Source organism: Podarcis filfolensis (genome assembly GCF_964270895.1).
Source record: "Podarcis filfolensis genome assembly, chromosome: 2".
Taxonomy (NCBI): domain Eukaryota; kingdom Metazoa; phylum Chordata; class Lepidosauria; order Squamata; family Lacertidae; genus Podarcis; species Podarcis filfolensis.
The window spans coordinates 56283768-56427946 of record NC_139605.1 but is presented as its reverse complement, the minus strand read 5'-3'; the positions used below and the strand labels follow the sequence as shown (position 1 = coordinate 56427946).

Here is a 144179-nt window from a genome sequence, read left to right as displayed (position 1 = left end):
TCTCACAGAGTTCTCTCTATCAACTTTTAAAGGAAAGGTCTGTGAGCCTCAGCCCCTTCATGTGCCTATCTAGCAAAGCATGAATTGTTGATTTGTAATAATGTCCCACAATTTAGGCTAGTGACTGAGTGAACCCTGAGTTGGGAAGCTAATGGTTTGTTTAGTCCTCAGATGAGCTACATCATCACTAGGCAAACAACTGCATTATGGGGGGAAATAACATTTGGTCTCCTTTATATGCTGTTGCAATGATTACCAAGATACTGTATGTGAAATACTATCAACATTGAAATATATTGTTGTAGTCATGTTACACTTTAAAGGTTATTTTATATTCTCTCCATGAAGAAAAGGAAAGAACCAGCCAGCAATGGATGACCAAAAATGAAGGCCTCTGAAATCTATAAGAAAGGAAGGTGATCCTAAGAGAGACATTAGCAAAAGGCATCCGGATGGAGGAAATGTGAGACTGAGACGGGGACAAGATACAGGGTGGGCACCTCCAGCTGGAGATAGGATACTTTTTCCAGAGGATGGGAGGTAATTTATAAGAGAGATTGTGTATACTCATCCTATCTTTGCCTCTGATAAACAAATTGTGCAGCTTTATGTTTTTCCAAAAACTGAGAATAGGCTATAATGAACGATATTTGATTTAGTCATGTTTTTTAAACTGGGTATTGGCATCATTAAGCATTTGTTTTATATGTTCCAAAGTACTGGAACCAGTGCTATTTGTGCGGTTTTTTAAAAAGACGTGTCAGTACTCAAATCTTGATAAAAGTGCAGTGGGAGCCAGCACAAAATAGTTGCCATGGGAAGCAAAAAGAGAGGTGACAGCACTCTGCACCAGTGAGTACTATCACAAAAAAGCTCTGATTGCAAGGTTCAGAAATCTTAGTTTACAACTGAAATTATATCTTTGTGGTAAAGGACAAAGTGACGATCAGAGGAGGGGCTGCACCTCAGTAACAGAGCCTATGCTTTGCCCCAGGTTCAATTCCTGGAAGAGACTCCTGGAAGGGTCCCTTCCCCTCCTATGATTCAGTCAGGAGCAGAGGGTCCTGATGGGTGCCAAGGTGGTGTTTGAGGAGAGGGTGGTGCCCATGTTTGCCACAGTGAGGCCTCCTGTTGTAGTCTGTTGTCAGGTCATTGAAAGTGCTTGACCAGAAAATAGCAAGCAACATAACAATTAGATGAGGACTTTATGAATGCTACCTTTATATCTGACTATTCTTTTAACTGCATCTGGATTACAACTGAACCCTGTTTAGACAGCATTAGACTATCCTGCGTCAAGAGAGCTGTTCCCAGCTTTGGCAGGGTAATTTTCTTCCTTCATCCAGTCGGCAATGGTTTGACTTGTTGTCACCTCTGTAGAGGATCACTTTTACGTGTGTGTTTTTTTTAAATCTAATGGAGAAGCGCGCACTTACAAAAAACCAAAGCAAAATAAAAACATGGATAAATCTGACATGCAATTGCAGAAATCACCTTCTGCTGAAAAACCCAAGCGAACAACAAAAACACCCACCAGATGGAAACAAGTCTTGTCCGGTATGCTTGGTGGAGTAAACAAAGACAGCAGAAGAGAAAAAGAAGGGAAGACTGACAACACATGAAAAGCTTGATTGATGGTCAAGTACCATGGAGTCCACTTCCACACACTTTTGTACCTTGGAAAGAACAATAACTTTTATCAAAGCATTTGCCCTTTTGCCAAAGTGTAGTTTGAACTGTTACATGCCACCCCAATCTCTGAGTGGTGAGAAAATCCAGGAGTTCCAGGCACGTTCCCAGGGGTCTGTTTCCTTGGAATGATGGAGAAACTATGGTGTCTTTAGGACAGGGGTCAGCAAACTTTTTCAGCAGGGGGCCGGTCCACTGTCCCTCAGACGTTGTGGGGTGGCAGACTATATTTTGAAGGGAAAAATGAACAAATTCATATGCCCCACAAATAATCCAGAGATGCATTTTAAATAAAAGGACACATTCTACTCATGTAAAAACACGCTAATTCCTGGACCATCCACGGGCCAGATTTAGAAGGCGATTGGGCTACATCTGGCCCATGGACCTTAGTTTGCCTTCCCATGCTTTAGGACATATGTTTTTATTTACCCATATTTACAACCTGAGCATAAGGCGGAGGGGGTCACATCATTAATACCCCAACAGATATTGCTTCTCCATTAGTCACAGCTTTGAATCCAGCACAGAGCAAACATGTCTCTGTGCCTCCAGCTTCCAGCCTGCTTCCAGCTTAGCTCTCACACTGACTATTGTTGTCCTACATAGCAACTAGCTGAAGGAGGTGGAGGAAAGGCCCACCCAGCACCCTGCAGGGCACAATCACTTAGTTGTAGCTCTTGCAACCTAACTCAAATCTTTTGGGATGTTGATGAGGGCACTTAAGCGGCCAGCTGAAGCCATTGTCTTACAAAAAAGCTTGTCTGACCTCTATTAGATTCTAATAAGGCTATTGATAGTCACAATGTTCTACCTCAACTGTCAGAGGAAATAAGCCTCTGTACGCCAGTTACTGAGAATCCCAAGTCGGGGAGGTGCTGCATAGTTTGGGTCCTGCTTGAAGGTTTTCCTTAGGCATCTGGTTGGCCACTGTGAGAAGAGGATGCTGCACTAGATGGACCTTTGGACAGATACAGCAGGACTTTTCTTATGTTCTTAAGGGTAAACTTCACCAAAGCCTGATGATCCAGCCCAGGCTACAACCCTATTACCAGGAGCAAAACAACTGAGGCTAAACTACAAGATTAAGCTCATACTTGAGGATATTTATGGAAACTTTATTTTCCTGTGTACCTATCGTCCATATCTTATGAGATTTGCTGGAGCCGAACTGAAGCAGGGCTGGAACAGAAGAAGCAACGTTCTTCACAATGACTTGATGGCGCAGGTCCCTCTCTGTAACAGAATGTTCCCTGAGTGACACACACTCTCAGGAATGAAGTGTGTTTTGCCTTGAAAGGTACTTGTTTTCTGAAATAAGATTGGGGAGGGGGATTAAATAGAAAAAAAGAGCTGCAAGTGATAGAATTCTTTGTGCATTGGCAGGAACAAGGGACATCTGGTGGGAGAGAGCGACCAGTAGTGGTGCATGAGGGAGTGTGCTGCTGCTGCACCACTGTCCCAGTGGCAGCAGTACTGATGCTGACTAGGAATGGGATGTGCTGGGGCAGGGTGGTGGCGACAGCAGAAAAGTACTGCCCACTGCTGCTGCTCACCCAGTGCTTGTGCAGCTAGCTGCCACAGCAGCCAACCATCCTGGTCCAAAGAAGTAGCTGTGCCCAGGAGGGCAGGGCAACGATGGCACTCTACTTCGCACACCATGACTGCAGCGACAGAGGGAGCCATTGCTGTGGGCAGGGTTAAAAGCTGCATTAAGGCTCATAAAAAGCTGCAGGTGGGGGGGGGGGCAAGGACGCTTAAGCTGCTAGGTATCTTATCAAATGATGAGCTTGCAAGAGAAATGGAATTTGGGGAGATAATTGCTGCTTGTGCAATGGAAAAGGCCAGGAAAAAACATATTGTTTTAAAGAGAATTAGTCTGTTTATAAAATGTTTGCAGCCATATTGGTCTATTAAACATATAAAATAAAAATATTGATGGGATATATATCTTAGGAACAATCAAAATGTTAAACAAAAATAGTCTCACCCAAAGTGGGTAGAGGCTTGGTAGACAAGACCCAGTATTGGCTTGGATGTCATTTCAGAAATGTAAAGAAAGTAATTTCAGAATTAAAATAGAAATTTTTCTTTCATTATTTATGAGACTATATTTATGGTATCATGACATGCGTGTAGTGTAGGAAGGGGTGCATGTTAAAAGTTTGTACTATGCTGTTATGTACTGAGTTGAATAGGATCCAAACTGCAGCAGTCTGATTGGTCCTAGAACAATAGGATTCAGAATGCAGCAGTCAGATTGGTCCTAGAACAATGCAGCAATATGATTGGTTGGCAGGAACCACCCAATCATGCTCCAGATAGAAGTGAATCCACAACCTGATTGGCTTACAGTAGAATTCCGGAATTAGCCAATCATGTGCAGCCCATTGTGTAAATAATGTATATAAAGCAGATACCTTGAGGGGACTTTCATTCATTCCTCCTCACCACTATGAGCTGAATAAAGAGCATGAAATCACTTTGCGACTCTGAGTATATTTCACTGGCGACGAAGGTGGGATCCCGCTGAGCTGACTGCCACACACAGCACCGCAGCACCGCCACCTGCCGCACCGCTGCCTCGCACCGTGTATCCAGGCTTCAGCTCCGGGACACAAGGAACTCAGAATGGCAACCGACAGCAGCTTCTCGCCGTTCAACCCAGCATCTGGAGACTGGGAAGCATATGCCTCCCGTTTCACCTTCCTCCTAGAAGCCAAAGGGGTCACCGATGAAGAAGACGCCAAGAAGAGGGCGATATTCTTCAGCGTCTGCGGAGAGGAGACGTTTGAAATCGCCCGGGCTCTCCTTGCACCCGAAGACGTCGCTACTGTTCCATACAAAACAATAATGGAACAGCTGAAGGGGCACTTTTCGCCACAGCCCTCTGTGGTCGCTCGTCGAAATGCCTTCTATGCAAAGCGGCAAGCCCCTGGGGAAACCATAACTGGGTTTGTGACCTCTCTCCGCCAAGCTGCCCGGTTCTGCAACTTCTCAGAGCTGGAGAACATGCTTCGTGACCGCCTCGTCGGTGGCCTGAAGGATGAGAAGCTGCAACGACGCCTCTACGCTAAGAAGGACCTAACGTTCCAGGTCGCTCTGGAGGAGGCCCTGGCAACGGAAGCTGCCGAGAGGTCGACGCAAGAGGCACGGCCGAGCCAGCCGTCCCAACTGAGGGTCCACCACGAAGACCTCACCGACGACTCAGGATCCAACAGGGAGGAGGTGCACCGAGTACAGCAGCGCACTCAAGCAGCCCACATACCACAGCTGCCTCGACGAGAAGCAGGGAACTGCGCAAGCTGTGGAGACAGTCACGAGAGGAGGACCTGCCGTTTCCGCAACGCAGAGTGCAGGCAGTGCAGAAAATTGGGACACATCGCCCGGGTGTGTCGAGCTCGGCCCACCCGACGCCAGGCATCAGATGACCAATCCAAGAGCCCCAGGTCCCGGGGCCCAACACACCAAGGCAACTCGACGGAGCTCACGGACTTCCAGGTATACCAGTTGCCCCACCCCAACGTAGAGAAAATTTATGTAGAGGTACAGATAGAGGGGGCCCCATGCCGCATGGAGCTTGACACGGGTTCAACTCTATCCATAATCTCGGCAAGGACCTTAAGGAAACTGTGTCCTACTGGGGGTCCCAAACTCAGGCCGGCCCCATTCACCCTCCGGGACTTCCAGAAACGTAAGGTCCCCACAATGGGGGTGGGGACCTTCAGGGTGCAATACCGAGGGCGGACGCGGCAACTGGACTTGCTTGTGGTCAAGGGCCCCTACATTAGCTTACTGGGATTGGCATGGTTGGGACCACTGGGGCTAGCCGTCACCGGGGTGAACCACACGAGCTTACAAGTGGACGTGGACGCCATATGCAAGGAATTTCCGGGGGTTTTTGATGGGAAATTGGGACAGTATACGGGCCCCCCCATTGCTCTACAGCTTGACCCCGCAGTACGACCAGTCAGGCTCAAGGCCCGCCGGGTCCCGTTCGCCCTGAAACCCCGTATAGACGAGGAATTGGACCGACTCGTGGAGCAAGGCGTGCTGGAGCCGGTGCCTAATGCCCCCTGGGAAACCCCAATCGTCACACCCGTCAAGCCGAATGGTTCGGTCCGCATCTGCGCAGACTACAAATGTACCATAAACAAGGCCCTCACGGCCCATGCATACCCAGTGCCAGTGGTCAGCCATGTCCTTGCCACCCTGGCTGGGTCGAAAATTTTTGGCAAGCTGGACTTGGCCCAAGCATATCAACAACTGCCAGTAGATGAGGCCACAGCAGAGGCACAGACGATTGTGACGCACAGAGGAGCGTTCAGGGTAAAGCGGCTGCAATTCGGTGTCAGCGTGGCACCAGGCATATTCCAGAATCTAATGGACTCTCTCCTTAAAGGGATTCCTGGCGTCACCCCCTTCTTCGATGATGTGTTGATTGCCGGGCCCACACCAGAGGAGTTTGAAGACCGCCTCCGCACCGTTCTGCACCGTTTCCAGACGGCGGGTCTCAAGGTGAAGCGGGAAAAATGTCTACTAGGAGTGCCTCAGGTGGACTTTCTGGGATTTATGGTGGACGCAGAAGGGGTCCACCCGACTGGGGACAAGGTACGGGCCATTTGTGATGCCCCAGCGCCCAAGAACAAGACTGAACTTCAGGCCTTCTTGGGACTATTGAACTTTTACCATTCCTTCCTTCCCCACAAGGCGGCGGTAGCGGAGCCCCTACACAGACTCCTGGACAAGCGGGCCCCTTGGGTGTGGGGCCAGCGCCAGGAGGCCGCATTCCAGGCAGTCAAGGACTTGCTTGTCTCAAACTCGGTCTTGGCACACTTCGACGAGAGGCTGCCGGTGGTGCTAGCATGCGACGCCTCACCCTATGGCATTGGCGCTGTCCTGGGACACCAACTCCCGGATGGAAGAGAGGTACCGGTGGCATACTTTTCCCAGACACTCAACGCAACCGAGCGGAACTACTCGCAAATCGACAAGGAGGGTCTGGCAATCGTGAAGGGAGTAAAAAAATTCCATGATTTCTTGTACGGGCGGCCCTTCACCGTGGTGACTGACCACAAGCCCTTGCTTGGCTTGTTTGCCTCCGAAAAGCAGACCCCCCAAGTGCTGTCTCCTCGTGTCCTCAGGTGGTCAATTTTCCTTGCCAGCTACCAGTATGCACTGATTCACCGCCCTGGGAAGGCGATGGGCCATGCGGACGCCCTCAGCAGGCTACCACTACCGGAAACAGGCCCCGACCCAGCACCTGCACAAGAGGTTATGAGCCTGGAGCTGCTTCCCGACCGCCCCATTCAGGCACAAGAAGTTGCACACCATTCCAAGAAAGATAGGGTCATCTCCCGCGTCCTGGACTGGGTGTGGAGGGGATGGCCCAGCAGCAGCCCCGGGCCAGAATTCACCGGCTACACAACCCGCAAACATGAACTGTCAGCCCACAAGGGGTGCCTGTTATGGGGAAGCAGGGTCGTTGTTCCCCAGCCCCTCCGCAAAAGGGTCCTCACAGCCCTACACGAGACACACCCAGGGGTAGTAAGAATGAAGGCCCTTGCCAGGAGTTATGTGTGGTGGCCGGGGATCGACGGAGAGATAGAGGCCTGGGTCAAACACTGCCAGGCCTGCCAAGAATCCCGCCCAGATCCCCCAAGGGCCCCAGTCCAGTCCTGGGAGTCCGCCCGAGCACCATGGTCACGCCTGCATGTGGACTTCGCTGGCCCCTTTCAGGGGAAAACATTCTTCATAGTGGTGGACTCCTACACCAAATGGCTGGAAGTCGCACTGGTACCGTCCACTTCTACGTCCGCAGCCATCCGGGTACTACGCAGGCTGTTTGCAACCCACGGGCTCCCTGACACTCTCGTCTCAGACAACGGGACTGCATTTACGTCAGGAGAATTCCAAACCTTCACAGCGCAGAACACCATCCGCCACATCCGTTCGGCGCCATTCCACCCTGCCACCAATGGCCAAGCAGAACGCATGGTGCGGACCACCAAGGACACCCTTCGCCGCATGACGCAAGGGGATTGGGAGTACCGCCTTGCCACATTCCTCCTAGCACAACACAGCACCCCCAGCTCAACGACTGGCCGGAGCCCCGCTGAACTACTAATGGGTCGGCGCCTTGCAATCAGATTGGACCGCCTTCACCCCGATAGAGCTCAGGATGAGGTAGTGGTGGGGGAAGGCAGGAACCCCCGGACCTTCGAGGCCCAGGACCCAGTGTACGCAAAGAATTTTGGGGCAGGCCCAGCATGGGTACCCGCCACAGTCACCAGGGTCACTGGTCCCGTGTCGTACGAGGTGCTAACGGATGGGGGGCAATGCTGGCGCCGCCACTGCGACCAGATACGGCGACGATTCCCGGGAGAAAACCAGGAGGAGGAAAGGTCAGAGGAGTCCCAAGGGAACAGAGGGGCAGTGAGGCCCATAGAGCAGGAGGGGCCAGCAGGAGAGGCAGAATCAGTAAATACAGAGAGGACCCGCGAAGCCAAAAGGACACCGGAACCAGAACCACGACTGAGCGAGCCGGTTGCACCAGACCAGACAGGCCCATCACAGCCAGCATCCTTGGAACATGAGCCAGAACCTGAACCCCGGACCAGGGAACACCCCAGGCCGCAACGCACACGTAGGCCACCGGCGTACCTCGAGGACTATGAATGCGACCTCCCGGGCAGGACTGGAACTTAGAGGGGAGGGGTGTTATGTCCTGAGTTGAATAGGATCCAAACTGCAGCAGTCTGATTGGTCCTAGAACAATAGGATTCAGAATGCAGCAGTCAGATTGGTCCTAGAACAATGCAGCAATATGATTGGTTGGCAGGAACCACCCAATCATGCTCCAGATAGAAGTGAATCCACAACCTGATTGGCTTACAGTAGAATTCCGGAATTAGCCAATCATGTGCAGCCCATTGTGTAAATAATGTATATAAAGCAGATACCTTGAGGGGACTTTCATTCATTCCTCCTCACCACTATGAGCTGAATAAAGAGCATGAAATCACTTTGCGACTCTGAGTATATTTCATATGCTGAGGTCCTGCTTAAATCACAAAACCCCTGCTCCAGAACTTGAGAGGCTCAGTGGTCCAGTGGTCTGAATCACTTTATAAGGTGGCTTCAGAGTGACTTTAAATCAGCAAAGATCCACAGTAGGGTTGTAATCATATTGCAAATGTCCCAAGGTAAGGTAAAGGGATCCCTGACCATTAGGTCCAGTCGTGACCGACTCTGGGGTTGCGGTGCTCATCTCGCTTTATTGGCCGAGGGAGCCGGCGTACAGCTTCCGGGTCATGTGGCCAGCATGATTAAGCTGCTTCTGGTGAACCAGAGCAGTGCACAGAAACACCATTTACCTATTTATCTACTTGCACTTTGATGTGCTTTCGAATTGCTAGGTGGGCAGGAGCAGGGACCGAGCAACGGGAGCTCACCCCGTTGCGGGGATTTGAACCGCCAACCTTCTGATCGGCAAGTCCTAGGCTCTGTGGTTTAACCCACAGCGCCACCTGCGCCCCTTAAGTCCCAAGGTAGTAAAAGCTAAAACACAATTTCCCCCCAACACAACCATAATGATGAGTTCAGTTGTCCTCATATGGATTAGGCAGGTGATGCTAGAGAGAGAAAACTTCTCGAACTCGCGGAAAAAAAAGATTCCCAGAAGTCCTAGTTCTGGGACACATGCAAGGAACATTAGTTCTTGATTTAGTCTTATGTGAAGCACAGAGATTGGATCAATAAATAAATATAGCTGAGCTGCTAGGAAACAGCAATCATAACATTGTCAAATTCAACAACTTGGTGGGGGGGAGGAGAAATGCCTCTGCAAAATGAAAGAACGGGGAACTAAGCAGGAATTAGAGCCTTTAATAACGCAAAGAACGCTCTGGTGCTATTTAAAAACACTGGATCAGAGGCACCAATATAAATATGAATAAATGTGCCAAATCAAAAGGGATTAAGGTATATGGCTGAAATAAGGTGTTGATGATTTCTCTCTGGGGAGACAGGTAAACAGCTGGGTGTTCTAGTCATCTGTATTGGGCTCTACTCCTTCCAACATATTCATTCCTGACCTGGCAAAGGGAGTGAAGATGTGGTAAAATAGGTAGGTGCATATGATGCCACAATGTCAAATCAAAATTGGAGATTTCATAACACTATGAGAATGGTCCTGCCTTTGCCATGCTACTTAGATTAAGGCAATAATAGGTTGGCTTAGCATTACGGCCAAACCCAGGCTCATGGTTTGTCCCTCCCGAGGCAGATCACGGGTGGTAAACCAGCAATTACTAGTTTATCTGGAACAGGACAATTGTAGAAAGGCAAAGACCTCAGATTGGTGCAGAGTTATTTGGACTTAAGGTCCACTGATTTATATGACACATAAGCAGGTCAGGCATGGCTCTTTGCTGCACCATTGCTAAAGACTTCATATGAGAGGTTGCTAAAAAAAACCCCAACTGTTCCTTGAAGCTTGTGAGAACTGGTTTAGGTTTCAGCCACACACCCCACACAAGACAAAAGCATGTAGGAGAAAAATGTGCCTCTCTATAATACTATTTTTCAGCTGTCTTTTAAACACACACATACCCCTACCTGTGCACATTCATCCTCAAACACTCTCCTGTTTTTAGCGCGCACAATGATATCCACCTCTATCCAGTGGAAGGTGGTCTATTAGGGTGAATGAAGCACTGCCCCACTGACCTCAGTCTGCTCTCAGCCAGCCCCCACTTGCTTGCCTCCTTACTTACAAACAGTCCAGGTGGCAGCACAGCCTGTCATTTCCCTTCTCTTAGCCTCAGTGCTGCACTTCTAGAACTCAGCAGGGAGAAGGAGGGAGACAAAACTATAATTAGTTGGCTTTCACTTACTCTGGCTCCACCTACTGTTGGCCTCCTGCCTTCCACCCTACCCACAGCGTGGGGGCACCAGCCACCGCTGCCTCTGTTGTACTGTTTCCAGCTCTCTTAAAAACAATTGTGGGAGCCCAACCACAGACAGTCTCCTGTTCTTTTCAAAGAAGTTGCAAAATGAGACACTGCTTCTGACTTCCACCTTCAGCATTGCCTGCCCAGTTGACTTACGGTAGGTTGTTTAACTTTCTAGGAAACGTGATCCAGACTTTAGGAACACAGGAGCCTTCTCTTGTTTATTTGGCCTTTCTGCTTCAGGAGACCAAACTGCTTCTTAATGCCGCTATTCCTCATGTCACAGGCACTTAATCCAACCTCATGCAAAACTCAGAACAGCAGTTAACTGGAATGGGCCAGCTCTGTCCTTGCTGCCCCTTGCTGTTGGCACACCTGCCTCTGGACACGTACATAACTTTCCCAGTCTCTGCTACACACTGCGGTTTTTAACAATTTGCTTAGCACCCACAGTGCACTAGGCTAACTTACCAGCAACCCACTGGTAATACGGAGGGATGAGAAAATGTCACAGTACTTCTGGGGTCAGGTAAGTTACCTCTCATGCTGCTTCACACCATTGGAGATTGCAGATAGCGCAGGTTGTTCTTTCAGGAAGAACTTTGCATTCTAGACAACCTAATTTCCTTTCTGACACACAGAAGGCAAGGTGGGAGACAGCTGCTGCATCTCCATTTGCATAGATTTGGCTCTGGAGGGCAGAATACAAAAAACCTCCCTGTTACTACCCAGTGTGTGGGAACCATGAGAATTTAGGGCCAGATCCCATTTATAAGATACTACACATGATCTTAGCCAAAAGGCCGAGAAGTGATCCAGTTCCCAGTTATAAGAAATAATTATGATGTAGGTATCATGCCTGCTTTTGAATAGATGTAAGATTAAAGACCTGGGTGGCGCTGTGGGTTAAACCACAGAGCCTAGGGCTTGCCAATCAGAAGGTCGGCAGTTCAAATCCCCGTGATGGGGTGAGCCACCGTTGCTCGGTCCCTGCTTCTGCCAACTAGCAGTTCGAAAGCACGTCAAAGTGCAAGTAGATAAATAGATACCGCTCCGGCAGGAAGGTAAACGGCATTTCTGTGCGCTGCTCTGGTTTTGCCAGAAGCAGCTTAGTCATGCTGACCACATGACCCGGAAGCTGTCTGCAGACAAACACCGGCTCCCTCAGCCTATAGAGTGAGATGAGCACTGCAACCCCAAAGTCGTTCATGACTGGACCTAATGGTGAGGGGTCCCTTTACATTTACCTTTAAGATTAAAGTGCAAGAAAAGCAATGTATTTAGAGAACATTTGTTTGGCTACTTTTTATACCTCATAATAACTACTGATATAGTTGCTCTAGATATCACTAGTCAGAAGCACAGGTGAAGCAATGGTCCCCCTTCCTCCGGAAAGGAGACAAATGCCATAATACCTTGGTGCAATGAGGGCAGGATGTTGGGGCAGAGGTCCAAGGCATCACTCTGCAGAATGAGCCACAGGGCTCCCAAACACAGAAGAGCTGGCTTGTCACATTTTAGCTGTGCACATATTATACATTTAAAGGACATGAGTGTCTCCAACCCCCCCCCCCACCCGAAAATTATAATTTGTTAAGTATGCTGGAAAGCGTAACTCTGTGAGTGGTAAATTATAGTCCCCAGGATTCTTTGGCTCAATTGGTTAGAGTATGGTGCTGATCAATCCCCATATGGGACAGCTGCACATTCCTGCATTGCAGGGGGTTGGACTAGATGATCCTCAGGGTCCCTTCCAACTCTACGATTCTATGATTCTACATTATGTGCTTTAAGTGTGCTTTAAATATATGGTGTGTATACAGCCTCCAAGACGAGTAAGTGATGCACATTACCATCAAAAGGGCATCCCCAATAAAATGAAAGAGGGGATAACCCATAAGACTAATACACATTTCCATCTTTAAAGCCCCACCCAGTAAATCCAGTGTGTAAAATTCAAGGCAGAGTCTAAAATTTAGGGCTGGCCCTACGGTTGCATAGGTTGTGGAAACAAATTATGACTCCACTTCATAAAGTCCAGTTTGCAGAGATGGACAGCGCAACCTACTGACTTGATGTTACAGAAAATGAAGATGAAATGAACACAGAAAAACATCTTACATGTTTCTTCCTTAGACTTTTGATATCTTCCTACAGCAATCATATGCTACCGTAATTTGATTTAGACTCTTATCTTAATTAGCTTCATCTCAGAGCCAGTTCTTCTTTTCCTCACATGGATATCGGAAGTCATAAACATGCCTTTCCCATTGGCAAAATCAGCCTAGAAACCCTTAACATCTCTCCAGTGGAAGAGTGCATTTGAGAACCCTTGTACCTCTCACTTGAGCACTTACTATGCAAGCCTATGCAAGAACATAAGAAAAGCCTGCTGGATCAGGCCAATGGCCCATCTAGTCCGGCATCCTGGAGGACTTGAGTGCAACAGCACTTTCCCCTCCTGTGGCTTCCAGCAACTGGCATTCGAAAGCATTGCTGCCTCCAACTGTGGAGGTAGAACATAGCCATCAATAGCCTTCTCCTCCATGAATTTGTCCAATCCTCTTTTAAAGCCATCCAAGACGGTGACCATCACTGCCTCCAGGGGGAGCAAGTTCCAGGTTTATTTATTTTATTTTTTTTATTTATTAGCCAGAGGTCAGTTCCAGCACCTCTTGGGTGGGCGCCATTGCCATTCTAAGAGAACAAGGGAGAAGTTCGTGGTCAGTTCTGGTACCTCTTTTTCTAGAAAAATAGCACTGATTTCAGTGCCTCTGCGGAAGACTTTTCTTTCACTTCCAAAGAGGTCAGGCCTTAGTAAACCGCTTTCTTTTATTGTACAGAAATTATTCTAACCATTGCTGTGCGAGCTTTCATAGGTAAGGGCCTACTACATCAGATTCATCATGATTGTCCTTCACAATCCACTTCAACACTTCTCATCAAGTGAGTGTTTGCCAAGAAAATATCTCCTTATATGAAGGATTCATCTGACAATCACAATGTGCACTCTGCTAAAAATCACCAAGCACAATAATGATATCATTGTTGGTCCATTAAGAACGCAAGTGCTATATTATCCTTTTAGGGATGTTCCCATCATCATCATCATCATCATCATCATCATCATCATCATCAAATCCACAACAACAGCAATTCCAGTTCTTCATGCCTGGCTATAGTATACTGAGAAGTTGGAAACATAATTATATTAGCCAGGCATGTAGAACTGGAATTGCTGTTATTGTGGACATTTAAATACAGAGGGCCCAGACCATAGACAGCCATTTTAGAAGGGCTGTAGCTGATTCTATTTCGCAGACATCGCTAGGCAGCAGGTGGCTCTCCTATAAGATTAACCCTCAAACAGCAAGACACTTCTGCATATACTTTCCTACCTCAGGAAAGATAGGAGCTTGATGCCCCCTGGATCTTCTTGGACTACAATTCTTATCAGCCCTAGCCAGCAGGTCAGGGATGATGGGAGTTGTAGTCCAGCTACATAGCCCATAAACCAGTTTCCAGCTGTGACCAGCCACATACCTCCAGGAAGCTCAGAAGGACATGAAGGCAATGGCTCTTCCCCACTGTTTGTCCTGGGCATCATTGCTGAATGAACCACTAATTAATGACCTATGCCTTAGGACTACCTCCTCCACCCACCCATCCCACTCGCTTCCCATCCTTTCTGTGGGGTCTTTTCTAACAGGCAAACAGCTTTGGGAAACAACTTGGGCATCCTCGACTCATCATGAGGCTTTAGATTTTCACCTGGCTCTCAGAAGAAAATTTTCCTGGGTATGAGACAGAGCCAGATAAAAATGGTTGCAGTGAAGCTTTCAGAAATGGTTTCCACTTCCTTTGTAGCCAAGCAGTGTTGTTTCTGTAGCTGATGCTCAGTTGCCGCAGCTTCTTGACTCGGGTTTCTTATATTCAACAGGCTGCTGGGAAATAAGGAAATATTCTGCATGTCCCTCAGTTATGTCAAGATTGGATTTGAGCGCTGGAAATGGAAGAAGGTGATAAGCTACATTACAAGAATTGGATTTAGTTAAGTGTGTGATTGTGTCTTTAAGGGGACATTGTGTTAGTTAGTTAGTTAGTTAGTTAGCTAGCTAGCTACTTAGCTAGCTAGCTAGTTAGTTGGTTCGCATAATTTATATACCGTACTTCTCCGTATTTCAAAGAAATCTCTGAGCCATTTGCTATTATCATCATCAAATAAAACAAAGTCTGTATGATTACAAACAGCTTTTCGAAAGATTTTCCAGGATCAGTTTTCATAATACATACATTAATCATAATGGCATAGTGAATCTGCTCTGTATTTAGGAAAGTGCTTTGTCCATTCATTCTCTATATCGCCACCAAATGGCACAAGGCTTCCCAAGGCGGGGATAGTGGTCTTCATACATATTGGGATGCCATGCGCTATTTTGAATCAAGTTGGTGGCAGCAATATAGGGAAACCAAAGGAAGCTGGTAGGGCTGCTCTGCCGGATCCAAACCTTTGAAATCAGCTGTCAAGAAAGGAGTGTTCCACACTAACTTATTCAGCCCACTCCAATGAGATATGGTGCTGGGCCGGATGGCTTTTTAAGGGGTTAGAGTCCACTGGTGGCAGGGCACTTGAGAAGCACTGTGCAGGGGGCTTGGCTGATCAGTGGTGCCTGCAAAAGCCCTTTTCACTCAAGCTCTGCCTTCACCTGCTCCTCACCTAATGTCAGGCAAAGAGGTGGGTGTGGCTTGGCCAAATCCACTTTGTGGGCAAAATGCGGAGGCCTGGTGGGTCGCCAACCCTGAGGAGCAGCTTGGGGAAAGCACAGAGGGCTGAAGTTGGGCCAAGGGAAGCAGGAGCCAGAAAATCCCCCATTGCATGACCAGACTTCTGATGGATCTTCTCTGGATCTGGTCCAGACTGGACTGCCCAAATTCAATTTCCCCCTCTCTTGGCACAACTTCCCAGGCAGAAGACTGCTTTCAGCCCTGCTCTAGCTAGTAGGTGGGACCTGTACTCCTAACCAGTCTTGATGACCACATTCTGTAGTTAGTTTTCATGTTTTGTGGCCTGGCCAAGCCGAAGCTGAAATGTAGGCTTCTGCTGTGTTATTAAGCTCCTTTTTAGCTGAAATCATTTGTTCAAAAAGAGAGAAATTTATTAGGGTGTATGTGCGAGTGTGTGTGAAATCCAAATAATTTCTCCCATTAGAGTTCATTCTGTGCCTAAAAATAACTAAGCAACAGCTCTTGGAAGCGACTTCACAGAGCATCTCTCTCAAAGAGGGGAAGCTCCTAGCAGGGGTACTATACAATTAAACATTCACACACACACACAACTAGCATTTATACAGACACAAAGAAGGTGGGCATAGGCCCTGCCTACACATCCCTTTCATTACAACAGAAATTATAACAGAAATGTCATAGCATCCTTCTTTTTAATTAAAGTTCTTTAGAAACAAAAGCATACGTGTGTTTCAAACATGCTTTTATTTTCTTTACAGCTTTCATCTTGTTTGCCCCCACAACCATCCCGCAAGGTAGGCCAAGACAGCGCTGTTCTACTATACTGACAAGAGATTGAGACAACAGTGAGTTCAAGCCTGGGCTGGGATTTGAACCTGAGATCAAAGTCAACATTCAAGGACTGCAGATGTAAACAACCTTTTCTCCACATCTGCAAATATACTCTAGTACCCTCTTTTAACTTTAGATTGGAACAGCTCATCTGAGACCCTACATACTCAGAACAAAGTCATTTTCTAGGGGCTACTGAACCTACCTGCCTACTTTGATGTCCAGTCCTTGCCACTGGAGTACCAAAGTTGCAAGAAGCCTTGCCAATATGATCCTCTAAAATACCTAAGCAAGCAGAGCCTGTGCAGGAAAAACCAAGGTAGACCAGTCAAAGTTGGCAGGGTTGTGGCGGGCTAAATTCCCCCATGACCAACAGTGAAGAAAGCCAAAGAAAGTTCACCCAGCCCAGAATACCCTGGACAGGAAGATCAAAGTCAAAAGCAAGAAGAATTGCTACAGGCAATCCTACTATAGCAAGCTGATCACCTGAAAAGAATGAAATGTGCAAAATTCAAACGGACTCCGTCATGACATTCTTGGTGCTGAAAGTGGAATGTCCCAAGCTCAAGGGTGTATCAGAAGATAAGCTACATGTTGAGTTTAAAAAGCATCGTCTGTTCCAGTGTTCCCAATATCAAGGACTGCAACGTATTTGTGACCACACGTGATTCCCCATCAGTGATGCTGAAAAAGAACACAGCAAGAGTCATTCTCCTACAGAGCCACCACCTGCCCCTGGGTTATAAATGAACCGTGATGAATCATGTAAAGAAAAGTCTCATACCAAACATGTGATCCAAGCCACTCAGGACTGCCACTCCCTGCTCCATGGCCTCGCAGCACTTTAATTACCCATCCTTCCTGTATTCTTTGTTGTTGTTGTTGTTTAGTCGTTTAGTCGTGTCCGACTCTTCGTGACCCCATGGACCAGAGCTCACCAGGCACTCTGTCTTCCACTGCCTCCTGCAGTTTGATCAAACTCATGTTGGTAGCTTCAAAGCTACCTGTATTCTTTAGCAAGAGCTATATACTTATCATGCCAATTAAATGTAATTCAAGTGTAGTGGATTTCCTCTTTTCTTGCCTTCCCAAGAGATTGAAATGTCATGCTGGTTCTGCTTACTAATACCTTCGCAGACCCTTCTGTGGCTGTCCTATTTCCCCCCTCCCCATGCAGTAATGTGGCATAGCCTGGCCTTGGGAAACAGGGAGCCTTGCAAACGTATTTCCCCTCTAGTCAAGTTCAGGGGAGGACCACTGGCATTTTGATGGAAGTTCCGGGATAGGGACCCTGTAGCCCTCCAGAAGTTATTGGCTTCCAACTCCCATCAAGAGTGACCCACGTGGAGCGGCACCACCACAGAACCAGCCTCCTGGCAGCGCATAGGGACACTACCAGGATCACCAGATTGACTCCACCGTCCTGCTCTGCCCCCCCCCACCATCCCGGAAGCAATGCCACAACTGGGTGGCCCAGTCCATGCTGCCAACCCACTGCACCAGTTGCTCCTGACCCCCCATTATTCCTGACCTTGGTTATAGAGACCAACCACATGCGAAGGCCCACAGATTCTTTACTCCTTAGTGGCCATGTTGGTCAGAAAACTGGACAAGGACTTTATTGTCTCTCTTTTAAAGGTACAGAATAGCAATGGAGAGTTCCTGGTTCCACCCAGGTACAATTACGGTAAGTCCAATGCCCAATGAAAACTAATAAATGAATAGAAAAAAAATCTACCCACGTGATGCTGACATGAAAACCCCACACATACACTATGTAAAATAATGTAAAACTGTCCAGTAGCACCTTAGAGACCAACTAAGTTTGTTCTGAGTATAAGCTTTCGTGTGCATGCGCACTTCTTCAGATACACTGAAACAGAAGTCACCAGACCCTTATATATAGTGGGAGGGTGGGGTGGGGTATTTCTCAGAAGGGTAGTAGTAGATGGGTGATTGACTCAATGGGTATGGTAAACCTGTTGACGACTGTTAACGACTGCAATTATTCCTACAGGAAAAAGCAATGGATGGTATGCAGATGACCAAAAATAGCTTTAGCATGTGTAATGAGATAAGAATCCAATATCTCTATTCAGACTAGATATCTCCATATTTTTCAGTTTAGTAATAAGTTGTAATTCAGCAACTTCTCTTTCAAGTCTATTTCTTGAAATATTTCTTGAAATATGTAAAGGGATGAAAGTATACTACTCTCCCCTGCTTTCTCTCCCCTCTCTTCTTCCCCAACCTTATACTGCCTATAACATTAGTGTCTCACATCAAATATAACTGATCCGTAGAAAGGACTCTATGAACCGAAAGTAGAGATGCTGTATGTACTTTTGCAACCCAAGAAAATCTTTAATAAAAACATTTAAAAAAACAATTAAGTCCAGTCCCGCCTAATGACTAAACTGCAATGACGTTATCCACACAGGTATTTTTGAAAAATGGCTCAGCTGCACTGGGCAAGTACATCACAAATGCCACTTTGCTAGATCAACACAACTATTTGGTGAGTCTCTTTGAAGAGAACAGAGGCAAGGCCACAGAATGCCAGTCAACTATCAGTTGAATGCAACATTAGAAGTAAGACCTTTTCTTCGTATTTCTGAGGCAGTCAGTGACATGAGTAAGGTGGTTGGTTCAGAAAAGGAACAATTACACAGTGTGTGGTACATAACATGCCCATCCAACTAGCGCAAGGGATGTGGCACTATCAGAATGGAGCTTTCCCCTTGTCTCCTCTGCAGCCCCCTGTGCCCCCTCAAAATCAAATCCTGGAGGGTTGGGGGAGCCTCTGGAGAAGATTCTTGGTCATGTGCACAAAGAGGAGAGAAAACAGAAGTGCTGCTGTGCCAGAAAAACGGTGTTGGTGCTACTCTGGATACAACCCAGAGTGAATAAAATAGTTCTTGTGGGCGATATCCAGTTAGTCATGCTCAGAATTTAACTTAGTTGGATATAATCCTATGACTTGTAAAACACATCTATGTTTATGAACTGTGAGGATAAGTACATGGCTTATGGTAGATTTCAAATTAATTATTAACTATATTAGTTATATAATTATACACTATTATTAACTATATACAGTAGCATAATTTGTGAAGCCTTTTAAGTCATTCACAATTTATGGAACTACTGAAATTAACTTGAGTGTTGAGTTTCATGGGATTTATTCTTCAAGTCAATTTGGATTAATTTATGTGCACAGACTTCACTTTATGAAAAAAATAATCATTGAGTAATCAGCAATTTTAGATGACATCCTGAATGAAATTCAACATATGATCTGTGGTAGAATTTCTAAAAATTGCACTTCATACGCAGTTCAAGTTATAATTTATATAATAGATAATTTCAGTGAATTTAGGAGCACAACAAGTATACTAATTAATACTTTTTGTCAGTGGCGTAGCGTGGGGGGTGCAGGGGGGCCCGGCCGCACCGGGCGCAACATCTAGGGGTTAGGGTTAGGGGGCGCAAATCCACGGGTTAGGGGGCGCAAATCCACGGGTTAGGGGGCACAAATTACTTGCCTTGCCCCGGGTGCTGACAACCCACGCTACACCACTGCTTTTTGTATCAACTGGAATGACTGTATGATTGGATTTAGGCACGTGTTTGATGAGAAAGTCTAGTTATTTGGGACTAACCTAATATATTGCACACGATGAGTAGTGAGCAAGAAGGTCTAGTGTTTTAGAATGAAAGCAAGAACTTCCAGGAAACAAAGCAACGAAAACATAGCAAAAAGATTACTCCTGAATAAATCTATTTGTAAAAACAGTAAGTGATTTTCAAGAATGAAATGTCCATGCATTTAGGCAAGGATGGGGGGAGGGGGGAGAAAATTACAGAAGATTATACAATGCGAACATGATTTACATTTAATTAAACTGTTAATCAAACATGTTGACGTTCACAACTTGTGTGCAAGAAAAAACAGAGATTGTGATCAATATGAAGGAATGGACAACATTATCTGAATCTGATTTTCAGAGGACTACCTGAAAAAAATAGTAAAAGAAAAATTAAAGAAGGATTCTATCATTAATTTTGTGAAAGAATGCAATCCAGTTTCATTAGTAATGCGTTTAGGTATTGAAAAAAGACCTTTGAGAATGTCTCAATGGCTTTTTTTGAGACTTTCAGTAGCTTTTGATTTTGGCCAAAGGTTTTAATTTTCAACTAGTATTTATTAGGCCAGATGTATAGACCGCTTTAAAACAAATCTGTAAGTGGTTTATATAAAATAATATTAAAATATTAATAAGAAAATATAGCTTTTAATATATGGCTTCAATGGTTAGAATTCTGCTGCTGCCACCACAAGCAGAATAATCCTACTGAGGGACAGCGAAACTCATTTCCTAAGCCCTTCCAGGGTAAGATAAGGGGGAAGTTGTTTCCTAACTTCTTTGAACATTTTTGACCCCTTCTCCAGGGCTGTCACAGTTGAAGGCTTCTTTAGTGTTGGGAGGTGAGGACAAAGGAGTACAGTGGTACCTCGGGTTAAGTACTTAATTCGTTCCAGAGGTCCGTTCTTAATCTGAAACTGTTCTTAACCTGAAGCACCACTTTAGCTAATGGGGCCTCCTGCTGCTGCCGTGCCGTCGGAGCCCGATTTCTGTTCTTATCCTGAAGCAAAGTTCTTAAACTGAAGCACTATTTCTGGGTTCGCGGAGTGTGTAACCTGAAGTGTATGTTACCTGAAGCATATGTAACCCAAGGTACCACTGTATAGGATCCTGTGAATCCTCAGCCCCCACTCCCTGCCACGCAATATTGGCTCCCAGTACATTTCCAAGCACAATTCGAAGTGTTGGTGCTGACCTTTAAAACCCTAAACGGCCTTGGTCCTGTATACCTGAAGGAGCGTCTCCACCCCCATCGTCCAGCCCAGACACTGAGGTCCAGCATTCTGGCGCTTCCTTCCCTGCAAGATGTGAATCAGGAAGAAGCCTTCTCGGTAGTGGCGCCTGCCCTGTGGAACACCCTCCCATCAGATGTCAAGGAAATAAACAATTATCTGACTGTTAGAAGACATCTGAAGGCAACCCTGTTTAGGGAAGTTTTTAATGTTAGATGTTTTACCATGTTTTTAATATTCTGTTGGGAGCCGCTCAGAGTGACTGGGGAAACCTAGCCAGATGGGCGGGGTATAAATTTTTGATCATCATCATCATCATCCTGTTTCCCTCCTCACCTCTGGTGGAACACTGTTGGTGGGACGTTCACAACCAGAAGGTTTTCCATGGGTGTTCTAAGGGACTTCCAGCATCCTAAGCGGTGCCTAAACCAAGCAGGCTTCCCTCCATCTGGCAGAGTGGTACACATGCCTCAGCCACCCTTTGGGTGATTTTAGGTTTGCGCCCTAAACCTCCTGCTGCAAATGTTTAACAAATTAGGTTAGAAAAGTCAATTTAAGAGCTTCACAGCAGTTACTATAATATTTTCTATGAACAAAAAAAGAGAGATTGCATTTTGCTAAAATAAAATAAAAGGTTGATAAAAGGAAAGGAAGCTTGGGGGTACGTGGACCTGAATTACACCATCATGCACATGGTTTACCGTGATATTCAGAAAGGTTGTGTGAACCACGGAAAGCTGAAGGTGGAGTGGAGCAAACACATTGCTCTGTCAATTTGCAAGTTGTGTAACAGACTAATAATAGATAATGATAAAATGCTGTTAACAGACTCATACAATTCCTAATTTGTTAAGAAACTAGGACATATTCAATTAGATAATTAGTTCAGCTAGGCTTCCCGTAGCCACCATTCTATATTGTTGCACGCCACCCCGATCTCCGAGAGCTGCGAGATTCCAGGGGTTCCAGGCACTTACCCAGGGTTCGTGTTTCCTTTGGGGAATGAGGCACAGTGGAAACTGTGGTGTCTTTATGCTATACAGTTTATTTACAACCTGAGCCTACAAAGGAGGGGTTCACAGCATTAATACCCCTGTGGCTACAGGAGAAACAAGGGTCTTGTTTCTCCCGGAGCCACAGCCTTGGAGTCCAACAAACATCCAACTTTGCTCTGTCTCTCTGTCTTCCCCCAGCTTGCTGCTTTACTCTCTAGCTCACATCACTGCAACTCAGGTCTAAACTCTGACGTCATCCTTCTAACAACAAGCTGCTGGGGGCACCCATTTGCCATATCACACAGAGCCCCTTTCCTTTGTTTCCCTTAATGGCCCATCACCCAGGCAATCACCTCAGCACAGGAAGCTATTTCGGCTTCTGTTTTAACACTTGCTGGATCCAAGGGTTAGAAGGATCTCACATACAGCCTACCACACTATATTTATTTTATCAGAAATGGAAATTTGGGCCTCTTTTAATCTGCAGAGGAAATATAATTCATTCAGCCAAATTCAGTTACAGAGATAGGATGATATCAAGCATCACATAAATAATCAATCACTTCCATGGTTTCAATATTTACAACATAGGGAATGTATTAAGAAATTAAATGAGGAGGCTAACATGTAAGACATCTAACTACATTTGAAAGTGCTGCAGCATCTGAAGATAATGATAAAAAGAATTGTATTTCCCAAACGTAAGAAGTCCTTTTAGACTACTGCTGCGAAGTGGGTAAACTACCGTATATAAGCAATTAGGGACAGGGTTTTGGAAAGTCTATACAGATTGGTATATGGGATTATATTTGTAAATATGGAAATAACTTCTTGTTATGTGCCAACATGAGAGGAGATGGTTTTAAATCTGGCACAACATACAATATATTATCTAAACAACAACCCCACAACCCTCTATATGATAATAGGCATTAATTTGTTGAAAATCTAAAAAAGAAAGAGGAAAACTGTTTCCATTAATGGTGGACATGTTTGGTGGCTAGGAAATTTTTGAATTAGACAAATAAAGACATAAGGCTACCATCAGATCACCAATTTTTACCAGAGAAACCCGTTCATTTCTGTAAACATATTTTTATACTATAAAGTAAGTTGCAGGTAGGATATGCAATGCAAAGCACTGGAGAATCTGACCTCTCTGGTACAATTAGAAAAATAAGTTACATTGATATGCCCTCACGTCAAAATGTACAAATTATATTTGGGTGAAGGAAGGGAGGCAGCTCAGGAATTACTTTGCTCAAAACTGGAATAATTTAATTGCTTACTGGCAACAGAACAAGTAGGGCTCTAAAACAGCAGCCACACATTTCTTTTGTTGCAATAAGTTAGACAGACAATAAGTGTATTGTAAAGTACTCTTCAGCTCATATTCTGTCATTTATAGTTGTATGTTTCCCTGTCTTGATGAGATTAACTTCTATAAACGCTTAAAAATAAAAACAAACATGAAGCTGAGTGTGAAAAAATACTATGCCCATATGGCGTTCCATGCTCCCAGTGTCACATTTAACGAGACTGCCTCACCTGCATATACCATTCCTGCGTGCCAGAAATCTGTGGCAGTAGTGGGCACCCTGCGGACATGCTAACATAAACAAACTGACTGAGGGCCCGGGTTAAATATGAAGCCAGGCTTGTGGAAACACAGCATAGGTTAAGTTTTTTGTGCAGACCCCAAATCTCTTCTCCCTGCCCCCCCCCCCGCCTTTTAAAAAATTGAGCCTGATGCGCTTGTGTGAAATGCCAGCAAATCCTTCAGCTCTTGCATGAGAGGATCTGGCTAAGCCAGATGGGCGCATCCCAGATCCAGCACTCTCTCCGACCAATTTGCATTTATCTTTCTCTCTCCCAATTAGCACATGTAGGTTTTAATTAGTTCAGAGACAGCATGTGCCATTAATTAGGCACCCGCATTAATAAGCCCTTCTACCTCCTTAGGAGGAGTTTTGGCACCACAGAGATAGTGGGGCTGATGCTCCCCTGAATGTTGCTATGGCGAGGAGGGAAGGTACGGATTCTCTGAGCTGACCTCAGTCACATGATACAGCTCAGAGTCACTGAGGTCACATGGGCAGGTTTGGTGCTAAGGAAGACCCAGAACTATAGTCAGAGAGGCAGAGAGGGCTTAGCACAGGGATGAGAATAGAGCCCTTGTGTGTGAGAGAGAAGCTGTTACTCTTCCTAAGTTAGCTGTCTGTCTCACACATTGTGAGTGAAACTTGCCCAAGGATGCCTTTTCCTCCAGCCACTCTATGGCTCTCTTACCAGCCTGAGGATAAAAATTCCTCATGATTTAAGAACACAGACTCAAAAGTGCAAATTCGAAGCTTTTCTTACTTACACAGAGCAAAGTACAACAAAACATAGCATACATGAAAAGTAAGTCCTAATTTGTTTGTAACTTCTGTCTAGCACTAAACAAGAAAACAAATAATTCTGTGTTGTTGTTGGGAGACAATGGAAGAGTGCACCTTTGGGGGTGGAGTCAAATCATTGGAGAGTTACAGCACCTGCTGTGGCTGTAGAGACCGATATGGGAGAGACATGTTTTGTTACAGCTGGGACAGATGATAGCATCGGTTGCGCTGCTGCAGATTCACCATGCCATTTCTTCTCTCTGCATTCCTCCCAGTGGTCATTCTTCCTCTGGTCATTGCTGTGGATATGTTAAGTTGTGGGCAAACATATCAGATGACACAGCAATTCTTCAAACAGCTCTTGTTTATTCAGAGGCCAGAACAGAACTGAACTGAAGAGCTCAGTCAGCCTGCTTATACAGAGCTCCAGAACAACGTAACTGTAGCAACTTTCTAAAACTATCCAATCACTGAACGTCACTTTCGATCCTTCATTTGCATACAAACTATCCAATCACTGAACGTCACTTTCGATCCTTCATTTGCATACAAACTATCCAATCACTGAACGCCACTTCCGATCCTTCATTTGCATAACTATCTACAGTATCCCCCTGCTGGCCCAGGGTGAGAACTTCAGTACATAACAGGATACATGACCTGTCTGTCTGTCTCCAGGCACTGTGGCTATTTGCAAGGGATTCCCACACAGCGGGGTTGATGCTGCCAGCCTTCAAGTCTCATTTGCAGACATCTTTGTAACACAGAGTTAGTCTGCCAGCAGGCCTGATGCCTGAAGTCAGCTCCCCTTAGAGCACATCCTTGGGGATCCTGCCATCTTCCATTCAGTGGAAATGACCAAGCCGGCACAGGTGTCACTGAGACAGGAGAGCAGACATGCTGGGAATGTGGGCTTGGGGCAGCACAACGTTTGCATGAGACTCTGCCCTGCAATGTGATGCCCCCAATCTTCTTTTTTTTAAAAAAAATAATAATATTTTTTATTAACCGACCAATCAAATCAAATCACATCACATAAATTCTGAATTACAAAGCCGAATTTTAAATTTTTTGTTGGGGGTACCCATATTTCAAGTTCCGAAGGGGATTCCAATCATCTTCTTACTGCTGCGTTAATATCCACAAATCTGTCCAAATAATGTTCATATTTCTATCCAGTCCTATCTTGTTGTTCCCATGTCTCATCTTATTCATATATTTTTCTTTTTTCTTTGTGATCTCTTCTGATAATCTCCTTGCTTAACACCAGTTATAATCCTGTGTGAATTTTTCCGTTCATCCAATCACCATATCGAGATGGTTTCCATATATCATCACTTCCATAAATAAAAGCAGTCTTTCCATCATTAATCTTCGCAAATCTGTCGCCTTTTTTTAGTCCTCTGAAGAGGGTCGCCCGCAATATGAAAGCAGATCCATTCCTCCTCCCAGACATAAGTCTTTTGACAGAACTTGCCAAAATGGCGACGCTGTTTTTTACTGCGTCATCCCAAAGCTCTTATACTTTCCATGATCTCCTTAAAACATGCTTTTGGTTAGAAAATTATCTCCACACAGTCTTAAATCATCAGCTTAGGTCATTTAAGCGGCATTTCTGACTTGTGGGGGGGTGGGATTCTTGGTTAATCACATAGAGAAAAGAAAGGAAAGTCCCCCCCCCCGCATCCAGTCCCGTTGCCGACATACCGAGCCTTGGTGTGTCTTCTCATGATATATTCCTGTTTATCCGACCCGTCTTCTTTATCAGAGATCTCTTCAATTAGCAGTCTTTACTCCCCATTCTTCCTTGAAATATGTGCATTAGCTTCCTCCTAATTGTTTCTTTTGAAGTTGCTGCAGCTTAGAGGCGCGAATCAGAGACAGCGTCCAGGAGAGCCGAGGTCCACACAAGGGCTTTCTGCCTAGTGGCCCCACCCCCTCAAGTTCGGGGGTGGTATAGGGCACAGCAGGCAAGGGCAGTCCCCCCCACTCGCTTGGGGGGGCCGGGAGGCTGCTTACTCCCATCACAGCCTCTTAATTACCTCGTGTGGGTCGGAGAGATGTTATTGTCGGCCATCTTCCAATGGGCCCCTAGTGGCACCCCCCGTGATGCCCCCAATCTTCATGCAGCACATGTGGAAGGCATTGAGGCATTGCTCCTTGCGGGTGTAATCTGCCCACGTCTCACTACCACAAAGCAGCATGCTCATCACACAAGCCTGGCAGACTTTCATCTTGGTATCGGTTGTTGGCATCGCATTTATCTCTGCAGAGCTTCCTTGGTGTGCTTTGTTAAGGCTGCATCTTCTGCAAACAACACACTTTTGCCTTGGCATGGAGATGTGCTAGGTTGAACAGACCCCTGTTGCTCCTTGAATGAAAGTACACATTGTCTTCAGTCAAGCTGAAGGCATATGAGAGAACCAGGAAGAAGAATGTGCCTAGGAGAGTTGGGGCGAGAACACAGCACTGTTTTGCAGCACTCTTTATGGGCAAGACATCTGAAGCTAAGGCGTCATACTGGGAGGTGCTGTGCACGTTCTCTTGGAAGGACATAATCATCTTGGGAAGCTTAGGTGGGCATCCTATCTAGCTGAGCAGGGTAAAGAGGCCTTTTCAGCTGACGAGCAAAAAGGCCTTCATCTGGTCTATGAAGGCAATACAGTATCTCTGCGCTCAGCGTTTCCCCTGCAGCTGAGGCCGTGAGAAAAATCATGTAAATTGTTGACCTCTGAGTTCTAAAGCTGCACTGTTACACAGGATAGATGCTGTCAGCGAGTCACTGTAATCTGTTGATTACAAAGGCTTGCCCCACAGTATTCAGTAGGGAGATTGCATGGAAATTCTTACAGTCATTGCAGTCACCTTTGTTCTTGTAGAGGGTTGCAATGCTGGAGCTACGCATGTCTTGTGGCACAGATCCTTGTTCCCAACACTGCAAGAGAAGGCCGTAGAGTTGCATCGTGAGGGATTCTGTCCTGTCCTGGGGCTTTACCACATGCCTGAGAGTTGATGTTCATCAGCTCGTCAAGAGAGGGAGGGACATCCAGCTCTTCCAAGACAGGCAGAGTCTGAACACTGTCAAACAATCTCAACTGAACTGCCCCAGGGATAGCAACAAAGCAAGCAGGAAACTACATCAAAGAGGCAACCTGCAACACAGCTATGTCCTCCTTTGGCAAAAGAGAGTAACAGATCCCTGTCTGGTTTGAGACTGGCATAAAGGACATAGAGCCTTTTATGGCTGCAAAGCACAAGGCTCTTGCGAACTACAAGCATGCGCCTTGCAAAAGGACTCTTGCTACACTGAGAAAGGCAAGGAGCGATGTTCAGCAGATGGCCAATGACTACTAACGAAAGCTGTGTCAGAACATTCAGCTCACTGTTGACACCCGCAACACTCACAAAATGTATGAAGGCATGAAGAAAGCCTTTAGATCAACAGTCAGGAAAAGTGTACCACTGAAAACTGTCTACAAAGCTGCTGTGTTAGGAGCTCTTTTTCTCTAGACTGGCTTCTGTATTGAGTACCATTCTATTAGAGCCTGACTGATATACTCCTCTGTTATATGCATGGTTTTCCAAACAGTTTAATTTTCCTTTTTTATGAATAGTGGTATGCAAATATTTTTCTATATAAAGAGTAAATGAACGTTGTTATCTTCCAATAACCCATGTAATAAAATCTTCTTTTGAAACAGTAAAAAAGAAGAAGTCTGCTCTCTTCAGAATATGGCAACATCCTGGCTCAGTTCACATGTCACATAGAATTATAGTGTTGGAAGGAACCCCAAGGGCCATCTAGTTCAACCCTCTGCAATGAAACAGAAGGTTAGCTGATAACCTGTGCCACTAGGGAGGATTAAACCCTATGGTTTAACAGGCTGGCACTTGCTGCTTAAAAGTTTCAAAGGTGCTGCCGCTGCCACCACTGTACCATGGGTGACATAAACCAGAGTTTGGTTTGTGTTGTCTGCCCTCCCCACCCCAGGTTCATGGCTAGTTTCTCTCCCAACCAGCCATGTTCTTTGCTTGCTGCTTGGGGTCTGTTTTGGGGTCAACATCGTGAGACACTTGCCAGCAACAAAAAACCCATGGGGGCCCCAGGACTACCTCCCAGAAATCGCTGACCCTGCTTCTCTTCTTTGGCATTGCTGCAAGCAAATGGACGCTGGTGACAGTGGCAAGGAGGTGAATGCTCAAGGCATTTGTCCCAAAGTCCCACAAAAGCTGGAGCTGATGTGTGCTGCCTCGTCTCATATCCAGATCTCTGTTCCATTGTATTTTACATGTTAGGTATACACCGAAGATGTGATAAGGGAATACCAAAGAATTAAATGTGCAACTATGAAAAAATAGGTTACTGTATGCGTAAATTGACTGGAGATGGTGGTTTAGAAGGCAATTAATAAATCAGCTGCAATAATAATAATAATGCTTTCAGATACAGCTATACTCAACAACCATCATCTAATGTGTGAATTGGCTCATAGCGGTTCTTTGCAGCTGGTGGTTTGCTGGAGAACATTTGAAATGTGGCCCATAGCTCCAGTGCAAGGAAGGAATATTCCAATGGAAATGAAGTTATTTCTATAAAAGAACTTCAGGAACATGAGGCCAACTACTCAAGATTAATTCTCTTGTGAGCCCCATGACTGCACCCCTCTCTTATCCAGCACAGAGTTGGCATATTCAAGGAGGTAGAGTAGGGTGGAACTTGGAACTCACCCTCCCCTCTCCAGCATATTTACTGCTTCCCAGAGTCTCACCAAGCCCTGGCTCTTGCTTTTGCTCTGCTTTTTTATAGCTGACAGCAAGCCCTCTGTGGTGATTGATACTCGCTTGTTGTATAATGGACATCAAAAGACTGCAGGGAGTCCCTAGGAAAAATGAATCCGTCAAACACAATAGGCCACATGGGACATCCCCTGGAATGTGCCCTGATGTCTCTGGGTTTGTACTGGTTTCCGTGAGGTCAAATAAACTGAAGTCCAGCGCTTGAATGTGTTGCTCTGTGTCTGTGTTTGGGACTGGAGAGAAAAAGGTTGCAAGTGCTGTGCAACCACTGCGCAGGAATGCATTCCGGCAGCTGATCCAATGCTTCTCTAAGGTGCAGAACAGCAAGCTAAATTATGAAAAGAGGGCCCATAGAAGCCCCATACTGACCCCCTCCCCCAGCTTCAGGGTTGGGAAAGGAGGAGAGTTTTAGCTTCCCCCATCTACCACCACTTCTCCCTGGCCTTATTAGTTTCATTTAAAAAAAAGAAAGAAAGAAACCTAAAGGCAACTAGGGACATGGGTGGTGCTGTGGGTTAAACCACAGAGCCTAGGACTTGCCGATCGTCAGGTCGGCGGTTCGATTCCCCGCGGTGGGGTGCGCTCCCGTTGCTCAGTCCCAGCGCCTGCCACCCTAGCAGTTCGAAAGCACCCCCGGGTGCAAGTAGATAAATAGGGACCGCTTACTAGCGGGAAGGTAAACGGCGTTTCCGTGTGCTGCGCTGGTGCTGGCTCGCCAGAGCAGCTTTGTCACGCTGGCCACATGACCCGGAAGTGTCTTCGGACAGCGCTGGCCCCCAGCCTCTTAAGCGAGATGGGCGCGCAACCCCAGAGTCGGACACGACTGGCCCGTACGGGCAGGGGTACCTTTACCTTTACCTAAAGGCATCTAGGGACACAGGTGGCACTGTGGGTTAAACCACAGAGCCTAGGACTTACCGATCAGAAGGTTGGCGGTTCTAATCTCAGTGACGGGGTGAGCTCCCGTTGTTCAGTCCCTGCTGCTGCCAACCTAGCAGTTCGAAAGCATGTCAAAGCGCAAGTAGATAAATAGGTACCGCTCCAGTGGGAAGGTAAACGGCGTTTCCGTGCGCTGCTCTGGTTCGCCAGAAGCGGCTTAGTCATGCTGGCCACATGACCCGGAAGCTGTCTGCGGACAAACGCCGGTTCTCTCGGCCAGTAAAGCAAGATGAGTGCCGCAACCCCAGAGTCGGTCATGACTGGACCTAATGGTCAGGGGTCCCTTTACCTTTACCTTAAAGGCATCTAGCATCTCTGGGTATTGTCCAGCCAAACCCCTAATCCACAATGAGCAGAAGGGCTGTGGCTCTGTGGTAGAGGATCTGCTTCGAGTGCAGAAGGTCCCAGGTTCCATCCTTGGCATCTCCAGGTAGGAGATTCCTGTCTGAAATCCCAGAGAGCTGCTGCCAGTCAGTGTAGACAACACTGAGTTAGATTGACCAATGGTCTGACTTGGTATAAGGCAGCTTCCTATGTTCCTAATGGTGGTGGTTCCATTATTCAACTGGACAAGGCACTTGGATTATCTCGACATTTGGAGCAGGGGCTTTACAAATCTAGGATTTGGGCACAAGAGTTTTCCCATTTATCACATCCCTGTTCTGCTTCTAACAATTTTTGCCAGCAAGACTAAACGCACTTCAGATGGCTGAAAGTCTGGAGGACTTATGCCCAGAGTTACACAGGGTCAGTTTTCAGCTCTCTGAAAACACTCTGACCCAACTCCTTGTCTGTACTCTTCCATGAAATAGCACATTTTCTTGTTTTATGGAAGAGGGAATGCCTTTTTTGAACTATTTTAAAATATATTATAGTATGGATTTGAGCTATGAGCAACAGAAGTAATTAGTGGTTGTGATTTGATAGAAGATGGAGCAGAAGGGGTTAAAAAACTCCATCGAAAAGGGGATGGGAAGTAAAAAATAAAAGACAAAACTATGTTATGACTGTATATGTTAAAAATGTTGAAACTTAATATAATTTTTTAAAAAGAAAGAAATCACACATGTGCTTATTGCTTTCAGTCCAAGGAATCTTCCCTTCCTCCTCACTCTCCTCTGCCCCCTGCATCCCTGGAAAAAGTCAGAAATGTCCCATGATAGGAGACGAGATTCATAGACCAACTCTGCCTTGCCTCCCTCCTCTGCTTCAGCTTATCGTTCAATGACAGAAGGGCTCTGTTGCCCCCACTGAAACATAGGAAGCTGCCCCATACCGAGTCTGGTCCACGTAGCTCAGATTCAGGCAGGCTTATCTCCTGGCCCTACCTTGAGATGCTGGGAACTGAACCCAGGATCTTCTGCATACGAAGCAGCAGCTCTACCACTGGACTACAGCTGTTCCATGCCTCATCCACCCACCAGACCCTGGGAGATGCGGAGAAGGACCCTGGGAGGCTTTCTCTCTTGCCATCAGCTGCCTGAGCTGCACTAGACGCTGTTGCCACCACCAGGCGCACACATTGCCCTGAACAGGTGCTGTGGGTTGGGCTGAGTGTTAGCGATATAAGCAGTGTCTTGGCCACAGTTCCATACTCCCTGGCATGGTTGCAATCTGCCAGAGAGGCTTATCTGACAGTACAGAGGCTGATACAACCAGGGAAATGCCACTTACCAGGGATCAGGTGGGCACTAAGGTGCGGCTGCTCCTGGCTGAGCTGGGCAGGTATGTCCTGTTCTCCTGACTTCACTGGTTGCTGGAGAGAAGGCTGTTGGGGAGCCCACACAGATGGGACACTAAAAAGGAAAGTAGCTCACAGTCAATTTATAATGTAAGGCTTCCCTGCGCTCCACCCTCTTTCGGGCCACCTGCCAACAAGCAGCTGTCCAAGGGAGAGGAAAACCGCTTTCCTTGGCTTCCCTTCCTAGAGAGCAAGAGATCCACGCTTGTCGCAAGGGTTAGGACAAGAGGCATCTCTACCCACAAACGAGATGGGAAACCCCACACTTAATCAAATAACTGGGATCATGCAATCTTTATGCAGTAAGAAACAGCAGGGCCCTTCCAGACTGATGTTTTATTGTGGGCATATCCTGCAACATGTTTTTTGCCACAACAGTAGCCCATCAGCGGTAGGTTCGTTTTGCTTTATTAGTTGCTCTGTGATGCTTCCCCAACGCTACCACATTATTGCTGTCCAGAGGGGCTATGGCGCAACAAAAGCTGGACAACATCCCCCTCCTAATATTGCGGTATGAAAAATGACTGGATTTCAGCAGGTATAGGATATGCACTGATTAGAAATGAAGCAGTATGACCACCCCAAAACTTTTGCAGCCACAAATATTATTGAAGATGGCATCGCATAGGACTGCCCCGATAAGATCACGATTAAGCAAGGGAAAGGGTGTCGGCGTCTTAAGGTTCCACAAGACTGTTGCTTTTCCTTACACAGATTTGCAAAGCTATCCAAACATTTTCTGCATCTGATGAAGTAGCCTCCAGTCCACAAAAGCTTGTGCCATTAAACAAAAATGTAAGTCTTTAGGCTCACTTGGTAGAGCATGAGCTTCTTAATCTCAGGGTTGTGAATTCGATTTCCATATTGGACAAGAGACCTGCACTGCAGGGAGTTGGACTAGATGATCCTTGTGGTCCCTTCCAACTCTACAATTCTATGAATCTATATGGTACCTTAAGATTCTTTGTTGCTTTTGGAATCATTGGACATCCCAGGTTTTGTTTTTCCTGGTGCTCCTCACTTGCCCCCTGTCCTGTGAATTTCCCCCTCAAGGCTACTTGTAAAGAATTTAGCAGAGTTTTACTGAACAGCACCTGAGACAACACTACCTTCTTCTCACTCTGCAGATAATTAAATGCACTTGCACTCAGCCCCAGACGACATCTCTCTCCGCTGCACGTACTGTGGTAGATGGGAGGCATGTGTGCCTTTGCAAAACAGAGCACAGCTCAGCCACTCCACATTCATCCCCCTGGAAATCACACTCTAGTAAAACAACTACTATTTATCTTTTATACAGCGCCATCAATGTGCTTTACGGAACAAAGTAAGAGGGGCTCCCCTGTTGAAAAGCGCTTACAAGCGAAAACGGGGCAAAGAGGCAGGAGGGAGAAGGGGAAGTGGATCTATATAGCAGTGCACTCACAGGTGCACACACATGGAGCAGTATAAGTTGGAGTAGGAAAAACGAAGATGTTCAGAGAAGGGCTTTGCTAAAGAAGTGGGCTTTGAGAGTACAACACAGAGATGACAAAGTATCTTATAATGACTGTCCTTACAAGATGCTCAGGTTTGTACATCAGTGAATCTCCAAAAGGTTCGCTGCTTTCTGGACGCAGTGGAACATAGGAAATCGTCTAATACTGAGTTGGACCAATGTCCCCTGTAGCTCACCATTGTCCACATTGCCTGTCAGCTGCCGCCTAGGGTTTCAGGCAACAGAGAAACTCGATTCACTTTGCATTTTAAAGGCACATCTATCCAAGCCACCCTTTCCAAAAACGACTTGCAAACTGAAAGACTAGGGGGGGAAAGAGAACCGGAGAACCGAAATGGATGCCAGGGACTGAACTTGGGGCCTTCTGCATGCAAACATTTGCTCTGCCACTGAGCCATGGCCCTTTTTCCTTGTGCCATAATGCTAAGATAGTAATATTAAGAGGGTTTCCCTCAACAGACTTAATGGATTCTAATGGGCAACAGGAGAGGAATTTTGTGGCGACAGTGGGGACTGGGAATCAGAGTTGGAAGGGACCGCAAGAGTTATCTAGTTCAACCCCCTGCAATGCAGAATTATTTTGCTCAACACGAGACTCGAACACAGGACCCTGAGATTAAGAGGCATGCTCTACCAACTGAGCTATCTCAGTAACTCTATGAAGAGTACACAGTTTAATGCAAACCCCCCCTTAAAAAAGAGGAATTCTGAGAAGTGTAACTTGTTAACCATGCTGGGAATTGTAGCTCTGCAAGGGATAAACTACAATTCCCAGATTTTTGTGTGTGGAGAGTGCAGTTGAAATGGATGGTGCGTGTGCAGCCTCCATGGGAACAGATATTTTTCTCTCCCTCTTGGAAGGAGAGGCTGTGGGAGGATGCAGCTTGGTCCCTGGTTGACCTGTAGCAAGTAAGGTAAAGACAGGGAGATAACTGATAACTGCCTGATGCTCATCTGTTGCTGCCCAAGAAATCTGCAGCCATTTCCTACTGGGCGCTGTTCCTGTCAGCAGAAACATTTGATAAGAGCCTCTCGACTGAGACTGAAGTCAATGCATTTCAGATTAGCATGCTCTTCTCCGCTCTCGTCTTCTGGGGATCAGCAGCTACCAGTTCTCGAGATCGGTTTCTCTCATTACCAGCCTGCTACTGCAGAGAGCATCCAGGCAAGGGAAGATGGCTATGCTAAGCAGTTATTCCTGCCGATGGGGAGAGAGCGCCTAGTAGGAAATGCCTATGGCTTCCTGTGCAGCAACAGATGGGAATCAGGCAGCTCCCAGGTTCCTATTTTGACCAGGTTCCCCTCCCAATTCAGATCATGGGACGACCTAGGTACATCCTTTGCTGAGAAAAGGGATTTTTCACACATGAGCAGGCTGAGAAGAGGTCAGCCTCATCGCTGCTCCCTCATACGGATGCCTTAGCTTATTGCGAGCTCCCTTTCTGCGAAGGACAATCCTGCCAGCGGGCTGAGGGGTGGGGGAGGACAGCCTGTCTGTGCAAATGTGCTGTGTGCTGGAGAATGGGGAAAGGGAGATAGTTTAATGAATAATAAAACATATTTGAGGCCTCCGTGACAGCTGGGCAGTGGTTCAACAGCAGAGACCGCCACAAGCTGTCTTGGGGCAGCAGCCTCTCCGTGACCAACAAGGGCGAGCACAGGACCTGACAGCAGCTTTTCTGGAAAACGCACTTGCTTTCAGCCTCTGTTTCGAACAGAGCTGGTGAGTGAAAGGTTGAGGCTCTGCCATCTCCCTCCCTGTCCCGTCAGCCCCAGGAAACACACTTTCTCCTACCCTGTCAGCTCTTTGCAGCTTCAGCAGCCAAGGGTGGGCAGACCTGAGGCCTGCATAGTCTTTGGTCTGATGTCATGCAGGTGGGTAAGGAGTTGGGGTTGGGAGCTGGGGGGAAAGGGGGTGGCAGAAAAAGAGGGAGTCCTGCTTACTTTTGGCTCTGGTTCCAGATACTTTGGGCCCTTCCCCTGTAAGAAATGGAAAATGTCACTTTTTTATAAAAGGCCGAAGGCCTCAGACAAGTTGCTCCATCTGAGCAGATTGCAACAGCTAAGGAACCCAAATGCCAAAACCCGGAAGTAAATGCTCCGGTTTTCTAACGTTTTTTGGAACCTGAACATCTGGTGCGGTTTCCACTTGAGTGCAAGAAGCTCTTGCAACCAATCAGAAGCCTTGGTTGTCGGACAGTTTGGAAGTCAAACAGTCTTCCAGAACGGATTACCTTCAACAACCAAGGTTTGACTGTACAGTGGTACCTTGGGTTAAGAACTTAATTCATTCCGGAGGTCCGTTCTTAACCTGAAACTGTTCTTAACCTGAGGTACCACTTTAGCTGATGGGGCATCCCGCTGCTGCCACGCCGCCGCCATGCGATTTCTGTTCTCATCCTGAAGCAAAGTTCTTAACCCGAGGTACTATTTCTGGGTTGGCAGAGTCTGTAACCTGGAGCATCTGTAACCCGAGGTACCACTGTATATGCTTGTGTTTTACTGAACTTGGATGTGCCTGCTTTTGGGACACCCCACTTCTTGCAAGAAATGTGTAATCAATAAAACTCTTTGCTGCTTCACCAATTTTGCTCAGACTTTATTTCAAGGGTCTTGGGACTGGCGTTTTTATATCTCACACCCCACAGCCCTGCCCACCATTGGATCTAGCCCTGCCCTCCTCCCACCTGCAGGAGAGTGGCCCTCCGCTACTTCCAGTTGTCTTGAACCCCTGGCCTACCTGGCAGCAAGTCAGTGTGCCAAGTCCAAAGATCAAAGTCCGAGGGTTGATCCATACAAGTGAAGTCCAAAATCCAAAGTCCAAAGGTCAGGAAACGATTCAGGGTCAATCCAAGCAGCCAAGTCCAAAGTCCAGCAGTCAGGATACAGTCCAGAGTCAAACCTGAACCATGGAGGTCCAGGAGCCTCTAAGTCAAGGTCCCTCAACATGGACAGTTGAGCAGACACAGCCCCTCAGCTCTGCTTCCCCTTTGTCCTTTGCATGCTTATTGCAGGATCTGGCTTGATGAGGCATGTGACCCTCACCTGTCCTGAGCCTACTCCAGCTGAGGAATCACCTCTCCTCCCAGAGCTAGCGAGCTGCACCTGGCCAGCTAGGGAGTGGGCTGTGGGCCCTTGCCTGCCTCAGCCACCCCTCCCCTGCTCCCTGTGCTTCAGAGCCCTTCATATTCAGGGAGACAGTTTGCTCTTTTGTAGCTAGACACCCTTTGTCAGCATCCTCTTCTTCCTCTTCCTCCTGCCCGTTGTCCTGCCAGTTCATGACACCAGGCTGGACAGGGTTGGCAGTCCAACACGAGATTGACAGCAAGTGTTGAGAAAACTGACCAAACAATTGAGAATGTAAATTTGAACTTTGGGGATTTCAAAACACCAATTTCATTCTGGAAGTTAACATTTAAAGTTTAACAAACGTAACCATTGTTACTATTACCGTTATTTTATTACTACTACTATAACTATTTATATACTGCCCTGCATCCAAAGATCTCAGGGTGGTTCACAAGAACCTTAAGGCAATGTTAAATTGCTCACTCCAGTGTTTTACACCTTCACAAAAGCAAAGCAGTATCTGGAACGCGGAATGTCTGGGCTTTCCACAGCCATATTGCTACCACCAAAACTGCACTTCCCCAATTGCACTGGGGGGACGGACCTGGGAGTGATTTGGGGAATGGCCTCTGGGAATAATCTTGAGGTCTAAGTATACATGGAAGGTGATCCTTTAGGTGGTCTGCATTTTCTTCATTTGTTTGCTTAAATGACATATTACGTGTCGGTGATCTGCTCTCAGATCCCAGTTTCTCTACCGCTATTGCCACATATTCCCTGATTTCGCCTAACACTATCATACTCTAAAATATTCCTTAAGGAATTTGTGTCTGATGAGTCCAGAAAAGTACCCAGCTAAGAAATAAAAGTGATGCGTAAACCACCACATAAGCCCTATACTACTACTACTTGGTGATTTCTCTATTGGCTTGGAAAATAAAATAGAACTGATGGCTGGGTGCACCTTAGTAGCTCCTGTGTGGAGATCCCAGTGTTGGCACCGGAGAACTTTGCCCAATGCTGGTTTTGTATAATGTGCCCAGTACCATGCCAGTGTGGTCACCCTAGTTCTGCGACACCTGGGATCAGGATGCTCAGAACATCCTCTCCCTCTTAGCTTCTTTGAAGCCAGTCTGCCACACAAAAGGAGACAGACACGGCTGCAGAAAAAGGTGCAGCCAGGCTTGCAAAGCAGAGATTATTGCTGCCCAGGCTACCGAGCCAAGCTTTCCTTTGTTTGCTCACTGCTATCAAGTACCCTGAGTGAAAGTGCTCCAATCGAGCGGCGGTACAGGCTGACAATTTCCGTGAGACGTCCGCTAGACACTGTGCAGAGAGACGAGTGGCTCTGTCCCAAGGTGACACTGTCCGCCGCACGCCCTGGGACTGTGTCAGCTTTGCCTGGAAGGAGGCTTGTGGGAGCGGCTGCTGGTGGGATCCCCAGCCTGCCGTGGCTGCTTTCGTTGGTGTCTCCTTGAGCCGACCCTGAGCATTGGTGACAGCTGAGCTTGGGAAAGTCATTCTGCTTTTTCCTTATCACCAATTGAAAAGATAAACAAGGGGTTTTGCTTCCAGCGGCAGGCCTGCAGTGGATTGACAGTTAACGAGGAAGAAACCAGGAGGGTTTCTTTTATGCAGACATCTTTTATGCAGTGAAATTGGAGAAAGATCTCAGATGCACTGAAATTTGGCGAGTTAACAAGGGAAGGAGTGCGTGCCAAGGCAGTGGAGGACATGGCAGCTGAAGATGTGGCAGCACCAAATACAGCCTATTGCTTTTTTATTCGTTTTTTACCTTGCCTTGCCATCAGCTTCAAGCAGCAAGCAGAGTGATTCTAAGCAGTTAAGTTCCACACAATTTAATGGGCATCACTCCCTAGCTCAAGCTGCTTGGATTACAGCCGCTGGCTCAGGGCCCATTTATGCACTGCACAGAATCAAGAGGTGAAGCTTTTCCTATACCGCCCCACCTCAGACAACAGGTGGTGAGTCATATCTGAATCCTACACATCTAATCGATTGTAGGAAACAATAATGTCAAGAAGGGTTTATTGAGCCTTTCTGCCCCACAATGCATTTTGTCCTCCGTAAAGAGAGGTGGTTCCTCACAAAAACAAAACATCTCTTTTTTACAGAGGAAAGAACTGCTTTGGACATGCAACCTCCTCACTTTTCCATAGAGAGCCAGAAGTGCCCAGTTCAAGCAAAGCTTTCTCACTGAATATATGAAATGGGTTCAAACAAAACTTTGAGGAGTCCACGGGACTCGGGGAGCAACAAGGCTCCCTATGGTACTGGGTGAAGGTGAAGGGCAACACTACCACTGTTTTGGCCATGGAATGGACAAAGCCAGCAAGCTCTAAATAAAGCCCCCTCCCCCCCCCATTCTTCCAGCCAGGTAGGGTTGGAACTCAAGATGCCTGAAGCCCAGATAAAGGAAAATCTATCCTGTATCTTTTTTTTTCTGAAAAGGAAACCCCTTCTACCCCTTCCTTTCTCTTCTGCACACGCAGAATGCACATACGCCTTTGCAGGACACCTCTAGGCCACTAAAATCCTTCTGTCTTTAGCAGGAGTCGACACCAGCCTTTTCACAGTAGATAAAACAATGTCCCATTAAGATAGCATGTCATCCTTCCTTTAGTTCTCCCTGGCCTCTGTAAGCAATTTAGAGACAGGGATTTCTTTGTTTTATGTGTAATTGCTGTTACCTGTAACCTGCCCTTGAGCTCTTGCAATAGCGCAGGCTCTGCATCAAAATAAAATAAAGTCCCAAGAATGTACAGTATTTTGTAGAAACATGGAACAATTAGGTAATAACAGAACATCAAGGTGTGGGCTGCTCGCTTTTGCTGTGCCACAGGCCATGTTAGATACCCCTTGGGCCTAATTTTTAGATTCGAAGCTCTTTCAGGCAGGGACTGAATGAATTATATTACGGTACAGTACCCAGCACAACAGAGCTCAGGCTAAATGTGGCCTTCAATTAAAATTAAAACAGCAGCCGAGAGGGGATTGATCATAGGACAAGCAGGGGAGCCACACCATTGATACCACAGCCTCACAGACCTGCTATGTGTGTGTGTAACTCAGGGTAGCAATTGGCAGACTAGAGACCCCATTTGATACCTGCCTTGATTTTTCCTTTCCTATGCCAGATTGGAAATATACCCCAAAGCACCTTGGCCAGGGATAATTCAGCCTGCCAGATTTAAGAAGTTGGCCATTTCTGATTTAATTTAATCTAATATATTAGGACGAAAACCCAATTTTTGTCCTCTTTTTCTCTCATCTTTTGTATTTATTGATCTGTGCTCAAGTCATGGTGCCTGCCCGTGTAGAACGTAAGCCGAAGACTGGCTAATCTTGTCCATCACACTCATATTCCGTCAGCAGTGTGAAGTTAGTGCAAAACAGGGCAGGCTATAACCAAAGCTATACACACCTCTAAAGAACCATTGTTTTTAATGGCAGAAGCACACCTTTATGTCTCTCTCACTCATATAACAGGTCTTAAAAATGCTCAGCTTTGGCTAGACCACTCACCAAGTTTTTGACATATGCAATAAGATGCCTCATACTGACCAGTGGGCTTTTTTATGGACACATAGGTTTGAAGTAATAAAATAAAACAATAATAAAAAGGATTCCCAAACAGCAGAAGATTGCAGATTATAAAAACATAATAAATATATTTCATTTTCTTTTATAATTGAAAAGCAAGGTTGAAGAGGCATCTATAAAGTACACAACCAATTCAATACATGACAAATCCTGTATGGTTCATACAATATGTACAGAAGAGGGATGTCTGAAGCTGGTAGAGAAGTTGCGCTCTTCCTGCCAGACAAAGTCAGTGGAATGGAAGAGCTTGCTTCCTATTCCGTTTCCAGGCCCTTTTTCCATTGTGCAATGCTCAGTATTTCTTCCTGCTCCTGAGGCTGGCTTTGGCTTGTTTCTGACTGCCAGAGCCAATGGCGAGCTGTTTTTTGAAGTCCACTAGGCAGTCTTTGGCTTCAGAAATGGAGGTGAAAGATTTAATTGGAGAGTCACTACAACCTGCTTGGGGAAAGGTGCTCTGGACATTGCGACTGCACTCTGCTTTCTTGTCTGCCTCTGCCAAGCTGCACCTGATGGGAGGGAAATACAAAAGAAAACAAAATGTAAAACCAGACAGCTAGTCTTACAACATGAGTCTGTAAGCCATAGTCTTACAAAATGCAACTCTTCCAACTTCTTCCTCTTTATTTATTTAATGCATTTTACCCTGCCTTTTGGTTCCCTTCAAGGTGGCTCACAACCTAGGTTAAAACGTCCTACAAAACACATGCAGTAATAAAGATAAAAAGAGGAGAAAGAATATTGCACAAAATAGAGCAAACATATAAAACAATGGGGAGGAGGAGGAATTCTACTAAAGGAACAGTTGAACAAAAAGGTCTCAGCAACCTGTCTAATCACCAATAATGAAAGCCCAGTGGGACCCCTTGGAGGAGGAAGCCTCAGACTCTGGGGACCAATGCAGAGAAGGCCCTGTCTCCGTCAATTTGACCTGCAATGACAACAGGGTGCAGAGCAAGCCTTCCCATTATTAATGCAGCAAGCAGGGCCAGGTCATGTAAGAGAAGGTGATTCTTCAAATATTCTAGTACCGTTTAGGGCTTTTTAGGCAATCAGCAGCACCATAACCTGTGCCCCTATACATACTGGCAACCAATGAAGAAGATATAAAATGAGAACTCTACTGTCTAATGTAGTCAACACCTCCTAGTGTTGCACTCAGAGTTATTTCCTTCCTATTCAGAAATGGCTGAGTTCCTTGTCCATCAACGGCAGAAACTAATGTTACATACAGTAAACTTTCCACCTTACTAAAGCCTTTCCTTTAGCTTTGCTGATAGCACGGTGCTCAAAACCTGCACTAGGGTGGTCATACTTTTGCTATGGCAGGTGAAAGACCCTGTGGCACTAGCTCACCTTGAGTCATCTTCTCCAGATAGTGCGGCAGCCTCCTCTGCATCTGAAATGAGAGTGCATCACAGGATCTTAATCCCACCAGCAGTGGTCCAAAATTCCAAGTCATAGGAAGTGCAAGTTCCATTTTGTTTTGCACTAGTGACTGCTTAGAAGCCATTATGCCAAGTATGCAGTTTATATATAGAAATACATAAAACCTCAAATGGAATATTAGTTGTCCAGTCTGAGGATTACACTTTGAGAAGGATTTTGTAGACAAATTAGAACAGGTTTGGAGGAGATCAACAAAGATGGTCAGTGGTGTGGAAACAAGGACCGTGAGGAAATGTTGAAGAAACGAATGCTGCCCTGACCCCTGTACTCCTGTTTAGAACCCCATTGTGAAAGAAGTAGTCATTTTTCTGTGAACACGTTGCTTGGTGGGGGAGGGAGGGGAGGAGAACTTCAGTTTTGGGGGGGTTGTCTTTTATCATGAAGTAGCCTCCCTCAATCTGGTATCCTCCACATGTTTTGGACTAGTATTCCCATCGTCCTTGACCCTTGGCCCCAGCCAGCACAGACAATGGTCAGGGATGATGGGAATGGTAGTGGGCACAATATTGAGGAAGGGTGCCTTAAGGGTTCATAATGTTACAAGGTGACAGGTGTGTGTGTGTGTGTTCTTGCTTTAACAATCATTGTGTCTTCCCTGGAGGCCTTTCTACCCCTCCTCAAAGACAACTAGTCAAATTAAAAAGGGGCAAATATACAGACATGACCTTAAAAGGAACCGGGTATATTTAGCCTGGAGAAGGTTGAGGAGAGACGCAATAGCACCCTTCAAATACCCAAAGGGTTGTCACACAGAAGAGGGCAAAGCTTTGTTCACTGTTTCCCCATTGGGCAAGAGAAGATCTAATAGGTTTAAGATTAAGGAGTGTAGAACTCAGCTGAATGTTTGGGGAAGCCTCCTGGCAGCAAGAGCAGCTCGACAGTGGGACAGATCACCTAGAGGGATGGTGGACTCTTCCCCTTGCTAGAGGTCTTCAAACAGAGGTCTAAAATGTCCATCTATTGATGATGCTCCAGTTCTGTATCATGTGCACTGAGCAGGGGGGTGGACTGGAAGGCGTAGAAAACCCCTCAAAACCTACAGCTCTGTGATCATGGCTGGCCACTCTTTCAAGACAACATTCATCCCTGCATCCCTTGGAAAACACTGCTCAGCCAAACTGGATTTGGCAGAGGAGGGGGAACTATACCTTTTCTGGTGTTGCAATCTTGGAAGGAGCCCCATGGCAACAGATGGAGCTTTAAAAATGATTTTGTTTTAGACTTCTATCACCTGAACCTACGCCTTTTACAGAGACAAACTAAAACCAAATGTTAGCAGAAAAACTGGTAATGAAAAGATTTTTTAAAATATAGCTGAATAATTACTATGCAGGGAAAAGGAGGCAGATGCGTTTCTGCTGTCTTGTTTCAAAAGAGACCTCTCACAAAGCTTCTGGGGATGTTCCTTCAAGAATCAAGACACCCAGTAATGACCTTTGCCCTCATTATGGCCAAACAGCTCTGCTAAGAGCAACAAAATTGTGGTGCGCAAAGGCCTGGGTCTTTCTTCAGAAAAAACCATGCATGCGGGGGAGAACAGCAGCAACCAAGGCTGAACTACGCTCTGTAGATAGAAGGCAACCCTGTTCTTATGCTATGTTAGAGAGCAACAGTAGAATTAATATATTAGCAATAAGGCAAAGGTCTAGTGAATCTCAGGCCCGAGGGCCAAATGCAGACCTCAAGACATATCTATCTGGCCCATATCTCTCACCAGCCCTGCTCCATGCCCTCCTTAAGTGCTTTTGCCTGGCTGGAATGTGCCCAGGAATGAACTGCAATGGCTGCTCTTCTTTGCTTGAATGGTAGATGGAGAGAAGTGCATGGGTGGCAGGTTAGAAACCTCTGGTGTGGCTGGAATGTAGCCTACTGTACAAAGAATCTAATGCTCTACCCATTTTTGCCTCTAGTCCTGCCCACCACTAGCCTGTGACCCATGAAGGCATGTAGCCCTCCAGCTGAACAAGGTCTCCCACCCATGCAATGAAGTGTGCTGGCTCTCCTACCTGAAGCCTTGTGTTCGGATTGCTCCAGCATGCTCAAGAGGTGGCCTTCCATTCTTCCCTTCTCCTGTGGCAAAGTAAGAAAACATCCTCATTAGGTCCTGCACGAACAGAGCTCCTAAGGCAGAACATTTCCTGCTATGTATTCTGGACAGAGGCAAAAAGGCATTGGGAGAATGTCATAAAGAAGACTACCTGAGTAGAAGGCACTTGGCAATGTAACACTGGTTTCAAAATTATGTCAATCTGGAACACAAAACATTTTGGAAACTGTACCTTATTTCAAAACTTGCACATCTCCTGTGGCTCAGGATCCGTGGTCAAAAGCTTTGCAAGAGCATGGGAGAAAAGGGTTGGGTCTCATAGAAATCTGGTGTGTAAAAGTAGGGTGGGGGGAGGAGCAATGAACAATTTGCAAGTGAGCTGAGCAAAGAAGGCCATCCCTTTGATCACTACCTTTCCCATTTTATCTTCTATTTTTTTTAGTAGATATTGGCACAGTGTTTTCAGGCACTTCTTTGCAACCCTAATGTTCAGGAACATGTGTAGTTGTTTTTAAGACATCTTGTTTGTAGGTGCACTAATTCGGATAAGCAGAGAATGCTCTACTGGAGGTGTGCCATAAGGATCGACAGGCAAAGGCTCCAAGTCTAGCCTTTGCAAATAATCTTGTCCCTTGTTTTATCAACTTTTGTATTTCATTCTGTAGACTGAGGATAACCTCAACCTCTTGTCTAAATGAAGCACCATTTTGACATATTCTCACTGAAGATGTCTAAAATATGCAGAAATCAAGCCAGGTAAAGAAGTTCCATGAGCCGAGATGAAAGGAAAAACAGAGAAATGATTATTTGCCCAGATCTTCCAAGTTTTTAACAGCTTGTGGGGAGAGAGATGACATCTTCTGGGCTTTAACACTCTAGCTGCAAACTACTTATTAAGTTTAGCAGGGCTAGGTAGAGAGGCAGGACTCCACAATCAAGGTGAGACCTCTATGCAAAATCCCTGCAACAACCTTAGACACTACTAATTCTAAAGGGATGGAAGAGAACATGATCAGGTTGCTGAAAGGAGCTGCAATCTGTTTTGGACCCACTGGCCTCCTGTGACACCCTTTGCTATGCAGATGAAACTTCCCTAAATGTCTCTGTCACTTCAAAATGTTAATTGCCATGGAAGTCATCCCAGTTTATCTGTCCGTTTTCCTCTCTACCCACGAAATCCCCTGTCTGCCCATCCCAGCAGCAGCATACAAATCATTTTTTTTTATAATATTTTTTATTAAACAGCTTTTATATTAACACAAACAAAACATACAAAAAACAACACACGTTAACAGAACAAAAAACAAGTACCATTTCATGTCCTAATTTCTTAGACCTTACTTCCTCGACTTCCTCTTGCTTCCCGTTTCTGTATTCCAAGTTCTTACAATTATTCAGCGAATCTTCCCTTATTTTATTATAGATTTATATTAATCGTCCTTATTCTCTCTGTCTTAACCATTACTAATAGTAACCATTTATTTTAAGCCCAACATCATTCTAACTGTCATTAATTTTATAGTATTTCTTTAAGTAATCCTTAAACTTCTTCCACTCCTCTTCCGCCGCTTCTCTTCCCTGGTCTCGGATTCTGCTCGTCATTTCTGCCAAACCCATGTAGTCCATCACCTTCATCTGCCATTCTTCCAGTGTGGGTAGATCCTGTGTCTTCCAGTACTTTGCAATAAGTATTCTAGCTGCTGTTGTAGCATACATAAAGAAAGTTATATCCGTCTTTAACACCCCCTGGCCGACGATACCCAAGAGAAAGGCCTCTGGTTTCTTTGGGAACGTATATTTAAATACCTTTTTAAGTTCATTATAGATCATTTCCCAGAATGCCTTAATCTTCGGGCACGTCCACCAGAGGTGAAAGAATGTACCTTCCTTTTCTTTACATTTCCAACATTTATTATCTGGCAAATGGTAGATCTTTGCAAGCTTGACTGGGGTTATGTACCACCTGTAAATCATTTTCATTATGTTTTCTCTTAGGGCGTTACACGCCGTAAACTTCAACCCGGTGGTCCACAACTTTTCCCAATCAGCGAACATAATGTTATGACCGATGTCCTGAGCCCATTTAATCATACTTGATTTTACCGTTTCATCTTGTGTATTCCATTTCAACAGCAGATCATACATTTTTGACAAATTCTTAGTACTAGATTCTAACAGTTCAGTCTCTAATTTTGATTTTTCCACCTGGAAGCCTATTTTACTGTCTAATTTAAACACTTCATTTATTTGATGATAATGTAACCAGTCTCTCACCTTCCCTTTTATTTTTTCAAAACTCTGCAATCTCAATTTGTCCCCTTCTTTTTCCAAAATTTCCCAATATCTTGGCCATTTCGACTCCATATTTAGCTTTTTGACTGCCTTGGCTTCCATTGGTGATAGCCATCTTGGAGTCTTATTTTCCAGCAGGTCCTTATATCTGACCCAGACATTTAATAGTGCTTTTCTGACAATATGAGCAGCAGCATACAAATCAAAAGCCAAAGATGGATGGGAGCATCTAGCACTGGCCCAAAATGTATATTTGGCTGTAACAAAAGAAGGGCTTAGTAAAACAGATTTGGTGAGAGGTTCACAAAAAAGTCACTAAAGATTAGAAAGAATTTGGGGATTTATCATCTGGATTACATGCTATGGCAAACATAATTAACATGAAACAGACATACACACACATCCCATGATGGTATGCCAGGAGGTAACAAACAAGAACCGTGTTGTTATGTTAGAACTGGGAAGAGATGTTATGAGAGGTCCCTGGCTGTCACAAAAATATAAAATCACCAGGCCCAGCAAAGGGAATGATGGTAAAGAAATGCTAAGTGTAGTGATGTTGAATCCTACATTTTAGGTTATTAGCTGTGCTGGGGGAGTAAGAAGGCAGAGGGGTTGTAGGATTGCTGCTTTTGGTGGTAGCTGTAGGACATCTAGTTTCAGTCTAGGAATCAAATGGAGATCAGAAACTGCATTCTGATTCTGTTATGCTGTGCATCTGTTGGCTAACTAAATACAATCCACCATTAATCAAACTCTTTCAGTTTATTTTAATTGCTCATCAAGTTCTATGTGGTAATCAGGTAGAATACTAAAGTAAATTTGTCAACTTTGAAGGTTCCAGATTCTTTAGAGATTATGATTCTTTCTTTAAAAAAAAAACTCAGAAAAATCTTATGTACATCAAAAAATTCTGGGCAGGCATTCCTCCAGCTCCCCAAGGAATACAGACAGGGCGGGGGGGGGGGGGGGAGAGAGAGAGAGAGAGAGAGAGAGAGAGAGAGAGAGAGAGAGAGAGGGAGAGCGAGCCTCAGGAGAAGCACACTTTCAGTTCAGAACATGCAATGCCCAGGTCACGTGAGAGCATGTGGAAGCTCCTTTGTGCAGGTACTGAGGAACAAGGGAGAGGACCTAGACCCGGAATGCCAAAGGGGTGTGTAATGCCTCCTGTTTTAGTATAAAACAGGCTCTGTCCACATCAGAAAAAAGAGATTTGAAGTCAGTGGCATTAACAGAGGCCTCCCACAGTGCTGGAAACTGCATAACGCTTGGCTGTGTCCCAGCCAAACTCATCAACAGGCAATCTCGTCATTTGCATGCGAATCCCCGAGGGCCTGGGGTATGTGATGGATTTAAGGGATTAGACAAAACTGAGACATCATGTTGCATCTTCCTGCTGAGAAATCACATTGCCTTAGCGCTCGCGCTGCTGCCATGGATTACAACCTCCCTGTCAGAAATAAATCAGCAAGGAGGCTGCACGCAGACCTCTACCGCAAACAAGATGGGCAGTGCGCACAAGGTAGCAGGCAAGTGCATCAGAGGGCGCAAGGGCACCAGGATGCTGATCCGCATTTCATATGCCGGAGGTTAAATGCCCACAAGGCATTAGCTGGAGGAACATCAGTGACCAATGCGAAGGGAGAGGGCCAGCTAAATTATCATATGGTAAATAGACCAGGTTTAATAGTGTTTTGACAAAATAATTATATACCCAGTTTGTCATTACTTAAAGATGATAGTATAATTGAAAACTAAGGGCTGCAGCAAACTGGGGCCCAGTGAATGATTCAGGAAAAGTGGCCTGTCAAAAATATCTGAATGTCTGCATTCCAGTTAATACTGGGAACACCCATAAATTTTAGTTAACTATGGTTTGCACCTATGTAGCGTAGGCTTCGTGGCAAAGGGGTTCTCTGTAACACATACTCTGCGCTCAGGGGGCGGCACAGTTACCTTTTGAAAGAACAGGACACTCCTGAGAAACAAGTTCTAAGAGGTACAGGTCTCTTTTTGCCAAGGGAGAAGTATAAAGAGTTTGGAACCATGTATTTGCATCTCTCTCTCTCTCTCTCTCTCTCAAAGAATATGGCACTCTAATGCACACTCTTCTAAAGAGTGTCAACTCAGACTCTTTCATGATGCCGGCAGACTTAATGTGAATGGGGCATAATGTGAATGAACAGGAATAATGTGAACGAGAGCTTGCCAATGTCAATACCTTTATTCTATGTTTTCGCCTGTGAATTTGGTTTTAAATGTGTCATGTCTGAATACTGCAATGTAGTACTTTAAAATGTACAAATGTTCCTGAAAGCAAATTTGTAAGTCACTTGGTTTGCCCTGGGCAAGACAAAGTGAGACAAGCAAGTGTAACAAATTTAATAAAAGATGGTGGTAATGATGATGATAAACTATTTTTGCAACTGCCCCCTTCATGGCCTTTGGTGTGCATGGCATGGCATGATATGGAAGCATTATGAGTTCCTGGATCATATGTGAAAGATGCTCCCCCAATTCTCATTGATAGGTTCTGCAATCTGGGGAAAAGCCTGTCCTTTCCCCTCAACTTTGGGCTAGATCAAAACATATTTGCATTTGCTGTCTGTGGCACTGCAGGAAACAATGTATTCTTCTATTGTGCTGTCTACAAAAGGACAGGCCATAAATGTTCATAACAGACAAATAATATTATGAGATGAGCACAGAAATGATAACAGTATGCATTTTCACAATGTAGCTATGGTGCAGCTGAAACAACAAAATTGCAGAGGAACATGCAGGTAGAGAAACATATAACAAGAACTCAAAAAGAGAGAGCTGTCTATTTGGGGACTGAAGGACATCAAGGCATGCCTCTTATCGATATTCAGGGATTTGGAATCAATTTTGACTTAGCAAAACACATCCCTGTGAAAGTAACACTTCTTTTGGGATGAGACAAATATGCTGCTCCAGCATTCAACTTGCTGGTGTGGCACACAACTTCAGAAGCGGAAGCAAGTACATGGGTTGTGGGAGATGCAAAGGCGGAGATGGAAACTTATTCCTGAAACAGACATTGTTTTGTTCTAGCTTAGCAGTGCAAATCCCAGCACGCACCACTGAGAAATGGAAGAATTTTGGGGCTAGGAAAGGAGATAAAGACTTCCTGCTCCTGAGAGACAAGCAGGTGTCCTTGAGGCCCTCCCTTATCAACTTCTGCAAAACTACTAGAGAGGGGTTGTGGGCTGGGGACCAATATTGGGCCTCAGCCCTTCAGCTTGCCCCTTGGTCATGCAGTGACCTTTTGGTTGGCAGGACAGCAGCAGCAGCTCCACACATGTGTGGTGCATAGGAACTGGTCAGAGAATGAGGCTGGAACATGGAGAACTGGAAGGGAAGAATGGAAAGAGGAGAAATGGACCACATGGCTGGCTGAGCATGAGGGAAGGAAGAGAAAGAATGGAAAGGAGGAAGAGGACATGGAGATATGGGCCGAGGGAGTGGGAAAGGGGACGCCTCTAGGGTGGCCCTTCATCTACTTCACAGACAAGCTCCAATCTCCCTTCCCAACTAGTCACCAGCTGAGCCAGGAAGCCTCTCCTCCCTCCTCAGAAGGGAAAGGGCAAGAGCAGGAAGGAAACTAGAAAGATATAAAATGTTTTTCAAGTAATAATATGTGACTAAAGAGAGGGAAGCTGTTACAGGTGGTGGAGAAGGAGGATTGCTGAAAGCTGGCAGTATGGGGGTGGGAACAGGGTACAAGCTAACTGTGGAAGGAGAAGGGTAGAAGACATGACAGAGATTAATAAAAAATATTTGGAGAGACTGGGGGAGGTGGAAGAAAAGGGAACTATGAAATAAAAATACACTTATGGAACTGTAGGAAGAAATTCTTTCTAAAACTGGATGGCAGGGCTGAGTCCAGACGCCTCCAGAGCCAACCCTGTATTTAGCTTGAGGAAACCTGACCTATGGAACTCCTTGCACAAGGAAATTGCTGTGATAATGAATCCAACGATTTACAGAAGAGGGGACGTCAATAGAAAATTGTGCCAGTTTACTGTTGGCTGATTATGCCAATCACCACTGTCATTTCCTCACTGGCTTTGCCCACACACTGCCACTTTGTGACTGGCAGGCGTCAGTAAATGTTAACCTTCTCAAGTGGGCTCAGGAGGGAGAAAGTTTCAGAGCCCCTGTACTACACAGAACAATGTATATACTTTGTAAGCAAATCATCATCATCTCAGGGGAAAGTAGTGATCTGAGAGTCACAGATTTTACCTATTTTCCACATCCACAAGGACTAGAAAGATACTTAGCATGCAGTGCCAAGTCAAAAACAGGAGGGGGCCAGGAGAATCGAGACTTCTCATCCCATTCCAAGAATTCAGGGTGAATTATAACACAGTCTAATCTCAAGTGCACAATCCTGCAAGAAAGATTAGGCTGAAGAGATAACTTGCTAAAGGGCATTCACAGAGGCTGGTGGCTGAGCAGGGATTTGAACCTCTCTACATGGGATCATGTCGTGGAAGAGCAGCTCTCAAGCAGCAGGTAGTAAGTCTGAATAGCATCATAGCCAAGCTTACTTTTGTTGTTAGAGATATCACATTCAGCTGCCCCACAGAAAGTTACTTCCTCTCCCTGCTGACCATTTAATCCTCACCCGCTGCTCCTCACAGTTACACTATGATGCTGAGCGGGGTGTTTCATTTTTTTGATGCACTGTAGTAAGTCATGCTAGGTACAGTAGATATGTGCTGCATCTGATTGAGGCAAGGTTTGGGTCAAACCTCTAGAATATCCACCCTCCTGGGATGCCAGGTTCCATGCAAAAGGCCCATGAGAGCATGACATCTGCACAGTTACATCAATTGTGTTTTAAGGTTGGGACTTTAGGACGAAGGGTGGGTAATTAACAAATAATAAAACCCAATTCAAAGTGCTGGATTTGACCTATAAAGCCTTAAATGGCTCAGAATGGCAATATCTCAAGGACCAACTCTCCCCATATAAACTGTCCCAGACACTGCCATCATCATCCGAGGCCCTTTTTGATGTGCCTCCTCCATTGGAAGTCCAGAGGGTGGCAATACAAGAATGGGCCTTTTCTACATTGGCTCCCCATTTGTGGAATGCTCTCCCCAGGAAGGCTCACCTAGCACTTTCACTATAAATCTTCATGTGCCAGGTGAAATGTTCCTCTTACACCATGTCTTTGGCCAATTAATATTCTACAGAGTCTAAAATGTGTTTGTGGGAGTGGGGCGGTTACTGTTTTTGTTTTAACTATTTATTTTGTGCTTCTATCCTGTATTTTTCTCCTGTGAAATGCCCTGAGATGAAGGGCAGTATATAAATTTAATCCCTTCTTCTTCTTCCTCCTCCTCTTCTTCTTCTTCTTCTTCTTCTTCTTCTTCTTCTTCTTCTTCTTCTTCTTCTTCTTCTTCTTCTTCTTCTTTGCTGTGTGGGGTAAACTTAAGGAAGACAGTCCTAGCTGAGTGGCAGAAAAACTACTCTGCATGCAGAAGAGCCCAGATTCAATTTCTGGTATCTTCAGATAGGGCTAGGAGAGACCCCTCTCTGGAATCCATGAGAGACACTGTCAGTCGCTGTGGACAATGCTGAGCTAGATAGACTAACAGTCTGACTTGGTATAAGGCAGTCTCTTAGGTTCCTAAGAGCAGCTTTTAAGCAGCCGGGGTAAGTCTTACTTTAATGCACAGCCTCCCTTTAGAAAATCATATGCACTAACGCATATGACCTGCTGGAACAGATATGCAATAATGTATGCAATAATGGGACAGATATGCAATAATGCATAGACCTGCTGGAACAGATATGCAAGCATGAGAAAATAAAACTGCTTCACAAAAGAGTCTATTCTCACCTTTGTGCGCCTTGGCCTACTGTCACCCTGGGTTCCATTAGCAGTCCGACTCCAAAGACAGTCGTCCACATGCCTGTGATACTCTTTCCATGGCACCACAGTCTTACAGAGGTAACACTTCTCATACCTACCAGGCCAGAAGAGAAAGAATCACATTAGGATTCACTCTGCCTTGAGTGCTTTTTGCTTCTCCAAGCCATTCTGTGGCGAAGGCTTGTCAATGTGCACAGCAGGATGACCAATAAAACTGGCCTGATGCCAATCAAAAGGATGGAGTGATTAGTGGTTTTCCCCCAACTGCTTTTCTGTGTCCTGCTGCTGCAGCAGTGGGATGGTAATGAAATCAGCTCCTCTAACTATCTCAAACAATGCCCGTTTCCCTTCAGACATAAAACATCCTGTCAACACAGCTGAAATGAAGTGTTATGCTTTTGGAAAAGGGAGTTACATTTTGCCTATGAAGCATACTATGTGCATTAAATCAGAGATATGTTTTCCTGAGTTTGAATGAACTCATCTAAACTTGCACATCAAGTCTTCCAGGGCACTGACTCCATTTTAGACCTCGCAAGATTTAGAAGGGTCGGCCAATTTCCAGAAAATCTGGCAGAAATGTCATCCTCTCCCAACTCCTTTCACTCCAACCTCCTAAACTGTGTGCACATGTTTCTGTGCTGTGAAACTGACTGTGCCCACCAAGCAGGAAGGACAGCTAGATCACAAGAACGCAAGTGCAGAACTTGAACAGGGTGCAGCTGCTGAACTGTGGGGTCCTGAACTGGAACAGCTCAACAAGCCTCTGAAGAGCCCCCTCCATGCTAAATTCTGCAGTACTTTTCCATATTTTCTTTCCAGTCGTTGCTGATTACCAAGATAATGTGTCTAAACAGAAGCTGTCCTCTCTATAATTAGCCTAATTCCATTAGTGATGTTGCCATCCAGTGTTTGTAACAGCAAAATTACTTCCATGGCAGGGATTTTTACTGTCAGATCCTTTCTTATGATGCTGTGTGGGTGGGAGGGGGAGGAGGGGTGGCAGCAAGAAAGATTAAACAAAACCATCTCCATCTGAACAAAGTCTAATTTCATTAAGGATATCACTGCAGGTACCATCCTTGCCAGCCTTCTTCATCAAGCATCTCTCTGACATGCAGATCTGCCACTCAAAGCTAACTCACTCTTTCAACAGCTACCTGCTCTTAGAGCTTGTCAACAGCCCAAGGCTCTGCTGCTTGCAGGGATTTGATATATGTTCACTTTAGCAACTGTAGCCAATGAATTATAACTAAATTGCATGTTTTGTCCCAGGGCAAACAAACAAACAAAAAAAATGCTGCTCAAGCTTTGTGGGGGCAATTTTCTATCACTATAGGATTTTGCTTGTCAGCCACTGTTATAGATTACTTTGAAAACAACAACAACACACAAAAGCAAACCTCAGAGCAATTGGAACCTGCTCATTTCCACCACAATGAAACACCATCATTACAGATTTGTGCAGTTGTACAAGCAATCCCCTCCAACACCTTGGTAGAAAATGGGCATACTTGTTGTATGATCTTTCTTTGAGACATGGAATGGAGGGAGAGGCAAAGCAGGGCGCAAGGAAATTCAAGCTCAGATGAAACATGGCAGCCACAACAGGCAAGTACAGTGCTAGCACTTGAGTAGCAGCTCTATGTGGCTTTTTGCATAATGAAAATGGCTATAAATTTTGACTCATTCATAATGGTTTGACTTGAACCATGCAAATGCAATCCCCAGTGGCACTGTCTGATTTCCAGATGATTTCACTGTATAGTGTACTGCAGATCACCAGCTGGTTGAATCAAAATGAACTCAGCCATGATCTGCCAAGCATTTATAAAACTTAGATGCCAATCCTAGCATTTCATGATCCCTGTAGTGCTGAAATAGGCAACCTTTTTTCTGTATAGGGCTGCACTCTCTCAGGAGTAATATGTGTGTGTGGTGGGTGGGTGGGTGGGTGGGTGTTTGTGTGCAGAGCTGAAGACACCAAATCAGATTGTCAGTAACCCCCTTTCCTCTCTCCTCCTCCTCTTCCTCCCTGCCCAAGAGATTGAATGTGACAAGGACAAAGAACCAAGGGCAGGGATTTCAAAGTTCAGAACCAACCTTCATATCACCCACTGAGTTTTATGGGGGAAGTATTGTTCCATGTGTGGCAACGGCTTTGGAGATGAATGGAAGGGTGGGAGAGCTGGGGAGAGCAAAGCGCTAAAACAGAGAGTAGCATATCAAAAGCGCCTCAGCAAAACTTGACAGAATACAAACAGAACACAGAGCCAGTCAAAAATAAGTGAAAGGGAAGCCAAAGGCAAAAACAGGTAAGAATCAGCTGGGCTTTCCTTTCACAGGAGTCTCTCAGATGCCAGAGTGAAGGATGGTGGAGGCAGGCAGTAATGCAATCACCTTCAAGCAGAGAGAGCCAAAGCTCCATGGACTGGGGCAGCAAAGGGACCCACAAATGGCCCCAAAGAGGTTCTTCAAAGGAAAGAGGAAAAAGTGCTGTAACATGGCAGCATGCCTACTTACCTGTCAGTGTCAGCAGGTTCTAACGACTCTTTGCAACTGGTGACTTTAGTCTTGGCTGCTCTCTGTCGTCGGGTTAACACTTCAAAACAAGAACAGAACAGTTGTTCCACCTCACTTCTTAAGAACCTGAGGAGGCTTGTCAAGAGTCCCAACAAAATACACAGTGTGCATTTGGAAAGCATTTTCAAAGCTCTCCTACCCAGGCAGTACCAGTTCGTTTGGGGACATCACAGTGGGAAAAGTAAAAAAGAGGACTCTTTTTTTAATGGCCTAGTCTTTCCTACTGTGAAAGCTGCAGCTGTAAAGCTTCCGCCCAGAAAGAATATTTGCTAACTTCTTTGTCCTCCTGACATAATATAACATAAAAAGATAATGACAGCAGCATTTAGATGTTACTTGCCTCAGCTGACATAAACACTTTTTGAGCAAATAATGTATAGCTCAGTTTCAACATTCACATGGCCTCTGTTGGCAGCCTAAAAAATTAAGCTAAAGAGCTGTTTCAATGCCTGAAATAAAGATTAGGTTTGCTTACTTGGCTGCACTACATAGAACCTATATGGAAAACCACAAAACACAGGATTCCTGTATGTAGGTTTCAGGCTCTCCATCTCTTCCAGAACTGTGATTCAATCTGAGGAAGTGCAAGACCCTTGGGCTCAGTCAAGGCTTGGCTGGATAACCTCAATGAGTAAAGGTGAACACTATTACAGAGGCTTTCTATACACTGCATAGCTAAGCATTAAAAGTCTGGTAGGAAAGGAGGAAGGCTTGAACTGTGGGCAGGATTTGTTTATTCAGTGTGTAATCCAAAAATATCCTATTTCTATATTCAGAAAAAGCCAGGCACATTTACTTGCACTGACTTAAGGTGTATCGTCTATTTTGATTGAGATCCTGGTTGTTGTTTTTGGCAGACTTTGGGATCCTTTGGCAAAGATTCAGTAGCGGAAGAAGATTGAGAATAAGGATGAAGATCCATGGGGGCAGATGGGACGACAAGTAGGCATTAACAAATGGCATAAATCCTTTGCCTATTACTGGACACTAGACATTCTGCTCATTTTGCTCTGTTCCATGTAGATTCCACACTTTCAGCTGAACTAACCATGTACTTTGAACCTGTAGAATTCAGGATGGATAAAATAAAGTACTCCTTCTTGCAGTACATAGTTAAAGTATGGAGCTCGCTCCCCCAGGATGGCCACCAACGTGGATGGCTTTAAAAGAGAACTTAGACAAATTCATGGAGCAGAGGACTATTGATGGCTAGTAGTCATGATGGCTATGCTATACCTCTACAGCTGGAGACAGCAATGCTTCTGAACACCAGTTGCTGAAACCATGGTTTCCAGTTTATGCTCCCTGGTTTCCCACAGGCAACTGATTGGCCACTATGAGAACAGGATGCTGGACTAGATGGGCCATTGGTCTGATCCAGCTGGCAATTCTTATGTTCTTAGCACACTTTTAACAACAACAAAACAAAAGGCAGATGCTAATTAAGCCAACATTGATGCTTTTGAATTATGGTGCTGGAGGAGACTCTTGAGAGTCCCATGGACTGCAAGAAGATCAAACCTATCCATTCTTAAGAAAATGGATGTGCTCACTGAGTGCTCACTGGAAGGACAGATTGTGAAGCTGAGGCTCCAATACTTTGCCACCTCATGAGAAGAGAAGACTCCCTGGAAAAGACCCTGATGTTGGGAAAGATTGATGGCACAAAGAGAAGGGGACGACAGAGGATGAGATGGTTGGACAGTGTTCTTGAAGCTACGAACATGAGTTTGACCATACTGCAGGAGGCAGTGGAAGACAGGAGTGCCTGGCGTGCTCTGGTCCATGGGGTCACAAAGAGTTGGACATGACTAAACGACTAAACAACAACAACAATTAAGCCAAATTTTACACTGCACTTAAGTACACATACATACACCCCCTCAAACAATGGTTGACTTCTTTTTTTCAATCAGTACCGGTGATGAGGGTGACCCAAAAAATAAAAAATAATAATCAGTGCTATGTGTTTGTCAGCAAGCCCAGCCAAATGCTCCAGCTTTTCTTACCAAATATATATAAGGAGAAACTTAAAAGTGCTGTTCCATACAGTTGAATTCCTTTCAACATATTCCTGTTGACAGGCCACCAGCTATGCTACTTGGGGAACATATCAGATATCCTCAGCCATTTCCACCAGGGTGCTGGAGTTTCTAATGCAGAAACAGATGTTGCTTTAAGCACTCTTGGGCAATTTAGTGGAGGGGACAGTGTATTAGAACACTTTTACAGCCTTGTATCAGATCTTTCTGTGCTCAATATTCTCATTAGGAGAAAGGTCTGAATCAGTGTTATAGGCACTATAAAACTGTTACTGTTTGCTCAACATCTGCTGTAAAGTGGGTGCCCACAGAGTTCAGACTAGAAAGATGCCTTATTGGTGCCAGAGCAGTCTGGGGCCTTGAAACATACATTTTTGCTCCACAGTTCTTTTGTCCCTGTTCCCTTGCTGGTTGCTATAATTGACTGGTTCATCTGCTACTTTTCATGAGTGGATTTGCCCCAATATATATACTACAATGACCAGTGTGTAGTCTGTGCGCTCCCTGGGTTGAAGCATGTGCTTGCAGAGGATTCTGGGGTGCCCACTGTGTGAGAGCCAGTGTGGTGTAGTGGTTAAGAGCGGTAGTCTTGTAATCTGGTGAACCGGGTTCACGTCTCCGCTCCTCCACATGCAGCTGCTGGGTGACCTTGGGCCAGTCACACTTCTTTGAAGTCTCTCAGCCCCACTCACCTCACAGAGTGTTTGTTGTGGGGGAGGAAGGGAAAGGAGAATGTTAGCCGCTTTGAGACTCCTTAAAGGGAGTGAAAGGTGGGATATCAAATCCAAACTCTTCTTAAGACAGAGTGGATCTGCGCTCTCTCTCTCTCTCTTTGAAATGCTGACCAGTCAGTTATCAAACTTGTTTCCACCAGCCTGGCCTGGATATGAATCAGTGACCTGGGTGCAAGAGGCTTCCATGCCCTGCTGTTAATCCCCGAGTCACCTGACGCTCCCAAAGGCTTTTTCACAAGCTCGTTTGCAGCAAAAGCAGAGAAGATCTCTAAGCCAGTGCACAGTTGTTAATATTCCTGTAACAGTCTTTCTCAGAGTGCCTTGTGCACAGCTCAGGTGTTAATCAGTGCTATTTTTTTCCAAGAGAAAGGAACACATCTGGCACAGCAATCCTGCTAGAAACCTTTGGGACTGGCGCTACAGAAACACCAGAAAAGACCTGGTGTGACAGCTGTGCTGCCAAGAGCAGCAAGAGAAAGTGCAGGGGTGGCATCACTGGTTGGCTCAGCCCGTCACAGGTGAGCTGGCCTGCTCCTGTTCCAAACGCTCAACCCAAGAGTGCTATTGCCGGATTGCGCCAGCAGAGCTCAACTCCAGCAGAGATAGCAAGCCTAGAACAAGGTTCCCAAGGAGGAAGCTTAGTGGGGGGAAATCTTAACAGAAGCTACAAGATAAATCTCCTCTTAGAGCAAGAAAAGGAGTGGGCAAGCATGCCTCTCAGCCATCTATACAAAATGAGCACAGCATCTCCCCTCAAAACATGCTGAGCTAAGTCAGACATGCTCACAATGCTCATTGTAGTCAAATTAAAACTTTATCAGCTTCAGATTTCTTCTTGTCAGTACAAAAGAACCTTGGCATCCTCCTGACTTCTCTAGATATCATCTAAACCATTTTTTTTGTGCATTCCACATTGCCTAGGCTTTTCTGTCCATACTGAGATGGTCCAGGAGCTCAAGGCAGCACATCACAGTAAGAATACACCTTGAGGAGTCGATACGCAGCTCCCCTGCAGCAATTTGCATAACTTGATGGGTTTCTGAGGATTCCAGCATTCTTTTCTTTAAAAAATTGTGTACATTTTGAGCTCTTTTGGTTGCTATGAAACTTGACAGCTCAAACTGCTTGCTGAGTTATAGAAAAAGATAGATCTTCCAATATGGCCTTGGGCAAATCATATAACTGCAATGATTTCCCATGACCTTACCTCCTTGAAAGTACATCATCTTATTACTTAAGAGTTACAGGTGATCTCTTGGAAATCACCTTCAGATTTGAGGAAACAAGAAACCAGAAGCAGAGAACTAAATATTGTCTCAGGGTCTGCATGGCGATTTTGAGGGAAGCAGCAGTCAGGGGCACAGCAAACAGACAACAGGACTCCTGTAATCCACACTGCAGCTGCATGCAGTCTGTGCTAGTCACCTGCCTATCCACAGTGCAGGGAGAATGGTCAGGGAGCTAACTTAAGTGATGCAACCCACACCACCCAAGAGATGCAGAGCAACTTTCCATTCCTACTTTCTTAACAACTTGGGACCAGTGTACACATGAGATGGCCTACATGTTTCCACTCAACCACTTCGGCCAGAGGAATTGGCACTACTACAGGCGCCACATAAAACATTGGTAAGAACTCAATTGTTAAGTGTGCCATCACCTGCACTCTGAAACTCCCTGCCTATTGAGATCAAGCAGGTGCCTTCACATACTCCATTTTTGGGCAGCTGCTTAAAATATTCCTCTCTAGACAAGCCCACCAGATGCTTAGAAAGTTGAGGTAATTTTAATCTGCTTTAGTATTGTGACTTCTGTATGTTTTAAAGCAGGGTTGTAAATTTTTCTTACCGCTTTATCTTTTGAGTTTTTTTGGGGTTTTTAACAATCCACTGGTGTATAAATGTTATATAATAATCTATAAATAATACTTTCTCTGAGATTCCTCTCTGCATGACTATTTCTATGATAAAGCACTACAGCCAAGAGTGCAAGAAATCCCTCAGAAGATACCCTTTGGCCGAGAAGTGGATCCTTTTGGTTCAGCATATTTTCCTAGCATCAAAACCTAGTATAGCTCACATCCTTTACAACTATTGGGGAACCATAAACGAAACAGATTATATCAAGTGTCTAGGTATACTGCTTACATTTTGCAGCAGACTTCCTATTGCCTTTATCTAGGGCTTCCTCCCCACCCCGCTAAATATCTATTCTCGTTTACCAGCCATGCTATTTTTTGTGTGAAGGATCCTATTAATGGAAATAATTTATTGTACGTTGGCCCTTCCAAGAAGTGATGAAGCTTTTCCCTGCGCCAGTTCTGTTACTTTTTTATGCTGCATCAGTGCCACTTCTCTCGGTGTTGAAGCTTTATTAAAAAAAACAGCACCAGCACCAGCATGGCTGCAGCTCAGAAAACTGAAGACTGTGTCATTCTGTGCACCTGAGATGTGGCTGCAGGAAGGAAAAGAATGGTACCCTGCCTTGACCTATTATGGAGCTGGACAGCTTTAGCTTTGTGGTCGCTGCGGTGGAGGAATAAAGCTGGAGGGCATGTTGAGAACAAAAAGGCTTGGGGAAGGTAACAGCCAGTCTGTTGCAAGGTTCTTGTCTGAACAGTCCTTGGAAATATCTGCAGATTGGAAGGGAAATGAAAGGCTTCTTTCTGTTTTATACCGAGGCTGGGGAAAGGCATCAGGGGGTCTGAAAGGGAAAACTGCAGCTGTGAGCCCTAAGTGCCTTGCTCTCTGCCCCAAGGGGGAGCTTGCTCAAGGGGGAGCTGCTGACCTGCACTTTGCTGCACTTCAGCATCACTACAAATGCTCAGAGAGAAGAGCAAGACTAACACACTTGCTGCCCCAAGTGGAGAAACAAATGGTGCCCATCCACACCTTACCAGGCAAACACTTTCAGAGGACTGACTGCACCGTTCAGATATTTACAGTGGTACCTTGGGTCTCAAACGTAATCCGTTTTGGAAGTCTGTTCGACTTCTGAAAGGTTAAAAAACCAAGGTGCAGCTTTCGATTGGCGCAGGCGCCCCGGAATCAATAGCCGACAGCCGCATCGGATGTTCGGCTTCTGAAAAACTTCAAAAACCGGAACACTTACTTCCGGGTTTTTGGCGTTCAGGAGCCGATTTGTTCGTCAACTAAGACATTTGAGAACCAAGGTTCCACTGTATTTTATTTCATAAAATGTATACATAGGATTGTTTTTTTTAAAAAAAAAAACCTTCAAAGCCATTTACAGAACGATAAAGCAAGAAAATCAAGAAAAAAATTACAATCCTAATTTAAAATATGCAAAAGTTGTAATACTAAAATAGATAAAAATTACCACAATTTTGCCAAGTACCTGGGTAGGCTTTGTTAGGAGTGCCCTACTCTCGTGTAGAACCCTGGCAGAGACACATGCCTGACTGGCATGTTCTCTCCCTCCTGGTCGGCCAGGAGCTTCAAGAGCTTTCTCCAACCCGAACATCACAGCAACTGATGCCTTGGAGACATCAGCACACTTAGGGATCCGCAGAGTCTTCACAGTTTGCGTAACAGAACCAATAGCACAGCATTTTGGTTAATTTACTTTATTTACATATTGTAAATACGGAGCATTCTGACTTAGCTCCTTCCTCTTTCTCATCAGACAGCAAAGAGAGAAAGAATAAAAGACAATAGTCCCACTTCACAGAACACAGTAATACCAAAACATCCTGTCTCCGTCACTTCCCACACTGTGGAATGAAAACATACACTGTCATGTGATAGACAACAATCCCATGACTACAGACATGGAGAATGAATCTCCAACATCCTCCCCCGATTCATGAACTGTGTTGCACACGGTATACACCTGTATCATCTGTTCCACCTTTGGAACTACCTGCAACTGGATTGGCCTTGGGCCATACCATCTCATACTTCTGACTAGTCTTGGCATCATAGCTCTCCTGACTATCAAGAAGTTTCACACCTGGCTTTGTTGGGACTCGAACCCTAGCCTCGTTCCTCTCCGAGGAATCGGTGCTGGCACACATGGCCTTTGGACGTGGTCCAGCTTCCTTGCCCAAGGAAACAGTGTCCAGTCCAAGGAAGCAGCATTTTGGCTAATCTACTTTATTTACATATAATACACTCGGAGCATTCTGACTTAGCTCCTTCCTCTTTCTCATCAGCAAAGAGAGAAAGAACAAAATACAATAGTCCCACTTCACGGAAGAGAGTAATACCAAAACATCCTGTGTCCGTCATTTTCCACATTGTTGAATGAAAACATACACCGTCATGTGATAGACAACAATCCCATGACTGCAGACATGGGGAAGGAATCTACAACAGGCTTGTCTAAACAAGAATGTTTTTAGTAGGTGTCAAAGAAAACACAGTGAAGAAACTTGTTTGATGTCAATAGGCAGGGAGTTCCAAAGTGCACACTAAATGACTGAGTTCTTACAAATGTAGAACAGATATTAAGTGGCACCTGTATGTTCCACCAATTGAAGCAGTCAAGTGGGCACATATAAGGTAAGGCAATCGTGTAAGTAAACTGGTCCCAAGTTGTTCAGGGTTTTATATACTAATAGTAACACCTTGAACTTACCGTATTTTTCGCTCCATAAGACGCACTTTTTCCCCTCCAAAAATTAAGGGGAAATGTGTGTGCGTCCTATAGAGCGAATGCAGGCTGCGCCGCTAAGCCCAAAGGCAGAATAGGGAGACGGAGCGCTGCGGAGCGCTGCGGAGCGCTGTTCTAGCTTGGGGACGGCTGCGCGCAAAACCTCTCCAGGGCAGCGGGGTGCCTTTACCCCGCTGTCCTGCAGAGGCTAGCAAGGCTGTTCCCAAGCCAGAACAGCGAGACAGAGGGCTCCGTCTCGCTCTTCTAGCTTAGGGATGCCTGTGCGCAAAGCCTCTGCAGGGCAGCGGGGCGCTGCGCTCGAAAGGCTTTGGGGATCTTTGAAGCTGGCGGTGGGGGAAAGCAGCGCTTCTCCCCACCGCCAGCCCCACAAGCTCGGGTGAATGCACCTTGAACACACCTTGTTTTAGAGGGGGAGAACAAGAAAAACAATTTTTTTTCCCTGTTCTTCCCCTCCTATGGTCCGGTGCATCCTATGGTCCGGTGCGTCCTATAGAGCGAAAAATACGGTAGTTTGGTAGCAAATTGGCAACCAGTGCCAATCTCTGAGCACAGGTGTTGTATGTTGACAAGGCCTCACTCCAGTCAGCAATTGTGCTGCAGCATTCTGCACTAACTGAAGCTTCTGAATCAAGCATGAGGGAAGCCCCGCATAGAATGCACTGCAGTAACCCACTCTAGAAGTAACCAATGCATGAACTAGTGTGGCAAGGCTTTCCTAATCCAGGATCAGCCATAGATATCAAACAAGTTACAGTTGGGAAATAATGCTTCTAGCCACTGAGGCTTCCTGAGTGGCAGAGTTGGATCCAGAACATTAGTTCCTGCCTGCCCTCATCTATTTCCACATGATAGGTGCTTCGACCTGCTAAATGGAAGGGCCATTCATGTCCAAGGGTGGAACTGCAGCTACCTGATCAGCAGAGGCCAAGGGGCACAAGGGGCTAGCTGAGCCCCACCTGGTCCTGTAAGGCTGCTGACTCCAGCCTGGCTGCTCAGTCTGAGCAATTCTTTTTCCCAAGCACAGACTATGCTGTCAGGTGGCTTATTCTGGCACACCTGCTTTGCTGTATGCTTCCCAGCTTGCCTGCAGGCTTGATGAATTGCAATAGTGCCTATGAAGGTGCTCTGCATGTTTCCTAAATATAGATTCCAGATAGGCTTGCCATAGAATAAATGGGTCAGCTTAGGGCAACATCTCCAAACAACTTAAATGGGCAACCGTGCCTGTGCTCTGAGCCACAGGAACAGTGTGCAGACAAAAGACATACAGCTGCAACTAGTGAACAAATGGCTCTAAGTATCATCCAAGCTGAAACAGCTTCTTTAGGTTACAAGCTTTAAACAAGAGCCAGCAAATTTACCCTAAGAAGTAACAGAACTGTAGACAGATAGCCACAGAGGTTCCTTTATAATAGAAAACACTGAAAGATGATAAGAGTTTATATAGTACCAGAGATCTCTGGAGTAAATCCAATTAAGAGGTCCTGAAAGTGGATCACTGACCCTTAAGCCAACAGAACGGAAGAACTGCAGCAGCCCTCTTGAAGCAAATCAAGAGGGAGGATGGTGCACAGAGCTTTGATTTTCTCCCGCACTGTGCTACTGGCCTGATCACAGGGCAGCCAAATATGAGCATGTAATTCTGAAGGAACTAATCAAGTGGTGGGGATGCAAAACAAAGAATACCAGGCAAGCTCAGTTCAGCAAGCTTCAGGCAAGGCTGTGCCAGCTTTTCAGGGAGCATAGGAAGCTGCCTTGTACAGAGTCAGATCATTGGTCCATCTTGATCAATATTGCCTACCCTGACAGGCAGCTGCTCTCCAGGGGTTCAGGGAGCCCCTCGACTTGGAGATGCAGGGGATTGAACTTGGGACCTTTTGCTTGCAAGGCAGATGCTCTACCACTGAGCTATGGCTCTATGAAGGCGCCCCAAGTAACTTCACAGATGTAAGCTTACTGGGATGGAGGAATCCCAGCCCCCCGCATCCTCAGCTATTCCATGAAGATTCCGATTTACCAGGTTACAGATACAGGTGACTCCCCACTTACGCGTGGGTTATGTCCCCGTGCCCCACATGCATAAGTGGAAATGGCATAAGTGAGGAAGCACCCCCTAAACACCCTTTTGATGCCTTCTCTGCCACTTTCTCTTAAACCAGATCAAAAATACTGTACCAAAAATACCTACAACAGGAATTGGAAGCTCTGGGGCTGGCTGGAGGATGCACAGGAAAGCAGCTGCTGCTGGTGTACTACCATGCACATCAGCAGTTAGGCGGGGAGGCTGAGCAAACCTAAACAAAGCCCCACTGTGCCTCTGGTCTCTTAGGGGCTTCCTCCACCGTCACCGATGTCCTCTCTGAGCTCCAGGGAGGTTCTCCTCATGAGCCACAAGAACTCCCCAGCCCTCTCCCTCCACTTCCTGGTATGAATTGAATTATTTAATTATTTCCAGGCACTGTGCATAGACACAGTTGCGCACAAGTATGTGTGAACATGCCGGTATTGTGTGGAGGACCAGGAGGATATCTTTGCTTTCAGCCTTAAGGGAATAAGTAGTCAGGAACTAGGGAGGTCATGGGAAGGGTTAAGAGGCACAGTAGCTTTAGCATCTTCAGAGAAGGGAAAGCGGTGGTATTAGGTGGAGAGAAGGCAAAGGCTCCAGGAGGGAAGAGGAAATGGGGGGCAGGGTTTGTATGAAAAGGAGTGAGAAGTAGATTGGATTCTATTTTGGTTTGGGAGATAATTTCTTAATATTGCATTTGCCTAATTTCTCCAATTTCCAAGATCCCAAACCCATGCATTAAATTTCATTCTCTGCATGTGACTCGTTATCATTACTATTATAGCACATTGTTTTAGGAACCATCAATATGCTGATGACACCCAGCTCTCCCTCTCTCAAGTCTATCAGTACCAGGAGAGGCAGTGAAGGTGCTGAGCTGGTGCCTGGAGGTGGTAGTGGGTAGGATGTGGACAAGCACATTGAAACTGAACCCAGAGAAGATGAAGGTCCTATGGGTGGGGTTTTGTGTGACAGCCTATTGTGGGTGAGGTTGCACTGTCCTCCAAGGAGCAAGCTCACTGTGGATGGGTACTATGCTAGAATGATCATTCCTAGGTGACCTCCGTGACTACGACTGCCTACAACCTGCTTTTGTTGGTACATCAACTACAACCTTGTCTGGACAAAGATAGCCTAGCTATAGTTTTCTATGGTAACCTCCAGGATGGACTACAGTAATGTGCTTTAAGTTGAGCTGCCCCAGAAGATGACCTAGAAGTTACCACTAACGCAGAATGCAGCAGTCAGGGTGAGAGTAGCTGCATATAGCTCATATTCCTAAACAACTGCACTGCTTGCCACTTGTCTGCCAGACCTATTTAAAAGGTTTTTCTGTTGACATTTAAGCCCTGAATGACCTGATCCCCAACTATTTGAAAGAATGCCCTGCCCTGGATCAAGCTGCTTCTGCATTAAGATCAGTGAGTGAGGCTTTCCTTGTGGTCCTTGCCTTAAATTAGGTCTGTTGGGGGGTCCATGGGAGAGCCTTTTTGGTGGCAGCTCCGCATCTGTGGAATGATCTCCCCAACTTTATACACCAGGCAAAACTCACCTTTTTTGCAGCCTTTTAGAGGCTGATACATTAGGCCATTTTGTAATTATGATACTGCTAATTATGTTCCTTATATATTTTATAAGAATTATATTTAATATTCTTGCTTATTATGTAGCATATTGTCTTATTTTGTTGCAAACTGCCCTGTGACCATTTCTGGTGAAGAGTGGTACAGAAATCTCTGAATAAATAAATGTTGTATTAATGGTTCCAATGAAGACCTGCTTAGATGCTGCACAGCTTCCCCAGGCATGGTGAAAGTGAATACTTCCTTTGTGTTGCAGTTGGGATCTCTGCCTGCATCTCAATCTGTGCTTAAGGTCTTAGAAATGATAATGCTACATAACTAAGAATTGTTTTCCCTGTATTATTATTCAATTTATATACTGTCCTTTACCCAAAGATCCCAGGGTGGCATGAATATCAGCGAGCCTGTGTTGTATGCAGGGCATAAAGGTATACAAAAGTACACAGGTGCCTCAACAGTAGGAAGGCAACAGGGAGGCATTGTGACCCAAAGCCACCTCCTTAGAGCCCACAAACACTTGTTAGGATTCCTTTTTAAAAAAAATATATAATATTGCTTTTATTAGAAAATTCCTACTCCTTATTGCCGCAGAGAGATATCTGAATAATTAATGGCAAATGAGTTTAATGGCAGAAAGCAAAGTATAAAAAGCAGCCCCAATTCACTGCATTTAACATTCGTGATGTCTAATTTTGCACACCAAGGTGTTTAAAGGTGAAGTCAAGTTTTTCACATTTGAGGTCAACAATTTCGGAATAGGAATCATGCCTACTAATAATTTATTTCAGCTTGGCTCGACAAATTTAACAAAAAAAAAAAAGCTTTGCCAATTATGTTAATCACTTGCTATTAAACATGCAAACTGGCAACAGGCCTTTGGCTTATGATGTATTTCTAATGTGGTCCTCAGGTTTCCCCTACCTTAACGAAAGGAAAGCCAGGCACTGCATTAGCAGATTTCATATAGTGACTAATAGCTCAACATAAAATCGCCATGTCTGTGGGAAAACGGGATTGATATCCTCGTTAATTAAAACACAAAAAGTGTTACCCCATTTGAGGTAGATAATTAACAGTGAACAGTCTTTCTGTGTACGCATTCACATTCAATCTGCTCAAAGCTATATTTGCTGGGGTATCCAAAAGCATTTCCCAGCACTCTACAGGCTGAAAGATTACAAGAGCCATAAAGGATGTTGTCTGTTTCCAAAGGGCACAAAGGAAGTGAAGGAGTCTAAAGTTGCAATCCTAAGCACACTTGCAAAGGAGTAAGAGGTTCTGAATAGATATGCCCAGGATGGCACTGGAAGTATTGAGGGTGCTCTTTGTAAGAGGCAGAACCTGTGTGCCGTACTACTAGCCGCTGCCTAGAGCAACTTTTCACAGGGGGTAGCTCTTTTACCCCACCAGCAGACACAGGGGATTTCTGCCAGAACCACGGGCAACATTTCTCATGACAGGAGGAAGTGACTGGCAAGAGGTTCAGTGGGCCTGGAGCCAGACGTGAGCTGTGAATGAGAAACAACAGCCAGCCAAGAATGAAGCGCCAGGGCTCACTAGCAGGCACAGCAGAAATGATAGGGGAGGATGTGATAGAACTGTGTTGAACAAATCACAGGGCCTGAAGGGTTGACTGAGATGCTGGGCCTCGGAGGCCCAGAGCAGGATGCATGGATGTGGGCATGCAAACTGTCAGGTGCCACAGGGCACTGGCTCCCTACACCACCAGGGCTCCTGGTCAGAGGAGGGAACTGCAGGCTGAGAGGTTCCCTGCACAGGAAGCCAGGCGGCACTGGACAGCCAATCTGCTGCCACTGGCGTTTATGAAAGATTCTCACTTCCCTCTGTGTGCGCAGCTTGTATCTGAGGGAGGCTGCTCGGTCCTTCCTCTGCACGCCCAGACTATGGCCCTTGTCTCCATCCTGCCTACCTCTGGGTACTTGCATACCCTTCAGAACTGAACACATGACACACACACACACACATGATTTGTCAGGATTTGTGTTTTTTTTAAGTACAGAATATGCTGCGCTAGGACAAGCCATCAGACTGGGTGATACACTAGGTCCCTTTTGACTCTCTGATTTTAAGAATTTGCCCAAGACTAGTCCCAAATGGACTACTCTAGCTAATTCCACAACTGACAAACAAATACAGATGTGTGGGGCAAGATCTCCAAATGACCAGCATGAACAAGCGGCACATAAGAACAGGTGCTTAGCAAACCTGGAGCATCTTCAGTTGGGTCCTCTCTGGTGCCATTACAATACATGGCGTGCACCTCAATTTCCGAAACTGGGAATGTGCGATCACACAGTGGACACGGAATAGGTTCGTCACCAAGAAAGCTTCCTGCAGACACTGTTTCCCCAGCATCTTCAGCTGCATCAGCCTGAAAAAGAGAGGAAGAGAAGGGGCAAATTGATCTAGTTGCAGTTTCAACAATCATCCTAGTTCCCTCGATCTGCAGTTTCTAAATCTCTCCAGATTCTGGGCTTCCATCACCAGTTTTCATTCCTACTGAACAGGTCAGATCTAAGAACCCTGCAGTGATGAGCACACTCAACAGACCTAATATCTTATGCTTACTTCAAAAGGCACCGTGCCCTCCCAAATCACTATGATGCTCCCTCTGGAGAGCCGCATGTTCTATTTAAAGCATAGATCACCTGCATCGCCACTGTGGCTCTCTTGGGAAAGCGTAAAACACTCTTAAATTGAGAAAGTCTGAGTGCCAGCGAGAAAAAAACACACAACTGACAGAAAATTAAAGCACCCAATTCAGAGTCAGTCAGTCCCTTGTTGGCAGTATTGCCTTCAGAGTGTGGACCCGTCCAGGATGAAAAGAAACTGCCAACTTCACACTCATGGCTAGCTTGAGTCAGTGAGAAATGTTCACCGAGTTAGATCATGGTCTGCATAGCAGCAAGTTGCATGTGTATTCATGAGGTGGAGGCGTGTTGCTGTTCTATACACAAGCTTGGGCATTTTATTTATTTTTATCAAAGTACAGCCATCTTATACGATGTCGGGTTTCCTAAATCCAAAGGTTAAGCTACAAGACTGAGATTGCTGCAATGGAACATACACTTGAAATTACTGGCTAGTCCTGTGATCACAATTCCATTCAATGATGTTTCTTGGAGGAAAAGAGACTCTAGGTATCTTGTGGCTTCCACCTGTAGATTTTCCCTTTAGTGACTCCCAGCTAGGTTCATATTATATGTACAATTTTTGAAATGTTGCTAAAATGCTTTTTCAAAGCAGCTTGACCCAGAAAATCAAGCTGTATCTGAATATGGGAGATTCCCCAACCAGCCCACAAAAGGAGAGTGTGGCTTTGTCCCTGGGAAAACAACACCTGTGCTTGAAATGCAGCTTACCGAATGTGGTGAACAAGTGGCTCATTTGGCCCTCTGATGGAGATCACTACCAAGGGACTGATAATTTAAAGAACTCTGGTACCTAAGAATTGCGTGTGCTATTTTTACACTTATTTTGTTACATTTTACGTTCGAGGATTTTCTCTCAATAAACCCTGTTTTAATATGATCTTTTTGTTGCTTTTCAATAAAACATAGCTGCCACTAGAGAGAGAGAGCTAGGTATCATCTTGGGACTATGCTACTTGGATATTCTCAAGGCAGGGAACTATGAGGGCTTGGAGCACAAAAATGTAAAAATTGTCGTGCAGGATCAGGCCAGGTGCTGCTGCTGCCTCCTGCCCTGTTGGTGGGTTTCCTAGAAACATCTGGAAAGTCACTGCTGAAAGTAGAAAGCTGGATTAGATGGGCACTTAGTCTGATCAGCAGAGCTTCTCTCACATTCTTAGTAACTGTCCAACTAGCTCAGCAGCCTGAGCTTCCCATGGGCATCCGGATGGTCTCTGTTAAAGCCAAACCAGACAAGACTGAGACAGCCACTGCTGCTTGCTCTTAACAGCTGGTGGTCATAATGAACTGGCTCTGGATATCATCTATAACTGTGTCTAACTGGAGTTGCAAATGTTTGAAACAATCCTGAGGTCAGTAAGAATGGGAAGCATAGTTTTCATGACTGTTCCAGGTACGCCTGTTAGCCTATCTGGCTGTATACTTTTCACCTTTGCATCCCAACCTTTATCCCAAGCAATTCAGGGCTGAGTACACGGAGCAGAGGTTCAGCTTGCCCAAGGCCATGCGTGAGCTCTGCGGCAGATTTGACTCAACTCTCCCTAGTCCAGGTCCAGCACTCTATCCACCCCACCGACTTTCTAGTGGCAAATATGTGGAAGAGTTACAGCAGTTACTTTGAATTAACTCCCAAATCCTCGCTGGGCCTTGGGTTTGTGAGTGAGAAGAATGCTGGTCCAACCAGATCAGCCCCTAGTTTTGTGGCAGGGATACAGGATGGGAGTAAGAAAACACATGGGAGTTCTTTCTTGGCTTTTTTGTAGGATAAAGTTAAGTACTATTATCTGCATGTCATTAAATACACCCATTTTTTAAATATCCCCAACAGAGTCTCAGAGCCACAGTGCATTTCTCCCTCTGAAACGCACAGCCTCTGCCTTGAACTATTCATGTCTGAAAGAGGCAGAAGGCTGACTACTGCCATTTTATTTCTTAATGCTGGAAGACTTCTACATAATGTCACCCTATCTCAAAGGTTCCTAAACATTCAAAAGCAAAGAAGATTTGCCAGAACCATTAAAACGTCTGTTTAAATATTAAACCAGCTAGATGGAACCTGTGGGAAATATTCTAGGATTGGTGATTTTTATTGGGGTGAGACAAGCAGACACACTCTCTCCTTACACATACACAGAAACTGTCATCTGTGTCCTTATAACTGCACAGTTCCAAGGAAACCATCACTAGACGTGAGCCTGACTGACTGCTTAGGCATGCTTCATGTTTTGTTTTATGAGTGGTCCCCATTATGTAGGCCTGTTGCTTAGCAGCTTCATTGCAGAATCTACATTGTCAAGCAAGAGCATAATTCTATGTGAGGAATTTCATTGACTTATTGAAGACTGCTTTGTATATGTGGGGGTGTGTATGATTGGCTGGTGTTTTCTTAAAGCCCAATCTCAAATGTGCCAAATTCCCTGCTGACAGGTGATCAGTACCAAACTGCAGGGACCGTCAACAATTGTTTCGGGCAAAAGTCATTTTTTAAAAATCCTTTTCTAAAGAGACCTGACTCCAAAGTGGAAAAAATTGCTTTGTGCATTCTGCAGTTATTAAGCTACACTACAGCTACTACTGCTACGCCATAGATTCCTAGTATTTTGCATCTCGACATCTTGCTAAGTGCTTTGAGGCTATGGTGTGTTGTGAAGACATGCCAAACACAAAACAAGACATGCCAACGATAAGGAGTTCTGATCAAATCGGTGTTAATCTAATAAGATGACACATATACAGATGTGAAGAGCTCTCCGCTCCTTCCCATTTCCACTTTACACAGCCTTGCAGATCACATCCTTTGCAAATACCAGGTGTCCAAATAAACTGCTTACACTCCCACAGTAAATAACTCAATTGTAAATGTAAATGCGGCATTGTGTAGCAACACATCAGCCCCCTCTCCCCACCCCCCTCCCCGAGAATGACTTTTGACAAGCCCTGGGAGGACGGCTGAGAGAAGCCTTAACCGCATGACTGGCTGCCCACCCAGCAAAGGGGAAAGCAGAACCATCCCACGCCGGCGCTTACAAGAAGAGATGCCCTGAGCGACTGAGGCCGCCTCCGTTCAAACAGGGCTCATGCCTATGGGCCAGCAGCAGAGGCAGGAGATCAGGCTGGCTGGTGTATGGCTCAGCTCCCATTATCCACTGAGCCATATAATATCCTGCCACAGCGTTCAAGTCCTTCTGATCACCCAAGTTAACACCGGGAGGCCTAAAATGGGCTACTGACCTATCCTTAGGGCCTTTCTGAGCACTTGCTGTCTTTCTGCCTGGATAGGTTTTTTAAGGCACAAATCCCACCCAGGAACTAGTCCCATAACACAAGAGACAACTCACTAGTTCTGGTTTCCCTAGAGGTCCCTAAGTTTCATAATCACTATGCAAACATAGCATAGGCTGTGAGAGTTCAGATACTCACTATCCCACTCAGTGACACTGCCTAACTGATGAATGGCACACAACGTAAAAAACCTGAGCTATTATGAAGTTCATTAAGGTACTTGTTACAATGTGATGCTGCTTCTACATGTTAACAGTCATCATCATGGAGACAGACAACCCTGTACAGGCTGAAGACTCCAAGAATTAGCCTTTTACATATGAATCATCTTGTCAAATGCTCTTCAATTCACCTAGATTTATGTATCCTGCCAGAATAGTACTTGAAAATCCCTTTTATATTCCCACCAGCAGCAACCTAAATAGGCATTATTTTTATATTACCAGAAACAGCCATTGAAGTCAGATGTCACTGTTGTGACAGCGGCATGGTGACTGCAGCACAGGTGTGGTGATTCAGGAAAGCAGAGCAAAGACAACAGCATTCATTTGGCAATGAGACAAGCAAGAAAGGCCTTTCTCTGGATTAATCTAGAGGCACATCCAAGATAAATCATGACTGCGAAGACTTCGTTTAAGGTAATAGTCAGAAGGCCCACACGAGGACAGTGAGCACCCCAAAATTAAGCAGCAGCAGCATTCAGACCAGTGCCAAATCTTAAAGCCCTCTGCCCACTCCCCTCTTGTGTACACATGCTCTACTGTCAAAGCCTCAAAGCTGTAAAGAGCCAATAGCAACAGCTTTATCACACTGCAGAGTCAGTTTTGCCAACATGCTTGCAACCTCTTTGTTCAGTCAGACATGTGCAGCTCGGGGACAAGCAACTAGCTCCCTTTCCCTCGTTGGGCCCAGTGGTGTCCTTTGGCACATCGCAACCCATGTAGCACATTGAATAGGTGTCGCCTGCAAGATGACAAACGTGAGAAAGTCAACAGCAATCCCTTCCGCTAACAAAGGTGCTAGGCTTGTAGTCCATGGCCGCATAGATGGAGGAAAAGAAACGAATTGAGAGGAGTTGCTGACAAAGGGAGGGAGAACAACAGGAGGCCCGACACACACACACACACACACACACACACACACACACACACACACACACTGCATAGTTTGCAAAGCAGCTCATTTTGGGAGACAGGCAGGAAACGAGACTCTGCATTCCAGACGCTTCACTGGCTGTTATCCCTTAGGGATTTGCTTACCTGCAGAGAGACATCTTTGCTGGATGAATGGATTTCTCCACTCTCAGGCTCAATAGCTTGCAATGGACTCGGCTGGGTCTCTGTAACAGAAGCCTCCCATGTTAGCAGCAGCTCAGCCCCTCCCTATTATTCTCCACAAGCCCCCCTCCAACCCCCCAGCACATTCCACACTAACTGATAAAACTTATCCCATTTGCTTTACAGTGTCTTCACAGTTTCTAAACATTTTTTAGACTTGTCACAAATGTTAGCAGACAACGTGCAACAACATAACTGGAGTAGAAGTTTAAAGCTATAGTGCAGCAGTGTGTGGATAAGGCTACTGCCACGCTGCAGCTTAACAGGGAGCAGGAATCAATAGGGCATGTAGGTTGTGCGCCAGGGTAGGTTTTGCTGGCGAGCAGCACAATGCAGGAGCAAACGCTTCAACTCGGGAGAAAGGCAACACACCTATTGCTGTGCTGTACAGCTTGCCTTTCCTTTGTACCCGCTCTGCCTCTTTGTTAGAACACCACCCCTCAGTTATTACCAACAATGAAAACCTCATCCAGTCTCCTGCAGGGAACCTCACAATTAAACCTGTTCCTGTATGAGATGTGACACTGAAAAAAGGTTTGCTTTAGAAAAATAATTTCGAAATCAGATTGGGTCTTGAAGAGAACAATTTAACCTTGAACAATTTTCTTGCTTACTGAATATAAGAAAATTCCTTTCCCCTAGCGTGATTTTGAAAATGTATGCTCAGGGCAGATGGATTTGTAAGCATTGCTGTATGACTGATTTGCTCTGAACTGGGGGGTGGGGCGGGGAAAATACATCATTCAGGATGTCACTGACAAACCCAGCAGGTGGGGACCGCTGGCTCTTCTAACAGGAGGTAACCCTCCTGTTAAAGCCGTACTAGTTGACACCCCTGGCTTTGAGTGTCCAAACAATGATTAGCAATTGCAGCTTCATTAAACACAGGACTGCAAAAGGCAGAGGAAGAAGTTCATTTGCTCATCCTGAGAGGAAGACATATTTCATTCAGTTTCTAAAAGATAAGCTCAGGAGTCCTTCTCCCAGTATGTTTAACCAAGGAATATAAGCTAACACAAACACTTACATAAGTGGTTCTAGGACAAAACTAAGAGGCTCAGCAGGCGGCGCTCAGTGTCACCCTTGTTCTACGGCCAAGCAAATAAATGATGACAGTGCCAGCATACTAGCAGCATCCGTCATGGTGCTCCAAGGGAGGCATTCCAGTGAAGCAAGAAGTCCACAGGAAACAGCATGAAGCCCCTCCCAGGGTACCATTGATGCAACCACCCAAATGAAAGAGCAGAAAGGGAGTTGAGTCAGCCACCTTCCTCCTGCCTGCATCTGGACACACCAGGGCTGGAATGGCAAGGGACCAGCAGGATTTTGTGTTTTCCTAAGGAACTGATCAGGCCTTTTTCAAGGGATCCACTTGCCAAACCTACCAGTTTGACCTCACGATTTACAACCTGCCAAGCAGCATAGCTTTGTCTGCAACTAAAGGATGTTGATTTTCTTGGCTCAAAACCACAAATGAATTGTTAGAGGGCTCATACCAGGGCAAAGAGTGATTTCTTCCTCAGCTTGATTCTCTGCGGCCATGTCTGGGCTTCTCCTACTGTCCAACGGGGTCAAGGCAGAAATGCTATTGAAATGCAAACACAGAATAAACCAGTGTCACAACATGCAGGCCTGTGAAAGTCAGCTGCAGCCTTGGCAGCTCTGATTATCCAAGAAAGGCAGCAGGAGAGAATGCAGAAAGTTACAGGCTTGAAAGAAGCATCCCAAACAAGACGACCGTGGAGAAGCCCTTCTTCCCTAGAGACGCTTTCTAAAGCAAAAGAAAGGGTCGTTGTGTCATGCAAGAGAAGTAAGAATATCTACTCAGAACTGCAAAGGCTTCTTTGATGCTTTCTGCTTTTGGTCACAGGAGTACTGCAGGTAGCAAAGCAGCCTAATCCTTAGCGAGGAGTGGGAAGAGGTGGAGATCTGTTTGACACTGAACTCTTCTCTCTCCCATCCTTTACTGCTATTCTCTCCCCCCCCCCCCATTTCATCACTGCACACAGCTCTCTAAAGCAGCAGGAATCTGACACAACTCAAAGCTTCCCTACAGCAAAGTTCTGCCAACACGAACCAAGCAGCTCTTTTATGCAGCATTTAACTGTGCTTGGCTCCTCTCATTTTGACCTTCCAGTGCCGCCATTTTCTCTGCAAAGCACAGTCGCTCCACGTCACGGGAAGACACAGGCTGAGCCACTGTGACATTGCCACCCTGTCAACCTTAGAGTTCTATGTGGCTTTCCTATTGGATTGATCAAGTATGCAAGTGCACACTTGAAAAACACGAATCTCCACACTGACAAAAGGAAAGATTTATTAAACTCAGCTATGAGCCTCGGAGAGTAGGGAACAGCCACCACAGATTTATGATAAATAAGAAAATCCTGATGGGAAACCACAAGTGACTTCTCTCGCTCTCTCGCTAAATAAACCATTTCAAAGCATTTGTTATGAGCCCAAGCTGAGGACAGCTTATGCTGTGTAAACCATCAAGACTCACTTCAAAAGGCCTCACACTAAACAATTTGCTATGACATTTATAAAATGGGCTAATCAATTTGAAGTCAACCCACATTGCTTGCTACACCAACTATCTCCCAGTAACAAAGCATATAATCATTTATTAAAATCTCAATCTAGCATACTTTGCACAACACAGGAAACAACAAAGCTGAGTGGCCAATGGGAGGAAGATGCCGTTGGCTAAAGCTGCTTTCAAAATTACTCCAGCAGCATAAGAACCAAAGAGCATCTGAAGCCCGCTGACCAGGTTGCCTGTGCTCTGCCCAGCGCAGGGCTCTGCTGGCAAACTGCCAGGTGCCAGATGGCCACACTTAATGTGCACAAAACTGAGAATACTGCAGCCACTGTCATCTTAATGCAGATGTGCCGTCTGATCAAATTAGATGTCGCAGCACGTAATGGTCAATCTTGATCCCAGCAGCCTGATGAGGGCAGCCGCCGGCTGCATTGCAAAGTTCCCGGGGTCACAGTGTGGCAAGTGGGATGTACTTTGAGATCCCTGCTTGCGGCTTGAAAAATGTGCAAGGCACCCAATGTAAACAGAGGAGACTAATCCTATTACCTACAGTCTGAGGGGGAAATGGAACAAGCCTTAAGGGTAGCAGCCTCATACCAGTGCCACTTGTTGTTTATATGAGTGCTGTCCCTGGATGGAGCTAGGGGGATTTTTTCCAATCAAGCTCTGGCTAATGAGTACTTGAAATATTACACCCTAGTGAGGAAACAGGGGCATTATATCTCTCTCTCTTTCCCCACGCAGTCCCAGAACCTCCTGACAGCTGTGATGGCAAAGAAAGGCATCCACACTTGAATCTCTCCTCCCAAGTATGATCACCATAAGGGTGAAACTGCCATCCTCCTTATTAGACTATGTACATAGGAGAGCTTACCCCACTGCAGGGTGGGAAGAGCTATCACATTAGTCAGTCTGCTCCCCTCATTGAGCATTCAGCCAAAATGCTGTTGGATCAATGAGAAGAGAGGATATCAGGCAGAGAAAAACCAGTGGCCTCATGCCAAGAGCATTTTAATTATAAAACCTGGGAAAACTAACCCAAGAATCAAGGAACTTCTCACAGCTAGACTTGTGGCTGAGCAGCAAATATTGAAATCTTCCTGGCAAATTACTTCATGAATCTTCCCCTATCTGCACCATCTCCTACCGTTTCCTTCATTTCCTGATCTCTACTGCAAGCCATCCCAGCCAGTATGCTTTACTCCTGGGCTCTGGGAACCTTTAAGGCGGCAGTCCTCCCAGGAGGTATTCCAGAAATGGCCACCATGCTGTGCCCTGCCAGAAAAAGCAGCAGCAGCAGCAGGGGCCCAAATGCGAGACACAGGCAGCAGCCTCCCCAACTTGTTATTTAATCATCTGAAGCAAACAGGGTTTGGACCCTCCCCAACCACACATGCTACTTGCTCATACTTGAATTGGTTGTTCTCCCAGAACATGGCTTGCTGTCTCAAGGAGATAAATGTGCTGCCACTATTACAATATGCTTTCTTGGTCTTGTCTTCTGTTCTTGCCTCTTCAAAGAACTGCATATATATATTACATATTATATATATTTAAATACTGCTCCGCCATGCTGTTTGCATACCCGCTGAGACTCTTGCTGAAACTCATCTTTCAACCAGCCACAATTTATTGCTTTGTGGTGTCAAATCAAATTAAATTAGCTCCTTAGGCCAAGGATTGAACTTTATTATCTTTACTGCGATGGCTACTTCTTGCTTTACATTTTTAAGACACAGGTACTATTGAGGGTCATACTTCTCTGTTTGACATTAGACACAAATATACTGCAAGAATGATAATGCATGCTGAGATTTTGGGCAGAATATCCGTTCAAGGCTCTGAGTCACACACATTTGACACTATACAAACAGAAATTAGGTTCCTTTGCCCGCTTATCACATTCCAGCACAGTATAGTTACAACCTGAAATATACAACAGCTGCAGGCATCAAAAAACTAAATTTCTGTGCAACAGCTTTTGAAGAAGATCCCAGTAAGACCAGGTCATTGCAGCAGGCTTATTATCTCCCATAATGAACTACTCTGATATACACCTACTTACCTTTGGGTAATCTGCATGGGCTCCCTTTCTTCAAGCACATCTTCTGCAAACAGCACTTGGGTGGCCTAAGAAGAAAGAAAATAATCAAACCAGCCAATCTTTCAATGGCAGCTCAATACTTCTAAGCTAGCACATCCAATGTAAGAAAAAAGTAGGGCAGCAGCAACATAAAGTCCTTCAGAGACCGGAAATATATCTGTGCAATAAGAATCAGCTAACCGTGTAAACGTGCATTTAAAAGGGTTTGAAGGTCATTTGGTCATAGAATCATAAAACTTGGAAGAAACCAGATAGCTACCATGACCAACCTGTCACTGTAAGGTAGGATCCACATACCAACCCATATCCAGACACTGTGCCACAAGCAAAGAGTTGCATCAAAAAAGGCACATTATGCTGCATGAACCAGGAGACAAAGGCAAAGACAGGTTTGGACCCTCCCCAACCACACATGCTACTTGCTCATACTTGAATTGGTTGTTCTCCCGGAACATGGCTTGCTGTCTCAAGGAAAGCATTAAGCTCGAAGGGTTAACTTCAGAAGCAAAACACTTGCAAAATTCACAGCTGAGACAGAAGCTGTCAGGAACACACTGAAAAGCAAAGATGTTGGTTGCAACATTGTCCTTAGCTGGAACATAAACAGAAAGAACTATCTCGCAAGATGTTCTGAGAACTCGTAGCTCAGAACTAACTGTAAACTAGTCCTATGCCACAATTAGCCAAGTAATTACATTACTGGGAAATGCATTACCATTACATGTCAATGGAAGCCACTGAAACAATTAATTAAGTAGCACTCTAACTGTATAAACCGTGTGCAAATGTATTTTACTCTAAAAAGCTGTGCATTAAATGGCTCTTTGAATTTCAGAATCCTACCCATCTTCCTGCAAAGAGATCCAGGTGTTGTATCTTCCTTAGGTAAATAAAAAATTGAATCACACCTGCCCATGCTCTCTCACATGCCACTTTCTTGATATAAAGGGGAAAGGGGGGGGGAATCTGTAGGTGGAATCTGTAAGGTTCTTCGGCATAGTAATGTTCAACCTTTTAAGACCATCTTTAACCTCATCCGGCAATACAAAACCAACTTTTAATTTTTGACTGTACTGTAGTTTTGCCTCTTTTCTGTCTACTTTTCTCTTTCGCTCTTCCTCTTACTTTCTCTACATCCCATCTTTTTCCTATTCTCTTGCCTACTCTTGGATCAGGCACAAACCACAACTGAAGTTTAATGCTTTTGCCACCACTTGGTCTCCTTCCCAATATGCACCAAGGTTTTTAAATAGCCAGCAGCGTTGTAGGAGTGCAGGAAGTTGCCTTATACTGAGTAAGTTGCCTTATACCTTATACTTATACAGTGGTACCTCGGGTTGCATACACTTCAGGTTACATACGCTTCAGGTTACAGACTCCGCTAACCCAAAAATATTACCTCGGGTTAAGAACTTTGCATCAGGATGAGAACAGAAATTGTGCTCTGGCAGCGCAGCGGCAACGGGAAGCCCCATTAGCTAAAGTGGTGCTTCAGGTTAAGAACAGTTTCAGGTTAAGAACGGACCTCCGGAACGAATTAAGTACTTAACCCGAGGTACCACTGTACCACTGCTAGTTAGCTCAGTATGGTCTACATCAGGCATAGGCAAACTCGGCCCTCCAGATGTTCGGGACTACAACTCCCATCATCCCTAGCTAACAGGACCAATGGTCAGGGATGATGGGAGTTGTAGTCCCAAAACTTCTGGAGGGCCGAGTTTGCCTATGCCTGGTCTACATTGACAGGCAGCAGCTCTTCAGGGTTTCAGACAGAATCCCTGCCAGCCCTGTCTGGAGATGCTGGAGATTAAACCAAGGAGCTTCTGCCTTAAAAGCAGATGCTCTACAACTGAGCTACAGTCCTTCCCTAAATAAGAACTCAGATAAGTTGCCACAGGAAAGGGGGTCAAGAAATGAAAGAAAGGGGATGCTGGTAGACTCCTCTAATTTTTTTCATTCTTATATTTTGCCCTATTCTTATATCAAGCCATCCGTCACTGAGACATCCATCACTGAACTTCCTATTTCCTGTGTTAGACTCCAAATGCAGCTGTCATGGGGTTTTGCATTCTACTCCTGCTCATTCCATATTAAACTAACTTCATCTCTCATACATCATGCACAAATAAATATTTCCAGACACATCAAGAGCATCTAGCCACACTGGTCTTCAACATGTGGGTCAGGACCCACTAGTTGCTCATGGCTTGATCGAAGGTGGGTCGCAACAGCAGTACTACCACCATGCAAATAGAATCACAGAACCATAGACTGGAAGGGACCACAAGGGTCATCTAGTCCAACCCCCTGCAATGTAGTAATCTCTTGCCCAACGTGGGGCTCAAACTCAGAACACTGACATTAGGAGTCTCATGTCTGTCTAAGCTATCAAGCCACCTTGTGGGCTTATCTAGTACAAGATTAAGAAATGGGTCCCTAAATGCATGCTTGGGTTAAAATTGGGCCTCTGTGTGAAAGGTTGAAAATACCTGGTCTTCTACAGCTTTCTTCTACCGATGTTTCTATCTTATTGGTGGCTCTCCCACTTTTGGCTCTGGACCCCAATAGATTTTTCCCATGAGTCAATAGAAAAAAGTTTCCCCTAAGCAAAGGCACTGTATATATATAAGAATTATATATAAGAATTTATGCAATCTTATTACTCCTACTCTTCATCTGTTAAAAAGTAGGTGCATATTGTTCTTCAATAGTCACCTGTAGGAAATATTGACCTGTAGATCAAATATGAATTAAGACAAGAATGCAATGTTCTATGCATTGCTTTAAATAATTGTTCTAAACATCCCAGCTACCATCCACACAAGCATATGTTGACTGCATTTACAGCAATCTCACAATAATCCTGTAATGGTCTATGTTTATGTTTATTTTGTCCTGAGAACATCTGGTCTTATGTGTTGGAAGACCCTCCCATCCAGTGTATGGTATATGGGGTGTATGATTTGGGTTGGGTCCAGAGTTTATTGCGTGGTGCACATTCCAAGATTTTTATTCCTTTCTACATACACCAGATATTATTGGAGCACCGTGCTAGACCCAAATGAAGCACTGGAAGCTGGAAGTGATGCTGCGGCAACCATAAAGACACAGCACAGGAGGTGTGGGTAATCACACAAAGAACTCTGGGTCTTGTATTCCACCCTGGCATGGGAATGGCTTAAGCAGATAGCCTCACCTCGCTGCATGGCAGGGCTTGCACTAGATAAGATGTATATAAATTGTGATCATACACAAAGCTACGTGATTGCTATAAATCTCCCACTTGTTTCCAACTTTTGGGGTGTTGACTTTACCCAAAATTGTATTGAGGATTGTTTGTTATTTATGGGAAGAACAAGAAGCGGTCAATGAAGTGGTGGTGGTGGGAACTTGAAGGTAATGATGTTACATCAGGCGTGCAGTATCCCTAGAATTTACGAACAACAAGAAAGGAAGAGACAGAGACATGGGGTTGTTGTTTTCAGTAGAGGCCCACATCTGCCATAACATCTAGTTTCAATCTATTCTAGGCAATGAATCATGAAAGCCGCTCATCTAAAGAGACAACAGAGGTATATATCGTTTCCCAAAGAACAGCAGGAAGCAGAGTCTGAAGGGGTAGCTCAAGCACACTGTCCATTTTAGCAGCATTTCACCGTAGCAGGATGGAGCGAGGAACCACTAGGGAAGACTTGAAGGAAACGGTAGTTACTGTCTTGATTAACAGCTTTGCAATTCGGCAGATGCAGGGGGCATAGTCAAACAGGCTTGCCAGCAGCTCAAACCGCCAGGAAAAGCACGATGCAGATTTAACATCCCAGGCTAGAACGGATTCAGCTGTACTGGAATAGCAACAAGTCAGAAGCGGGGGGGAGGGGAGAGGTAGCAGCCGCCCGGACTCAACAGCTAAGGAGACACTTTGGCACCTTAAATACATTAGGACTTACACTACTGTCAACACAAAGGGTGCTGAAACAGTGACAAAGAACGCCGGTGGGTAATTATGGCGGAGAAAAATGTAGTGCTCAAATGAGGCTTAAAACATGGAAAAGTGGTCTCTGAATTACCTGCCATCAGCTCCATGTTCCATTACATGGCGGAAGAAAGAAAAGGGGTGTTAAGAATCACCTGCCGCAAAGCATATTGTCATACTCGGCTGAAGCCCTGCCTTGGCTTCTCTGCTATACCTTAAGGTGCTTTAGTGTATATTTATGAGTTGGAACTTGAGCTTTTTACATTTTAATTGTGTTTTCAGGTTGCCCCAACAACCCCATTTGTTTCTCATGGCCCTAGAGCCATTTTAAATGTCAAATCTATTACTCTCCGTTTTTGCTGGAAGACTGCTTAAGACTTGTGCACTCAACGCCTGCATTCCTTGAGGATGTAGTCGAAAGGGACACTGAATCTTGCGTTATGGTGCGCCTTCTTCCAGGAACTCATTTAGGGCTTAAAAATAGAAAGGCTGTGGCTCCGTGGTCCATGTAGCTCAGCATCGTCCACACTGACTGGCAACAGATTTCCAAGATTTCAGACAGTGTTCTCTCCCAGCTCTACTTGGAGATGCTGGGGGCTGAACCTGGGATTTTTTGAAAGCAGAGCAGATGCTCTACCACTGGGTGGTGACTCTTCCCCAGCTGCTTTGTGTACAGAAGGCCCTTGGTTCAGTTCTTGGCATCTCCAGACAGCGCTCAGAAAGACCCTTATCAGAAACTCTGGGGAGTTGCTACTTCACAGTGTAGAGCAGCAATGAGGAACGTTGGTCCTCCAGATGTAGTTGAACTACAATTCCCACCAGCTGTCGCAAGCACAAGGTTGGGAGTTGTAGTTCAGCAACCCCTAGAGGGTCAAAGGTTCCCCACATCTGATTTAGACAATGCTGAGCTAGACGGACCAATGGTCTGACTCTGTATAAAGAGTCTCCCTGTGTTCCTAAGAATGGCTTTGAAGAAGCTGGGGTATATCTAACTTCTGTGCTAAGATGTATCAGCTCATCACAGTCTCCCATTTGACAGCTTCCTATATTATTAATTCCCTTTCTTGGCTACCAGTGCTATCAGGCCTTTGGGGTTTTCCTAGATTTTCATCAGAACTTCACATGCCACACACATACAAAAATCCAGGCTAAATAAGGCCTGGATTTCCAACAACTGAGGCAGAGAGATAAAAACAGCTTTGACACAAAAACACTCGGTCATCTCGGTCATCTCCATCTATCATAAACGAGCAAAAATAGGGCACAAGTCCAACATTTTCTCCTTCGCAGGTCACCTTTAAGGTGTGTTTAAATATAGCCTCTCTGGATCCAAAACTGTGAAACCAGAAGCAAGGCTGCACTGCACTTTTGCTTCTGAAAGAAAATGCAGACATGACAGTTTTTCCTCAGCGCGTTCAATATTACAAGACAGAATATAAATATCACAAAACAAGTTAAGTATCTTTCCATCACTAGGGTAAACAATCAAATACACTTGAAAATAGTAACAACAAGGTTGAGCTTCAGTCAGAGCGAAGATAAAGTTATACAATGATCTAGCAGCGAAGTCATTATGAAAAATGAGGGTTGGAAAAGGCTGACACAAACCTAAAATACAGCAGCAATAAATACTTCATCTGACTAGCAATCTGTTTAAACAGCAGCAATGACCGAAAGCTGCTTCCAGCTCTTGAAATGAAACAAACACTGACACCTAGTGGCTGTCCGGCAGCTTGAAAAAATGGCACACAGAGACAACAATTAAAGCAAGAGGAACAGGTTAATGTTTGGCTTGGCTGCGCATGCCACACCAATGAGGAAGGATTATAACATTCTCCCTGTCACATCTCATCCTCTGTTCAGTGACATGATAAACACATAGTAAAGCTTGCCCATTAAAATCAATCACTGCTGCTTAGGCGCCCTTAAAACCTAAGTTGTGCAACTGGCTAAGAAACACAGAGAAATCCTAAGAGACTGCATAGTCTTATGAATGGTACATCTCCCAAAGAGCAAAATAATGTAAAAAACTCAGTGCAAAATAGCAAATGTTTTCCTGCTGAAAATGTATTTTAGAACTAGGTCACATGGCATTTTACTATCTCTGGTAGCATATGGATTTACCTAGTAAGGCAGAGAACAGGCCAAGCAAAACAAACAATTTTTAAAAAAAAATACAGCAATGCTCATGCCAGCAATAGGAGATGACTTGCTATACTAGAACTCTTTGTGTATAAGCCACAATTTTCAGTCATACGGTTGCCTTCATAGCTATTAGCATAACCATCAAGAGCTGAAAATTTTGGCTGTTAGATACATTGGTATATGCTTTCTAAGATTGATCTTGCAAAGGAAAGTCACATTTGTCACAATTTAGAAATCAGAGAGCACAAACTGGGTTTCAAGTGTATTATTTAATCTCTTGGCAGAAACAAGCTATCTCAGTGATGGGGAACCTCAAGCCCACTGGCTCAGACGCAGCCCATGAGTCCTCCTCATCTGACTTTCACATGCCCCATGCCCCCAATATTCCCCAAGTGACAATTAGGCTTGAAAAAATGACTTCCATTAGCTCCAATGCTTTTTTTCAAGTCTGATTGCCACTCTGGGAGGAGAGGGCAAGTTCCTGGAGACTGAAGCTAGGGAGAGCGCCTGGAAGTGTTTGTGTTCATGTAAAGGAGTGTGTGTATACCCACTTTTTGCTTTGGCCCTGCACACACCTGGCATGTGGCCCCCAGAAGGTTAAGCCACAAGGTTAGCTCGGGGCTGAAAAGTTTCTCCACCCTTGCTTGAGCAGCCACCTACTAGAGATTCAATTCACTATAATGCTAGATCCTATAAATTTCTGAGTTGTCCACTATTCTTTTAAAAAGCTGCAAAGTTCACCAAATCTCTTTGACCTTAGAAGTGTGGTAAGTCGTAGTGAACCAATGTACCCCTAAATACGCACCAACATTCTTTGGGGTCTAGTCTGTTGTATAGATCACAACACCAAGCAAAGATAACTAGCCACTCCCCCTCCTTCATTCAGAATTCACCAGACCGACAAAGAAAGCGCAGCAAATTTACCTGAAATGAGCTGCTTGCTGGCTCATCGTCACACTCAGGGTTTCTTCCCCCTGCCATGTTCTGCTCTCCATTTATTGGGGACAGAAGCCAGGCTATGCTCTCAGGCTCCTTTTTCTCATCCATTTCTTCTCCTTCCTGCTCATCTGTACCTTCATCTCTCTTAGATGCTTCCTTTGCTGCTTTGCCACGGTCACTTCGCCTCAAGGGACACAAATTGGGGACAATGGGCTCCCCAAATGGTTTCTTGTGTAGAAGCTGTCGCTGAGCCTGTTTCAGGCTTTTCTGGTAAACCTCAAGCTGACACAGGATGACTTGGGTATATTTGTTGGGATCCACGCCTTTAGGGCAGAAGGGAACACCCCAGTAATAGTGCACCATGTCTCTCTCTTCGCCTTCTTGGCACTCCTCGTCACCCCTATGAAGTGCGCACAGTGGAGGAGCGTTTCTGGGCAATTCAGTCCTTTCCACCAGCCCAGGAGAAAAACATGCCTTCTTGATGGGCTCCAACTGATGTCCAAGCTCAGACCCTGGTCTGCTGGAGTAGTCCAACATTCTGTGCTCCAGGGCCACTTTCTCCAGAGCTTCTGAGCAGCCAGGAAGGGAATCTCCTTCCATGTAATTTTGGGAATGCTTTTCAGTTTCCTTGCCTCTTGGCTTTGGAGGGCTAAACCTTCCTGCAAAAAGTCTCTGAGGTGCCAGTGACAAAGTGCCCCGAGGCCTTTGGGGAAAGGTGGGACTTAAGGCAACTGATGTCCCTTCTTCTAGACTGGGTGGTGTATCGCTGGAACTGCTCCTTGCTGACGGGGAAGGGTTTTCATTTGACCTTGCAGAAGGTTGGCTCTTCCCTGGAGATACAATTATGCTAGAGACTAGTGAGCTCTCAACTGTTGCCTGGCTTAACCTCGTCAGTACTACTAGGGGCCTCTTGGCGACATCTGTCTGTCCATTCTTATCAGTTTTGTCACTGTGTGAGAGGGAGCTGTACTCGGAGCAAGGAGACTCAGGGCAAGGCAGTAGAGCTGCAAGGAGCTCAGGATCCTCTTGCCCAGCTGGGTAGCTTGGTGCTGAAGACACTAGTGCCTTGGAAGGATGGGGCACAGCAGCTGCAGCAGAAGACTCAGAATGCTGGCAGCTCTAGAAAGGAGGGTGAAAAATGCACACAAGTGATTTGCCTTCGAAAATGTACATTCCTAATTATTAAATCAAACTGACTGCTGCTCCACAGAGTAAAATATATAAATGGACACTTCCATGTTAATCTACAAAATGATAGCTAAAGGTGAAATCATTCATTAGCCGTATTTGGGGCTGTTAACATGGTGAAGATTAACAAATGTATTGTGAGCTCACCTTGTCAGATGCATTTATGCCTTACAGAAGACTGGCTAGAATTCCAGATGGAAGCCTGTCCCATAACAAACACCTCATTTGAACTGCAGAGGGGGAGTACAGGGCAGGGAAAAATGTGAACGGGCAATTCTGTAGCCCAAGTATTTCTGCTTCACTTACACCAAGGCTCTCAGCAATGGCCTTTCTCAGAAGCTCTTCCTCTTCCTCCTCTTGCGAGTTCAACTGCCTGGCTTCTTGCTCGCTCATTTTCAGAGCCAGGGCAAACTGTTCATCTTCCGTCATCTCTGAAAAAAGTGAAAAAGAAAAGCGTAACACAATACAATGCAGCAGGCTCTCATTCCTTATGCCCTGAAGAAGGTGCCTGGGGACTTTCACCTTCACAGGGAAAAAAGGCCAACTAAATTGGATCAAAGCTGTTACATCTCAGCTTACCTTGCCGTGTGCCTTCAAAACTGGAACAGACAGTGCTAAATGCAGAGTAATGCATTTTGTGCAATATCAAATCACTGAACCAAGTCAGGGCATTTAGTTAAGGTTCCCATAGTGATCTCAGCTTTGACTCTTTGGTGAATTCATCACAATGAAATATTTTATCACATAATCATCTGGCAGCGACCCTGTTTTGTACTTCCACATGCAATACTATCATCAAAGGGCACAAAGGAAAAGCGGTAGACTTTGAACACTGAACTGTGCATGAACAGACTTTTTCTAAAAGGCACAGTCTGCTGGTAGAGCACAATGAAGTTAGTTCCTTTCCACTCAACATTATTATTAACTTTAAAAGTCATAGTGCTCTGTGGTGTATACTGCCAAGCCTCCTGAAATGTAAACGGGCAAAGGTCATGAGCCACATTCGCCTGGACTGGTGCAAAAAATAAAAAAAATAAAATTAGAAGAACAACCTGGAAAAGGCAGAGAATGATCTTCAGATCTGCACGCTTTCCTACCCGGGATGAGACCACTCTCTCCCTACCTATACAAAGTTATTCCCTAAATGATTTTCTGGGACATACTAAAAATCACAAGCGTTGCGAAAACAAAAAAACAAAGCTGTTCTGGAAAACACCAGGGTGTGTGTTTTTTTAGATTTCTGACCCATCACTTTCACTTAGCTAAAAATATCCAAGCCTGAAAACCAGAATGAAAAAGAAACTCCAGCAACTCCCCTGCTTTCTGAGAATTTGAAGAGCACATTGAAACTCTTCAGTCAAACCATTGTAGGTTGATTCTGAGCAGCACTTTCTGAGAAATCCTCTCTCACACATAACAACTCTTAACCCAACAAGTGCACCTGAGCACAAAACACCATAGAAGAAACTAAAGAGAAGAGCTTTGAAGAAACAGATCACCTTCCAGACACGGTGAATACCTCAGATTCCTTTACTGTAAAGTGTTTGGACACCAAAGCAATTAGGACGCCATCACAGCCTCCTCAGGAGCATCTTCTCAACACATGAGAAATGCCTCCAGAGGAAAGCTCATTTGTAGATTACTGAACCTCATCACTCCCTCTTCCCAAGAGAAAAGCAGCAGGTCTAAACCAGGGGTGTCAAACTCAAATTCATCGGGGGCCGCATCAGCAGTTTGGTCACCCTCAAAGGGCCGGTTATATCTGTAGGACTTACAGTACAGGAGAGAAGGGTTCAGGCAGCCGTTGGATCTGTCACATCACAGGATGGCATGCGCTCAATATAAAAACAAGTGGAGGTTTCCTGTGTAGAACGGCTGGCGCCGCTAGAGGGCAGACGTTCTCTGGCTTGCAGGCTGCCGCGCATGCGCTGAAGAGGCGGCTTTCTTGTGTCAAAAAAAAAAAGCGAGAATAAAAGGTGAAGGCTGGCGGCCGGCGGCGGCTACACGGGCCACATGACGAGGTCTGGCGGGCCGGATTTGGCCCGCGGGCCTTGTGTTTGACACCCGTGGTCTAAACTGAAACATGGACTTTGCAACACCCCTTGGATATGGTCACAACTATGAATAAGCAACTATGTGACACAATGAAGTTTCATTTTGCCCTGCTTAATGGGCATTAGCTTTCCTGGAGCTGAGTTTAAGACAGGCGGGTGGGGGCAATGCCCCACCCATGGGTATAGTATCAGGGCACAATAGCCTAAGTTTATTTATTATTATTTTCTTAAGAAAAACTCTAGCCCTCCTAGAAAGAAATCTAGGAAGCAAAATATGCAGGTATCCTTCTAAGCAATTTCTGTGAAGTGAGCCAGCCTGGCTGCTCCCAGCTGTCTGTGGGTTTAGCCAATGAGTGATGTCAGAGCTGCGATTGATATGCGAGTTGTTTGGACACCAGGCAGCAGGAATCCCTGAGGTTCTTTAGTGCACTTTCCTGCTTCTATCTTATTCTATAGTAGTCCTTGAGATTTCCAGAGTTGGCCCTTCCTTTTTTCCTGGTAACCAGGATGCACCTGTGGTGGGTTCATATGACATCAGGTATTCCTTAGAGGTGATGGTCTGCAAATACTACTACACAGTAAGTGCAACTGGTTGTTAAAGAATCCCTTTCCTGAATAGCAAATGCAAAACGTGTAAATTTTTCAAATATGCTTAGGTATGTCTCCTGCTGTGCAGGGCCTAAAGCCAGGCACTCATTATGTTAACTTTCAGTACAATGCTATACATGTATACTGAAAAGTAAGTCTCTTTGGGATTAATGGGGCTTATTCCCAGGTACGTGTCTACAGGATGACAGCGTAGGCTTTGGTTTAAGTTAAGGAAACAGGGTTCTTGTGCCTTTAACAGCTGTATGCAGAAATAAGCTGCTGAGTTATCCCCCCCCCTTCTTAAAAGCAACAGTGCTTTGAGCAGCCATATTATAGCTTTACCACTGAAATGTGTATTCTTGTACATATACAGTACAGGGGCCTGGACATCCTCAAGAACCAGCAGAATATTTTATAATAACTGGAATTCATATAATTAAGATACTGGCAGCAAAACTGCATTATCTGATTACAAAGGACCTAAGCAGAAATTAATGGACATAGGATCACAATCATCAGTTACCTGTTCTCAATCTCTCACTTAAAAAAACAACAACCATGACTGCATAACCAGACTGTCGACAACTATAAAACACAATGCAAATGAAATTCCATCTATGAAGCAATATGGTGTAAGACGCTGCCAGGGAGTGAAAAAAAGGGCATAGTAAAATGGAACACGGAAAAACTCTAGACAAGAATCCTTCTGGCATATCAGAGAGAGAAAATAAACAACATTTATTCCACTTTCCAAATTCACGGGTGCATTGAAAAGGATAAATCTTTGCCCCCCACCCATCATGAAATACATCCAACTTGCACAACAGTGAAAGGAGCAAGCCATCTCCCTGAGAGAAGCAGGGCATCTGTTCTGTCAAAGCCATGCTGCGTATCTCTGGCTATCATGTATTATTCTGCTTAACATCTGATCATTTCTAAACGCTGTCTGCAAACGCTCACAATTTGTGTGCACTTGATGTTGATTACATTGGTCATAATTTATGATGATTAGAAATTCTAAGTATTGCGTTAGCCTCCTACTGGTGTGGGCAAACAGACTATTTAAGAGCTCCAAGACACAAAAATAGAAGCTGAGCTCTCAGAAGCAAGCACTGTCTGAATGGTTTGGCAGGTAGTCTATACAACCAACGTCTAGCAGACAGAAAACCATTTGCATGCCCTTTCGGACACAAATTATGTGCTTGCACATATGTGCCCACGAATTCTGAATAACTCCATTATAAAACTTGAGGGTTTTTTTTGTTTGTGTGCTAAACTCAGCATAGTTTCATTGTACCAAAGCTAGGCTCCCACTACACTCCTAGTTCTAGTGATAGGTAGAAATGTCGGTGTCATATGATCAATCCCGCCAAGAAAACATGAGGAGGGGGTGTACACTGTTTTTAAAGACATTACAGCCTTAAACAAATTAAACTAGTTCTGAGCCTTTTTACATGCTAATATGCCAATTTACTACGCAATTCATGTTTCAGTTGGACGTTTGAAAACAAATTAGATGCAAAGCGCCACCAGTTCTGAGTTCTCTTGCTAACAGATCCCCGCCCCCCGCCCCATGTTGGCTGTATTACACTCACAATCATAGTGAAATTACTGTACAGTGAAAAGAGATTTACTGTTCTAGAAGACACACATCAGAAACATTCCAAAGAAAAGGATTTATGTAGGTTTGTATGTTTTAATCTTAGCTTGTTGAGAATATAACGTCACGGGTGTATTTGAATTATAGCTCAACGTTAAAAATGATTAAAAATTACAAAGTCAGAAAGGAACAATGTGCCTTAAACACTAACAATATGAGAAATGTTCCAGCTTTGGAAATTGGCAGCACATGCGGGCCTTATTTCTCCACATAGGATGAAACCAGACGTGACATTATTCACGGATTAGTAGTTGGGTGAATGTTTGTTTTAAGTAAATAGTGGCCATGGGGAAATGCCAACTGCAGGGAGGGGGACTTTAACCCTTTGCCCATACCCCAGTTCCAGCCCCTGCCCCCGGAGATTGCTGTTTGCATTGGGAGGAAAACAGCCTTTTCTTGAATAAAAACATCACTACCACTATACACAGTTATTAATTGCTTGAATAAGTCTCAATTGTCCTAGATAGGAGGGGCCAAACAATCCAACCCTCCCTAGGCAGCCTCATCTCCAAGAGGCCAATTTGTCATAAAACCCAAGCAACCCTTTAAAACACTGACAGTGGTTTATATTTCAAAGAAATGAACCTTAATTTGCCTAAAAATAAACACTAAAAGGCTAATTATAGTTCTAATAAATAAAAGAGCAGACATGTAAGTGGATGTGCCTAATTAATTATTGCTAATTGACTGCTCTAATGTAGTAAGTATGAGACCTGCATCCAAAGGAGCGAACTGATGAGGAGACTCACTACCTTTGCTCATGCCAATTATCAAACGCAGTTCTAAGACCACATTCTGCTGGATGCTGGATGGAGGATCTAGTCTTGTGCTGCCAGCGGCAAATGGATTCTACACATTACAGTTTCAACACGAAACATGGATGGCTTCATGTTAATCTCTCTCCTAGGTATTCTGTACACACAGAGGATTTCATGCCTTCTTGCTCACATCTGTGGGCCTTTAGCTTGTTTGGAGTACTGAATATGCACTTCTTTCTTCCTACAAAGGGATTTGCAAAGAGGGCTATTTGCAACCTACTTCCCATCGCCTCCATTTGGAGTTTATCAGGTTACAACCACTGCTTGGGGTCCATTCAGAAATGTATTCCATTATATTTGCAAATCAGATGCTCCTTGTAAAACCAGCACCGCTCACAATAAATCTTGTGAGTTGGAGAATACTTATAAACCGCTGCTGCAAACTTACAGCAATGGGCTCAGCTGAGGAGATCTAACCAAGACTACCTCTGTGAAACAGCATGTTTCTAGAAGAACAAGATCCTGGAATCACAGCAAAGAATTTCATTTCACCAATAAAGTAAGTTACAGAGTCACCCAGAAGGCTAATTACTGAATAAACTGCATGTACTCTTACCCTAATAACCAATCAAGCTACAAGCAACAATATTCTGTCCGTGAGACGCTCACTGTAACTCTACACACCAACTACAGTTGTCTCTGGATAGAGCTTAGATTCAAGGTCTTCTTATTCTGTTTCTCATCTCACAGCTGCCATATAACATAGCCCTTGTTCCATTGTCTTCATAGAGGAAATGGATAATAATGTTGTACTTTGCATAAACACTGACAACCTTGGCAACCTTACAAGGCTCTTCTCCTTTATGCCAATAGATATGCACAATGACACTTAGCTGTATCATATCTATATGTATCTGTGGTGACATTGTTTATCCGCATACAATGTCAGACCTCATACAAAGCGGCTACTTTTGAGTTGGTAGGCCCTGGCATATGTGTCGTGCAAAGGCATATGTTAGAAACTCCATACAAAAAAAACAGTGTACTGCTCATTCTCCAGCTCCCACATTCCCCTGCGCAGATGAGACCTACGTGCTATTTTCCTTTTTGCAGCAAACTTCAGTCTATCCAGCTGCTGCTTTGTTCTTTTCTTCTGCAGACCATGTTCCTCCTTGGACTCCTGCTGCAAGAGAAGAAATATGGTAAATACATAAACTACAGAAGATGCTACCATTTGCCACCCTTCCCCCATCCCTCCTGCCTCAACCTTCATCCAAATCTCCAAGCCCAGGGAAGGGGGGGGGAGGAAAAGCTGGCACAAAGGCAGACTCCTCGACTGGTGAGAAATGTGACTTTCAGACACAAATAAAAGAGTATTCTGTAGCTATTAAAGGAGCTGTGTGGTAAGTATAATGAGCAACGAGGGATGCAGGCAAACGTGTAAACAGATTAGCAGCAAAGGACAATGGACCTCATGTCAGTCACTGCCATGCAGAGTACCAGCTGCATAGGATTTTAACAAGAAGTTGTTTGCTTTTACATTCAGGAAGTTATAAAGAGTGAAAATGCAAAAGAAAATCTTGATTAGATCTTCCAGCAGGGACATCTAACAGGGCAAGGTGCTTTCTTAGTACAGCTGGAAAGGTATCATCCAGCAAAGTTGATTCCCCAAAGGCAAGGGGCACTTAGTTAATAAGGGGGGAAAAGAACTCCACAATCTAATGCTGTTCACTATGAGACGTCACCCTCCTATGTATCATACTTTAGACTGATAACTTCTTTTATTTCCCTCTGAAGGAAGGGAGGAGGGCACATCCATCAAAATGGCTATCATGCTATGGCCTCCCTGAACTGACAACTAAGTACATTTTTAAAAGTCAACAGTATGAGCATTTGTCAGGGACAGTTAAGATTTAAAGGATGCAACAATGGAAGCACAATTGCAAGCCATATCCAAGCAGAGAAAGAACAGGAGAAATTGAACATGACACATAACGGCGACGCAGGAATCTTTTTAATGACTGGAAAGTCTAAAATGGAAACTGACCAAAAGGAGAAGGAGAGACAGATTGCTAAGGTCAAGAATACTGATCCAGCGCAGGAGTGTAAGGCTGGACAAAAGTCAGAAAAAGAATGGTACACAATGAGTTGCACCAGAGACAGATATTTTTATGTTGCAAACAAAGAAAGGCATCTCAAGTGTGTTGTTTACCTCAGAAAAAGATACCAACAGAGTATACAATAGAGTGCAACATCTATTTTAAAAAAGGTGAAGTACTGAAACAACTAATGATATTAATAGAAACAAAAATTGAAGAGAAACATGAAGTTAGTAGCAGAAAAGAGCATGTAAAATAATATTTGGGCAATATAAAAGGGACATTCTATACAAATTTGAATTCAGAGAATTGATATGATTCACAAAGCCTACTACAGTGGAACCTCAGTTGTTGAACACTTCAGAAGTCGAACATTTCGGCTATCGAATGCTGACAACCCAGAAGTGAATACTTCCGTTTTTGAATGCGCTTCGGAAGTCGAACGGCTTCCGAGGCGTTTTTCTCCATTTTTCTCAATGGAATTTGCTGACCAGCAATTGCACCTAGGTTGTTGAATGTTTTGGAAGTCAAATGGTCTTCCAGAATGGATTAAGTTCGTCAGCCGAGGTTCCACTGTACAGGGTTGGTTTTTTAAAAGGGCTAAAGAATATAGAGCTAGGGATTCAAAATGAGGCAAATACTGGTAGAATTGTTTAGAGAAAAACAAAGCCAACTCCTCATAGCAAGTGTAGTGATGTTACAGAAGAAATTATGGCAAACTGATGGGCAAAGCTGGGGGGGGTGATGAAGTAGTGGATGATCCACCACTTCCAAAGCCCTGCATGATTGCACTGGTCAGGACAGGACGTGTGTGTGTGTGTGTGTGTGTGTTTGTACAATGTATTTCCTGTTCTGTTTTAAAACCAACAACTTCCCATTGAAATTAATGGCAAGGGAAATGACTCAGCTGGCCGGCCTAAGTAATGGGACTGATCCTGTGCTTCTTAGGGGAGCACTGGGGCTTTAGATCCAGTGGATCCCAGGCTGACTGTGTCCCACTTCCATCTCTCCCCATGAAACCAAATATTGGGGGCTAATAATGGCTTCCACTAGCCAAAACACCACTGGCAGATCTACAACCACGAGCACGGCAGGACCTCTGCACTGAGCATGGTCCTCCACTGGCTGAGAGGTACCTCTGTCTCATCCTAAACCATCTCTAGCCAGCAGACCTGGGGATTAGAAATGCCCTGTTAGTTCTCTTCTCTTGTCAGTTAAGTATACAGGTGGAAATTATCTAGGCTGCACTCTACAGCCCATAAATACACAACGCCAGCACCACACGTACAAGGAGTTTCCTCCCACTCTTCAGCCAGGAATTGGAAAGTCCTGTTAGTGTTTGCTAAGCAGCCTCACAGCCCCAGATATCAACAAGGATATTGATCCAGCCCCAAATCGCATCCTCTTGAGCAAGGATGAATTATGTGAACTAAATGAAACAACCATAAAGTGGGTATGCAAGTGTCTAAAAATAACTGCACTCAGTGGATAATAATGAATTGACATAAAAGAGAAAAGAGGTGGCAAGTGGAGGTCTGCAGTGAGTTCTGGGGCCTGGGCTGTTTAGCTTCATAAATAATGTCAGGGAAAAGTTTCCAGAGGAGCAGTAGTATTCATCTGTTGCAGTGAAAAACAACAAAGAGTCTTGTAGCACCTTAAAGACCAACGCATTTATTATGGCTTAAGCTTTCATGGACTACAGTCCACTCGGTCTATGAAAGATTATGCCATAATATCTTCGTTAGTCTTTGAAAGCACTACTAGACTCTTTTGTTGTTTTTGATGCAAAACACTAACATGGCTAACTGTCTGAAAAGGTTGAGGCAGTGGTATTGCTGAGAAGGCAGTCTTAAGGCAAATAAGAATACAAGCAAGAAAAAGTGGGGAGGTGGGGGGATGAAAATTGCCTGGAACTCCTCAGGCAGTCGTGTTCCCCTCTCAGCATCTGGCAAAACTCATCTCTGTGGCTTCCCTGCCCACCCCCTCTTCAAGCGCTGGGCCTCACGGGCCTCACCATCTTGGCGCAGCAGATGCTTCAAACACAGGTGGTTTCAAACATGGCAACAGCGCCACCTGCAACAAGACAGGGCTGCTGTATTTTTAATACAAGCACTACAGGAGGAAATCCAGCAGGTGAAGCTCTCATGACCAGGACTTGTAAACAGGGGCATTTGCAAGGTTGCTTAGTTTGAGGGGGAAGCCTGGAGCTGTCTCACAGTGTGTGGGGAACCAAGAGACCTGGAGAGTAATGGAGCTGCTGCAATTACCAGCAACATCTGTGCCACGTTTGTCTTCCTGCCTAAGAATGGGCAAAACTACACATGTAGCAAGTGCAAGCTGATTACCTTGCTGGAAGAGAAGGTACAGCAACTTGAGGCCTGCCAACCACACTCTGAGCTATCAGGGAAGATGAGGAAATTCTCACTAGACCCGAGTGGACTATCTTGGAGCAGAGATGCAAGAAGGGAACCCTAGGGAGGAGCAAGATCACCCAATACAGGAGGCAACCCCCTGAAGGAACATAACACAAAGAAAGCAGGACTGTCAGGAGCCATGTTTTGTCTCTGGAGTGGCAAAATCAATTCTATGCCCTCACCCTGGACACCGATTCTCAGCCAGAATAGAATAGAAGTAGAAAACCCAAAACACACTGAGGTGGCAGTGAACAGAACAATTCCTGCTGCTCTCCATAGAAGAAAGTGATGTGTGGTGGCAGCAGATGACTTCCTTTTGAGGGTGACAGAGGCAGCAGTGTGCAGAGGCAAGACTCATTGTTTCACTTGTCTCTACACTAATGCACAGAGTACAGGAAACAAGCAAGAAGAATTTTCACTCTTAATACAGGTTGGCAAATATGATCTTTTAGGCATTAGTGAAACCTGGTGGGATGAAACTCATGACTGGAATGTAGAAAGTGAGAGGAATACCCTATTCAAAAGGAATAGCCCATACAAGAAAGGAGAGGTAGCAAAATTATATGTAAAGAATGTGTACACTTATCAAGAGATCCATGACTTCAATGATAGAATGCAGACTGAGAGTATATGAGTAAAAATTGTAGGAGAGGGAAACAACAGTGACTTGACTGTGGGTAGAAATATAAAAAATAAAATAAAATAAAATGTCCAGTAGCACCTTAGAGACCAACTAAGTTGCTCTTGATATGAGCTTTCGTGTGCATGCACACTTCTTCAGATACACTGTGGGTTCCTAACAACAAAGGGACATGGCAAAGGGATGGTATCTGCAATATACAAAATACTACTCCAAAATCCCACGAACACGCTAGACGTAATAAAAAAACAATGGGAAGACGAAATAGGCTATGAGATTAACCCCACTCAGTGGGCCAGAATGTAGCCTAACCCCCCCTTTAAATCCATATCAACGAAAAGAAAAGAACTCACTCTGAAACTTACCTAAAGGTGGTACCTAACACCAAGGAAACTAGAGCTAATACGCTCAGGAACCTCACCAAAATGCTGGAGAGGGTGCACCTCCACGGGCACATACCTCCACACGTGGTGGGAATGTCCCAAAATCCAACTATTCTGGACAATAGCCATACAAGAAATACACATACATTAAGCAAAATAGAAATATCGCCTCCCAACCCCACCCCACCCCACCATGGCCCCCTCCACCTCTTCCACCCTTTTTCTTCCTAATGTAACCCTAATGTCTCAACAAATGAAACTGACCTATGGAAAATGTAACTTAAAAAAAGAGACATTGTGCATACCTTTGTAAACCAAGAAAACTTTAATAAAAATATTTTTTTTTATAAAAAAAAGATTACACTGTTGGTGACTATGGGTAGAAATATATAAAAAGAATAAAAAGAAATTGTCCAATAGCACCTTAGAGACCAACTAAGTTTGTTCTTGGTATGAGCTTTCGTGTGCATGCACACTTCTTCGGATACACTACATTCTTCAGATACTACATTGCCTGCGAAGCCAGAGTGAAGGCTTGGATAATACCTTCCTAGATCAGATTACCAAACATTCAGTACTGAGAAAGTGATCCTGTTCTCTTGGGTTTCATTACACAGAGACAGGGGAAAGCTGAGTGTAGTCAGACATGCACTCTGGAATTTAAGAAGGCTGGTTTCAAAAAGCTTGAACTACTGGGTGAGATCCTATGGTCAGAAATATTCAAAGAGAAGGGAATGGTGCTTAATGTATTGCTGGTGCATAATGCATTGGTCACATCTATAAGCTATATTTTTGCAAATCATGCTTAATTTTGTGGAGTTCTGTTCATGTTTTCTAAGTACTCCTGGCCCCTTTGGAATGCGATCCTGCTATGGTGTGTGCTTGCAGCTTCTCACTATTTAATCTCATCTATGGATTTCATTAGTGCGTGAATTTTGATAATTAATTTAGATGTTAAACACAAGCAAACCCAACACCAGTCCCTTCCTGTCTGTGCTGTTACTCAGAACTGAATTCACTGCTGTTCTGTGCTACCCTTTGTCTTGAGCTTTTAAAAAAATTCATCCCAGGAGCATGCCTCACAAACTAAGTGCAAGGCATAGTATTATATGATTCTCCAAGTCCCAATATGCATTTTCTTTCACTGCTTCTAAAATAATCAAACAAGCAAGCCATTTAGTACAGAAGTAGTTATTCACCACTCCCCTTCCACTCACTTAAGAGATAGCACTTCCATTTATTTCTCACAGTACCTTCCAGCTTTAATACTAATGCTTTTTAAAAAGGCCTTATTCCCTGTCATATACAAATTCAAAATATGGTTCATTCACTCTCTGAAAAACAGGTTCTGCTCCCAACACAGTTTACACTCCATGCCCCGCTTAGTCCAAGAGTCTTCAACCCGGCATCCCTTGTCCTCTGAGCTGAGCTGCTTAATCTCCCCTACCAGACCTGGTGACACCACCCTGCTTTCACCTGCTTGTAGGCTGCACACTCACAAGCTCTAGTCCTCCATTGGGTCTCCTCTTCCTATAGTTTCTAGAAATATTTCCCCAGCCATTCATTTGCTTTGACCTGAATAAAACCGTAGAAAGCTTGCCTTCGGGACTATTTTCTTCTGCTGCTTTATTTTATTTGTTTGTTTATATTCTACTCTTTAAAATATTTCCTCCAAAGCAGCTTAGAAAAGTCGTAACAGTTAATAATAGGGGGGAGGGCAATGGGAGAGGTAAAAACACATCAGCATAAAATCCAGTAGAAGGGGTTTTTCAGAGCTCTTCAGGGAAGGAATTCCTCAGATGCTCTGTTACCACCAAAAGGCTCCATCTCTGGTATCTGCCACTCAGATTTTGCTAATGAAGGGCAAGAGAGAACAGCCTCTGATACTGAGCTCAGGCAAACTAATATTGGTACAAGCCAGATAACCCTTCAATACTTAAATGGCCTAAACAGTGGTTCCCAACTAGTTAAGTACTGCAGAACCCAGTTTTTCAAAAGCCAAGCCATGGAACCCCTACCTTTGAAAGTGTTATATCTGTGGTAGTTTTTATTATGTGAATGGTGCCACTATACCCTCCAACATGTCCCAGTGCAAAACTGGGAAGCCCGTCTTCTGAGCTGCACGCCCACATGAGTCACATGACCTGCATGTTTCGGCGTTCCATGCTCTCACACGAGAGCATGGCTTCCCAGAACAGGATGTCCCAGACAGTTGACGGATATGTGCCACGGACCCCCGGAGTGGGTTATGCGGACCACCAATTGGGAACCACTGACCCAGAACAAGATTAACACCAGCTCTTAAAACTGAGCCCAGAAAAACTGGCAACACATGTAGTTGGTATAGAATCAGTGTAATAAGTCCCAACTGCCTTGCTGCTACCACATCCTGGCAGGTGTGTTCTGTAACAGTTCTGGCTTCCCAGGCCATTTCTAAAGCCTGCCCCATATAGAGAGCACTGCAGTGATCCAGGCAGTTACATAGGGGCTTATCTAAACATATGCCCCCCCCCACCTTCCACTTGCAGTCCTAATGTGCAACAGTCAAGGAAGGACTGTATTACTTGCTATTTCTGCATATTTGAATTGACCCCTGTTTGGAAGTAGGTAAAGGATTCTCTGAAAAACCAAGTAGATTTGAAAATCCATGCAGACTGAACAGGTAGTGACTGCTGATCCTGCAACTTGGAATTCGGTAAGTATGTAATGCGACGACTGGATGTACACCTAGTGCACATCTGATCCCTTTAAAAAATTTGCTTGCAGACCACTCAGAGTCTACCTGCTAAAAGGATTAAGAGAGCGCCTGGAGGTACGTTTGCTTTCCATGTTTAGCTTAATGTGCTAAAGAGGACAGGCAGCCCAAGGGCCTTGGTTCTATCTAAGGGGAAATATATTTTTATGACATAGAACTAGAAAGAAATGTTTTCCTGGAATCAGATAATTTTGGAGCAGAAAATGAATATGTAATCTATTTGGATGATGGAATAACAACAAAATATAATCTGTAAGTTGCATATTTCTTTGCTTTGACCCACCACCTAAGCAGCAATTTATAAACAGGCAGTGACCATTTCGCACAGGAATTCTGCTCCCAACCTCTGCCCCACCTTCCATTCCATTCTGCTCTGCCCCAAGACGACCCATGAGTTGGCAATTGCATGTCAATTGGACACACCTAAAATGTACCTACTTACCTGGGATATATACAGGGAAATTATCCGTCATTTCATTATTGTTGACTGATCCTTGACTCTAGTAGACCAATAAATGAGCACGGCTCAGTAGATAGCAGATGAGTTGGTTTTAGTTACCCATCCCTGATTTAGACCCATGCCTACCTTAAGTATGCTCATTTCTACTTTAACTGCCCCTAACTGATCTTTGTCTCTACTGAAAAACATCCAATGGACGAGGTATTCCCAAACCTCTCTTATTGAGTTCTTAACTTTTCTCAGTTTTGAACGTGATGTTAAAAATCTTCCCTCCTTCAACAAAAGTCCATTACTTCCTGTCAGTTGCATTTCTGCTTGAACAGCTATAGAAAAAATGTACATCTATTAGAAAGTGGTTGTCATCTCCAGACTCCACCACCAGCCTTTTCTACTAAGTCTTATTTTCAAAAGCTTTATCCTTTTTCTGCTCTTGATTTTTCTCCCAAGTCCGTACTAAGGTCTGACTAGTATGGAAGAGAATGAAACAATGATTTTCTGTCATATGGAAGCAATGTTTAAAATTCTGCTAGTTCAAGTTGCCTTTTGGGCATATCAGCATTGCAACATACTTATTTAGGCTATACAGTAGTTCCCTAGAACCATGCAGATTTTTCTAAGTGGAGCAATTATCTAACCAATTTTGTTAATACGACATTGATTTTTCTCTTGTTCATATAATTATGCTTGTCTTAGGAGAATTTTGACTTCTGCTCCTCCATTTCCCAATGTGTTAAGAAAATTTAGGGCCAGGATATTGTTTTGGGCTTGTGGTTGGCTGAGCTAGTATAGTAACAAGGACACTAAGCCAGCTATAGTCTAACTTCTGTGAGGGAATGTAAAGCTGTCAGTTTTGCTGGAATCAAAACATTACTTGGCTAGGCTGAGGACCCAGGACAAAGACAAAGGGAGCCCAGAGGCAAGGAAACTGAAAGAAGGATACAGAGTATAGGGAATAGACTTGAGAAAGTTGAAAGTGTTGTGTTTTGAGAAAAAGGGCAGCAACAACACAGAACTGATGCAAGAAGAAGTGAGTCAAAGAGAAGATCAACAGGGCCAGTATGCTATGCAGAATGACAGGAGGAGTGCTAGGGAGGACTGTCAAGAAATAAGGCATGTCGAAGTAGTGGTAGAATCTTAACTTTGACGGGGGAATTCTGTCAATGATGACTTCTACTAGAAAGCAGGGTGGTGAATAGTCATGTGGAATTTATTCTGGCTTTGCATTATCTGAAAAGACTTCAAGAGTGACTATCTATTATCTAAATTTTGGGCTTCCAGATATTCTTGAAGTCCAGCTCCCATCAGTCTAAGCCAGCATAATGAGAGGGCCACAGGGTAGCCACCTCTGCTCTACTTCATCTAACAGCCTGCCCCTTTAGAATTCTGCAATTCTGCATTTCCTCCAAGCCATGATCAGATGTGCAACCATGAGCATCTGCATGATTTTTTTCAAGGTGAGGGGCAAAGTAAATATTCCAAATAAATGAATAGCACCAGAGAAATGGTCTACTATTTCTGGTAGATCTGGTGAAATTGCAGTGGAGAGCCCTTGGGAATCCAGGGGATATGGATCTGGAGGAGGGAACTACCTCCCTAGCAGACACTTACAATCCATATTTTCCTGATTGCTTAAGAGAAGATATGGTGGGCAATATACCAAATATCTTAACATGATCATGGCATAGTAATTGCACTGGCTAGAAAAACCACCACTGTGTTAAAAACAAACAGCATTAGCTCGCCATGATATGTGTGTGTTTTCTCTCCAGACAAATCCATCTTGCTTTCTTTTTGATCATCCATTTTTATCAAGGCGCTCACAAACGGACTGCTTTGTTATTGGCTGTAGTAACATGACAGGTGTTAACCATTCCAGAGACTCCCAGATGGTTCTTACAGCATGCCTAAAACAGAGCAAAGCTAAAGCTGCTGCTGCTGCTGCTGCTGCTTGATGCTGTGTGGGTGGGTTTGGACAGCTACACAGCCATCCTGTTTTATCCCCCTTGCTGTGCTCTCCCCTCTCGTTTCGCCTGTTTACACTTTAATATTCTTTTTACAAGCTTCGTCATTTTGCAGTTGCGTAAAAAGGAAGAGCTAGCTCCTGTCAGTGTCCTATATTTGTCACTGGGAAGCTGGTCCTCTTAAAAAACTACGGTCAGATAGGCAATTACCCAGCATGGACTCTAAGCTTGCACCTATTCTTCTCGTGACAAAGTTCAGAGAAACCCCTTGACACTTTTACTCCTGGCAGCCAGACTTCTGATTTTGCCTTGATACTTTAGCTCAACTCTCTGTCAAGGTGACATTAACAAAAGGCTTCTTCAGACTCCCTGTGAAACAAGTCAGTTTCAGCTCACTGATGAGTCCTTGCTGGTGGCTTCTTTTCTAGGGTTGCCATATTTCAAACAGTGAAAATCCGGACAGAAAAGTTGTTGAGCCTTTTTAGTTCTGCCCAAAATCACAAAAAGCCATTTTTGAGCAGTTTTTAGAGAGTCGGCAAAAGCGGCACTGCCAATATAGGCTGTCATACGTTCGGATTTTCCCATACATTTTAGTGATTTCTGCCCAGACATGAACGTATGCCAATCCTATTCTTTTCTGCTACACTGGAGTACAGGCCAGTCTTAAGAGAAATAGTCATACCTCGGGTTGAAGTTCCTTCAGGTTGAGCGCTTTTGGGTTGCGCTCCACGGCGACCCGGAAGTAATGCGTCATTTCCAGATTTCGACGCTCGCGCATGCATAGACGCTCAAAATGATGTCACACGCAAGTGCGGAAGTGGCGACCCGCAGACACGGGTTGCGTTCGCTTCTGGATGCAAACGGGGCTCCGGAATGGATCCCGTTCCTATCCAGAGGTACCACTGTACAGTGGAACCTCGAGTTAAGAACTTATTTCATTCCAGAGGTCCATTCTTAACCTGAAACGGTTCTTAACCTGAGGCGTGCTTTCACTAATGGGGCCTCCAGCTAGCGCCGCTGGCACACAATTTCCGTTCTTATCCTGGGGCAAAGTTCTTAACCTGGAGCAACCACTTCCTGGTTAGCGGAGTTTGTAACCCGAAGCGTTTGTAACCCAAGGCACCACTGTAGGTGGTGAGAAGGAAGCAGCATGGCTGACCTCCCACACAGCAACAAAGCTACCTCCCTGCTGAAACATTACCCCCACCCTCATATTGCTCCTAAATTGGAATTTTCAGGAGTATCCTGGAAAAGTTAAAATGAAGTAAGGTCACCAGAGCAAGACAGTGTGAGCATATTACATCAATCCTGGCCTGACTGCACTAGCTGCCCATTAGTTTTTGGGCCCAATTCAAAGTGTCAGTTTTGACCTATAAAGGCTTAAATGACTCAGAACCACAGTACCTCAAGGACTGCCTCTTCCCATATGAACCGCTTCATAAGGTCTGGAGGGTGACAACACGAGAATGGGCCTTTTCTGTTGTGGCTCCCAACTTGTGGAATGCTCTCCCCGGGGAGGCTCACCTGGCACCTTCATTACATATCTTTAAGCAACAGGCAAAAACATCTATAGCCAGGCCTTTGGCTTAACATTCTCTGTGTTTGTGGGAGAGAGGTTAGTGGTTTGTTTTTGTTTTATAGTGTATTTTGTGTTCTCATTTTGTATTTTTATGTTGTGGACCACCCTGTCATCTTCAGATGAAGGGCAGCTTACAAATTTAACAAATAATAATAAGGCATGGTGTTACTACAAAAGCTGTTTTGTCACTGCTCTCTGCTTATCCGTGTCTCGGATGCGCCCAAGCTACTGAAATAAATTTGCCTTAATCTCCCTCACTATGCTTGGCTTGTGATAGACTCTTCTTATTTCTTCTTTAATCCTTCATTTGCAGGTTTCATTTTCCCTGATATGACCAAAGATTTTCCTGATAATTTTGTTTTCAGATATCATCAATGTGTGTTTCTCATTTTTTCATTGTTACCCAAGATTCTGTCCTATACAGCAGTACTGGATGTATTAATATTGTGCACATCTAGATTTTAGATAACTGAGTTATGTAGGCTATTTAAGATGATTTCAATGGTCCTTATTTTCTAGTCACTGCACATAAGGTTGTTTTGTAAGAATTCATTAACAGTTTTCAAATCATCTAGCTTGAAACAGTGGTAAATTAATCAGTCCCTTTTGAATGAAAATGTACGGAGTTTTTGAGAACAAATCTCTTTCTGCAGTCTTTGGACAAAACTGACGCTGCAGTTGCTTGTAAGCATAAATTAAACTGCACATCCCTATTTGAAAAAAGCAACACAGATGATGATATTCTGAAAGCTTTTTAACCCAAAGAAAGGGAAACTCTATCCAGAATTCTTCCTGTGAACAGAGGAATACAGCACAGAGATCAAATCAAGCATAACTATTAGTTTTCCTTGTAAGTTTTGCATTAGGAATGACCTTGTAGCAGTGCTGGAGATACTTAATTGATTAAGATTATTTTTGGACTAGCAGTCTTATTAAAAAGGCAGTTGGTTGAATGGTCCCTTGAGTAGTTGATATTCTCGTAGGCGGATGAGCATTATTAAAAGGCTGGGTCAGATTAGAGCAGCCCCACTGCCTTTGTTGATTTCTTTCCTTCTCTGCATTCAATGAAGGTATCTCAAGGCCATTCTCGCCAGCACAGATATAGAGTACTTCTGGATTAAGGGGTTTGCTCCCACTAGAAACAAAATCTTCCCATGAGCAGATCTAAGACCTAATTAAATAGTGTTTTTCATTTTCTGGTTTTATTAAATAAGTATGCTTTTAAAAATCTGAGTCACTGAAAACCGCGCGTGTGTGTTTAGGCCACGAGGATTAATTGGATTCACTGCAGAAGCTCCCTGGACTGCAGCTATCCAATAGAGCAAATCATACATAGGGTCTATTGAGGCTATCACTATTTCGCTCACTTGTTTTGCACATTTCAGGGGATTTAAATGTCTTTCCAGTATTGTATCTTCCCAACACCCAAAGAACTATATATTCTCATTGAGAAAATGATATTTCCCCCCAAAAACTCTCCTATTCTAATCACTGGAATCTTCATGTAGCCCTTTTTCAGAAGTGGCAAATACCAGTAAGTCAAGCCCTCTCCCTGCAGCTATGAATTGTACACTTCCTTCTAATGCATAGGAGTCTTGCCAGCACAGACCATCTAGCCCAGCAACCTGTCCTCACACTGACCAGCAACCTGCCCTCCAAGCATTGCCAGGTACCAACTTTAGTTATTATTATTTTTGCACCAGCTGAAGACTCTCCCCTGCTTCAGGCCTTCTGAATGAGCTGTTATATAAACCAAAGATACTTGGCTGTTTATTGTTGTGGGCCCAAGATCACATATGATGGGTGCAGGACATAAATTATATAAATAAAATATAAAATAAATAAAACTAAATGCTTATGAGGAGCCCACAAGCAGTAAACATGCTGGACCAATGCTAGTGGAAGCAAAGTGTTTTATTCTATGAAATAATATTCTGGAATGACCAGTAGTCTTGACCTGTTCAAGATTCATCCAATATATTTCTTTCAAGCACTTTGACTTTTGAAGCTCATAGCTTCTGTACTGAAGAAGAGTAAAATAAGTGCATGTAGTTCACGGATGTAGCGGAAAGATTTCAATAGTCTCTCCTCTGTCACAAAAACCTGCACTCCGCTTGGGCTTGCAAATAATATGTAAGATAAGAAGAGCCCTGCTGATTCTGGCCAAAGGCCTACCTAGTCCAGTATCCTGTTCCTACAATGGCCAACCAGATGCCTATGGGAAGCCCACCAGCAGGGCCTAAGTGCAACTATAATCTCCCGGCTTGCGATTCCTGGCAACTGGTATTCAAAAGCCTACTGTTTCAAACAGTGGGGATAGAACATGGCCAATATACTGAAATCGTATCCTGGCAAGATGAAGGTACTGCTGGTAGGTGGCTTGGGCATCCAGGAAACTGGCCATTCACCTGTTCTGGACACTCCCTTAAAAGGAGCATGTTCATAGTCTGGGGGTACTCACTGATTCATGTGTCACTAGAGGCTCAAGTGGCTTCAGTAGTGAGGGCTGGCTTCTACCAGCTTAGCTTGGTATGCCAGCTATTGACAGTCCTGGGCAGGGATAACCTCATGACTGTGGCACATACACCGCTCACTTGATTACTGCAATGCACTTCATTGGGACTGTCCCTGAGGCTGGTTCAGAAGTTGCAGTTACTGCAAAATGCTGCTGTGAGTTTGCTGTCTGGAGTCAATATATGACACCTTTGTTGAAGCAGTTGCACTGGCTGACCATATGCTTCAATCTAGGCCATGTTCAATGTATTAATTTTATTGATTTATTGTTTATTTAGTTATTACAATTGTATACCACCCTTCATCTGAAGATCACAGGCCAGTTCAAAATACAAAATAAGAACACAAAATACATAATAAAACAAAAACAAGCCAATAACCCCTCTCCCATCAACACATTTAAAATACTATAGAATGTTAATCAGCCAAAGGCCTGATTACAGAGAAACAGTTTTCACCTGGCACCTAAAGATGAAGGCCCCAGGCAAGACTCCCTGGGGAGAACATTCCACAAATGGGAAGTCACCATAGAAAAGGCCTGTTATTGTGTTGCCACCCTCCAGACCTCTTGTGACTCCTACAATCTGCTGTTTCTGATGCAGACCTTTTCATTTACCCAGTTTCTGAATGTGATTTTTAATTATTGTCTGCTGATCATCTCCTGGAGTTATACTGATATTTCAATTGTATTATTTCTGATGTGTATTTTATACTTATTTCTGGCTTTCTCTGCGCTGCTTTGATATTCTATAATGCAAGTGGTGTATATATATATATATATAAAATAGAGAGTTGCCATGTGCCAACTTCCTTTCCCTCTCAGTCTAATTTACTTTACAGGGTAGCACTCTTGAGTTCTCTAAAGGAGGGTGTGATAAATATATAACGAATATGTTAGAGTGAATTCAGCTTAACATCGCTTCACAATCTACATACACTCTACTGAGAAAAGAAACCATTTTTTGTCGATATCAGTAAAAGGCTGATAAAGGGTCTAATCACATATGCACAGATAGCACAAGTTGAAGACAAAGGCAACTCGAGCCTATGAGGCAATCAGTATTGATTAGACAGGCCACTGGGCAGAAAAGTTGCTTCAGATTAGCCGTAACAGATGCTATGGCAAAGCCCACTGCAAGAAGAAGTTTGCACAATAACACAGAGGAGTTTGACAACAAAGCATGACTGAGAAACACCAGGGAGACTCAGCCTGCCAGAGATCATCAAAAGCGAGTTGCTGGAGACTTTCCAGCTGCAACTGCTACAAAGCATCGTGGCTCAAGAGGAGGATGGGAGGCTTGTTCTAAAGATACCTGTCAGGAGGTTGCCAAAGAAAGAGCCCAATGAACTTCTGGTTTCCAAGCCTGCCTTATAAATCTGTGTATCATAGGGAACCACATGTGAGCAGCTGCCAGAAGAATTGAGAATCTACTCCTCTCTAAAACTGTCGTTTATCCAGACTATTACATGCCTTTTACTTTAATGCAACAATGGAATTCAGGACTTGAATTTTGTATTGCATGCCTGGCAAATCTGAGGAAATGTTTCAGGAGTCAGACACATTTTTCACAATTCCCAGGAAAGGTATTTTTTGCAGGAGAGAAAATGAGAAGGCAGGGTTATAGCCTCAGATCTGAAAACAGAGCAAACAGAATAAATCCATTTACTCAACTGGCTGTGAACTGTTTTCACTTAAACAGAACCTAATTGGCTCTTTAATGGCCTCCCTGAGCATATCCTGTACTGTAATATGAGAGATTATGCCACAAGAATTTATTGTTTATAGGTCTGAACGTACAGTCAAGTGAAAGTGCCTATTATTTTTACAGATTCATTTTAAGAGTTATTTTGTTTCTCTATTTTCAAATATATGCACACTGAGGTAAAAGATTGTGGCCAACAATAGGTCCTGATCTTGCATGCATTGTAGACTCTCTTGTCATTATTGGTTTTGTCTTTCCTTGCAGATTTCAATATGAAGATCGCAACACAGCACAAATCTGAAGTTAGCTTAGCATATTTGCCGAGATCGGGGTTTAACAAAAAGGAATAATCACTGCTGTATGATGTATTTCTTTAAAGAATTTTCCCAGCAGGGAAGATCTCTAATAAGGATGCAGATGTAACTTTCAATATCATCTGATGTAAAGGTCCCCCCCAACCTCTGTTTAGCTTATGTGGGATTTTTTGTATTTGTGTTTTGTTTATGTGGTTTTTGCTTTGTTTTTAGTCTTTGCACATAATAACTATCTGCTTATCAATACTGGCCACTAAAGGAACTAGGCACAAGATCTATAATCAGTAGGGAAGTCAAGATCCCTTGGTATTGTGTAAAATGCTATCCTGAAATTTTAAAAGTACTGAGTGAGGATGTACCATAAAAACTGCAACTATACAATGGCAAATGAGTTCCTCTGGTGGTTGTTTTGCTGGACTTGGCTTTAGCTTACAAGGATTTGGACCTTCCCTAGAATCAGTAAGCTGTGTGAATAATGCTGCTACCAGCACTTATTTAATAGTAAAAGGTTGTCATTAGGGAATTCTGTGGAATGCCCCCAAGCTTGACATTTGGTTTCTATTAAACATAATTATGTCACACTGGACAGAATGAGACTCCTGTCTGAACAGGGTCATTTGTTAATCTTCTTAAAGTTCAGCTGAACAACACTTAGCCATCACTACAGCATATTTTAAACAAATAGATACCACAACTGGAATAACTTTGGAGTGTCATCCCCAACACCTCAACCTTTTTTTTACCTATTTATATCTACTGGCCTGTGTTCATCCCTTCCTAAGCTTCCACAGGCATCTGGTTAGACTGTGAGAATATGATGCTGGACTAGATGGGCCACTGGCCTTCTCCAGCAAGCTATTCTTAGATTCAAAGCAGGCTCCTGTAATTAACTGTAAACAGAGAATTGAGGACTGCTGGGTGACTGCAGCTGATGCAGAACACATTCACCCTCCTGACAGAGGTGTTTCAAGTCAGCTTTCAGCTACTTTCTGCACAAAATTCAAAGTGGCAATTTTGAGCTATACGAACTAGGATTTGTCTTGTCAAATTACATGAGACACAGATTTCTTCCCCCTATGAGCATGCAGCTACTTTAGTTTAAAGTGTTTTGTTTAGTGTTTAAAATATACTGCAAAGAGCCGTGTGTGTGTGTGTGTGTGTGTGTGTGTGTGATAATAAAAAATACAAACCAAAAAAAGGATATACCATATTGGCCCGAATATAAGCCGCACATTTTTTTTCCCAAATTCCGATCATTAAAAGTTAAAGTGCGGCTTATATTTGTGACCTTACGCCACCGGCAAAGTGGTGTGGCTCCCCCCACCCCCCACCCCGTGAGCAGCCTGGGAGCAGAGGGCAATGGTGCCCATCCCTTCCGTGGCTTCCAAGTCTCCCCCAAGCCACCTAATTTTAAAGGTGCAGCTTATTTGCGGATGCGGCTTATATTCAGGCCAATACAGTAGTGAGAGGAAACTGGGGGTGTGGAGAGTTTATTTCCAATGCCAAATGCCTATTCTTTCCAAGTATGACAATATGATTACTTAGAGAAAAATAAATCAAAGCTCTCCTAAAAATACATTAAGCAGAATAGACTATTGTGTCAAAGTCCAGCTACCTAACTCCAGATAGAGAGGTAGAATAATCTCTCCCATAAAAATAAATTAGCAGATTGATTAAATCTGAGGGACCATGATTATGTATGAAGTTGCTCAATAAGGAAGCAATTGTATTGGGGGGGACAGGGCGTTCTGACACCATGGTTTTTGTTTATCTTATCTCCTGTGAAAGCCCATCAAACACCTGACTGCATTCTAATCAAATACAGATGCATATTTCTTTTCTAACTGTAGTTTGGACATCCAAACTCATCCAGTAGTTAGTGACCCTGTCCCCAGGCTGTTATACTCTAATTGTCCCAGCAGCCCACGCCTGATATACCAAGGCCAGTAATCAGTGAGTTCCTTTTTCCGTTTCCTCTTAATTAGTGATCATGATATAATATTCTGTGGTGTTCTTTCATTTTGTTGCCTATATTTCCAACTTTATTTCAAAATAAAATTTTATGGGGGAGGGGAAAGAAAATGCACTGGTATACAAAGAGAATTCAAGTCAGAATTTGCATTGTTTGTTCTTGACTACTCACCTCTCCATCACTGTCAGATATGACAATGCATGCATCCACAACCATGGCATTTGACAATTCCCTTGACTCTTCTCCCTGATCCTGGCTCTGGGAATCCGGCCCATCTGAAGTTTTCCGCTTTTTCTTTGGCATCCTTTCCACTGGAACAAACAGAAATATTTATTTGTCCGACTGATCCTGGTTCAGTTTCCCCTCCTAATTGATTACTTGGAGGTAGAGCACCCTAGGCAATCCATTCTTGTCTCATAGGTGTGGAGACCTGAGACTTATTCAGAGGCACATTCATAAATCCCCACTCACCCAATTAAGACTACCTTATATAGCTGATTAAATCAGGAAGAAGCTAGAAAACACCGACTAACAGCAGGTTCCAAAGCAATGAATAGCAGCTACAAAAACACATTTCCAACTTGCCCAAAGTTATTCATGCAACATCAGAAAACATCAGCCTGCCATCCCAAACCCCTATTAGCCTAAACCTGGCTCCACTGCTGATGCAGGAAAAACTGAGAAAGGGACAGCGGATCGTGCTAGACTCAGCACTACAGAAGGGGGAAACCAAAGCATCAGAAGCAGTTGCCAGCTTTCATATTCAATTAGGCACGGGAAAGGAGCTGCATTTTTCAAGTAATATGCTCACAGAGCAACAGCTTGGAAGTGTACTGTAGGAATAAGACAAAGGTCAGAAGAACGGCAAAAAGACTAAATGAAAACGAGAGAGAAAAGTCAAGGACACTTGGCTCTCCTTTTATAGCCTAAGTCACCCACTGAACAGCATGCTCATAGTGCCCTCTGCTGGGACAAACCATGGCTACCTGTTCCAGAAAGGGCATTCTGCAGCTAGAGGGGAAAAACTGCTGAAAAGCCAGAAATGCTAAGAGTTATGAGAAACAGAGGGGAGGGCAGGTACAAGTGCAATTAGAGCTGGTGCTTCCGGCAAAGTCCTTCATTGCCACACTATACATAGCAAGAGAGCTACATAACAAGCTTTAACAGTGAAAGCACAGCCAGAAAAGCTGATTAGGGCTCTTGGCCAACTGAGAGAAGCAGCAACACCGCAAATCCTCCCCACCCCCACCCCCGCACTATGTTCTCCAAAGCTTTTCTGGCTATCAGCTCAGCATCCTAAGTGATAACAACACGAACAGGAAACCAAAAGAATGCATAGAGAAAATACAAGGTCCCACTGCATGAAAGCTATCATGGTAGGAATAACTTTCTGGGTTATCTTACAGCCAGCAGAGATATTTGCATGATGATGGTCAAGAGCCATACTGGTTAGGTTTGGTTCGCAGAGGGCTGCCCTGGTAGGGCGTGTTGAATTTTTCAACTTTCAAATTCCAAAAATGAGGGGTGCTAAAAAGTTGTAGCATCACTTGGGAATTTAAATGATATTTTGGTTAAATTAATGTAATTTAGTTTTGCTTGGTATATAGCTCCATAGAAAATAATGACCTTTTAACATTTTTGTGGAATTTCCAGTAATTTTTAAATTGTCATATTAAAAAACAAATGGGAATCTTTTAAAAAATTGCATTAAAATCATTAAAAATGATTGGATCACATTAGTCTGGCTTGCCAGATCTGCCTGGGTATAAAAGACAAGTAAAAAAGCAAGTGGCAAGAAGATGAGAGAATAAGTCTTGCTGAATATAAGCAGAGAAGAAAGCAGGATGCTTCAATACCATCAAATGAAATTATTTTCTCTGCTGATTAAAATGAAGAACAAATAGCTGATGCCCAAGATGGAAATGATGGAAGTTATTAATTGACATTAGGAAAACCAAGTATACCGTCCACTTCTAATACTTCAAAAAATAACATTTTAATTAGAAAAATGTATACAACACATTTGAAATATATAATGTTGCTATGCATAGCATTAGATAGGGTGCTGGCCTACATGCAACAGCTGCCATCACCACTGCTGCCTTTGTGGATGCTGGCTTGATCACTGAAGAACACAAAGGACTTGTAATTGATCACAATAAAGTCAAGAGGGACCAAGAAAAAGTAACAAAATCCCTGGATCAGGAATTTGATTATCTGTGTCAGAAGGATGAAACTGACTACATCTTTTTAGACGTCCGTGAAGATACAACTAAAGATATGCTGAAAGAAGACAATTCAGATCAGCAGTGGTGGAAGGTATCTCTACCACTTCACTCCAGAGAAAGGTTCAAATAGGGCGAAACCAGCTGACATTATTGCTAATTATACTGTAGATTTCATGAAGAAGGGCATTGATAAGAGCCTGCAGGCCATTGGAGGTGATTCTACAAATGCTAACACTGGCTGGGTGGGTGGTACCATGCACTGGGTAGAGGTCAAACCAGGTTGTAAGCTGCTCTGGTTGGTTTGTGTCCACACCCCTGTGACACTTGATCACAGCATTTGATGGGAAGACCTTATCTAACAGCAAGTGGACAGGTAGCAGTGGCAAGATGCTAGACACTGCTGCAGAACTTGAATTTGATCCTTCATTCACCCAACTCTCAATTGGAGAGCCTCTTATTTCACTGAGTGACAATGTTGTTAAGGATCTGTCTACTGATTAAGTGTACGAGTATCAGATCACACAGGCCATAAGGACAGAAAAACATCCCACAGATCTGGCTCTTCTAGACATTGGTCCAGTGAACTATTCAAGGTGGTAACAGCAGCAAACGGGCTTCGTTGCATATGGGTTTCAAAAAAGACTTAAAGCAAAACCCTCAACAATTTAAGACTGAGAGTGGAATACATTGTTTGTGTATACCACCCCTGCTGGTTCAACATCACAGTAAAACACTATTGGGTGGAAGGCGCACGCTGCATCTTGTTTCAGCTACAAAAGGCGGCTGTAGTGGATGCTGTTCTGCCAACCACTTAGTGCTCAGCATGGTATGCATTCAGCGAAATGATAATCCAGACACTCTTGTGCTCAGATGACAGTGAAGAGAGGAGAGCTGGTGTCCAAAAGATTGTTGACTTAAGGGGCGGAGATGATGACATACTGGGAGGCATTTCTGTACGTCCAAGGAAGACATATTTCATCAACCCCTGTGCTTTGTTCCTGTTGGAGCTGATAGCTAACTGGGTATATGAACCTCCTTTGACATGTAAACTTACTACAGCCAAAGTATAGAAGTCCACTGACAAGCCCATGCAAGTTCCATAGTGGCTGCTCTTTGGGGCTCGGGGGAAAAAATATTTTTTTTCTTAATTCCCCCCCCCCCCCGCTAAAAACTGGGTGTGCCCTATGGTCCGGTGCGCCCTATGGTGCGAAAAATACGGTATATTTGTTTGAGGATTTGTAGGAAGTTGGGACCAAATTTCATGCTAATTAGTACTGCTAATAGGTATTTCCATTCTAAGCAATCAAAAGCTTTGAGGATGTCTAGGGACATAATTGTCAGTGGGAGTTTAGTTGCCTTGCTGTGTTTGATCAGGTTCAGTAATATTGTGACCAGGGACAAAGCCAGTCTGGTCTGGAGCTATTAACTTGCATAAGATTTTTAGGCGGTTGGCCAAGATTGTTGTGAATATCTTGTAGTCTTCGTTTATTAATGAGATTGGGCGATATGATTCTACTTTGAGGCTGTCTTTCAGTGGTTTTGGGATGGAGACTATTTTGGAGTGGGTCCAGGTTTTGGGGATGGGCCCCCCTTTCATGATGTCATTGAATAGGCGGGTCATGTAGGTCATCAGGGGTTCTTTGAATTTCCTATAGAATTCTGCTGTGAAGCCGTCTGGGCCTGGGGCTTTGTGTGGTTTCAAGTTTTTGTTGCTCTGGCTCTGAGGTCCCTCCAGCCTCGGAGCTCCACGGGGTTGTTGGGTGGGAAGGGAGGCTGTGGCTCCCTCGATAGGTGCGCCAGACACCGCGGTTTCCCTCTGGCATCGGTGCTGGCAGCGGTAGAGGCCAGCCTGGGCTTTTTCTGAATTCGGATCAAAGCTGGTTCAGATCAAACCTTGTGTATACCACTTCCAAAATCAATGGTGGGAGTGTATTGGATGCAGAATAAACGGGAGTGTCTGATGTCTGATTACTTTCTAACATTGTCTTATGATTACAAGGTAATGTTGTATGCTTAAAAGGATATGTTTTATGCAGAGAAACAAAAATTTTTATAGCACTTCCTGACATTTTCGGAAGGCAAAATTAAAGTTCTTTGGCTTTCCAAGAGCAGTTTATGTGCTTTCTAATCAAACATAATTTACCAAGCTAAATGTTATTCAATCAAAAAATAAGAATTGAATTCATTAAAAACATATTTTAAAGACCCCTCACTGAAGAAATTTGCGAAAGTTAAGTTTCACCTCCTAAAATGACACACCCTACTGCACTGGCCGAGGGGGGCTTTGTGCACTTCACCATATATCTAATGCAGATGTTACCATGACAGTCTCCTCCCATAAAAACAGCTACCCCAGTACAGGTGTTGGTCTTTTCTCAACCATCTTCCTGGATGAATCCCTATAACTCTACATCATAAAATGCAATGAGAACCACTAAGAATTAAACCAATTCCAAACTGCATAGCTCTGCTTTTCATTTCCTGATCATGCTACAATGCAATGAAATGTTGGAAATTGCTTTTATATGAGAGAATGTAGCAATAATGCAAATGGTGCTTTACCGCATAAGTAGAAATGAAAGCAGCCAGGGCAGGAGCCTACACTCTAAAGCAGGGGTGGTTAACCTGTGGTCCTCTAGATGTTGTTGGACTCCCGCCTCTCATCAGTCTCAACCAGCATGGTCAATGATTATGGGAGCTGTAGTCCATAGACCTCTGTGGCTACCACCTCTGAACGAAAGCTCAACAATGGAAGAGAATGGATATGAGGGGCAAGGGCAATAAGAGCTGAAGTTGAGCAAGGGCAGTAACACACATTTAAGGATGACTGGACAGATAATCAAGAACTATATGGAGGAAGGATTTGGAAGAAGAGAGAGGTAGAACCAGAAGATTGTTCTGGGGGGCGGGGAATCCATGAACAAGGGACAGCAAGGAGAAACACAGAGTTATTTGAGAGAACAAGATACCTTCAGGCAGCAGTGAAAAAAAGGAATAGCTGTACTAGTTCTGTCTGAGCTATTGCTTTAGCAATCAGGTTATTAACAGAAAGAAATAGGATAGAGATTTGACATTAGGAAAAGAGGATTAATGGAGCAGACTAATGTACTCTACTGGGTTCAGAACCAGTGCTGTCTGCACTGGGTGCTGCAGCTCTCTATCCCTTTCTCTGAAATTGTGAGAGGAATTTAGCAGAGCCTTTCAGTTTACCAGATGAAACAATTCCCTTTCTCCTTCTCCCACAGGCTCCAGACTAGGGCTGTGCAGCTGAATACCAGTATTGAAATAACATTGTGATAAGTGTTTCAACAAGGCAATATATTGGTGAACAAAAGGCTGAGACTTGACAGCTTCCCAGGGGATAGCTCAGCTGAACCAATACTTTACAGATACTTTGCAGATAGTGTGCTGGCTTTGTTTGCTCTCTCCCTCCTCCCTCTTAACTGATAAGAAATGAGGATAAGCCCTCACATAAACCAGCAAACTCTTTCAGCTTCACCTTTATGTTTCTTGCTACTTTCCTCAGCAAGAAGACAGTCACCTGTCTCCCTGCTTTGTTGTCCTCCCCTCCCTGATAGAAGCTCTCCACTGCAGCCAACTTTAAACCCCACCTATTTCAGCAGAACTTCCTGCTCTCACCCCAAAAACTTTCAGAACTCAGCTAATTATGCAGAGCGGGCTAACAATCCAGGAGCAAGCTAGACAATCAAAGATCCAGCAGCAAAGTAAACAAAGAACTAAAAAGTGCTGCAGATATATATAGCAATATAGACTGCCCCACAGCCAGTATCAGGCTCTGTACAGAAAGGAAAGGAGGAGAAAGATCTGGTGCACTAGCAGAAGCCTCTGTGCAGGCTTCTGTTAGAATGACTTCTAATCCTGCCCTGTATGTTTGTTTGTAAATACAAAGACCCACTCCAATGCTCTCACTTTGATGGGAAAACAACCACTGCCATTCTGAAATTTCCACTGCTTACAGAAAGGGAAGCAAAAACACTCAAATATTTACAAGATACACACTTTGGAGCAATAGGCAAATGCAATACAAAAGACAATTCAGAAAGATTTGGTTGTGTTATTATTTCATATTCAATAAATCAGATCATGTATCTTAGTATGCCTGTGAAATACATGGAAGCAGATTGGGGAAGAGCATTTGCAAGCCTGCCAAAAAAACAACATCCACACCAGCACTCAACTTGCTCAGATTGTGCAGTATATCATCTGCCTGACAGATCACATTCAATATGGGATTGCTATGAAGCACAAAACACAGGTAGGATGACACACTTATCCCTAACATTTTAATAGAAGCAACACTATACATGTCTACTCAGAAAAAGTCCCATTGACTTAAATGTGGCTTACTTCCGAGTAAGAGGGTTTAGGATTGCATACTCAACCACACAACTGTCACTGGTGCTCTGAAGCCAACAGGGCTGATGTCCCTGCAAACATAAATTAAAGAAACCAATTCAAGTCAGGAAGCATTGAAAATTTTGTTTTGCTTTCATGCCTCCATCTTACTCTCTCCCTGGGAGTCTGCTGTTAACTAATTCTGCATGTTAGCTCACAGGCTGGTTTTCCAATCATCTGGGTCCCCAACCCCATCTCTGGATGCTTAAGAACATTTCTTTCTTTAAGCTCAGACAGTAAAGGTGACCCATTAATAAGCAAGCCCACATGTGTTTCATTTCAGAACTTGCACTTTTCAGGGGCATCCTTGAAAATTCCCCATTTATGATTATTTGCCATTTTCTTTCATCATCATCTATCACTTTGACGAATCAGAAAACAATTACCAGCAGGATAATTCACAATCTTGACATTGCAGCCACTAGACCTGCCAAGCTGTGACAGCTTAAAATGCTCAAAAATAAGGCCAAAAATGAATGACTCTCATCCCCAAATGAGTTAGAGAGGTTCAAGCTACAGACGGCTGTTTGTAAGCTGCTATCCAAAATTTAGGTATGAGGGGGAAAAATATGAGAATCAACACTATGGACTCAAAAATTGTGGTTAAACACAATACATAGTGCTCTCCTTTAAAAATTCTGTTCCTGTTTACCATGTTTTCTGAAAACTAATGAATTTGCAACAGCCCCAACAGATTGGGTTTATTGTACCCACTGTTCAGAAAACTCCTAAAGGGGACCTGCACTGCAGGAGCCTGGACTAAATTACCCTTGGAGTCCCTTCCAACTCAACAATTCTATGAATTTATGACCTGGGTAGCAAGATGAAAGGAATACATAATGTTACAATTTTTTCAGAAAGGATATACACTATTGCACTCTGAATCTCTGCTGATGGCTCAGGATTAATAAGACTCTTACAAGAGCCAATTGCAGGTCCTTTTGTGTGTGTGACTTTTGTCTGCATCAAAGGCAAGAGGAAGAACCAGAGGGTGTACCATAAGGTTGACCCAAATCTGGTAAAATCGAATGGATCAATTTTTAGATGCACTCGGCAGTGACAAGGAAAGATGAATTCAGCCTAGTCTCCCAAATGTAGAACAGATCTGTAGAGTTCACGTCGGTGGTTGCAAGCACAGGCTCAAAGAAGAAATACAGTGGTAGCAAAGTGGGAATAAGGATTCAGAAGAGCAGAGTTGCAGATTCATACCTTATGCATCAGACAAGTCTTTTTTATGCAACGACTGAGAGTCTAAGCATACCTTGAAAGCACCACTGAAATCAAAGGGACTTGCTTCTGAGAAAATGTGTTTAGGTTTAAGATGGGTTGCTTGTACCAAAAAAAATATATCTCTGGCTTGAGGCTGTTACCTTTGAAAACACATGCACCAATAATCAAGTCCGCCTCTAGGGGGGCTGCAACTATTCTGTGCTGATTCAGATCTACTAAGGCCACAAGCGGAGACTAATAAAATATATCTGTGACAGCACTCCGCACAGCAGAAAGTAAAGTTTGTATTAGGCTCAGCACCTCAGTCATTCCAACTGCATGCAATGTCACCATATCAGTCTTACAGAGCATCTAATATTGGCATGATGTTCTATGAGATTCTGCCAATTTGGTATGTACAATATGAACTTTGAATGCCACATGGAAACATTTCATCCATCCATAATGAGCAAGTAAATAATGTTCAAATCAGACCTGACCCTATTACAGTTCTGATGCAGACAAAGACTAGATACAGCAGCAATAAAATATTTCCTGTTTGCCAGGAAATAAGGTTCAACTTGAAAGTCAACAATTATTGCATTGTATTCCTGTACAAATCAACCTATGACCAAGTTTAATGATTGCCATAAAGGAGTCCATAAAGGAGCCCCACCCTAAGGCACACTTATGCTACCCTATTCAATTATACACAGCTCTACAGAACAGAATTTTGACAATTTCCAGTTTTCCAAAAATCCACGGCTTTCTAGAACACACTTTTCATATGGAACACCCAATCCCTTATATTTCATCCTGACCAAAATAAGAATGTTCCATGTTTAAAGGGGGGAAATTATGCTAAAATTCATTCAAAACCAATCATTCTTTTGTTTGAATACAGGTTGCAAACCTAAAAGCTGCCCCAACTCCATTATTTTTTCCTCTGCACTATTTCCAGTTCCCAAGGTAAAAGTACCTGTATAGATGTGGGGTGCTTTGATACAGAATACTGCTTGTTGTTAGAAGACAGCCATGCTGCTCTGTGTCTCCCCCTTCTGCACATACGGTACATGCTTTACTAACCTCGTATGTGATACCATAAGCAGATGAGCAAACTAGACAAGACTTTTGTTTAAATAAAATAAAATAAGAGAGCTTTATAACCCAGAACTGGGAAGGCTAATAACACATAAAGCATGGAAACAAATCTAAACTAAGAAGGAAATGTGAATATAATTATGGCCAAAGAATTGCAGGGGAGGGGCACGGCAGGAAATGCAGAAAGCTTTATTGGTATTTTGTCACTGAGAAATTGTTTCTTTAAAGGGAATATTATTATTAATAATACTAATTTATTATTTATATGCTGCTCATTATTTATATGCTGCCCACTCTGGGTGGCTCCCAACAAAAAATAGTAAAAGCACAATACAACATCAAACACAAAAATTTCCCTGAACAGGGCTGCCTTCAGATGTCTTTTAAAAATCACATGGCTGTTTGACATCTGCTGGGAGGGCATTCCACAGATGCCCGGTTCCCTGTAACCTCAACTCTTACAATGAGAGAACCACCAGAAGGCCCTCAGAGCTGGATCTCAGTGTCCGGCTAGAAGATGGTGGTGGAGATGCTCTTTCAAGCATACAGGGCCAAAGCCATATAGGGATTTAAAGGTCAGCACCAACACTTTGAATTGTGCTCAGAAACATACTGGGAGCCAACACACTTCTTTTAGACTGGGGTTATATGATCCTGGCAGCCGCTCCCTGTCACCAGTCTACCTGCCCCATTCTGGATTAGTTGTTGTTTCCAAGTCACATAGAGCGCATTGCAGTACAGTGGTACCTCGGGTTAAGTACTTAATTCGTTCCAGAGGTCCGTTCTTAACCTGAAGCACCACTTTAGCTAATGGGGCCTCCCGCTGCCGCCGGAGCACGATTTCTGTTCTCATCCTGAAGCAAAGTTCTTAACCCAAGGTACTATTTCTGGGTTAGCGGAGTCTGTAACCTGAAGCATATGTAACCTGAGGTACCACTGTAGTCCAAGCGGGAGTTAACCGAGCATGTACTACCCAGGCCATGCATAGACAGGTCTCAGCTGGCGTACCAGTAGTATTGTCTCAACTTTACTGCATTTGAGAGAGCACTCATCCTCTAAGGACAGAGACAATGCCACAAATAAATTCTGGGAGAATTATGGCCCTGTGATCATGTGTCCACACAACACTCAAAACTGTAGGAGACACTAAAGTAGGGATGGGGGTAGCAAGAGCTGAAGATGCTATTTCTATGAAATATATATGGTAGCTTGAATAAAGGTAACTATCAACAGTGACTTCCAAAATATTGCAAAAAAAAAAAAATCCTGGTAAGCACTCCTATGCCTGTTTGTGGGCTCTTTTTATACAGTCTGTTCTGAGGAATGCTCAGTTATCAAGTACAAACATGACTAATCTACAAAGCTGCGGACATAAGCAATCTTTTTTAAAAGTTCTGCATCCTATAAGATCAAGAACCTGAGGCAGAAGGTACTTCTAGAGGAGTGCATAAACTAAACAGAGGAGAAGAGAACTGAAAACAGACACATTAAAAAACCTGCAAAAGATAATCAGAGCAGGCAGGCCTCCTGTGGAGAGGCAGGGCCTTTGTGGAGAGAGCGAACTTTTTGTCAGATTTCACTCTAAGGTTGCAAACTTTTGAAAGGGCTCCTGAAGCTCTGCCAGCTTGGTAGGTATCTCCAGGCCATGAAAAGAGTCCCATGAGGATTTCTGCATATTAAACGGCTGTTAAAAAAGTGGAAGGACAGGCCAGCCCGGGTCCTACTGAATCCTCCCCTACTTTAGACAGAAGGGGTGGGTTTAGACCACCAAGGTTGCAACGAAGCGCCACCCAAGCACCAAGACTCCCTGCGAAGAGGCTGCTAGACCCATGGGGAGACCCTGCAATGGGGGGGGGGGGAGAGGGAGTGAAGAGCCCCCACAGGGGAAGCATGGAAAAAGGTCCTACGGGCCCCACGGAGGGAGGCAGGCAGGCAGGCGGGCGGGCGGGCGGACAAGGCTACTCACCGGGGCCGGCTCCTCCCCAAACCGGGCCACTACCCCGCCTTCCCCTCCCACCAGCTCAGCGGCGGAGGCAAGTCGGCGGCTCCGCTGCCCCTTGCTGGGAGTGACGGAGGCTCGGCAGCGGATATTTTGCCCGCACTCAAGCTGGCGCCAGCAACTTCACTTCCCGGAGCTAAAATGGAAATAGTCGGCGGCCTCGCTTGAGGGGAAGGGCGGGGCTTGCGGGGGTCACGGGAGCCGTTCTTCTTCGCGCCGTCCCACAGCCCGGTCCTTCGGTGTCATCCTGGGTGAAGGCGGCTCAGCATTGGACAAGCAGGCGGGCGGGCAGCCCTGTCTACTTCTCCCCGGGCCTGGATAGGATCAGCGCCGCCGGCCGACGCAGAAGCCGTTTCGGCTTCTTCTAGGGGTCACTTCGCTCGACTCTCAGCTGTGATTTCCTGCACGCGCGGCCTTTCCAGTCACCCTCTGCCTTTTGTTTCCCGCCAACCGGATTGAAATCGGGTTTTCCGCGAGGGGGCTCTCCATTTAAGAACACGCATGTCCTGCAGCCTAATTCGGCCGTAGCGTAATTATTAGCCGCCTGCCATGTTCCCCAAGAGAGGCGTGTGTGGTTTTAACAAAACTGCTACTCTCTTGTGCACAGAAATGAGGTGTGTAAATGCGACATCATAGAAATGAGTGGGCACATACACACACAGCAGTTGGAGGCGTTTTGGAGCAGGCGGGGGGGCAGTGTGCGTGCAGGTCGGCGCGTCCTCACGACCATGCCGCCAGGCTCCATCCCCATAGCAACTGCTCCCCTCTCGGCCCTCCCAGTGCCCTCAAGAGAAATGGACGCCCAGGGAGAGGCGGCTTCGATCACGTGCAAACCAAATATCGCGAGGGCGTTCGATTCTCCTCGCGCTTCCCGATCTTTTCGATTCCCGGGCTGCGCGCGGGGGGGGGGGAGGTCTCGCGATACGTGTCTTGGAGAGAGGAGCATCTCGCGGGATCCACGAGAGGTCCGGGGGAAGGCGGGTACCTCGGGGGCGGCGACGCGGGGATAAGATGGCGGACGAAGCGGATAGCAACGGGGACGCTTCAGCCTTACCGGTGGGGAAGGAGGCAGGTGAGGCGGGGGCGCTTCTGTCATCTTCCTTCTGAGGGAGGCGGGGGTTTGCCTCCTCCTTACTCTGCCCCGCCCGGCTCTGCTTTACTGCGCTGCATCAGGAGCGTGGTGGGTGGGGCCTGTTGGCCTCTCTTCTCCCCACTTCGACCCGCGTGTGGCTGCCAGTGGCTACCGATTCTTTTGACCCACGGAGGCGGAGCGAGCGCCCCTTTAACTCTGCGTTCTTTCCGCCACCTCCAAGAAGTCCTCCGCTGCTCGTTTCGCAGCCTGAAGCTTCCGATTCCCATCGATCCTGGTTTTTTAATATACACACACTCACAAAATGTAAGATTTTTTAGGCTAGGTCCCACAAAAGCTTGCATCTTACATATTCAGGTCTAGCCATCACTTCAGCTGCTTCAAGGCTTCAGTGTATGATCTTCGTGTTTATTGAGCGGGCGTAGAAGAATGTGTCGTCCTCCCCTTGCTAATGAAATCCTCGTTAAAGAGTGGCTTTAGATCTGGCTTCTCTGTCCCCTCACATGCCATTTGTTCCTTGCTCTTCTGTGTGATGTGAGAGAAGTGAACTTTCATGTCTGCTTTATGGGACAGTGTATGATTCACAGATTATGGTACATATGCAGCTCTCCCCCTAGTATGTATGGTTTGAGAATGTGTGGCTGTGTGATTTCCTAAATCCCCTTGGCTTGTTTTTTTACAAATGGGATTAGATTTCTATCCTTCTAATGGGTTGAAAATACATACTCCCCTTTCTTCCTTAAACTTCCAGAGTGGTGTCTTAAAGAAATAACAAACTTTACAGTGTCCAAGTTCTGTGCCATACATTTCAGTTATTGATGTGCATGCAGTTCCCATTCAGAACAATAAAATTTATGAACAGCAGCAAAATGTTCTTGTTGGGATGTGGGTGAGGGTGGATGAACCTAGGATGAGTGAGTACCGAGAGTACTGCAGAGAACTCTTGATTTACTGCAGCATTACTGTCTGCTGGTCTGCAACCTGTATAATACGTGTTCTGTGGTCACAGTAAAGTTAGACAATTTGCAAGAAATTGAAAATGTTGGTGAAATAACAGGAAGGCATGAGAATGGGGGGGGAGGATATGGAATGGGGGTGATAAACATGTGGGTTGGGTGTGCTTCCTCATCCCTTAATCACTGAAATCCTAACCCTGTGCTTTCTGAATCTCTGTCATTCAGTGACATGTAGGTTTCCCAGATTATGGACAGTGCAAATCCTCAGCTTGCAAACTTTCTTCTGTTACGTTATACTGTACTGCCTTGGACAGGACTCAAAAATCTGTGGCCTTCCAAATGTTGTTGTACTTCCAACTTCCATCAGCCCCAGTCAACTTGGCCAATGGTCAGGTATGATGGGAGCTGGAATCCAACAACATCAGGAGGGCCACAGGTTCCCTATCCCTGCTTTCGATGCTGATTTTGTATTTTTATAGACCCATTTCCTTAGATGTAAGTCTCACTGGAGCATTCCCCCTGCCCCCAGTCAGCTTCTTTTTAAATAGCTGTACAAATATATATTTAATGCAATATGGTGGTCTTAGGGCAGCAATCTTACTCTCATTCACAATTGCTAAAATTTTTAGAAGCATTTTGTTTACTGTAGAAAAGGTGAAACAGGAGTCTCTGCTCAGCTGTTACAGGAAAACTACTGTTTATAATGTGCTCAAAGCCCCCCCCCCCAACTTTGTTCTGTTGTTACCATGTCCAGTTGTGAACCTTTTGGTAGAAATGTGTAGTGAGTACAGTTCTGTTTAAAGTTTGATGTTTCTTGTTAAGCCACCGTATATCACTAGGCTTCAGAAAATACAGAATTACAACTTATTACTAAACTGAAAACTATGGAGAGACCTGGTCTGAATAGAGATATTGGATTCTTGTCTCATCACACATGCTAAAACTATTTTTGGTCATCTGCATACTATCCCTTGCTTTTTCCTGTAGGACTAATTGCAGTCGTTAACAGTTGTCAACTTCTGTTTCAGTGTATCTGAAGAAGTGTGCATGCACATGAAAGCTTATACCCAGAACAAACTTAGTTGGTCTCTAAGGTGCTACTGGTCAATTTTTTTTATTTTTATTTCGAGAGTAATATTGGATATCTAAGTAATGCTAGATAGTGTGCTGAAAGTCAACTATTACAAGTTGTCTGTTTTATTAAATCACCTCTAACTTTTGACTGCCTCTGCAAGTAAGGTATTTCTTACAGCGTAAATTCAAGATAAAAGCATCACTAACTGCTTGTTGGAATGATATTAACCTAGATTATATAAAATATGTGAGTTTAGACTGAGTGTTACTTTAGGAAATGACCTTAATTTAGTAGTTATTTTTTTACTTGGTTCCTCAAGACGTAAGAGTTGTATACTTCTGTGTGAGATGGGGTGGTAGTGGAATAAACTTATTCAAGTTCTGTATATGCTATGCAAATAATGATGAGATTAAATGCACTTGTGGATTCAGTAAAGGTGCCACAAGTCTTCTGTCACTAACCTTCCTAAGGATAGCCTATTTGATACCAAGTTTTCCCTTTCATTTTTTTTTTTTTTTTAGTAATTTAGAGCATTTTCACCACATACTTCAGCCAAACAGAGTCCCAAAGTTACTTCTAAATTAGTATTTTTAAAAAAATCTCTTTACCTTCAGACTTACAATCTAAAAGACACAAAAGGAGCTGGTCTCTCAGCGGAGTTGGTAAAATAGTTATGCTTCCCTTCTCTCCCTCTGCTGCAGCCTCTATGATTATGCAGAATGGGCTGGAAATCATTGAGGATATATGATTGAGAGTTTTTATCTGGCGTGTATAGATGAGGGAGATAGTGGTGATGAGAGGCCTAATAGACAAAGTAAGAACTGACGAATTGCCAGCTCCAGATGGCAGCCACCTGAGAGTTCTCAAAGAACTCATATGTGAAGTTGCTGATCATCTAACAAAAATATGCAGCTTATCCTTCACACCCAAGGACTGGAAAGTAGCCAATGTAACAACAGTTTTGAAAAAGGAACCCGTGAGGGGAGAATCTCGGAAATTACAGAGCAGTTAGCTTAATGTCTGTACTGGGGAAACTTGCTAAAATAACCAAGCATATAGAAGAGCAAGCCTTACTGAAGCAGAGCCAGCATGGCTTCTGCAAGGGCAAGGCCTGTCTCACAAACCTATTAGAGTTATTTGAGAGTGTCAGCAAGCATATGGATAGAGGTGATCCAGTTAACATAGTATACTTGGATTTTCGGATCCATCAAAGAGTCCTGCATAAGTCAAGGAATAAGAGAATAGCTCCTCTAGTGGATCAGGAATTGGTTATGTTGCAGGAAGCAAAGAGTAGGAATAAATGGACAGCTCTCCAAATGGAGAGATGTAGAAACTGGAGTCCTACAAGGTTCAGTATTGGGACTTGTGCTTTTTAACTTGTTAATAAACAATCTAGAGTTAAGAGTGAGCAGTGGGGTGGCCAGGTTTGCTGATGATACTAAGCTGTACTGGGTCATTAAAACAAAAATAGATCTTCTTCCCCTGATGTGCCTAATGGCAGTATTTGAAATGCACTTTGTCATGTCAATATAATGATTTTGAAGAGTTTGTAAAGTGAATGTAAGGGATGTGTTTTGAAGACAATTACAAATCAATCACAGCTGTGAAGATTTTCTACCCTCACATTTGTATATTTCCAGTCTGCCTCTTAATCAGTGTGTAAATAGCAACTTCTTGCTTGTAAGATCATTGCCTAAGAGACCTGCATACATGCATACCACACTGACCAAGCTGCTGACCGCAAAGTGATACTTATCATCTTGACACTGTTGAGGCACTAAGCATTGCAACTTTGGAAATGGAAAACAATTCCAGACATTCTGTGCGTCTCTAACTGAAAGACCCATTAGCCAATTGACTGTTTAGCTGAAGACTAATGAAAGCATTGGCATTGTACTTAAAATTGGGCATGGATCAATGGTAGGAAGAAATATCGAGCCTTTCTGTGTAGTGTTCTGTGCTGACTTAAACGACATTATTTACATGGTAAATCATTAATTGCAGTTGTTGGAAATGGTTTTATTCTGCAGCAGACTCCTGGCATGTCACTTAACAGTAGAGTTACTTCTGCCTTTGCATGATTCCTTATTGTTAGCCTGTCCTTTATGTAGCAGTGTGGAAATTGCTCAATCCTATACTTCATCCCTGATGGAAAGTATGCTATGCAGCATATCAAAGAAACAGTAGACATCTCATTCTTTGCTGTGTTATTACTAGATGACTCCCACCTCATGTGCATTTTCACCCTTCTTCGAATGTGGGATAAGAAAAAAAAACTGCTTTCATGTATTTACATGTTTTAAATTATGTCTCCCCGATTGGGGAATTAGATTTGTCATTATCTGCCACAAGACCTTTATTTAACCAGTGTTCTAAGTTGGTGCAAACATTTGTGTGATGCTGGCAGAACCCCTAAGAGGTGATTGCTGGGCCCTTGGCAAAGTTTCTTGTTGTTTTTTTTAAAAATATTGATGTGCTTGCTTTTTGCAGTGGATCGTATGATCAAAGAGAACAGCCACATCTTCACAGATGCCCATTGTAAAGTGTGTAGTGCAGTGCTCATCTCCGAGTCACAGAAGCTCGCTCATTATCAGGTATGCTTAAATCTACAGGCAGTTACTGAAATTTGCCCTGAGTGTGTGGGATTCCTGAGATGGTTATCTTGCTCTTCTATGCTGTTTCCTTCAGAGTAAGAAACATGCCAACAAAGTTCGTCGATACATGGCTATCCATGGTGAAGAGGAGGTCTGCTCAAGCAAGAAAATAAAGCTGGATACAAAGCAGGTAATGCCAGTCAGGCCAGAAATCCAAGGACAAGTAAAAGAATTTAATGCACTAGAAAGTTTGGCAAATAGCGTTTCTTGGATTGTGGAATAATGCACCATTGAGGATTTTGAAGATCAGGCACTGTTTGCAAGAATCTATGCATTATTCTGCTTGGGCAAATGCACATTTAAACTTTGCCCACCTAATTGTATGTACCTGTACACTGAAAAATGAAGAAGCTGAGTGCAAGGAGATAACTCATTCAAAAACCATTGGGAATAAAATGGTTATATGCTCTACTTATAATAAGCCCTTTTCATACTAAATTTATTTGAAAAGTAGAATTCAGCCTTGGCGCACTATTGAGAATTCTGTTTGTAGTAACAGAAACTACTACCTGAATGGCAATTGTATCTTGCTACATAACATGTCTTGAACAGCTTTAATAGTCTTCTCTAGCTTCTTTCAGTGTGTTCAGTAAAGGATAGGGTGAAACTGAACAAAAGAAATTCCAGTTACTGAACTTGGAACACTTTGCTGATGAACTTTCATTCTGCAGCCCCAGTAAATTTTTTCATTCCTTCTTCCAAACAGGAGGGCAGCAGTGAAGAAGACAGGAACAAATGCTGCCCCATCTGTAATATGACCTTTTCGTCGCCTGTTGTGGCTAACTCCCATTACCTAGGCAAGACCCATGCCAAGAATCTGAAGCTGAAGCAGCAACCTCCTAAAGCAGAAGGTACAGAGGAATTGTCTCCTGGTGCTGTGCTGAAAAGTCCAGGTCAGAATAGGCTCCTGGGTATCTATTGTACAAACACAGAAGAGTGAACCCTGCTTCACATATATGATAGTGAGGCAGACACTGAGTGAGTTCAAGAAAACATGTTTTCCAGTTGAAATTTTGCATTCTGGTGTGATTGATTTTCTTGATGACCCTGGTGGTCAGAGATAGATAGACATAACAAACCTTACACCAAAATCTTTCTTTGTTATCTTTGATCTCTGTTTTGGTAGCTAATATTTTATGTATATCCCCACAGTAAGCTCATCCAAATCTTATGTAGAAAATAATTATTCTAAGTGGGATGTTTTGGCACAATTGAGATTATGATTACATGAAATTGTGCCTTAGACTTTTCTGATTGGATTTTCTTCATATGTTTTGCGGGGTTGATTTTACAGGAGCTGTACCTGCTCAGAAACAACCAGCTAATCCGCCTCCCACTACTGTGCCCTCTAATGAAGAGAACCAAAACACTTCTGACCCAGACAAATTCTGCAGTCTCTGTCATGCCACATTCAATAATCCCCTGATGGCAAAACAACACTACGTGGGCAAGAAACACAAAAAGCAGGAGACCAAACTTAAGCTAATGGCACACTATGGGAGAAGCCCCGATGAACCTGCAGCTTCAACAGGTGAGTTTTTAACAGCAACACTTTCCAGAATAAAGAGCGTGAAGAGTTGTAAAGGTTTGCAAAGCCACAACTTGCCTTCTGTTGGAAATGCCCTGCATGGAAAACAAGCCCTCAAATAATTCACTACATTAGGTATACCAGTTGTAGAAGGAATGGGCTTGAATTGTTCCCTTCAGATGGGGACAGGCAGAAGTAGTTGGGAAAAGCTTGGTTTGGGATGGGAAAGACTCCCCACAAAATCCTGAACATGAGGAAGAACCTCCAGCCACACATGTGTACTTGAAAGGAGGGAGGTGGTTGAAACTTGGAAGGGTGAGAGGAAAATGCAGAGTGCTGGATGAATGTGAGTGAAGGTGAGATAGTGGAAGACTAGACAAGAATGTAGGAGTCACAGCAAGGCATGACCAAGTTATGGGCAAGAGCTTTTGCTAAAGGGGCAAAGAGAAGGGCCCATATTTTTGTAATGTTGGAAAGGGAGAAGCAAGATGACTTGGAAATGGACCGACTTTGGGGGGCAAAAGTTGAAAAGAAAAGCAATGGTCTATGCCTGTGGGTGGTGACAGTGCCAGTTGAAAAAGCACGTGAATGGGGAAATAAGGGCTTCTGAGAAAGTATGAGAAGTTGTCGAGGTTATATTGAAGCATTCAAGCAGAATTACAGGGTAGTTGGAGGTGTTGGATTGAATGGAGAGCAGAGAATTGACAGTGTATTCTCTCTCTCTCTCTCTTTTAATAGTCTGTCTACACCAGGCATAGGCAAACTCTGCCCTCCAGATGTTTTGGGACTACAACTCCCATCATCCCTAGCTTACAGGACCAGTGGTCAGGGATGATGGGAGTTGTAGTCCCAAAACATCTGGAGGGTCGAGTTTGCCTATGCCTGGTCTACACACTTTGAAAAGGAAACTTTCTGAATTACATGAGCATGGGGGGTAGGTGGGAGAAAGAGACAAAGCTTCGCTGTGGCTCTGTGATAGTTACACTGTAATCAGTAGGTCAAACAAAATACTGAAGACGTACAGTACTGCATATCCAGCAGAGAACATTTCTCCTTGGCTTTGGATAAAAATCCAGCTCCCAGCATGACATAGTAGTTCACAACATGATTGTATTCAGTACAAAGAATATAGAAGACATCAACCATGGCAGTAAACCGTGCTATTACACCCATCATTTCCAACATAGTCACCTGTGTTGAATACCTCATCAGCATGTAAGATGTTGGGTGCAGGCCAGGTTTAACTCCTTGCTTGATTATCAAGATGCTAGTTTAGGTCTGATCACTTTAGGGCTAACCACTGAGGCACTCAAAGAGGTTAGCCCTAAAGTGGTAGAGAGAGAGAGAAAACAATTGGTCTTGCTACCATGTATGGAGTCTGCATTAAGATGGAATGTGGGAAGAGCTAGTAAATGAAGGTATGATAGATGCTTTGCAGGTTTGAGGTTGCATTTACGGCAGTTAGAAGGAAAAACAAACAATGACCCCATTTCTGGGAATATAAAATCCACCTGTTACCTGGATCTATCTTTATGTACTGTAGATAAGCAGCTATGAACATTTAAAAGGAAGCAATAGAAAAGGGTATATGGAAAAGGCCGCTGAAGAAACAATATATTTCAAAGTGCCTTTTTGATTAGGGCAAATGTTTGCATACTTTGTGGATTTGACAACCATCAAATGAAGCTGACCTATAGGAGGGAATTAATGTATTTTCAAAATTGCCTCAGCAAGGTAGTTAAGACTACGGAATTTAAATAAGTAACATCTTGGAAACATATGGTTTAACAAATGAGTCTGGGCTATCCAGCCCCAAAGCTTGAGCCATCTACAAATTAGTCTGACAGTGCAAGCATTGGCAAATTCAAAACCATTTGAAGTAGCTGAAGTTTTATTACATCACTTAAGTCAAGCCACAGTTGGTTGATTTGGGGGGGGGAGTTGAATATTCAAAATATACATCTGTAGAAAACAATGAGAACCCGTTAAGGTTTGTGCAGTATCTCTCTGGATTAGGAAATGGAACCTTTATTACAGCTTGTATCAAGCAATGATACGCAGTGCAAAGCATCCAAGAAATTTCTTTCATAGTAGTGACTTAGCTATGCATTAGCTTTTGTTGAAAAAAAAGACATTGTGATGGTATTAAGGTTCATTAACACAAAGTGGCATAATAACTGGAGCTCTCAACTGTGTGTTTTGAACATATACAAAAATTGTTCACTCTTAAAGATTACAGAATAAGCACCTAAAGATGAATACTGAATATATACGCCAGAAACCTTATTTATTTTTAAGTGCATTTAATTGGGAAAGTAATTCCCAAGTAAAAAGCAATTCTCAATTAAAAACAGCCTCTGCCTTTCAACTTTAATAATGCGTAGTGTGATTCTGTACAGAGTTGGATGTGAATAAGTTCCATGCCACAGAATAGACTGGCATGCACAACTTTGCACAGAGTAGGACTGAATAGGAACATAATGATTAGGAGCAGGGTATTTAATGTGCCAATGCGCTTTTCACATGCCTGGCAGATAGCAGGTGCAGAGAGGAGCAGTTCAGCAAAGGATAGAAGCAGGGGGAGAGAACTGAAACGCAGAAGGAGAATTTGGTATCCAAATGAAGACAAGCAGATTATATAAATTTAATGTGAGTCAAAACTAAAAGGCTGAACTAAAATAGCCTCTCCATATGCAGGCTACCGTACGGACTCACTGTTAAGACCATGTTCAAGGAAGGCAATCTTACTGTGCCACGAGCAATCACCACAGAATAAAGAAGAAGGGTGGGTGGGGTAATGTTTCAGAAGATAGAGGGCAAAAGTCAATGATGACAAGTCCTTAGATGCCCCTGTCAGAAAGATGTTTCATCATCGCATATTTTCATTCTAGCAGCTCTGGGGAGTTTGAAAGGTAGCTAGCATTACCAGGAGGAGCATTGCTGAGTTTTGCCACCTAGCTTGAACTTGGCTCATCACATCCCCCACCACCAGTCCTGCCCCCCTTTAGCTCCTTGATGCCTGTAATTTGGGGGCAGTGTTCTCAGATAAGAACTTTTGTCTTAAAACATAATATATAACTTATAATAATATAACTTTATCGAGGTATTGGAACAGTGGAGAGGTTTGGTAATTCTACATTTGGGCTGATACTTTTATTGTGCACTATCCTCAGATACTTTTTGAGGGTGTTTTAAAAAGAATTGTTAAGAAAAGCAAAAAAAATAATGGGTGACATCCGGCTGCGTCAGAACAGATTTCCAATTGTGCAAATGGGACTTCTTCTACCTCTCCAGCCGCTGCACATCCGGGGAATCTCTTCCAGAGGGAGGGGGACCCTCTGGAGGAGATTGGGGAGTATAGGGGACTGTGGGAGGGAGAAGAAGACACAAGGTTGACTATCCCCCATGTCCTGTTACAAAATCCAGGCAAACTAACAAGATCCTCAAACTCATCCTGAAGAAGGGGGGAAATAAAGCAATGCATATTTAAGAGAGAAAGGGAAACATGGTCAGCAGACTATATAGAACAAATAATACGCAAACAATGTATGCATAGAGGGTAAGTTGCAGATCTAAATATTTTTTAAAAAAATAGAAAAGTAATAATAACCTTTATTTAATATAGATCAAACCCAGGGGGAAACCCAGAACCAAAATCTTACCAAGGACCAGGGAACTTATCTATGGAAGGAGAGCACAAAAATACTCTTGGTAAGAATCAAAGGGGGGGAATAGATCTACAAGAACATTGATACAGGTTATACTATTTTCAACAAATAGCTAAAATGATAATACAATAGCAGCAATGTTATAGGGCACGGAAGAAGTGGTGAAAGAGAAAAGAGAATTCCTAGGGACAGTGGAGAAAAGAAATAAATATGTTATAAAAAGCAAATGATATGTGATCTCCAATTCAAAATTGCTTCGTTTGGAAACAAGCAGAAGCACTAGAAGAGTTGAACAGTAATGATAAATAAATCCACTGGATTCTACCAGAAGTAAGAGTCCTGGTTTTGACCTTCAGGGTTTTAAAAGGACTTAGATCAAGCTATCTTAAAGACCACCTCAAAACTTCTCAAGCTGAGCTCATTAGATAGAGGTCCTGTTCTAGATGCCTCCACCTTCAGATGGATGGCTACTATAGGCCGGGATTTTTCCAGTGGAGCTCCTTCCTTAGAACCCCCTTTCCAAGGAGGCATAAATGGTATGCCCTCCCCTTCCAAAGGTCCCAAGACTGATCTTCCCTGGAAAAGTCCCTTGAGGAAAGTGCTCTGGGCTGTTGTTCTTCTTACTACTACTAGCACTATTGATAATGTTAGGGAAACTTGTTTGTGATTATATCTTACATTGCAATTTTCTCTTGTTAGCTGACGTGGGGGCCTCTTGCTTGGCAGAAATGTGAAACATACAAATGAAAAAAATGCTGAATTCAAGAAGAAACAAACATTTGTATGATGTGGCTGTATTAGATGTATACAGTTGGTGTCAAGTTTAAAGAATATTGGTAAAGTACAGAAAATGTCCTTACTGAAGAAGAAAAAATAGCAGAGGATATGAATGATATTAATTACCAACCCATCACCCTAGCATCCCAGTGCAGGTTACAACATTTAACCACAATATTTAAGAGTTTAAAACAACGTGGGCCCTAAAAATAGACATCTTAATTTTCAAAAGCCAGGGTAAAGAGGTGTGTCTTCAGCATTTGCTGAAAGCTGTATTATTATTATTATTATTTATTTATTTATTTATTTATGTATTTATTTATTTATTTATTTATACATACCCCGCCCATCTGGCTGGGCTTCCCCAGCCACTCTGGGCGGCTTCCAAAAAATATTAAAATTCTGTAATACATCAAACATTAAAAGCTTCCCTAAACAGGGCTGCCTTCAGATATCTTCTAAAAGTCCGGTAGTTGTTCTCTTTGACATCTGGTGGGAGGGCATTCCACAGGGAAGGCGCCACTACCGAGAAGGCCCTCTGCCTGGTTCCCTGTAACTTGGCTTCTCGCAGTGAGGGAACCGCCAGAAGGCCCTAAGTGCTGGACCTCAGTGTCCGGGCTGAACGATTGGGGTGGAGACGCTCCTTCAGATATACTGGACCGAGGCCGTTTAGGGCTTTAAAGGTCAGCACCAACACGGCCTTTAAAGGTCAGCACCAACACATTATGATGGTACCCTCTGTGCAGCAGGAGCTCCACAACATATGGGCCACCACAGAGATTGTCCTCTCCCAGGCCGCCACCCCCACTTGAAGTCTTCAAGGGCAGCCCCACGTAGAGTGCTTTGCAATAATCCCATCTTGAATTTAGGAAGCATGGAGTACAGTAGCCAACTCATCTCTGTCTGAGAGGAGCTGTAGCCAGCAAACCAGCCAGTGCTGGACTACATGACTATATATGTTATACAAATATGACTATAATGCAGGATCATACGAACAGGCTTCCCCCTTATTTCCTTCCTCAGAAGCCCCATGCACCATTCAGAGCTGCTCTGGAGGGGTCCCCCAACCCTTTGGAGCTGTTTTGGGGCAGAATGCAGGAAGAAGAAAGAAAGAGGAAGTCCTGTTGTGCAAGTGGGAAATCTGCTGCCCTCTTGCAAACAGATATCCTGTATATAAAAGCTGTGAAAATACTATTCAGTGTTAATGAAGCAGACCTTGGTATCAGTTGCTTGGTTACAGGGAAATGGCAGCAGAATGGTGTAGTTGGAAGGTAATCATCTTGCCCTTTCCCTCTCTGACAGCCTTTTAAGCCCCCTGAAAAGCCACTGTCAGTGGTTGGTAGGCACTCCTGAATGCAGTAGGCTGTGGTGTGGTGAGCTGAAGGAGGAAAGGGTGGGTAGAGACTGTACCCCTTTCCCCCACTGCATTCAGAGTGTCCCCCAACCCATTTGTATAGGTTTCAGGAGGCCTAGAAGGCTGTTGATGAGAATTGCCGTATAGTAACCACAGACAAATAGTGTGAATGACTTTTTAATTTAAGGTATGCAGAAAGGCATAGTACTTTGACTTCCAACTCCTCAATGGGGTTTGGCATTTCAAAATAAAACCAATCACCATCATCTAATTACCTTCACTTCTGTGGCACAACGTAGCAGGAATAAGAATTGCGTGTCATTTCAGTAAATTCAACTAAAAACCCCAAATCTTCCTCCATCGAAAGACAGTGAAGTTTCACAGTTCTGCAACAGTATTGTTGTACCCATGCCCGTTTTTTGTTCATTTAGAAATCAGTAGATTTTTTTCATAGGCTAATAGTTCACCTTGTCTTCCGGTACATACAGAATGAATCCTTTGTTCTTGATGTTTGGCTGCTGGGGGGGGGGGGAATAATTCAGTGATGGGGGATCATTAGGAAAGGAATTGAAAAGTAAAAAATGTAAGTATCATAGTGCCTTTATAGCCTTTATATAAGTCTATGGCGTGATCACACTTGAAATACTGTGTACAGTAGTAGTCACTGCACGTCAGGAAAAATGTTGTAGATCTGGAAAACATGCAAAAAAAGGCATCCTGAATGAGGCTGGTGGAGGAAAAAATCCCCTATTAGGAAGGATCACATTTGAGGTTTCTTAGCTTGGATTGGAAAAAAACGGTGGTGTGAGACCCATGAGCATAACAGAGGTGTATAATTTATGCATGGTATAGAGAAAGTGGATAGGAACACGTTTTCTCCCAGGGTCATCTAACCTTGAATGGTGGGAGATATTTCAAGTTTTATGTGTGTTGTTTTTTGTTGAAACCTTTAATGTATTTTGTTCCTCCTTGCTGAGAATGCTCCTCTTGAGTCTTTAGCAGTGTGATTGGTGAGCCAGTGTACAGAAGCAGTGTCATGAATTCACCATAGTATGTTCAATCCTTTTGAGAAGAGTTTTCATCAGGCTGTTTACAAGGTTTGGGTAAATAGGCCTTGATTAAGCCTTTAGTGTTGTTGTGTTTATGATAAATTGACTCCCCTTCTAGCTGACTAGAGAACTTTATTTTACATTTCTCATGATCCTTCAGTGAAAAGACAGAAAATTCATTTTCTTGGTTTGGATTTATTTGATTCATTGAAATGGGAACAGGTGGGAGTTAAGTTAGAAGCCCCCAAAATGTTAGTTTTATTAAGATCTGGAACTCCCAAACTGTCAACACTTGCAAATTAGAACTGAGAAAATTGTTCACAGAAATTGCTTTAAAACTATTTCCAGCTAAGGTAAGTTGGGAGAAGTGGAAGGATGCCTAAGACTGATGTCTGCTGTTTCATAGTCATACAACATTAAGTAGCCACATCACACGCTTGTCGACTATGCCTCTGTGTGTGCTGCACCTCCTTTCATGTGGATGTCCATTTTGGCTCCTATATTCCACACAGGGTAGCATGGTAGACTTGTACTATGGAGGTGGGTTTACAGCAGGAGATTAGGCTTTTGCCAGTGAATGCCTTCCATCCATTAGCCTCACCCAGCATGGTCAATGGTTAGGGTTGAGGAGAGCTGTAGTCCAAGAACCATCTGAAGGACACCACATTGGCCACCCTTGCCTAGACGAACTCAAAAAATTCCTACTACTGCTGTGTAAAAAGTTGCTTTTCCTAACCATTGGGGAACAGATATTCCAACAGTGTTCAAGTTACTTACATAACTGCATTTCCTATAATTAAAGCCCATTGAGAGAGAACGTTGGGGCTGTTGCAGCAAAGGAAATGGTAGTTACAGGCAAGAACACTTTAATATGCTTCCCAAGTGAGAATTCTGAGGCATCAGATGGTTACAATCTGCATTTCCAACCAAATTGATTCTACAAGTGGCTGATCCAGTTTCACAGTTAGGAACCGTTCTGGAACGTAGCCTTAACACCATTTTTCTCATCTAAGCAGATGTTTTGAGCCTTGGAATTCTCCATAGTGCACAGTTGCCATTGTAATATACCCATTCTTCATTCTTTCCTGCAATGTGGCATCCATACTTGTGCAGTATTAGCATGAAGACACTGGTGTATTCCTTGCCTCTTAAATTCTCCTCTCACTGATACCAATCCCCTAGATGATAAAACAGACATACGTGTCTTTACTGGAGAACTATACTGAAGAAAATCCACCAACATAGCTTGAATACATTATATACCATACTTACAAAAGGTGGTTCAACAGTACAATCCTGTGCATATCTACTCAGAATTGGGTGTCAGTGTGTTCTTTGGGACTTAGCCATGCAAGTTGGTTTAGGATTGCAGCCCCAGTAACTACAGATGACCTGAAGCAGATGAATCACAAAATGGAATACTACTGCATTATGAAACACATTGTGTCTCATTCTGTTTCTTTGCTTTAAAATATTCTACTTTTCTTCTGGTACAATTTAAGCATCAGAGCAAAAGGGACAAATATAGAAAATAAAATTGCAGTGGGAGTCCTGTGAAGAACAGGAGATCGGTGATCACATCTTCCTGTATTTCTGTTTTTACTTTTTCTAGAAGGGCACGTACTTGAAACTGTTGCAGCAAAACCAACAAAATGTATTGTGACACCTTAAAGGGTAACATTTATTAGTACACAAGCTTTTGAGAACTAGACTGCTTGTGCCGTATTAAATTTGTTATTCTTTAAGGTGCCCCAAGACACTTGAAGTGGAATTCAGCATCACACAGTGCCGGTCGTTTTGTCAGTGCAAGCATTGCTTGCCAAATGGAATAACCTCCTCTCTCTCCTTCCCTCCCACCACACCCTGTTCTGGTTATTTTTATTTTAAATGCCCCCCCCCATTTAATTGGAGCAGTGGCCCTAGGAAAGCAGGGGGTTAGGCCTAATACCTTCCATGTCATTTTCTTTATCTAACACACCCCCATGTATTGCAGCAGCAACTGCTGTTTACCATGCAGGATGAAAGATACCTGTGTATTTTTCCCCAGTGGGGCAAACAGCAGCTGGGGCAGAAACATTTAGATAATAAAAATGGTGTGAGGGAGAATTACCCAGCACCAGTGCTCTACTCAGATTTTGAAACTCCCTTCAGTAGTTGTCAGCAAAAATAGATATATTTGGAGATCTAATCATGGATCTCCCACATCTTCTGTAATTGACCCTGAGTCAGAGGAATGTTCTTGGAAACGTTGTTGATTCAGCTCACTGTGTCCTGAGAGATCATTTTACTGTGCAACTTAAAAGTGGCAGCTTGGAGCTGGATAGCAATGCTTAGAGCAGTGGTGGGGAAGCTCTGGAACCATGAGCCTAATATGGGCTTAATTAGGCCCAGCAAGGTTCCCCCAAATCAAGCCCACCTGCCCCACACTTGACATCGTATACGGCATCTGTTGTGGGGTAGGTACAGATGTGCACTCCTGGTTGATAAGCGGGGCTTGTATTTGACCAACCTTTTATATTTGGTGCCCAATGCAAGCCATGCTGTGGCTGATTCCACTCAACTCCTGAGTGGAGCCTACCTCTGCAAACTCTGCTTTGGCAGGAATCTTCCCTTGCAGCCCAGCTTGAGTTCAAGCTAGGCTAGCGGGGGAAATCATGAGTCCCTCAAATTTTTCCTTCGAATTTTTGTCACCTGCTGTCGTGATGACCTGCCATAGGGTGGCCCTTTCCACCTGTCAAGTGACACATGGGGGAACTCACAATCCAGCTATTTGGCTGGATCCTGTTCCTCTCCCCTGGCTTAGAACTCCTAGCATCATCTTTGGCTTAGTCGCTGTGAACAATGAACAACACTTCACAATTGGTAATTGACATTGGGGTGTTTGCTTCAGTGAATTTGGTGCTCACACTTGTTTAACCCTGTCTTTCAGCTGGGAAGGGATATCCATGTGAAAGCTGTAACATAGTACTGAACTCCATAGAGCAGTACCAAGCTCACATCAGCGGCTTCAAACACAAGAACCAGTAAGTGTTTAAATATTCTTCTGTCTGTAGTAGCTACATTGTATAATCTGCCACTGAATAGGAAGCATTGTCTCGCATCTGGCTTATCGTCTGGATTTTTACAAAAATAAAAAATCAGATTCATCTGCAGACAGCTCTAATGTTTAAAAGGTCTATGTTGCTACTTATGTACCAAAGATAATGAGCATTTTGGGGAAAGAGAGGTTTATGAGTCAAATGACACATTGCAGATTTTCCAAATGATGCTGTCTGGTGTGGATCCCCTCCACTTGGTCAGAACAAAATCGATGAAGCCAATTTGGCAACTGTAACCTCTTATTTGGTTTGGGCCTTGTCCTAGTAGCCTTTCCATAGATGTGCTTCAGCAGCCCTCTTGACTTCTCTTGTTATTCTGGTCATTAGTATCAAGTTCCTAGGTACCATACCCAGCATCTGCTACTCAAAGTTCTGTTTTGTTTTTTTTTCTTTGTTTCGCCTAAGCATTTTTAATTTTGATAAAGGTGGTAGAGAAAATTTTTAAAAAAACCCTCTTATATATGTCCCTTTCAAACGGGTACAGCTTTTCTTGGAGAACTCCATAAAGCAAAATATTTTACATAGAACATGTCATGTGGTGTGTTGCCTGTCTTCGAGACCGTGGGGATGGGGTGTTGACAAGGAAAAATATTTTCTACTATATCATTTTAATGCACAGATCTGCAGATTGTTCTATTATATTAATTTTGTTTTTGTGGGACCAGTCAAAGCACCATGGAATCGCCACAAAACATGAAGACTCACAGGGTATGGCATCAAAGAAATCTTACGACCTTTTCTGTATGGCATACATTAAGCACTCGGGTGATGTTATATCCTGGTGGTGGCACTGGTCTTTCTAAGTCTGTGCAAGCACGTGGATGCACTCAACTTGCTGGGGAAACTCTGTTTGCCAAATGTGCTGAACATGGCATTTGCATGGCATTTTACGTGACAAACAAGTTTTAGGGCTGTGGCTCTGTCTGTGCTGCAGGTTAGGCATTCTGCCAAAAGTGGGCAGTACTGCCTTGTTGCATATAATCCTGTTAACTTAGCAGAAGTCATCTGAAGATACATAATTCTTTTCCGTTGGTATGAAGTTAAATCTACAGGTGAGGCCATTTTTGTATGCTAAAACTGCAGATCTTATCGGATTGCTATCCCCACCCATCACTCACTTGCAGGGTGTTTTATTGTGGTGAATGGAAATGGGATTTTTCAAGACAACTGGATTTTGCACAGTATCGGTCCAGCTTGAGATTCCACAATAAGCAGATGTTCATTTTCTGTACACTTTGCAGTGATAATTTTTCAAGCAGTTTCAATAATCTGTCCCATCTCTGTCTCAATCCACAGTATACCAGGAGGAATACCTGTTACAGCACGGTACCAGAAGCAGCTGTACACACGAGAGGAGACAACGGGCCCTGATGGCTACAGCTATTTTAGCCAAGACCTCTAGAGAGGAAGCTCCTGCGCTCTTTTTGGATTGCCGGTGGCCCAAAAGTGAACATCGCTTCTCAACCCACTACGGTTTTATTGTTCCTCTGGCTGAATGAAACCCTCCTATCCTGCAGTGTACAAGTTTAGCTGATTCAGAACTAACTATTGGCTAAAGGATCTAGAAGGGACAGATATACTAGTTGGCATTTACAAAGACCTTTAGAATAGTTTTCATTGTGTAATCTCTTGCTGTAACGGCCGGTGGGTGAGGTGGGAAGGAGTAGGAGTTGTGTCTGGCACAAGTAAGACTTGGCACCTACCAGTGTTCTATCTCGAGCCCATCCTTTCCCTCTGGCCGGAAGAAGCAGATGGGAGTTCTACACCCACTACCAGCCAGAGAAGAGCAACTTTTGGAAGAAAGTTCATAATTCTTGGTTATGGGGTGCTTGTTAAATGTGAGGTGTGGAATAGGCATAATGGACAGACTGATGATCTCCTCCTTGCCTAGAAATGGGGTGTTACATCGCTGTGTTTGTCGTGCCCCTTTCTGAATTAACTGAGTTTGTGTGCAGAGTTTCTTAGGTCACCAATATGCCATTTGCATCCTTTTTGTAGTTTTGCAGATGTTGGTTCTGGAACATCTGGTAATCTGTTTAATAAAAAGCTGTTTCTGTTAGTAGTATGCATAATCTGCTTCAGAAAGGCAAGCAGAAGGAGTGCCTCCAGAAAACTGCACTTCTCCCTCGGTTCCTGGCATACTTGTGGAAACTTGTGCTTTTGAGCCTCACTATGTACAGCTTTCTGTTGTGTTAAATGTTCATCAGAAATGTTTTTTTTGGTATGATGGAAGGTTTGAAAAAATGTCCTTTTTCAGAACCTTAAAGCTTTTTAATTAATTTGTACAAAGGTTTAGCAAGGGTGAAAGAACAAGCAGCTATGGTCTGACTTTGAGGCAATTCTAAGCTGAAAAATAGTGCTTTGCATAGCATTGTGGGCCTTCCACTTGTGAACTTTGCAAGTCCAAGAACTAGTTTCCATCCATGTGAAACCATTTCTCAGAGACAAGACATTCTTTCCGATTGCTTCCTGAGACTCGGAAAACAACATAGGTAGCAGCTGGGAATGCTGCTTGAGGCAAACTGACTATGCTTTGTTTGGACAGAGGTAAAATTAGTTTGCGTTTTGGTCATTTCCTTTTCCCTTGTATGGATATAAGATGGTAAGCTTGAAGTCTCCTAACATCTGAGTTTGTTTCAAGTCTGCCAGATGGCCTGTTTCCAAAACAATCAGTTGAAATGCTAATCTTATTTGTAAAAAAAACCCACTCACATAAGCATAAAGGCAAGAGATGTGAGATACTCCTCTCTTGCCTAGCCCATCGTTAAACTGCTTTTCTACCCATGTTCAAAACAGGATGTGGCTCTTTTTTCCTTAGTGCTTCTCCCTTCCTACCTAATTGCTTCAGTGTTATTGATCAAAATGGACATTCATTAAAATTGGACAGCTTGTACTCTTGAGTCTTGACTGACTACAGCTTTGGAGTCGTCCCTGCTTATAAGTTTGTTTAGCCTATGAGTCCTCATAATTAGCAGCAAACCAGTATGCTATGTAGACATTTCAATTCTGGGCCTCTCATTCTTCATTACATTCCTGACCTCATCTTCTGGGTGGCAGTTATTTTTGGAACCTAGGTATGGGAGATGGACTATCCTGTCCTCTACCTTATCTGGTGGCTTTCATTGTGATTTTGCTCCCCTTTCCATTCTGACTACAGGAGTGGGGCAGGGTGTTGACTGGAGACACTCTCTTTCTCTCTTTTCTGATAGCCTCTGTGCCTCCATCTGTAGTATTGCTCCGATAGAAATGAGTGAATATTGCTACCAGCATTTACACTTAACATGCAACTCCTCTTGGATATGTCTGTGTACTCAGTCTGTACCAGCCTAGAACACTTAAGAGAGTCTTCGTCTGTGCTTTCCCAGCAGTATTGTTAGTCAGGGTAAGGTTCACGTCAGACCACACCAGCGGTGCATCTTCTTGCATTCCCTCTTATCTTCCCTACAGTGACGATTCATTACCGCATTCCAAGTAAGCAGTCTTTCTTACAATAAAAAGCTTATCTTTCTCCTTTCACCAATGACAGGTTTTTGCGTATGAGATATTCTCTACATGTAGAATACAGGACAAGCATAGATGATTATATATATATATATATTGCCACTATGTACTGGGGTGGAGTGATGAGGCTAGGTGTCCGGGATATACATCTCCCATTTCCAACAGACTGAGCAGTGTTTGTCCTGTAAGTCCCTAAAATTGCTTTATTTCTTTATTTAGCCTCAATCAAACACCATGACTAAGGGGAAAATATTGAAGTAACCTTGTGCATAAGGCTCTGCTCTTACAACATGTGGTGAAAAGCTCTATCTGCATACATGCACATGCTATGCAGCTTTTCTGTAAATAATTGATGGGACAAATAATGTATCTTCTGACTTAAACAGTAGCTATGTGTGCCTAACCCTTTATTTTAAACTTCATATTTTTCCTGCATTTGACTTTTCTGTTTTGGCGTTCTCCAGTGTCTTGTGCTGTACTTGGATTTTAGTCTTTGACCTGCCCAATGAACTTTCGCAGCCTAGAGTAGAGATTTGAGCATTGCCTCCATGAAGATCTAACCTTATAATTTGATTTCTGTTGTATATTGCATTCTGTTACAGTTGCTAAGAACAGATATTTTTGGCAAGTCCAAAGCTGAGTAAGTACTCTGTTACATCATTAACATGATGACTATGCTGGCTCAGCCTGATATGGAAGCGTCATGATAAATTCATGAATTTCCATTTGTCTCTTGCCTGTTATTTGGGTTGGGTTTTTATATATATATAAAAATAGCCAGGTACACTCCGCCTTATTCTAGAGATTAAAGTTTTGTTTTTCTATTCATATTAACAGTAGATGTTCTGTTTCGGTTTGTGTCAAGTTTTTACCCTAGGAGCTGGGTATCAACATACAGGGCTGGTCTTAACATGATTCCAGGAAAACCCAAATTCTGCACTTGAAACAAATTGTGTAAAATGAGAACTTAGCATAAATACCATAATTTGATGTGTGTTAATTGCACTGTGTGTGCTTGAACAGCTTGCTAGGGGGGCAGCATTGTGGATTACAGGGAGAAGAGAGAGAGACTACTTTTAGCCACAGCCACTGGAGCTGAATCTTGCTTTAAAGCATGCATAGAAGTGAAACTATGGCAGTGTGTGCTATAGCCCATGAAGATCCACTTCTCAGCACAATATGCAAAGAGGTTACCATGATCTAGTAACAGTAGATACCTATTGGGTTTTTGTTTTGAGGGCTTGGGATGAGGTGCAATAGAGTTGAACTGAAACAGAATTGCTGACAATATTAACTACTGACAGTATAGAAGTGGCAGTGCAAGGCCTGTTGATATGTTTGTGGCATATTTGAAGGATGCCAAGAAACTTCTCATCTGTCTGGATACTACAATGTCCTCTACAAACACTGCTAAAGTTCTGGCTTTCAAGAAACTTCAGTGAGCTACCTGAACATTGTCCTACTTCTCGGTTGCTTCTGTAGCAGAAGACTAGCTACTACAGTGCAAATTCATATTTTGATGCATAGAGACTCAAGGAGTATCTTCGACAAGAACCAAAGATACAAGTGGTCAAATTCAAATCAAAGAAGTTTATGATTATTAGCAGAATGGTTCCTTAAATGTGAAAAAGCTTGTCTTATGGCAGGTAAAACTCCTGCAGGGTTCGCTGTGCCTTTCCTAACTTTTCCAGTGATACACAAGTAAATGAACTTTGTAAGAATGTAGGGGCCTGAGGTTAGTCTAGTACTTGCTTGCTTCCTCTCTCCCTCTCTGGTTTTTATTATTAATATGATTTAGAAATAATTGAATCACTTGTCCTAATCATTTGTCATTTTTTTAAAATAACCCCCCCCAAAAAAAAAAAACACCTATCAGATAATATATGCTCTTGCTATGATAGAAGTGTGAAGATTCAGGATAATGGGGGGAAGGAAGAAAAAACAAAGTGTGTGAGAAGCAGCATATTTTACAGCAAAGGCATATGTTCTGAAATGGTTAAGAGTTTGGTAAAAGCAAGCACTAGATTAGATGACCCAGTTATATTGTCGCTTGCTAAACTCGCTGTTCCGTTGTACCAAAGAACCTAGCTGTTCCTCAGTGTGGTGTTTCCTCTGCCTGCAATAGACATCGTTGAAACTGCTGTGGAAATATATATATTCTGAGATCCCTGAATATTTCATGTGCCTGCAAATTAGAGGAAAGTGTCTGCATATATTATGTCCTGGGGCAGGTTTTCCTCATTATGAATGGAGCTTTACCATCAGGTGGCAGCACAAAGCCTTGCTAATGCATGGCTCTCTGTGTCACATTTAATCGTGGAGAAGGAATCTTTGGATCTTTGCTGAATCTCCCCAAGTAACCATAAATACTTCCCAATTTAGAGAGAAATTGACAAGCAAAGATCACTTGCATGCCAGGAATTAGACCAGATGGATTACAGGGAAAAGAGTCAGAGCAGGGGGTGATCAGGGAGGATTTTGCATCCATCTCTATCGGGGCACCTGTAAGCTGAAAACCACGGTCTGTCTGGCTTCTGTTGCTGTTAAGGAAAAAAGAAGCTTTCTGCCCATAGCATAACTTGACTGTCTGCTTGAACAGACACATTTGGTTGTGTTTGGCTAAGTGATACACAGAGTAGACACATTAAAATTAATGAACCTAAGCCATCCATTGATATCAATGGGTCTACTATGAGTACTCCCCCTAGGAGTCTGCTATGAATACTCCTATCTTCAAGGCTGCTGTTGCACAGAGTGGAGTAGCCATATCATCATTCTATTTCAAGGACACAGCCCTTCTGTCTGAGAAACAGCAGGAATGACAGAAGCTTACTGAAGTGTAAGGATGATTTGGAAGCACAGCATGGCCCTTTGTATACTATGAAGAAGCACTTCATCCATGTTGTAGAACCTGCTGTAGCACGGCATTCCCAGAGGGTTTCCACATGGATGCAAGATG

At 44.0% G+C, this 144179-nt stretch overlaps 2 protein-coding genes and 1 long non-coding RNA gene across 15 annotated transcripts; 2 read left to right on the top strand and 1 right to left on the bottom strand.

The window, feature by feature from the left end:
- Positions 1-13979: 13979 nt before the first annotated feature.
- On the top strand, positions 13980-16234 carry LOC310753561. The gene is made up of 3 exons (XR_014543367.1): positions 13980-14113; positions 14584-14662; positions 16148-16234. It is a non-coding gene; the product is annotated as an uncharacterized lncRNA (long non-coding RNA).
- Positions 16235-40184: 23950 nt separating this feature from the next.
- Positions 40185-121301, bottom strand: UIMC1 (ubiquitin interaction motif containing 1). 4 transcript variants are annotated; one of them, XM_083603836.1, is made up of 14 exons: positions 120438-121301; positions 109689-109828; positions 91816-91903; positions 85970-86094; positions 84461-85594; positions 77380-77444; positions 74269-74357; positions 72695-72774; positions 67708-67873; positions 54363-54441; positions 51807-51933; positions 43596-43659; positions 41497-41539; positions 40185-40649 (listed from the first exon to the last, which is right to left on the bottom strand). In XM_083603836.1, exons 2-14 carry the CDS (start codon positions 109818-109820, stop codon positions 40436-40438), a joined length of 2406 nt encoding a protein of 801 aa, XP_083459962.1. In that variant the 5' UTR covers positions 109821-109828; positions 120438-121301; the 3' UTR covers positions 40185-40435. The 4 variants fall into 4 exon arrangements, with proteins under 4 accessions (XP_083459962.1, XP_083459961.1, XP_083459960.1 ...); XM_083603835.1 differs by having other exon boundaries at positions 91816-91906; positions 120438-121300; XM_083603834.1 differs by lacking the exon at positions 120438-121301 and adding an exon at positions 116114-116182.
- Positions 121302-121390: 89 nt separating this feature from the next.
- On the top strand, positions 121391-141943 carry ZNF346 (zinc finger protein 346). Of its 10 annotated transcripts, XR_014545613.1 has the most exons (9): positions 121391-121542; positions 126082-126185; positions 126280-126375; positions 126952-127138; positions 127540-127776; positions 131399-131484; positions 137551-137644; positions 138385-138427; positions 139016-139111. XR_014545613.1 is itself a non-coding variant. In XM_083603924.1 (8 exons), the coding sequence occupies exons 1-8, from the start codon at positions 121482-121484 to the stop codon at positions 139088-139090; spliced, it is 855 nt and encodes a 284-aa protein (XP_083460050.1). In that variant the 5' UTR covers positions 121391-121481; the 3' UTR covers positions 139091-141943. The 10 variants fall into 10 exon arrangements, 7 of the variants coding, with proteins under 7 accessions (XP_083460050.1, XP_083460047.1, XP_083460048.1 ...); XR_014545611.1 differs by lacking the exon at positions 138385-138427 and having other exon boundaries at positions 139016-141943; XM_083603924.1 differs by lacking the exon at positions 131399-131484 and having other exon boundaries at positions 126952-127096; positions 139016-141943.
- Positions 141944-144179: the final 2236 nt, after the last annotated feature.

What these genes read in the sequence shown, in the direction of transcription:
- UIMC1 (XM_083603833.1), bottom strand. An exon ending in CCATTGCTGAGAGCCTTGGT is followed by an intron (nt 85,595 to 85,969) that starts GTAAGTGAAGCA and finishes CCTCCTTTCTAG; the next exon opens with AGCTGCCAGCATTCTGAGTC. An exon ending in GAACCTGCTGACACTGACAG is followed by an intron (nt 51,934 to 54,362) that starts GTAAGTAGGCAT and finishes CTGGCCTGGTAG; the next exon opens with GTATGAGAAGTGTTACCTCT.
- ZNF346 (XM_083603921.1), top strand. Translation starts at nt 121,482, where the DNA reads ATGGCGGACGAAGCGGATAGCAACGGGGACGCTTCAGCCTTACCGGTG. An exon ending in ACCGGTGGGGAAGGAGGCAG is followed by an intron (nt 121,543 to 126,081) that starts GTGAGGCGGGGG and finishes TGCTTTTTGCAG; the next exon opens with TGGATCGTATGATCAAAGAG. An exon ending in GGCTTCAAACACAAGAACCA is followed by an intron (nt 137,645 to 138,384) that starts GTAAGTGTTTAA and finishes TTGTGGGACCAG; the next exon opens with TCAAAGCACCATGGAATCGC.